Raw genomic sequence first — 139,221 nt, 5'->3', positions numbered from 1 at the left:
GTGAGACCCCCACACTTGCTCAGGCACAGAAGACGTCTCTCACTGTGACGAGGGGATGGTGAGGGGCAGGCCGGGTCTGGGGACCCCGGGGAGAAGTGAAGTCGCCCCTTTGCTGCCTTGCCCAGCCCCTTCTTGAGCCCAGCCTCCCCCACCCCCCAAGGCCAGAAGCGACCCCCAGGGACTGAACGAGGCAGACCCCAGCCGGGAAAGCCCCTCCCAGGCTCCCCGCTGGAGGTGAGTGTCCCCGGGGCCGCCTAGCCGTTGCCACACACAAAGCAGCTGCACACGACACGCGCCTGGTGTCGGGTTCTGGAGCAGAGTCCACGCGGTCACCCTGGGCGTCGACCAAGGGGGGGCAGGCGGCCTCCTGCTGGCGGCTCGTGGGCACCCTCTCCCTGCGCTCCCCGGCTCGTGGGCACCCTCTCCCTGCGCTCCCCGGCTCGTGGGCACCCTCTCCACCCCCTCTGACGCGACCCTCCCCCCTGCTGCCCCCAAAAGGACCTGTGGCTACCTCGGGCCCACCGGGACAATCCGGGGTCATCTCCCCGTCTCCAGAACCTTCACTTGGTCCCATCTTTGGCTTCCATTTGCCAGGTGTGATGATACAGCCACAGATTCCGGGACTTAGGACACAGTGGTCTTTGGGGCGTGGGGGGTTATTCAGGCAGCTGGGGTCACCTTGGCTGTGGTGGGCGCAAAGATTCAGCCCAGAAGGCCAAAGCCCGGGCAGCACGGCATGGACGGGCAGGTGGAAGGAGAGCCGCTCGCCAGCCCAGCAAACGGCTTCGCGTCGGTGCCAACTGGAGCTGACGCGATTTAGTTCACCTTTCTTTCAGTTTGCACATCGATGGAATTTGGCGGCCATCTGGCTGCCCTGTGGGGTCTGGTGTTTCCCAGAGCTGCAGCCTGGGAGCATCACCCCTGACCTCTGCTCACAGGCCAGAGGGCAGAGGCCGAATGGCGAGGTGCCGGCGGCGTGCTTGTCTGCAGCACACCCGTGGCTTCTCCGAGTGGGCAGGCGACGTGCGGGACGGCTGGGCCAAAACCCGAGCCGGCAGGAAGGGGCCCGGGTCGCTTCCCCAGACGGGAAGCGCCGCCCTGCCCGAGGGGAGCGCCCCGACCCTGCCAGGCAGCCGCGTGACGGGGGCGCAGCACAAGCCCCCCGTCCTCGGTGTTCGCCTACACCATCATCCTGACCCAGACCCTGCAATCCCCCCACTCCCGGCCCTCGCCTTTTAAAGGGTCCTTTTATTAAAGTCTCCTCCAGTGAGTCCACGGAACACACTGTGTCCTGTGGGAGACATTCCTGAGCTGACCCCAGAAAACAGGAAACAGACGAGTCACTGAGTCATCGCGGTGAGAAGCAAGGGCTTGGGGGATCTGGGGCTGCGCCTGGTTGCTATGGTGACGGTATTGCTTATAAAGGTCGTGGGGGCCCCCGATGCCCCGAGAGAGCACAGACAGGGCAGAGGGGAAACCGGGCTGCGGCACCCGGGCGGGGTCAGTGCCCTGTGTCCCACTGGGGAGGGGGAAAGGAGCAGGACCCTGAGAATAGGGTGGGGACGTGGACCCCCCCCCCACTTGCCGGCAGAAGTAGCTCCCCCCACCCTGAAGGAATAAGCCCCCATTTGCATTAAAGCCTGTCAGCGATTGCACCTGGGACAGTTGCCTGTCGCCTTGATGCCTGTTCTTTTCAGGGCCACCCCCTCTCACCTCCTGGCCCCCAGGCTCAGGTTAGACGCACAGGACCCCTCATGGTACAAAGGCTGCTCCGGGAGCTGAGAGCCTGGACACAGAAAGAGATACAAGACCCCACCTGCCCGTGTCCAGGCACAGGTGTGTGGGGTGGGCTCTAGCAGTGCTGGCCCAGGGACGGCGAAATGGGCTCGAGAGGACCAAATCCATCCACAGGGTGTAGATGCTGCCTGGAGCTCCTGGGGTGCGCCGACAGCCAGGTGGGCTGAGGGGGGTGCGGCCTGCAGGCCAGCAGCAGATGATGGGCTGAAGCACCAGCACGTCCCTGCATAATGCAAAGGCCCAAGGCGCCTGGACGTGTGGTCAGAGGAGCCGCATCCCCAGGGAACCTGCTGGAAATGCAGAATCTCAGGCCCCTGCCAGACCTACTGCGTTAGGATGCTCATTCTCACACAATCCTCAGGTGACTGTTGGCACACTGGAGTTGGAGAAAGAGCTGAAAGGAGCCCGAAGGCTCAGAGGGACAGTGACGGTGGTGTGGGCCTGCTCTATGCAACCCGCCAGCCCCACTCTGACCCCCCCACCAGAAGCAGGGTGTCCCTTTCCACCCCCTCATTCCAAGGTGCCCTCCAGCTTCCTTGGAGAGCTCTGAGACCTGTCTGCCTCGAGCTGGAGATGACTGTGGGGGTGCAGCAATGGAAGGGGCCCCCTGATGTCAACAGGAACACTGAGACCCAGAGGGGAGGGTGAGCAGGTAACAGACAGAGTCAAGGCCACCACCACAAGCTCCAGGAGAGATGTGATCCGAGCATCTGACCCCCAGGGATCCCCGGCAATGACTGACCGCATGTCCTTAGAAATGGGCCTGGGAAATGTAGCTTAGCACTCCTGGGTTTGCTGGGTAGAAACCTAACTCGCATCACTGTAGAGGAACCACAGCCTCCTACCCCAGTCCCAGGTTGAGGCCAGTTCACAGAGCCAGAGCCCTCAGCTGAGGGCAGCAGGGGCCCTGCAGCCACAGGGGTACACTGTGAACTTCCCCCAAACCTCCCCAAGAGGGGCCTGTCTGTCCAGTGACCCTGGGCTAGGGAAGGGCCTTGCCCAGACTTCAGGCTCAGACGAGTGGCCACTGCTCCACGGACACCATGTTTCTGTAACTGAATGTTGAATGGGAAGTCTTCTGAGACCCCAAACACCTAGAAGGAAATAAAAGTTCCAGTTATCCTCATGTTCCAGAGAAAGCTGCTAGACCACCTGTGCAGAACCTATAACGAGTGTGGCTAAGCCCATTTTATAGCCTTTAATCCATTACCATCTCATGGGAATAAAAGGGTAAATTGAAAGCGGATGGGGATTTCCTTGAAAAGAATTATTGGCATGTGTTGCATTTCCCCATGGAAGTGTGGGGTTTTCCTGCTTAATTCAAGTCTAGAGAAAGACGTTTAAGAAAACCACTCAATGAGTTTCACCTGTACCCCTGGAGTCTGTGCCATACGTGAGGTAGTCCCATTCCATACCTAAAAGTCTTTAGAGTCAGATTTCTGCTTCTAGTTAAAATGCTGGAGTTTCACTCCTGTGGTAATAACAAAAGATAACCAGATAAAACAAAAATCATGATTTTCTATGGGTTTACCAAATAATGGTGGATGCAATAAACCTTGATGCACTGAATTCCAGGGGACATGAGGAGCCCTTCATGGTGACCCCACTGCCATAGCCTGGGAGACTTTGCAGGGACTAGAAAAACCTTGTAGAGCCCTTGATGCCTGCAGGGGCTGGCTGGAAAAATCCAAAAATAGGTCACTCAGCCCAACAATGCTCCTCTCTCCAAACCCTCCTGATTCTGCTAAGAATGGGGCAGCAGAGGAGCACTGTTCAGTAGAGAGAAGTTGCACAGTCCTGTTCGCTCTCACAGAGTTCGGATTCGGGGCTCCTGCTGGAGTTGAATCCAAAGCTGAACAAAAAGCCATATGAAACAGTGGCCCAAGCGCCTCCCAGCTCAAATGCCGACCGAAGCACACAGCCTCTTGGTGTTAAGGGCCTAGTAGGTTGAAAGTTGAGAGAACCAGTGGTGAACTCAGTCCAAGTAAAGCTCAGCCAAGCCACAGATCCGCTTGATTCTTAGACGCATCAGAAGGAGCAGCCCCTCCCCATGAGCTGCCACTGAGAAGGAAGTGCTTGAATGCTGCAGGACACAACAGCAAAACAAAATATGCTTCACTGCACAATGTGCTTATATACACAATGTTCAGAATAAAATTTTTAAAAATTATGAGGCAAGTGAAGAAAGAGAACAATGTGACTCATACTAAGAAAACTTCAAGAATCAATAGAACCAGAATTATGGATGGCCCAGATAGTGATAATAGCAGAAAAGGACTTTAAAATAACAATTATAAATATGTTAGAGAAAAGATGGGTGAAGAGAAAGGTAATTTCTGGTGAGAAATGGAAAGTCTAAAAAATAATCAAATAGAAAGTCTAAAATTGAAAAATACAGTATTTGAAATAAATTTTTTTTGAATACCCTTATTTTTATATTGGACAAGAGAGAAGAAAGAAGAGTGAACTTAAAGACAGTCAATAGAATTATCAACAATGTGTGTAGAAGAATGGTAATAAAATGGATTCTTGGAAAATAGACCCATGACAGCTGACTTCTCATCAGAATAAATGGAGGTCAGAAGGCAGTGGAGCAACATCTTTACTTTGAGAAAAGGAGTAAACTACCAACTTAGAATTCTGTATCCAGGGAAAATATCCTTCAGAAAAAAAGAAAAATACATTTATTTTGAGATAAACAAAACTGAGAGAATTTGTCACCAGCAGTTCTTCAAGATGAAGGTAAATTACATTATTTGAAAACTTGCATCTACATAAAAGGATGAAGAGTACCCCCAAAATTGTAAGTTAGCAGTTAAATAGAAAACATTTTTCCTTACTTTCACATCTTTAAAAGATAATTGATTGTTCAAAGCAAAAATAGTAACACAATAGATGGAGTTAATAGCTGTGTGCATGTAAAATATATCACAATAGCATAATAAAAGAGGGGAAAGAAATTATAGTGCTGAAAGTTTCTAATGTAATGTTTGAAGTGGTGTAATACAAATTCAGGATAGACTGTGATACCTTAAGGATGCATATCATAGTCCAGGGTAATCACTAATTTAAAAAGTGGTATAGCTATAAAGCCAATAGAAGAAACTCAATGGAATACTAAAAATGCTCAATTAATCCAAGGGAATAACAGGAAAAGAGGAAAAATGGAATAATAAACAGATGGGACAAATGAAAAATAAACTGCAGGGTAGTAGACCTAAACCCAGTCATATCAACAGTTACAGTAAATGGAACGTCATTTGAAAGTAGAGATTGTCAAGTGGACACAAAAGCAAGACCCAACTACATGCTGTTTTTAAAATACGTATCTTAAATATAAAGATGGTTTCTAGCCTTAATATTAAAAGTAAATAAATTAAAAGTTTATAAGTACAAAGATGGGAAATAAATGGAAAATTCACAAATATCTGAAAATTAAAGAACATACACTTAACCAACCAATGAGTTAAAGAGAAATCAGAAGCAAAATTAGGAAATATCTTGAGGAAAATGAAAATGAAAATACAACATACCAAAACTTATGGGATGCAGCAAAGGCTGTGCTGAGAGGGAAATTTGTAGCTCTAAATGCTTACATTAAAAAATAAGAAAGACTTCAAGTCAGAGACATAACCTCAAAAATGAAAGAACTAGAAAATGAACAAACCAAACCCAAAGTGAGCAGAAGGGAGGAAATAACAAAGATTAGAGTGGAGATAAATGAAATTGAAAACAAACAAACATAAAAAACAATACAGAGAATCAACAAAACCGAAAGTTGATTCTTTGAAAAGATCAATAAAGAAGAAATAGAAGATCTCAACAAACCACTTACTAGCAAAGAGATTGAATCAGTCATCAAAAACCTCCCAAGAAAGAAAAGCCCAGAACCACATGGCTTCTCAGGGGAATTCTAAGAAGACTTAACTCCAGTTCTGCTCAAACTCTTCCAAAATATTAAAGAACAGGGAACACTCCCTATCCCATTCTACGAGGCCAACATCACCCCCATACCAAAGCAGATAGAGATACCAGAAGAAAATAAAACTACAGACCAATATCTCTGATGAATATACATGCAAATATTCTCAAAAAATATTAGCAAACAGAATCCAACAGCATATTAAAAGAATTGTATGCCATGATCAAGTGGGATTTATCCCTGGTATGCAACATAAGAAAATCAACATAAGAAAATCAATTAACGTAATACACCACATTAGCAGAATGAAGGAAAGAAAGTCCACCTCACCCAGCTGCTTGGACATTACAGTCTCCCTGGAAAGGATCAAGTTGCCAAATATGAAAGAGCTCTCCGTCCAGAGCATGCCCAAGGAAAGGGATTTGGACCTGTGAGTTTAAATCAGCCAAGCAGGTGGGTGAGGTGGACGGTCACAGCGAGCGCTGCCCTCTGAGCCCAGGCTGGGGGCCTCGGGACAGCCGCTGAGCGTCTCCCACGGTCACTACTTAGGACGGCACTGAGGTCAAAACGAAGCTGCAAAGTCTGCCCCAGGGCTGGTCAAGGGCAGGGAGCCCACGGGAGGGGAGATTTGGGGGAGGAATCCGTCCCCAGACCCAGCATCCGGGGCGGTTCTGTACGAATCCTCCAGAGAGCATGAGAAGAAAGGGCCGAGCCGCTGTTCCACACCCCCCAGCTGCCTGCCGCTTTGCTCACCTTTTCTAAGGGGCTCGTCATCTCCACAGCCAGTGTCTCCATCGTTGAAGCCGTGAAGCGAGGCGGTTTTGCATCACACTCTCAGTCTTTTTCAGGCATTGGAAAAGGACTAAGGATCATCCAGCCGGGGGGGAAGCCACCTGCCTCGTCGGGGGGCCCAGGTGGAAGCTCGCATCGGGCTGTTAGGTCTCTCCAAGCTGGCATGTTTGAGACCACTGCTTCCCAGAGAGGGGTCACCCTGCCCCAAGGTCACAGCTGTGGGTGTGCCTGCGGGGGCCCATCGGCTGTGTGCCCCAGCCGGACCCCTTATCCTCCTCTATTATTTGTATATACTTTTGCCTTTATTTTATTCCTCATCTACGTATACACCGGTTAAAGGGAGTGTCAGTCACCAGGTTTTCACAATCATATGGTCACACGATAAAAATATATAGTTATGCAATCATCGTCAAGAATCAAGGCATTACAGTTCAACAGATTTAGGTATTTCCTTCTAGCTATTCTAATCAACTAGAAACTCAAAGGAGTATGTATATAATGCATAAGAATAACCTCCAGAATGACCTCTCAACTCCTATTTGAAATCTCTCAGCCACTGAAACTTTATTTTGTTTCATTTCTTTCCCTCTTTGGTCCAAGAAGGCTTTCTCAATCCCGTGATGCCAGGTCCAGGCTCATCCTTGGGAGCCATGCCCCATGTAGAGGGAGGGCAGTGAGTTTATTTGTAGAGTTGGCTGAGAGAAAGAGGTCACATCTGAGCAACAAAAGTGGTTCTCTGGGGGTGACTTTTAGACATAATTATAAGTAGGCTTAGCTCCACCATTGGAGAGATAAGTTTCACAAGGGCAAGCCTCTAGATCGAAGGCTTGGTTTATTAAATTGGGAGCCCCTATTACTTAATAGAATATCAGGAATTCCTATATTCCTCCCCCTTGTTACGGCCTCATGGTGCCATTCTCTGCCACTGGGAGGGGCCTGTCTGGTCCATCTGTTCTCAAGGAGACACCCCACCCCTTTCCTTCTTGGGGGGTCCTTTGTGTTCTAGGTCAGCTGTGTAGCACTCATGCTGGGGCTGCCCTCTCTCCTCATCCTTCACTCCCTTTGTCCTTCTCCTGGACTGCCTTCTTGGTGTACCCCTTGTTCTGTGGGAGAACTTTCCAGATCTTGGGCCACAGGCTGGGTCTACATGGGGTAGCCCCATCCTGGTGCCCAGCTGGAACCCTGACACCCCGTTTCACCATCAGCCTGGTGCCCAGCTGGAACCCTGACACCCCGTTTCACCATCAGCCTGGTGCCCAGCTGGAACCCTGACACCCCGTTTCACCGTCAGCCTGTTGCCCAGCTGGAACCCTGACACCCCGTTTCACCGTCAGCCTGGTGCCCAGCTGGAACCCTGACACCCCGTTTCACCGTCAGCCTGGTGCCCAGCTGGAACCCTGACACCCCGTTTCACCGTCAGCCTGGAGGCTCTTTGCTTCACTCCTGTTTTCTGCATCCCTCGTCTTCCTCTTTCTCAGGTTACTCCTTTGTGTTAGTGGAGAATATCCTTCAGGAGCTTTGCACAAAATCACGGGAGGTGATTTTTTTTCAGATTGAATGTCTGAAAATGACTGTAATTCTGCCATCACACTTGATATAGAGGAGGAGGTTGAAAATCATTTACTAACAAAACTCGAGGGCGTTTCTCCATTGTTTTCTGGCCTGGACAACCGGCCTCTGGTGTTGCTGTGGAAAACTACGGAGCATTCTGGGTCTGGCGCTCGTCTGTGACCTGCTTTACCCTCTAGGGATTGTGGAGTCTTCCCTTTGGCAGAGGCGTCCGTGTGCCCTGGTGAGAGCCCGTTGTCGCCCTTCACTGCAGGTCTCCCGGGGACCCTTCCCGCCAGGAAGCACGCCCTTGGGCTCTGGGAAGAAACGCTGATGATATTTCCTAGATTATCCCCTCCCTTCTCTCACTTTCTAACATGAACGTTGAACCACTTTGATCCTATAATTTGCATAAATTTTCTCTCCTATTTTCCATCTCTGTGGTTTTTTTCCTAATTTCTGGGAGATTGTCTCAAATTTATCATCTAATCTGGGGTTTCTCTACTCGCCACTATTGATATTTTGGCACAGAGAATTCTTGGTGGTGGGGGGCCGTGCCGTGCACTGTAGGATGTTGAGCAGCATCCTTAGCTTCCGCCCAGGAGCATCTCTGCCCCCACCTCCACCCCAAATACCTCCAGGCATCACTGAGTGTCCCCTCGTGAACAAGATCCCCCGGGTTGAAAACCACTGATCTGATCCTTCATCTGAGTCATTTTATTTCGTTTTCCCTGCCATTAAGTTTTTCATTTCCCTGAGCTCATTTTTGTTGTTCTCTGAATGTCCCCACCATTTCAGCAGTGCCACGCTCTTGTTGAGTCGGTGGGATGCCTTCCCTTAGTTCTCAAATGATACCGACAGTTTGTTTGAAAAAAGTTTCTCCTCCCTGAAAACTCTGTTCCCTCCAATTGCTTTTTTCCTGCTTGTTTTGTGTCTGGACGAGGCCCACCAGGCCCTGGACTTCCTTGTTCGTGGTGGGGAGCGGAGATGTAACACTTTGCCCCTTACTTTATAAGACCTCAGGACCCTAAACATGTCAGTGCTACGGGGCCCCTGAATCTCTGTCGGGTTGACCTCTGCCCTCTCGAACGTGTGCGCCTGACGACGGCCCCCAGCGCCTGTCCACCGCCTGCTGCTCACGCACGCGGAAGCCCAGGACCCGCGAGCTGCTCGGCAGAGGGCCGGGCGGGTCGGGGGAGAGGGCGGGAGGGTTTCTGCTGCTCTGGGGCATCGCCTTGAAGGCGAGCTGGTGCCCACCCCGGTGGGCGGGAGCCGGCTCTGCTCACCTGCTCTGACGTCCCAGCGGTGGCCGCATACCCGTCCCCAGGCCTGCGTCTGCCCAGCAGAGACAGCAGATCCGGCTTGGAGGCGGCAACTGGGGCCGAGGGGCTGAAGCCGCAGCAGAGCGTGCCGTCCGCTGCGTTCCATCTGGTGTGTGCTGGGCCAGAAGGATGAACTGAAAGAAGAAAGGATGCGCGGGGCCACCCTCCTGCATCTGTTAGGCCTTAAGGAGAGCACTCAACTCAGCCGGGCCCCTCGGGACATGGCCTCGGTGTTGGTTTTCTGTCACGGCTGGGGGCCCGGGCATTTTGGAGGCATCTACTTGGGCTCCCACTATGTGGTTTCTGCACGGGTGAGGCCGGCTGCTGAGTGTGTCCAGCCCGAGGAGTCATTCAGGGGCTGGAGAAATGGTTGCTGGACCCAGCAAGCCCACCCCAAGCCAAACCCAGGCCAGGGTGAATTTATTCCTTGGCTCCGTGCTGTCACTCTAATGGGGGGTGCAGGGTGACACTGTGGGTGTCTGGGCAAAGGTATCCCCTCTCACCACGTCCAGTGGTCTGTGCACCACTGGACTCCCGTCTCCCCAGGGGACACAGTCACAGGACCCCGGGGAAAGCCTGGGGGCGTCCTTGCTGTGCGCACGTGCTGGGGTCTGCAGCTCCCTCTTCCTCAAATCCCAGCCTCCCCTTGAATCAGTGGGTTCAGAGTCCAAACCCTGACCAAGGTGTGGGAACTGGCCAGGGCTCATGGGTTCTGCGGGGGTGCCCGTCCTTGGCCCCCTGGGCACCCACCTTTGACTTCTCTTGGTCGCAAGGCTTGAGTCAGGCCCTTGCTGGCCGAGCCTCCCCTCCCGGTGGCCCCACTGTCCGAGGCCTGTGGCCACAGCTCTCACCCAGCACGCAGCTTTTCAATGCATTTTCTCTTTCTTTCCAAGAGGCTTCAGGTACTGGCTGCGGCCGGAGATGCCCGTGTCCTGATCCCCAAATCCTGTGGGCGTGTCACCCATCACAGCAAACAGCATCCTGCAGATGGGACACGTCGAGGGTTCTGAGAAGGGTGTTCCCCAGGACTGTCCCGGTGGGCTCAGCACCCTCACAAGGGTCCTTGTAAGGAAGGCGGGGGTCAGAGGCAGAGAGGGAGGTGCAGGCCAGTGCAGGCCAGAACACAGTGCCACTGCCGGAAGGGGCCCGGAGCCAGGCCGGTGGGAGGCCGCTGGAAGCCAGAAAAGGCAACGCAGAGCCGCCTCCGGTCGCCCCAGAGAACCAGCCCCGTGGCCCCTTGATTTCAGCTCGGGGAGACCCGCCTCGGACGTCGGACCTCCGGCCTGTGAGGCAGTAACTTCGTGTTTTGAGTCACTAGCTTTGCGGCCGCTTGTCAGAGCAGCAGGAAACCATCCCCTAGAGTTGAGGTAAAACTGTGGTTACCCAGTTACACATGGAGGTCAAGGCTGGGGAAACCAGGCACAGGCCTGAAAAGGCTCATCTTACAAAGTGAACCTGCTCCAGGAAGAGGCTGCTTCTTGAAAGCTTTCAGTTTGGCCCTGAGAATCACAGCACTGCATCTATTTCACCCTCCTTCCAGGCAGAGTAGGACTATTTGCCCTCCAGCAACTGAGGTTTCTTAAGAGGGGCGTCATCTGTGGCTGCTCTCTGTTCAGGCCAAGAATGTGCTCGGTTTATCACAAACCTTTGTGCCGTGACCACACGCTGTGGAAAGGGGGAAAGGCCCAGGTGGAAGAGGGAGTGGCCATCACTCCTCTCCCTCCCTCAGCGCCCCGGCCTCCTGCTGGCACCCGGGCTCTGCGCTCGGCCGGAGCACCCTCTGCCCCTGGCACCACCGGCTGCTCTCTTCTGGCAGAACTGTCCAGACGACTCCCTACAGGGTCCTCGTGCCACAGAACAGGCATCCTCATTGCCCTGCCCGGCCAAGGGAGAAAGGGGCATCCCGAGGGACAACAACAGGAGTGGGGGGTCAGGGACCTCAGAGGGGTGAGGACCCCCATTGCCTGAGCCCAGGGGTGAAGGTGTTTCCTGCCCGGAAAGAAAGAGGGAAGCACCAGGAAGGTGGATGGGGCCTGGGACGGGGTAATGGGGCCGTCGGGAGAGGAGGGCTGCCCCCACAGGGGCTGCTGCTCTGCAGGGTTCTGGGTTCTAAGCCCTTCTCCCCGAGAACTGTCAGAGCAGCCCGCCATGCTCACAGGGACTGAAAGTGCTGTTTGGGGAACTTGAAAATGGCTGTTCCAGGAGCGGGTCGATGTGGAGTGGAAGAACCGTCCCTCTCGGCAAAAGGCAGATGGGGCCACCGGGGTCAGTCTTCCCCCGCCTCCTGCACCCCAGGCCAGAACCCACAGGCCACGGAGTCAGTGCGGGGTGTGGGCGGTGAACGGAGCGGAGCCTTCTGCACCCCGATCTCACAGCGGGAAGACCCAGGCTGGCAGCCAAGGGACCCCACGCCTCCCTGGCTGACCACGCCGTGCTCAGCACTTCGACTCGTCCAAAAGCTCCATTCAGGACTCATCCACTCCCCCTCCAGAAGTGCCGAGAACAAATGCCCCAGCCTCCTCGCGGCCGTCCAAAGGCCGTGGCTTCTTTTGCCTGTGCACAATTTACCATCTCTCTAGCACAGGCCAATTCTCTATTTTGTGCTCTCGGAGGAAGTCATTTGGGGAAATGGAGGTCATCTTTTCTTTGCTTTTGTAGCTTTTTTCAAGGAGGAATTATATATTTCAAGCATGTTATAATGATGGCTATACAAGGCTCGGCAAAGCTGAAAATGGAATCAGCTGTTCAGGGGCATGTTGAATGTATTCCAAAAAATAATTTTAGGCCATTTGAAATCTGTGAAACTTATCTGGAGATGATTCTTGTCCTTATATTCAACTTGCTATAAAGTAGATTTCAAGCATTTTTTTTTTTTTTAATTTTGTTGCTTCTCTGCTTTTCCTTTGATGTAGAGGAATATTAGTTACTGGAAAATGATCACACGTTAATTTACCGCCGTTTCATACCAAGGCATTAAACAGGAAAATCTAAAATAGAGCAAAAGCCTTTTATTTTCCTTTATTGGAAACACGGATTTCCTCTTGACAAACGGCCCTGCAAGCTCCCACATGGAGGCTCTCCCGGGCCTCCCCGAACCTCCATCCCTGAGGAGCACAGGGTCTTGTAAGTGCCCCAGGCGGAGAGAGGACAGTCCAGAGCAGGCCAGGCCCATGTCCCGCCTCTCTGAAAGGAGGCTGGAAACACCCTCAGCTGCTCTGGAAGTTACCCCAGCCTCCGGGCGGGAGGGCCCTGGGCCTCCTGCGGCTCTGCAGCTATGGATCCGATGTTCCCAGCGGCGGAGCCGGGTGAGAGCCCCGAGCAGAGCACACGGCGGGATGCATCTTGTGGCCTCGCAGCCCCAAAGGCCGGAGGGAAGCACCTGCCGGATCACAGCACCCGGAGAGGGAAAACTACAAACCCCTCGCTCAAGAAAAGCCTGCAGGCGTTGTTCCCAAAAACCAGAAGGTGGAAGCTACCCCAATGTCCATCAGCCGATGAGTGGACACACAGGATGTGGCTTCTACACACAATGGAATATTATCCATTGGAAAGGAGTGACGTTCTGGCTCGTGTGACAACATGGTTGAACCCTGAAGACATCACATTGCGTGAAATAAGCCAGACACAAAAGGACAGATGTCTATGATCTCACTGATATGCGATAATTAGAATTAAGCAAACTCCGATAGAGTCAGAACCTAGACTACAGCTTACCAGGGGCTGGGTGGGGGGTAGGGAATGAGGACTTACTGCTTAATTTAGACACAAGTTCTATTTGGGTTGATTGTAAAGTTTTGATAATGGATGATGATGATGGTAGCACAACACTGAACATAATTAATACGACTGAATTATATATCTGAATGTGGTTAAAAGAGAAAATTTTAGGTCATATATGTCATTAGAATAAAAATTAAAAGATAAAACAGGACTGTAGGACACAGTGAACCTCATTGTAAATGATGACTATAGTTAATAGCACAGTTATAAAAATGTTCTTTCATGAATTAATACAAATGTAGCACACTAATGCAAGTTGTTAATAATAGACTGGTGTGTTGGGAAAAAAAAATACATCCAAATGTAAACTATGGACTGTTAGGCAAAACTCCCCACCCCCAACACATGTACAACACACCCTTAGAAGCCCCCACAACAGACATGACTGTTTACATAAAACCCACTCTTAGCTAAGTAGCAGTCTGAGCAAGAAAATAAACAAAAATTTTCTTTAACGTAGTAACTTCCCTGACTCAACTCCTTACTTCTCTGTCTTACCCACCAACAATTATCCCCCCACCCCCCTCCCCAAAAGCTATAAAACTGTACTCCCACCTTTGTTCGGGGACATTGCCACTCCCAGGCTTCAGCCCGCCTGAGCATGGCTACAATAAAACTTTCTCCAGTTGAGCTTTGATCTCCTCTCTTCCCGGTCAAAAAACCTAACACACTGGTGCCAAAACCCGGGATTGAAGAGAGAGACAAAATCTCCATCAAACAGGTCAGAACCGCTTGCGTGACTCCAACACCCAGCACTGGCAATCACCTCAGGGTAAGGAGAAAGCACCTTCTCTCTCCGCACTCTCTTTCTGTGTTGTCAGGGACAACATTGACAGGAATCCTAGCACTAGGTGAGAGCTGCTTCTGTTGGGTCCAGGACCCTAGGGGTGAATAGGACAGTGGGACACCTCCATCCGCTCCTCCATCATAGCAATGGAGCTTGGGAACTCTCAAGGGGGGACGCAGTCTCAATTGTCCCTAAGCTTGAGAGCTGGGATTTCTCCTTACCTCATAAACCACAAAGCAGGATAGATCTAAAACCTAAGCTCATTTTCTACTGTAATTCCTCCTGGCCATAATATCAACCTGCAGAACCCTTGACCCTCAAATTCTTTTAACTTTGACAATTATTGTCAGCGTCTCGGCAAGTGGAGTGAAGGCCCACATGTCCAGGCCCTTGCCAACCTGCGCAGGTGCCCCTGCTCTCTCATCAAATCCTTTTCCTCCTCCTCCTCCCAACTCTTTCTTCCATCCTGCCAAAAACCTTCTCGTCAATTCTCCTCCTCCTCCTCACACAGCTCCTCCTAATCAAGCCGAGGCTGCTGCTCAACTGCAGCCAGGAAACAACACTTCCCCATCTCTAGGTTCCACCTCAAAATCTCAACCCTCCCTTCCCTCTCCACCAAGAACCTGCTCCTCCCGACCTCAGCCTACCCTTCCCTTGTGAGAAGTGTCTGGACCAGAGAGTCCATCTGTGTCCATGTTCCCTTCTCTCGTTCTTACATCTCTCCTCTCTTTTGTCCTGGAAGAGATCAAAGATCAATCCGAGAAAGTTTTATTGTAGCCATGCGCAGGTGTGCTAAAGCCTAAGAGTGGCAACAGCCCTGAACAAAGGTGGGAGTACAGTTTTATAGCTTTTGGGGAGGGGGTTTGGGGGGATAATTGTTGGTGGGTGTGACGGTCGGGTTCATGTCTCAACTTGGCCAGGTGATGGTACCCAGGTGTCTGGTCAAGCAAGCACTGGCCTAACCATTACTACAAGGACATTTGTGGCTGGTTTATTAAATCATCAGTCAACTGGCTGCAGCTGTGACTGATGACATCAACGAAGGGCATGTCTTCCACAGTGAGAGAATTCGACCAACTGGATTTAATCCCATCAGTTGAAAACTTTTAAGCAAGACAGATAGAGGACCTTCACTTCTTCAGCGAACCAGCAAAGTGTTTCCCGAGGAGTTCATCAAAGTTGCCAGTTTGTTTTCTGAGGAGTTCATCAAACACGTTCATCAAAGTTGCCAGTTCACTGCCTGAGGAGTTCATTGAACATCTTCATTGGAGTTGCCAGTTTGCTGCCTGCCCTATGGAATTTGGACTCATGCATCCCCACAGTTGCATGAGACACTTCTATAAAATCTTATATTTGTAGAAATCTCTTATTGCTTCTGTTTCCCCAGAGAACCCTAACTAATACAGTGGGTAAGACAGAGAAGTAAGGAATTAACATCAGGGATTGGTTTGCTCAGGGTAAGGTAAGGAGTTAATGTCAGAGAGGTTATTATGTTAAGGAAAATTTTTGTTTATGTTCTTGCTCAGACTGCTACGTTAGGTAAGAGTAGGTTTTATGTCAATAGTCGTGTTTGTTTACATGTCTGTTTTATATTAATAAAACTGAATTTTTTTTTAAAAAAAGGTTATGCCAGTTTATACAAGTTGTGTGCAAGAGTTCCAGTTGCTCCACACCGTCTCCAACATTCGGTATTGTTTGCCTGTAATTATTCCCCACTCTGCTGGGGATAGAGCTGTATCTCACTGAGTTTTAATTTGCATGACCCTGATGATTCACAAGGCGAGGGACCTTTCACGTTTATTGTTCACTGGGATATCCTCTTTTGTTTTGTGTCTGTTCAAATCTCTTGCACATTTTTTATTGGCTTGTCTGTCTTCCTTATTGACTTGTAGGAGATCTTCATATATTCTAGATAGGGGTCCTTTGTCAGATAAATGTTTTGCAAATCTTTTTTGCTGCTCTGTGGCTTGGACCCCCACCGCCTGTGGTAGACAGACTCTGAGGAGGAGCCTCTCCATCTCAGGCCCCATCTGCTGGGGCTCACCCTGTGGGATCCCCTCCTGAGCAGTGGGGGCTGGACTCACCACGGCTTCTAATGAACAGAATATGGCAGAAGGGATGGGATGACACTCCTGAGAGTAGGTTACAGAAAGCCTGCAGCTTCCATCCCAGGGGCCCTTTCTTGCTCACTTGCTCTGAGGGAAGCCAGCTTCCACGACGTGAGCCGGAAACTGACGCATCCTGCAAACAGTGAGCGAGAAGCCGAGTCCTACAAATAGCCACAAGGACGAGCATGGTAGTGAGCCCCCACATGACTGCAGCTCTTGTCAATTCCTTAACTGCCACCTCCTGAGAGAACCAGAGACATGTGCTAAGCTGAGCCGGGTGTCTGACCCACAGAAAATGTGATTTCTAAATGTGTATTGTTTTAAGCCACTGAGTTTTGGGGGTTGTTGGGGTTGAACCACGTCCCCCACAAAAGACATGCTCAAGTCCTAATCTAGGCCCCTGGGGGTACACTGGCCCTTTGAAGATGCTGTGATCAGTCCAAGTACAGCCAAATCGAATCACGTGGGTCTTAGTCATATGACCAGAGGCCTTATAAAGACAAGGAATTCAGGGGTGGCCAGTCAGGAGAAAGCAGAAGGCAGAAGCAGCTGGAGAGGAGAGAGCTTGCCACGCAATGGGAGACCATCACCTCTGGAACACTGCCACCCCCAGGGAAAGGCACAGCCTCATCGACATCTTGATGTTGGCCTTCTAGCTTTCATACCTGTGAGACAATTAATGCTGGTTGTTGAAGCTGATCCACTGTGTGGCACTTATAATAGCAGCCCTGGCAAACAAAAACAGGTAATTTGTTATGCAGCAAGAGAAAACTATGACAAGTTTTGGTACCTGGAAGTAGGGTTCTGCCATAACAGTTACCTAAAAATGTGAGATGGCAACTGGAGGGATCTTAAAGGGCATGTTAGGAAAAGCTTCAACTTCCTTGATAGAAATCTGAACTCTGAGGCACTGCCAGTGAGGGCTCAAAAGGAAGTGAAGACCACGTTATTGGAAAGTGGAAGAAGGGGCATCCTTGTTATGCTGTGGTATAAACTTAGCAATGCCATGGCCTTCAGTGTGCCCAGTGAACTGGGAGATCCAGCTAAGACCTTCAGGTGAAGTTCTGCATGGCTTCTCCTAGCTGCTTGTACTAAACTATGAAAGAGGAGAGAGAAATTGTGGGAAAGGCTGTTAAACAAAAATGTGCTGTGTCTTGATAGTTCTGAAAATTCTCAGCCTGTTCAGACAGCCAACTGATGCTGAGATTTAAAAAAAAAAAAAAAAAAAAAAAAAAGGCTCTGTTCAAAGATCAAACCCAGAACACTGGTGGGAAAACTGGTCTAAAGATGAAACCCAGGGGTGAAACCTTTTAAGGTTTCAGAAAGAGCAAAGCTCATACCTCAGAGTACGGCTAAGCCACACAAATGGCACTTTAAAGAGAGACAGGGTGAGCCTCACAGATCTTCTCAAACTAGAGCCCTTAGCAGGCATCACCCTCCTCCCCCAGCCTACTCAGCAGCAGCTGCAGGTGGAGGGCTCACCTCGCAAGGGTCTGAGGACATGCTCTTGGTCCCCTGGAGAGGACCCCAGTGAGAAGCACAGGAGGCCCCCATCTTCTGTTTTGTTTTTGAGAGAATTACATCAGCAGAAACACTGCTAGACTGGCTGAAAGAGGCAGAGACTGTACGATATGAAAAGAGGTGGCTGGATCCTTAAAATTCTACCGGCAGGAGGCAGGCTGAGAGAACTATGCAGAAGCAAGCATATTCTATCTTTCATGAAAAGGAAAGATGATTCAGGGTGGAGCCAAGAGCCACGAATTATTCAAAGGCCTTGAGACCTAGTAAAGAAACTTCCCAGGTTTACCTGTCTGGATTTCAGTGACTTCACGCCTTCCATCTTCTTTGAACAGGAAAGTGTAGTGGCTATACCAGACCTCCCACGTGTTTTATCACCTGGAAGCTGCCCTGAGCCTCTCATCTGCTCTTCTGTCTGGACAGGCCTGCAGAAATTAATAGCCTGCCCTTTCTTCTGCCGCCACATCTCACCCAGCTGCATCTCACTGGCAAATGCTAACTGGCTTGGAAGGGCACTGAAAAGTATTCAGGGAAATAGTGCCCCCAACTTCTGTGCAAAGCAGGTGTAGCTTCTGGAAGCACCGGTGGTGCTGAGTCGGCCAGAGGCAATCCAGCCACACCTACACCCCTACTTTGATTATCCTCTCTATATTTTCTCACCTTTGATCCCTGCTTGTTTGTTAGTGGATACTTTCTTCTGTCCTATTTTCCAATTCACCAATTCTTTCTTCATCTCTAAGCAAACTGCTACTAACCCAATTGTGCCAGTTTGAATGTATGATGTCCCCCAAAACGCCATTATCTTTGATGTAATCTTGTGTGGGCAGACATATCAGTGTCAATTAGATTGTAATTCTTTGAGTGTTTCCATGGAGATGCACCCCACCCAACTGTGGGTGATGACTCTGATTGGATAATTTCCATGGAAGTGTTACCCCACCCATTCGGGGTGGGTCTAAATTAAATCACTGGAGCTATAAAAATGAGCTGACAAACAGAAGAACTCAGTGCAGCTGAGAGCGACATTTTGAAGAGGAGCTACAGCCAAGAGGGACACTCTGAAGAATGCATAGAAGCTGAGAGAGGAGCTGCAGATGAGACACAGTTTGAAGACGGCCATTGAAAGCAGACTCTTGCTCCAGAGAAGCTAAGAGAGGACAGACACCCCAAGAGCAACTGAGAGTGACATTTTTCAGGAACTGCAGCCTAGAGAGAAACATCCTGGGAGAAAGCCATTTTGAAATCAGAACTTTGGAGCAGATGCCAGCCATGTGCCTTCCCAGCTAACAGAGGTTTTCCAGATGCCATTGGCCATCCTCCAGTGAAGGTACCCAATTGCTGATGTGTTACCTTAGACACTTTATGGCCTTAAGACTGTAACTCTGTAACCAAATAAACTCCCTTTTATAAAAACCAATCCATTTCTGGTGTTTTGCATTCTGGCAGCACTAGCAAACTAGAACACCAACCAATGAGTTTTTAATTGTAGTATTGTATATTTCGGTTTTAGAGTTCCCAATTTTTATAATTTTCAGAGAGCCTGCCTGCTCAGATCCCAGGTTCTTGAAGCTGTTTTCAGACAATGAACTCTTCAGCCTGGAGCTGCCCGGAACTCCGGACTTGTTAGGTGCTCTAAGATCTCTGTCACGCCCTGCGACCTCTTCTACCCCGGCCCACGCCCTCCTCCTGGCTCCTGCCATGCAGCCAGACGTCTCCCTCGCGGCGCGGGAGACCCCAGGCTCTGCCACAGTCCGCGGCGCGGGAGACCCCAGGCTCTGCCACAGTCCGCGGCGCGGGAGACCCCAGGCTCTGCCACAGTCCGCGGCGCGGGAGACCCCAGGCTCTGCCACAGTCCGCTGCGCCCACGGCGCTCCTGCCTGCAGCCTTCCGCCCGCGCCCCGGGGAGGCCGCCCCATCCTCGCCTCCCACTCCGCGCGCCTTGCCCTTGGCCTGCAGCATCTACCGCTGGGAGGACCCGACACCCCCGAAACTCCCCAGGTTCTCGGGACCACATCCGCGCCCGCCGCCACCGCTGGGGCGGAGGCCGCCCCCCGCAGGCGCACGCAGACCCCGCCGGCGCCCGCTGCGTGAAAGCGCAAGGAGAACGCGTTGGCGCCCGCTGTGCGCAGGCGCGCGGAGACGTCCTCCCCGCCCGCCGCGCCTTTGGCCTGCTTGGCGCCTGCGGGCCCCCGTACAGCCGGGCGTCTCCATGGCGACCGCTTGGGTCGGGCGGCCTCCGTTGTGGACGGCTGCACCGCTTCCTGCCCCGGCTTGCCGGCGCGGTTGTGGGGCGGGAGCGCCGCAGGTGAGGCGAGGGGCGGCGGGCCGGGGGCCGGGGGCCGGCGGGGCGAGCGGGGCTGAGGGCCCTGGGGTCAGCCCCGCACCCCGCGCGCGCCCGCAGCGCCCGGCCCATTTTTAGATTCGGACGGTAATCCACCCTTGGTTTGAAGACGTTTTCCCTGAGAAGTTCGTAGGAATCAGGTTCCTTGACTCAGAAAAGGAGCCGTGAAAAGGCCCCAGGTCCCCGTGGCTGGAGTGCAGGGAGCCTGGGGGCCGAGCCCTGGTCCCACCTCCTACGGACCCGGGTTCGAGTGCGGCCTCTGCCCCGCGCCGAGCCTCAGCCTCCTCCTCTCCAAAGTGCCGTGAAATATATGCATACTTAAAAATATTTTGGGCAGGACATAATTATGGGAGTTTATCTGAGCAGTTTATGATTCCTGTATCTGGCCGCACCCGAAAGCCGTGGAGAGGGGGAGCTGATATAGGGCGAACCCAGGAGCAAGGGAGGAAGTGTTTGGATTGACCTGAGGTGTCCACTTCACCTTGGGGCCTCGTGCAGAGTGGCGAGCAGATGCACGTTGACAGGTGTGGGGTGGTCTTCCTGTCTGATGACTCTCCTGGAACCAAACTGGTTCATCTCCAGATGGGGCTTATTTGCAGTCCTGTGGGTTGCATTCTATTATATAGTTATCTGGGAAAGTCCCTGCAGGTCCGTTGTCTTTGACTTCTGGAAAATCCTTTCTCAGGAAGGGGTCCCTCCCAGCAATGCCCAGTGCAGGTGGCCATTTTATTTTACTTAACAATATAAAAAAAAATCATTGGGTTGTTGAGTGGTTTGTATTAAATGAAGGAAAGTACATAAAGCTCAGTAAGCATGCAAATGTTGATTGTTATTGCTGGATAAATTGTTTGGAAATTACAAGTGGTAGTGAGTGTGCCTCACCAATGAGGTTTCGGTGATCAACAATTCTCAAGCTCTGTTGAGCAAAGTATTGTAGAACAGCTAAAATTCACAATTGTAATTTAACAAATATTTTTCCAGCACCTCACTTTGTGCTAGTCAGACCCAATGCTGATGACTGGGACAAAATGGTGAACCAAGCAGGCAAGATTCCTGACGTCAAGGAGCAAGCGCCTCTTGCAGATGGCACAGAACCAGGGCAGGAATGAGGAACCAGGCAGCCTTCAGCTTCCCCCTCCCCCCAGTACATTTATGTAAGGGATAGAGTTGGTTTATAGACTTTAAATGTTCTCAGCTGTTTTCATCCCTAAAATAACCATTCCTGTTTTACATTTTTGCATTTTCCAGGAGTTTAGCTTGAAATCTTGGAACTCCATGTATAAGCTGAGGAGCAGAGAATTTTAATCTGAACCTTCTTGTGCGGTTTTTCATAGATTTTAAAATGCGAATGTATGATACTGCCTTTTAAAGATGATGGCCTGGTAAGCAAATTAGATCACTGCCAGTCTGCCACATATCGATGAATCCTGTGTCTTCATGTATTAGTAGGATTAAGCCCCGCTCCTGTTCTCAGGTGACCGCAGACCCGAGGATGAGTGACAGCCGCTGGCCTGCCGCTGCCTCGCGGTCCACCGATGGCGGGAAGCTGCTCACACAGACCTCCCCACAAGGCAGACGACTGGGAGAGGGGTGCTGGCAGGGCTAGGAGCACGCCTGCCTCCCCTGCAAAGACGTTCCCGCGGACATGGAGGGAGCCATCGTTTCTCCCTCCCCGGTTTTAGACTTGAGTCAAAGAGAATTCCCTGCCTCCAGGTAAGTGGGGCTGCTGCTCAGCTCTCATGTGGCCCGAAAACCCAAGCCTGAGGCTTTTGTTTGTAGACGTCTCTATAGGGAGGATAAAGTCTGAAGTGAAATAGAGGAAGGGTTCACTCGGCGTTTCCTGTGCCGATCACAGCGAAGTTAGAAACTTGAATAGGAGCCGCCCGTGGACATAGCATGCATGCTTACACAGGGAGCCCGTTCTCTCCCTGTGGTGGGGTGCTAATATCCCTGCTGTCCTGGGCCAAGCCCTAATCACAAAAATACCTGTGGTGGAAACCACTGTGGAAAATACACATGGTCACTTTAAAACACAAAACCCGAAAAAAAAAAAAAAAAAAAAAAGCAATGTTAAAACAGTTCAAAATGGTTTTCTCATCCATGATTTTGCTGAAGCCACACACTGACTTTAACTTGCCCAGGTCAGTCTCCGTGCTTGGCCATCATTGTACGGGACACCATTTGTCCCTCGTAATCTTTAGGTGCAGCTCACATCAGAGCACGGCCTGCTTGGGACAGAGGCTGCCCTTCCCAGCAGTACCTCTCATTGCCTCTGGGCACACCATTTCTTTAAAGATCATTTTGTTTTCTTCCAGAAATGATGTTTTCCTGGCTACTGTAAGAGCTAAATGATAATGTCCATAAAGTACAGTGTCCGCAGCATAACACTTCACATGCTGTGTCGTTAAGCTGGTGATTGACACTTCTGAGTGCTCTTACAAAAGCTTTACACTTACATTTAAAATGGCTGCTTACTTTACTCAACCCCAACACTGTGTGTTTACATTTCCCAGCATCGCTCTTGGGATCTCTTCCCTTCACCCAGCCCTCTGGGAGTGAGACAGGGTCATGGGAACTGCCCCAGGGGCTCTTATTACACATATGTCACTTTTAACGACACAAAGACCCTCAACTCTTTCTTTGAATAAGAAGCCCAGTGTGTCCTGAGGTTTATGTTACCTTTATGCATAAAGGGAGAAGGAGATTCCAAGACCGTTCTTCAGAAAACAGATGTAAGTATAAATTGTATTACCATGGCAACAAAACATCACGTGAGGGAAGGCTCAGGGTCTTAGATTTCTCTGGGTTACAGTTGCAGTTTACAGCTGTAGCAGCAACCCCCAGAGTCCCAAATGGCACTTCCAAAGACACTTAGGGTCATGGGGCATGGAAGAGAGCCCCTGTTTTCAGATGAGTCTTGGGATGGGATGGGGGATGGAACCTCGAGGTCAGTCACCACTTGGCCCAAACCGGCTCCTTGACGCAGAATAGCACTGCTCTCCAGAGGCACTGGGAAAGAGGGGAGGGTTTTCTTATCTGCCCCAGCAGTTGGAGGGATCTGTGGTTTCACAGCTGAGCACTCGAGTTAGTTTGCACGGAGAGAAAAAGAGCAGCCAGAGAAGTTGAGGTGAACACCAGAGAAGGGGAGCAGAGGATTGTAACCCACTGGGGCGCATGTGCGTTCTTTGCCTGGAGCTGCCAGCAGGGAACGGCTGTGGCCATCTCTTAACTGGTTTAAGATTTTAGTCTCTGTGTGTTCATAGAGAGTGATTTTCTAGTCAGTTAGTCTCAAGTTAGAATCTGTAAATGAGCTTTTGCTGAAACTTCTGCAGAGATGTGGAAGGCAGTGTTGGATTGTGCTCAGTATTTTTTAAATAGGAAAAGCCATTTAGTCACAAAGGCTGATACTTCTTGTTCCAAACTCTGTTCGTGTAACCCTCACGACACTCTGAGAGAGAGGTCCTGTTATCCCCATTTTGCAGGAGAGGATGCTGGAGCACCGAGAGGTATAGTGACTTGCTCTAAGTTTTGCAGCCTGGATTTAAACCAAAGCAGCCGAACTTCAAGGTCGATGCTCTGAACCTCTGTATTCAACCACCTCTGCAATAGGTAAATAAATCAGTAAATACATGCATACATGCATATCCCCATAGCAGTAAAAATTACCTGTGATCCTACCACACTATGACCATCAAGTTGTATATATTTTTTTACATGGTAAAAATCAGTGTATATGCACTACCCTTGCCATTGTGTCTTATTTAGGATGGTCCAACTTAAAATGAGTTGACTTATCCACTGCTCCTGGGTGGTGGTTCCTCAGGGGCAGTGCCATGTGGGTCTCTGGGTGCATCTGCCCTTATCGCTCTCTTTACGCATTCGCTGAACTGAGAGAGATGCTGCCCAGAGCCAGGCCCCGGGGTGGGCACCGAGGGAGCTGTGAGCAAGCCCCCCGCGTCCTGGGGCAGGGACGCAGAGCCTTAGGAACAGCGGAGATGAAACATGAAATTCAGGGCCTAGGAAGGAAGAACATATTTTAAAAAAACCTTTGGGGAGAAGTTTGGTATCAGAGGGATATTCGATAGGACAAGTGTGAGGGGTCGAGTGTCAGCTTCGGCAGGAGGAGAGGCCACGGCTCCTGTTTGGGCTCCGAAAATGGCATAACGGCGTAAGGGCTCATTGCTCTTTTCTTACCAAGTCTCGGGTCTACTGCTGAAACCTTTAGGGATAAAATAGTATGGGTTGCTTTTTAACTCGACATGTGATTGCTGTTGCTGCTAGTTCTGTGGAAATGCATTTGGGTATGTCATGTTTTAAGTCTAGTGTTCCATCTTGGTGACAGAATGTCCTCTGATTCTCTGTTCTTTTCTCTGGAAGCAATTGTATCTTCAAAGAAATGCCCTCTCCGTGATTCTTAAAGATTTCTTTCAGTTACTGCCAAATCTGATTTGGCTAGATCTCCGGTATAATAGAATTAAAGCTCTTCCCTCTGGGATCAGATCTCACAAGTAAGTTTTATGTTTCTATTTCCAGATGATTTAGAGTGTACTGAATGATGTTCGTTTGCTGCTTAGCTTTACCCTTGGTTGAATTTGGCTTCAGAATAGAAACAGTTCATAGTAATTTAAAGCCAGCTAAGAGGTCGGATGGCTGAGTGTACCAAATGCAGAGACACATGACCATAATTGAGGATATTTTGTATCATAGAGAATGCCAGTGGCTGCAGCATCCCGGTAGGGCAGTCCCTGCGGGTTTGGGCAGGAGCCATTCCGTCTCTGCCTCGGCGTTAAACTCGTCTCCATGTCTCGGGTGATGCTGCCCGGAGGCTCAGAAATTCATCTGACGAACGTAAAACCAGGCCCTCTGCTTGAGGACCCATGTGTATCTGTACTGTTTCCTGGAAAATCTGAACCCCCTGAGGCGAGCACACATGATACCTGCCCCCCTCTCTGCTGCCCTGCCCTGGATTTCCTAGCACCCCCACGTCCGGCAGCGAGCCCTGCCTCGCTCCCTTGTCCTCCCCGGGGCCCCTCTGGCAGCTACAGGCTGGCACACCCTAATCTTTCCGAGACCCTCTCTGTGGGGTTGTACCCCCTTTCTTTCAGGGCCATATCCTTCTAGTCCGGTGCTGCTTAACCTTTTAAAATGATTGTGCCCTCACCAACTTTGCCAAACATTTCAGTCCCTCCTTTAATGTTATTTGAAGCACAAAATAAGGTAAGTGGAATGACTGAAAACAGGTGGAAAGTCTTCGGCTCCGAGTACTACTCCGAGTACACCCGGAGCAAGGCCCATGGGGACCAGCCTGTCAGCCTTTTGGGTACTGCCTGCTGCTTGCTCGGCACTTGGGGTGGGTGGGAGATTGTGGGGTGGGTGGGGGGCACTGCCTGGTGGCCAAGGAGACAGGAGCCAGGTCCAGAGCCACTGGGGGCTCAAAGGGCCCTTCCTCATCGCACTGCTCCAGTTCATGGGTGCTCGCATTCTGTGGCTCTGCCCCGGCCTCGGCATGGCTGCGCTTGGTGCTTGGGACCACGATGGCTGGTGTGTTGTAGGCACTTGAAAAATGTCAGCTTCAGGAAAGTCACCAAGATCAGGGATTTGTGAAAAATTAGTCAACTAGCATTTATTAAGCACCTACTATTTCGGCGCCAAGCCTGGCACTGGGTCTGTAGAGGGGAAGTTCTGGTGTCTTGGAGCTGACCTTGGGGGTGTGCAGATGACAAATGGGCAGCATCCGGTGGTGATGTGTGTTCGGAATGACAGCAGGGATGTCTGCCTTCGATCGGGTGGTCTAGGAAGGCCCCTCTGATGAGCTGCATGTGGTGGGAGGCCCAGATGGCAGGCAGGCTTGGGCTGGGCAGTTTCTGGAGGAGGAGGGCTGTTTGAGCAGAGGGAGAACTTCACCCCCAGGCCCTGGGGTGGGAGTGGGCTTGGTAGGTGCAAAGGCCTGCGAGGCAGCCCCTGGGCTGAATGGGGAAAGGGGGAGACGGGAGAGATGGGGGCACAGAGGGCCAGCCAGGGCTTGCAGGCTGTGGATGCAGTTTGGGGTTTTGTTTTGAAGGATGGGGAGCTACAGGAGGATTTTGAGCAGAGTGTGGTGGACCTGACCTGGCTTTGGAGAGCCCCTCTGTCGAGAGACGAGGCTTCCAAGCAAAGGTGGGAGTGGGGAGGGCCCTAGGAGGCCATGGCCATGGTCCGTGCAGGATGGCACTTGAGCAAGGTTGGCAGTGGTGGAGGGCAGCGGGGCCGTAGAGCTGCTGGGGCTGCAGGTGGATTGGGTGCAGGGCATGTACACCAGGCACCCCGAGATAGCCCCCAGTGCTCACGCGGATCATGGTGTCCTCAGAGAGCCGTGGCCATGAAACTGCAGGGCAGAAGCTTCTAGAATGCCCTTCGATGTGCCCTTAGCTATTGCTCACTGTTGCAAGAATCTGTTTTAAGAAGCGAGTTGTTTTGCCCCATGTTACAGTAAGAGAAAATCTCCGTGAGTCATTTGCCCTGAGCCTTTTCAGGCTCTGCAGGGAGGCAGCTTGTTTCTCATCATGAGCTGGTGTCATTGGTGGGCGGGGGTGGGTGGGTGGGCGGTGGGGGTTGGTGCAGCGACGGGACCGGAAACCGGCCTCTGGAGCTCCAGGACTCAGGTCAGTGGGGGCCAGCAGAGGGGTCTCTTGGCGCATTTGCGGATCCTGCTCTGCCTGCTTGGGGGTGACAGGAGGCTGAACGGCCCTGAGCCTGTGTGCACCCCATCACGGATGATCCGCAGCCCTTACAGCTGGAGCCAGGTGGCCTCGGCCCTGAGCTTGTGGCTCAGGGCAGTTTGGGAAGGCTTTGTTCTTCAGAAGATCGTCTTCTGTGTTTAGAATAATTGAGTACTTTTTGTCCATAAATTGTTTTAGCCTCAGCACACAGTTCTGGAGAGTAATTGCTGCTCAAAGGGTAAAAATAAACTACAGCTGATTTCTAAAAGTACTCTGCTTTCCCTAAAATAAGCATATAGTTCTCAAATTTTGGAATTCTTTGATTTTGCTAGTCAAAGCCAGCTGCTTAATGGTGTTTAAGATATAATTTTGTTTGTGATTTATAACCTATTATATCATTAAAATTAGATCAGCTTGCTGAAGAGCTGAAACACGTTAATTGGAAATTTTAAGTAATTATGGGCTTATTAAAAGCCTTAAACTTTCAAAAAGCGTAATTAAAACAAAGACAGTGTTAACGTTCTCCCCCTCTTGTCGTGTGCGTGCTCCCACCAGCAGAGAGAGAAGATGAAAACGTGGACCAAGCAGGCAAGCAAATCCAATTCGATGTGTGAGTGTATGTGTTCAGTGGAGAAGCAGGGAAATGAAATAGTAAACTGTACATTACTGACAGTGTTTACGGTGTTGGCATTTATAAATGTGTCACTTACGTGTGCACAAGCATATCGTCATCTTTTATTACATGGGGGGAGCCCCCATACACTGTCAGGTCAATAGTTGGTCCCTTCTCCTCCCCCCAAAAAAGCCCCCCGGTGGGTGAGACGCCCTTCCCCGCCCTCTGGTGCGGCTCCTGGGGCTTTGCCGTTCGGGAACAGACGCCGTTTTCATTGGCCGCTTGGCATTAACAAAATGAAAAGGGGACTGAGCCAAAAACAATGCTTTGAAGTAACAAAACTGGAATAAATCACCTTTGTGTACATCCAGAAAACTTCAGTTCACAGTTTTTTTCCTTTAAAATGTCAAATAATAAGGAAAATGCAAAGAAAGTAAATGGGAAGAATTCTCGATTTTGTATCTGTGGAATTGTAATTTTTCTGCTTTCACACTTTTGGGAGCCCGTTCGGTCCTGGTGTTGGAGTTCAGTGTTTTCACCTTCCCAGAGGGAACCAGGCTCGCGTGGCGCCCTCCTCCCGTCCCAGCGTGGAGTTGCTTGTGAATTTGTGATTGTGCCAGGTCGTCTCTCAGGAATCGTGTCCGTATTCCATTCTGAGAAACATTTCTGGGGAAGGAGAGCTGGAGATGAGGGCACAGACTTGCTCATACCCCGGCCACTTTGATGTCCTGGGACTGCCAGTGTCCTCAGCCCCCTGCGCTGGGGCCATGCGTGGTTCCACTCACATGAAGGAGGAGGGAGGAGGAGGGGGGAGGAGAGGGGAGGAGGGAGGAGGGGGGAGGAGGGAGGAGGAGGAGGGGAGGAGGGAGGGGGAGGGAGGAGGGATGCCGGCCTCTGGTCTGCCGCACGCGGGCCGAGCCGGGGCAGCCCGGACTGGGAGGGCCCAGGATCCCCCGGTGCCCCCGTGACAGGTGCTGCCTGCGGCTCCTGAGCGGCCAGGCCGAGTGGGTGCAGGCTGCAGAGGGGAGGGGAGGCCCTCGGGCAACTGTCGTTAAGGCTCATCCACCTGAGAACTAAGTCAGACCAAAGGAGTGTAAGGCAGTGCGTGACGCAAGAGAGAGGGTTTTTTAATCATATTTGTTTATTGTAGAATATAATATATATACATAGAAGTGATAACTTTCCAAGTACAATTTAACAGAGAACAAATTTCAAAGAATGTCATGGGTTATGGTTCCACAGTTTCAGTTATTTCCTTATTGTAAAATATAACATATATAAAAAGATGATAACTTTCAAATTACAATTTAACAAGTAGGTATAGAAAAATTTCAAAGGATTCTATAGGTTTTTGTTCTACCATTTCAGTTCTTTCCTTCTAATACCCTAGCAACTAAGAAGAAGAAAATTATTTGGAGATTTGGTATTCATAATCCTTTGTTAAATTACATCATGTCTGTTGCTCCCCCTTCCTCTAATTCAGTCACTTTCCTGATCTTCAGGGATGTCCAGGCAGTGACCACCCTAACCTGTTCATGTTGAAAAGGGTGTCAGCATCATGGGAACAGGGGACGCGTCTGATTGATGTTCTTGAAGAGGCTGTTGCCCCTGGGTTTTGGTACTTAGCTGGCATAGGAGCTCTCTGGAGGATTTACGTTTCTGAAGAATAAACTTAGTGAAATTAGGAACCCTCTACATTATAAGTCAAGCCCCCAATCTTGAGGCTTGCTTGGGTGAAACTTATGGTTGTAAAGGGAAGGCTGAGCCCACCTGTAATTATGTCTAGGCGTCACCTCCAGAGAACCTCTTTTGTTGCTCAAATGTGGACTTTCTCTAAGCTCAATTCTGCAAATAAATTCACCACCCTCCCCCCGATGTGGGACAGGACCCCCCCAGGTGAGTGAGTTTCCCTGGCGATGTGGGACCTGGATTTTGGGAATGAGCCTGACCCTGGCAGAGAGTCTCAAATAGGGACCTGGGTTTTCTTTATGGTTTGGGGGACTACTGTTGACTTGGGCTTATCACACTGTGGACATTTGGCTTATCTAGCTGAAGCCTGCATAGGAGTAACCTCCAGGACAGCCTCTTGACTCTATTTGAATTCTTTTAGCCACTGAACATTATTTTGTTGCCTTTCTTTTACCTCCTTCAATCAAAAAGGCATCCTCAATCCCTCGATGCCAGGGTCAGACCCATTCCTGAAATCTAGGTCCCACGTTGTCAGGGAGACTCATTCACCTGGGGGTGACTTATAAAGTCTTATAAAGTATGGGGTTGACTTATAAAGTATGGGGTTCCTAAGTTCACATAGCATGTGTTCTGTCCACAATAATCCATCCGTATCTCGCATTTTTATCACTTAGTTGTACAATCCTCATCACTCTCCATTTTAAACAATTCTCATGACCAGGAGAGAGTTTTAATATAAAATAGTGATTTTTCAAGTCATTCACTTAGTAAATTTTTATTGGATTCCTCTTTCCCTCCCTCCCTCCCTTTGTTGTACTGTCTTTATCTATTTATCAATCATCTATGACATATTTTGTGCTAAAGTTTATAAGAAATTAAGAGAAGCACAAGATATAGCCTGTCTTCAAGAACCTTACATTTTTCTTTGAAAAGTGAGAATACCCCCCCACACACACACACCCCTAAATAATAACACCTGGAACCGGATTACCAGTGTTGGGGGAGGAAGGGATGGGTGCTGGTGGCATGAATGAGGGAGCGCCCTGCGGAGAAGGGTGGAGGGAGCTGGAGCGCTCGGAACCGGCCTGGCGGAGCGGGTGGGGTCGGAGCCAGCCCTTAGAAGAAGGTGAAAAGCAGAACCCACCAGAATCAACACGCCAGCACGAGGGCCCGCCGCGTTCTCTAGTGCGTCCTGCAGCACGTCGTCTGCTCGGGACGTTGAGGGGTGCTAAGTGAGGGAAGAGGCTCGTGGTCAGCACGCTCGGGGAGCCCACCCTAAACGGCACCCCATGCCTGACTCTCCCTGGAGCTCTGGCTCAGCAGACTGTCCCCTCTCTAGGCTGGGGGTCTGCTGCCCAGAAGCCCCCCAGACCTTTCTGATCAGAGAACACGTTCTTCACAGAGCATCTGGAAAAATCAGGGTTCCTCAGAGTACATCATGGGGTACACAGCAAGGACCTAACCGGAGGAGCAAAAGCCTGGATGGTAGTTCTCAGCCAAATTTGACAATGTCTGGAGACATCTGTGGTTGTCACAACTGGGGGTTCAGTGAGCGCAGGCCAGGATGCTGCTCAGTGTCCCCCCACCCCCCACAGGGTAGTGCCATGCTTGGGGACACCTGGCCAGAGGGTCAGGCCCCCAGTTAGGTCGCTAGAGGTAATAGTGTGTGTGTGTGCACGCGTGGTCTCTATTATAAAGTTTCCTGCTTGGAGGGAAAATGACGTTTAATGGTATATTTTAAACATGGTCATTTAGTTTTCTGCTTTTTAAATTATATACTTTTTTTTGTTTTATTTTAAAGGCATTTGAAAGCTTTGCTTTTAGAAAGAAATCCTATCAAAGCATTACCCGTGGAGCTGGGTGAGTGTTAAAACAATGAAACGAGATGAATAGTAAGTGCTGTCTTTTGAGGTTCCCGGACCCTGTGAAGGATACCTCAGGTGTGGCGCAGGGCGGAAGGCTGACGCGCCGAAGAGCCCTTCTCTTCTGTCCCTCCAGGGTTCTAGGAGAACAGCTCTTGGGAGCTGCTAATATTTTATTATATATGATACCTGTAAAAGTATGACACATCAGCATAATTTAAGGAGTAATTAAGATGAAGAGTTTTTACAACGCACCACCTGAAAAACAGGACCACTGCCCCCTCCTGTGTGGGCCCTGACCACCTCCCGACTGTGCTCCCCCTTCCCGCAAGGCCACGGTGTGGGTCCCCCGTTCTCTTGCTTTTCTTTAACGTATCCCTAAACAATGTGTTGTCGGAAGCTCCCTTCTTTTGAACTTTTTATGAATTGAATCATACCATATGTATTCTTGGTGATTTGCTTTTATTCTCAACGCGGTGTTTTTTGAGATTTATTGATGTTGAGTGTAACTGTGAACTCATCCATTTTTGTTCCTTTTCTCTGCTATAAATAAAAGAAGGGAGGGAGGGAAAAGAGAAGGGGCATTGATTTTCTCTATTATGCTTTTGCTTTGTCCCATTGATTTCTGCTCTTATTTTTATTAAGTTTGCCTATTTCCTTTAGGTTTGATTTGCTGTTCTTTTTTCTAGTGTATTTACTTGGAAGCTTAGAGTATTGATTTTAAACCTTTGTTTTCTAATGTATTTAAACTGTAATTTCCCTCTAAGCACTGCTTTAGCTCATTCCGGAGAATTCGACCTGTAGTATATTTTTATCATCATTTGCCTCAAAATGTTTTCTAATTTCCACTGACTCATGGGCTATTTAGTAGTGTAGTGTTTAATTTCCAAACAACTGGAGATTTTCTAACCATCTTTCTCTCACTGAGTTCTAACTTATTACCACAGTAGTCAGAGAATATACATGATGTGATTTCAGTTTTTTGAAATTTGTTGAGGCTTGCTTTCTGGCCAAGGATACCTTGTTTTGGTAATTTCCTCTGTGCTCTTGAGAAGAATGCTTGCTGTAAAGTCGTTATTTGGTGTAATGTTCTGTGTATTCGATTAGGTCAGTTGGGTTCCTCATGTTCTGAACTGTCTACATCCTGGCTGGTTTTGTGGTCTGCTGGTTCTGTCACTAACAGAGAATGTGTTAGAATCTTCCCCTGTGCTTGCGGATTTGTCTGCCTCTTTAGGTCTGTCAACCTTTGTTTTTTGTTTGTTTTTGTTCTGTTTTGGGGGTTTGAAGTATTTTATTTATTGAAATCATAAGTATAAAAGTCTTGTTTTCATTAAATCTCAGTTGATCTTTTAAGTTATATTATTTTAAATCCAGTAAATTTTATATAAAATAATCATTTTCACAGGAACTTTAAAATAAATTGGACTGAATGCTTAAGGGAATTGGATTTTAATTAATGCTAAATAAACTTGAGTTGAACAGACTAGTTTCTTTTAAACACGGTAATTAAGATTCATACCTTTAATATCTTTTTTTCTGAGAAATTAGAATGCCTAAATGCAACAAATTTATAATCCAACTAATTCTTCCTGAGTTAGTAAGCAACTTTTTAGTAAGTTGTTTTTTTGTTTTTTTTTTTAATTCAGTTTTACTGATATATATTCACGTATGGTATGGTCATCCGTGGTGTACAATCACCTGCTCATAGAACCATCATATTGTTGTGCATTCATCACACAACAAATTGTATAACAATATATAAATTATTAGGCTGAGGAAGTTCCCCTTTATGCCTAGTTTTCTAAGTGTTTTTATCACGAAGGGGTATTAGATTTTCTCAGTTGCCTTTTCTGCATCAATTGAGATGATCATGTGGTTTTTTCCCTTCATTTTCTTAATGTGGTATATTACATTGTTAGATGTATTTTATGTTGAGCCACCCTTGGTCTTGGTGAATAATCCCTTAAATATACTGCTGGATTCAGTTTGCTAGCATTTTGCTGAGGATTTTTTGCATCCGTATTCATAAGGGATATTGGTCTGTAATTTTCTTTTCTTATGATTTTTAAATTTTTTATTAATGCAGTTTTATTGAGATATATTCACACACCATACAATCCATCCAAAGTATCTTGTGATGCTTTATTTTGCTTTGGTATCAGAGTAATGCTGACCTCACAGATGAGTTAGGAAGTGCTCCAGCCTTTTCAGTTTTTTTGGAAGAGTTTGAGAAGGATTGGTGTTAAGTCTTCTTAAAATGTTTGTATAACCAGTGAAGCCATCTGGTCATAGATGTTTTTTTATTGGGAGGTTTTTGATACTGATTCAGTCTCTTTACTTGTAGGTCTGTTGAGATTTTCAGTTTCTTCTTCAGTCCATTCAGGTAACTTGTGTGTTTCTAGGAATTTTCCCATTTTATCTAGGTTATTTAATTTGCTGGTGTAATTGTTCAAACTATCCTCTTATAATCCCTTTTATTTCTGGGGGACAGTAGTAATGTCCCCACTTTCATTTCTGCCTTTATTTGTAACTTCTCTATTTTTTCCTTGTCCGTCTAGCTAAAGGGTTGTCAAATGTATCTGTCTGTTTTTGTTTCCATTGACGCTATTGTTTTTCTAGTCTCGTATTTCATTTATCTCTGCTGTAACCTTTATTTCCTTCTTTCTGCTAGCTTTGGGTTTAGTTTTCTCTTCTTTTGGTAGTTCCTCAAGGTATAAATTTAGGTTTTTGATTTGAGATATTTCTTCTTTTTTAATGTAGGCATTTACAGCTATAAATTTCTTTCTGAACACTGCCTTTGCTGCATCCCATAAGTTTTAGTATGTTGTACTTTTGTTTAATTTATCTCTGAATATTTTCTAATTTCCCTTGTGATTTCTTCTTTGACACATTGGTTGTTTAAGAGTGTGTAGTATAATGTACCCATAATTGGGAATTTTCAGTTTGCCTTCTTGATCTTCTGTCTAGATGTTCTATCCATTATTGAAAGTGTTATATTGAAGTTTCTACCTGTTATCATAGAATTCTTTTTCTCCCTTCAATTCTGTCCATGTTTGCTTCATATTTTCTGGTCCCTGTTGTTAGGTGCACATATGTTTGTAATTAGTATATCTTCTTGATAAACTGACCCTTTTTATCAAGATAGAATGACCTTATTTGTCTCTTGTAAAAGTTTTTGACTTAAAGTCTATTTTGTCTGATAATTAGTATGGCACCTCAGCTCTCTTTTGGTTGCTATTTGCATGGAATATTTTTTCCATTCTTTCCTTTTCAACCTACTTGTGCCTTTGGACCTAAAATGAGTCTCTTGTAGACAGCCTATAGTTGGATCATGCTTTTTAAAATCCTTCTGCCAATCTCTGCCTTTTGATTGGAAAGTTAACCAATTTATGTTTAAAGTAATTACTAATAAGGCAGGAAAACTTCTGCCATTTTCTATTCTTTTTATGTCTTAAGCCCTTTTTGTTCCTCATTTCCTCCATTACTGCCTTCTTTTTGTTTAGTTGATATTTTGTAGTGAACTATTGATTTCCTCCTCATTTCCTTTTTATTTCAGATACTTTTTATTTTTATAAATTTTATGTTTTTGAGATATTATATTTGGATATGTATAGATTTTATTTTAAAAGATATTTTGTGATTACCATGAAAATAACAGTTAACGTCACAAATTTACAGCAATCTAGTTTGAACTGATACCAAACTAATTTAAATTGAACTTCAGATTTTGAGTGTTGATATTTTGAATTACTAGTTCACATTTTACATTGTCATAGGTCAAGTCAGATGATCTGTTTCTACTGTGTCAGTTTGGGAATGTTTTCATTTCACCTCTACAGTTGAAGGATAGTTTTGTTGGATATAGATTACTCTGTTGACAGGTTTTTGGGGTTTTTTTCTTTCAGTACTTTGAATATGCCATTCTGTTGTCTGCTGACCACCATTGTTTCTAGTGAAAAGTCAACTGTAAATCATATTGATGTATGTGATTAGTTTTTCTCTTGTCACTTTCAAGATTTTTTTCTTTGTCTTTGTCTTTCAGTAATTTGATGACTCTCTTTGGTTTATCCTATTTATTTAGGAAGTGCTCCATTGAGCTTCTGAGGTGTGGTGGTTAATGTTTATCATTAAATTGGGAGGTTTGCAGCCATGATTTCTTGATACACTTTCTGCTGCTTTCTTTCTCTCCTTCCGGGACTCCCATTGCACAGTTGCATACTCAGTTTTGGCCTGAGGTCTCCAAGGTGCTGTTCTCCACCCACCCCCCATCTTCTTTTTCTCTCTGATCTTCAGGTTGGGTAATTGTTATTGCTCTGTGTTTTAGTTCACTTATTGTTTTTTTTTTCCTGCCATATCATATCTGCTGTCAAGCTCCTCTAGTGAATTTTTCACTTTAGTAATTACAGTTTTAACTCCAAAATTACTATTTGGTTCTTTTTTTTATAGTTTGTATTTTTTCATTGATACTTTGTATTCGTTGAGCCACTGATGTCTTTGTCTGCTAATCCTGCTCAGAGATAGTATCTATTGACTGCTTTTTCCCCTGAGTATAGGCCACGTTGTTCTTTTATTTTGTATCTTGTGATATTTTGGTGAAATTTTGACATCTTAGATAATATATTTTGGCAACTTTGCATTCTGATTTCACTTGAGGGTTGTTGTTACTGATTTTGGTAGCTCATTTGATTTAATTTTTTGAAACTGGTCTTAATCTGCAGAATCTCTCTCTCATAGAGTTTTTTAAAGAAAATCTCAGATGCCTGTCATATCATTTTGCCTAAAATACTTAGTAGGATCTTTTTTTTTTTTTAATGTAAGAAAAGCTACATCATCTCTTCATTGTTTTCATCCATTGAAGAGTGTGTAAAATGCTGATGTTTTCCTCCCTTGCAGGGAGCCTGAGCACACTGAAAGCCCTGAACTTGAGACACTGCCCTCTGGAATTCCCTCCCCAGCTTGTCCTGGACAAAGGGCTGGCATCCATCCTGACCTTTCTGCGTGTCTGCGCCGTGGAGCACTCCCTCCCCAGGGACTCGGCTTCTCAAGGTTTGTTGGACAGGCTGTGTTAAGACCAAACCTTCCAGAGAACCTGTCTTCACCATCTCATGGGGTGATGAGTGTGGGAGCCCCACGTGTGCCCTGCTGAGCCCCCCAAGCTCTCTGCTCACACATGCATCTTCCGCTGCCTCAGTTGTCTGCGTTGCTCTTTCTTGACCCTGTGCTCAGTCCCCATTGTAGAGCCCTTCTAGGCTAGATTGTAAAAGTTCATGGGATACATAAATGAAGCCATCATTGCCACCACGACAGCTTCAGAACCTGCTTCAGAATTACCTGGTGCCCCATCGGACACTGCTTAAAGATAAGCCTCTTCACCCTAACTAGACATAAGCAATCAGCATAAAGATGGGCTTTGTAAACATGTTTTCTCTAGTCACTTTTTTGGTGTGTACTCCCTAAACAATGCTGTTTTCTCAACATACTGACCAGCCAAATATTTTCAAATGCTCATGATATTTTCTGATCTCATATAGTCATTGTAGTTATACTCAGAAGTAAAGTAAAATAAGGATGAAAGAGAATCATAATGCTGACAAAAAAGTGAATATTCTGAAATACTGGCTTCAGAATATCTAAACTTTTACAATTTAAGACACAGCTTCTATACTTAAGAAAATTAAGACATTAGAAACAATTAGCAAGAAGGGTTATATGTGTGATATAGTGAGAATGTAAATCATTAGGTCTGTCTCAATAAGATACGACCTTGCACTTTTGACCCAGGTGGCCCACATTTAGAAATATTTTTAAATTATCAACAGTAAAGACCCCTGTTTTAGTTTGCTAAAGCCGATGAAATGCAATATACCGGAAGTGAATTGGCTTTTTTTTTTTTAATCTTCATTTTATTGAGATATATTCACATACCACGCAGTCATACAAAACAAATCGTACATTTGATTGTTCACAGTACCATTACATAGTTGTACATTCATCACCTAAATCAATCCCTGACACCTTCATTAGCACACACACAAAAATAACAAGAATAATAATTAGAGTGAAAAAGAGCAATTGAAGTAAAAAGGAACACTGGGTACCTTTGTCTGTTTGTTTCCTTCCCCTATTTTTCTACTCATCCATCCATAAACTAGACAAAGTGGAGTGTGGTCCTTATGGCTTTCCCAATCCCATTGTCACCCCTCATAAGCTACATTTTTATACAATTGTCTTCGAGATTCATGGGTTCTGGGTTGTAGTTTGATAGTTTCAGGTATCCACCAGCTACCCAATTCTTTAGAACCTAAAGATGGTTGTCTAAATTGTGCGTAAGAGTGCCCACCAGAGTGACCTCTCAGCTCCTTTTGGAATCTCTCTGCTACTGAAGCTTATTTCATTTCCTTTCACATCCCCCTTTTGGTCAAGCAGATGTTCTCCGTCCCACGATGCCAGGTCTACATTCCTCCCCGGGAGTCGTATTCCACGTTGCCAGGGGGATTCACTCCCCTGGGTGTCTGATCCCACGTAGGGGGGAGGGCAGTGATTTCACCTTTCAAGTTGGCTTAGCTAGAGAGAGGGGGCCACATCTGAGCAACAAAGAGGCATTCGGGAGGAGGCTCTTAGGCACAATTATAGGGAGGCCTAGCCTCTCCTTTGCAGCAACCGTCTTCCCAAGGGTAAAACCTACGGTAGAGGGCTCAACCCACCAAACCACCAGTTCCCTATGTCTGTGGTCATGTTAGCAACCATTGAGGTGGGGTAGGCCAATACCCCTGCATTCTCCACAGGCTCCTCAAGGGGGCACTACATATTTTTTTCCTTTTTTTTTTTTTAACCTTTTTTTCCTTTTTAAATCAACTGTATGGAAAAAAAAATTAAAAAAAAAAAAAAAAAGAAAAACATACAATAAAAGAACATTTCAAAGAGACCGTAACAAGGGAGTAAAAAAAAGACAACTAACCTAAGATAACTGCTTTACTTCCAACCTGTTCCTACTTTACCCCAAGAAAGTTACATAATATAGCAACATTTCTATGAACTTGCTCCTACTATATCCATCAGAAATTAACTGACCATAGTCATTCCTGGGCATCCCCAGAACGTTAAATAGCTTATCTGTTCTCCTTGGATTACTGTTCCCCCTTCCTTAATTGCTCTCTATTGCTAGTTCCCCTACATTCGACATTATAAACCACTCATTTTACATTTTTCAAAGTTCACATTAGTGGTAGCATATAATATTTCTCTTTCTGTGCCTGGCTTATTTCGCTCAGCATTATGTCTTCAAGGTTCATCCATGTTGTCATATGTTTCACGAGGTCGTTCCTTCTTACTGCCGTGTAGTATTCCATCGTGTGTATATACCACATTTTATTTATCCACTCATCTGTTGAAGGACATTTGGGTTGTTTCCATCTCTTGGCAATTGTGAATAATGCTGCTATGAACATTGGCATACAGATATCTGTTCGTGTCACTGCTTTCCGATCTTCTGGGTATATACTGAGAAGTGCAATCGCTGGATCGAATGGTAACTCTATTTCTAGTTTTCTAATGAACTGCCAGACTGACTTCCAGAGTGGCTGAACCGTTATGCAGTCCCACCAACAATGAATAAGAGTTCCAATTTCTCCACATCCCCTCCAGCATTTGTAGTTTCCTGTTTGTTTAATGGCAGCCACTCTAATAGGTGTTAGATGGTATCTCATTGTGGTCTTAATTTGCATCTCTCTAATAGCTAGTGAAGCTGAACATTTTTTCATGTGTTTCTTGGCCATTTGTATTTCCTCTTCAGAGAACTATCTTTTCATATCCTTTGCCCATTTTATAATTGGGCTGTCTGTACTATTGTCATTGAGTTGTAGGATTTCTTTATATATGCAAGATACCAGTCTTTTGTCAGATACATGGTTTCCAAAAATTTTTTCCCATTGAGTTGGCTGCCTCTTTACCTTTTTGAGAAATTCCTTTGAGGTGCAGAAACTTCTAAGCTTGAGGAGTTCCCATTTATCTATTTTTTCTTTTGTTGCTTGTGCTTTGGGTGTAAAGTCTAGGAAGTGGCCGCCTAATACAAGGTCTTGAAGATGTTTCCCTACATTATCTTCTAGGAGTTTTATGGTACTTTCTTTTATATTGAGATCTTTGGTCCATTTTGAGTTAATTTTTGTGTAGGGTGTGAGGTAGGGGTCCTCTTTCATTCCTTTGGATATGGATATCCAACTCTCCCAGCCCCATTTGTTGAATAGACCATTATGACTCAGTTCAGTGATTTTGGGGGCCTTATCAAAGATCAGTCGGCCATAGATCTGAGGGTCTATCTCTGAATTCTCAATTCGATTCTATTGATCTATATGTCTATCTTTGTGCCAGTACCATGCTGTTTTGACAACTGTGGCTTTATAATAAGCTTCAAAGTCAGGGAGTGTAAGTCCTCCCACTTCGTTTTTCTTTTTTAGAGTGTCTTTAGCAATTCAAGGCATCTTCCCTTTCCAAATAAATTTGATAACTAGCTTTTCCAAGTCTGCAAAGTAGGTTGTTGGAATTTTGATTGAGATTGCATTGAATCTGTAGATGAGTTTGGGTAGAATTGACATCTTAATGACATTTAGCTTTCCTATCCATGAACATGGAATATTTTTCCATCTTTTAAGGTCCCCTTCTATTTCTCTTAGTAGAGTTACATAGTTTTCTTTGTATAGGTCTTTTACATCTTTGGTTAAGTTTATTCCTAGGTACTTGATTTTTTTAGTTGCTATTGAAAACGGTATCTTTTTCTTGAGTGTCTCTTCAGTTTGTTCATTTCTAGCATATAGAAACATTACTGACTTATGTGCATTAATCTTGTATCCCGCTACTTTGCTAAATTTGTTTATTAGCTCTAGTAGCTGTATTGTCGATTTCTCAGGGTTTTCCAGATATAAGATCATATCATCTGCAAACAATGACAGTTTTACTTCCTCTTTTCCAATTTTGATGCCTTTTGTTTCTTTGTCTTGCCAGATTGCCCTGGCTAGCACTTCCAGCACAATGTTGAATAACAGTGGTGACAGCGGGCATCCTTGTCTTGTTCCTGATCTTAGAGGGAAGGCTTTCAGTCTCTCACCATTGAGTACTATGCTGGCTGTGGGTTTTTCATATATGCTCTTTATCATATTGAGGAAGTTTCCTTCAATTCCTACCTTTTGAAGTGTTTTTATCAAAAACGGATGTTGGATTTTGTCAAATGCATTTTCAGCGTCTATTGAGATGATCATTTGATTTTTCCCTTTTGAATTTTTAATGTGTTGTAATACATTGATTGATTTTCTTATGTTGAACCATCCTTGCATGCCTGGAATGAACCCCACTTGGTCATGGTGTATGATTTTTTTAATGTGTCTTTGGATTCGATTTGCAAGTATTTTGTTAAGGATTTTTGCATCTATATTCATTAGGGAGATTGGCTGGTAGTTTTCCTTTTTTGTAGCATCTTTGCCTGGTTTTGGTATTAGATTGATGTTAGCTTCATAAAATGAGTTAGGTAGTATTCCATTTTCTTCAATGTTTTGAAAGAGTTTGAGTAAGATTGGTGTCAGTTCTTTCTGGAAAGTTTGGTAGAATTCCCCTGTGAAGCCATCTGGCCCTGGGCATTTATTTGTGGGAAGATTTTTGATGACTGATTGGATCTCTTTGCTTGTGATGGGTTGATTGAGGTCTTCTGTTTCTTCTCTCGTCAGTCTAGGTTGTTCATATGTTTCCAGGAAATTGTCCATTTCCTCTACATTATCCAGTTTGTTGCCATACAGTTGTTCATAGTATCCTCTTATAATTTTTTTAATTTCTTCAGGATCTGCAGTTATGTCACCTTTTTCATTCCTTATTTTGTTTATATGGGTCTTCTCTCTTTTTGATTTTGTCAGTCTAGCTAGGGGCTTGTCAATCTTGTTGATCTTCTCAAAGAACCAACTTTTGGTGATAGTTATCCTCTCTATTGTTTTTTTGTTCTCTATGTCATTTATTTCTGCTTTAATCCTTGTTATTTCTTTTCTTCTACTTGGTTTCGGATTGGTTTGCTGTTCATTTTCTAGCTTCTTCAGTTGATCCATTAGTTCTTTGATTTTGGCTCTTTCTTCCTTTTTAATATATGCGTTTAGTGCTATAAATTTCCCCCTAAGCACTGCTTTTGCTGCATCCCATAGGTTTTGGTAAGTTGTGTTCTCATTTTCATTTGTCTCTACATATTTAGCAATTTCTCTTGCTATTTCTTCTTTAACCCACTGATTGTGTAGGAGTGTGTTGTTTAACCTCCAGGTATTTGTGAATTTTCTAAGTCTCTGATGATAATTGACTTCTAGTTGTATTCCATTGTGGTCAGAGAATGTGCTTTGAATAATTTCAATCTTTTTAAATTTATTGAGGCTTGTTTTATGTCCCAGCATATGATCTATTCTGGAGAATGTTCCGTGAGCACTAGAAAAGTATGTGTATCCTGGTGATTTGTGATGCAATGTCCTGTATATGTCTGTTAAATCTAATTCATTGATCATATTGTTTAGGTTTTCAATTTCCTTATTGGTCCTCTGTCTGGTTGATCTATCTATAGGAGAGAGTGATGTGTTGAAGTCTCCCACAATTATTGTGGAAACATCAATTGCTTCCTTTAGTTTTGCCAGTGTTTCTCTCATGTATTTTGTGGCACCTTGATTGGGTGCATAGACATTTATGATTGTTATTTCTTCTTGTTGAATTGCCCCTTTTATTAGTATGTAGTGGCCTTCTTTGTCTCTCAAAACATCCCTGCATTTAAAGTCTATTTTATCTGAGATTAATATTGCTACACCTGCTTTCTTTTGGCTGTAGCTTGCATGAAATATTTTTTTCCATCCTTTCACTTTCAATTTCTTTGTGTCCCTGTGTCTAAGATGAGTCTCTTGTATGCAACACATTGATGGTTCATTTTTTTTTATCCATTCTGCGAATCTGTATCTTTTAATTGGGGAGTTTAATCCATTTACATTCAACGTTATAACCGTGAAAGCATTTCCTGAATCAGCCATCTTATCCTTTGGTTTATGTTTGTCATATATATTTTTCCCCTCTCTCTATTAATATCCTTTCTTGTACCCATACCGAATCTCTTTAGTACTGAACCTTTCTCCGGGTCTCTCTGTCCTTTCTTTGTTTCTCTGTCTGTAGGGCTCCCTTTAGTATCTCCAGTAGGGCAGGTCTCTTGTTAGCAAATTCTCTCAGCATTTGTTTGTCTGTGAAAAATTTAAGCTCTCCCTCAAATTTGAAGGAGAGCTTTGCTGGATAAAGTATTCTTGGTTGGAAATTTTTCTCACTCAGAATTTTAAATATATCATGCCACTGCCTTCTTGCCTCCATGGTGGCTGCTGAGTAGTCACTACTTAGTCTTATGCTGTTTCTTTTGTATGTGGTGAATTGCTTTTCTCTTGCTGCTTTCAGAACTTGCTCCTTCTCTTCCGTGTTTGACAGTGTGATCAGAATATGTCTCAGAGTGGATTTATTTGGATTTATTCTATTTGGAGTTCGCTGGGCATTTATGATTTGTGTATTTATGTTGTTTAGAAGATTTGGGAAGTTTTCCCCAACAATTTCTTGGAATACTCTTCCTAGACCTTTACCCTTTTCTTCCCCTTCTGGAACACCAATGAGTCTTATATTAGGACGTTTTATATTATCTATCATATCCCTGAGGTCCGTTTCGATTTTTTCAATTTTTTTCCCCATTCTTTCTTTTATGCTTTCATTTTCCATTCTGTCATCTTCCAGGTCACTGATTCGTTGTTCAGCTTCCTCTAGTCTTGTACTATGAGTGTCCAGAATCTTTTTAATTTGGTCAACAGTTTCTTTAATTTCCATAAGATCGTCTATTTTTTTATTTAGTCTTGCAATGTCTTCTTTATGCTCTTCTAGGGTCTTCTTGATATCCTTTGTATTCTGTACTATGGTCTCATTGTTCATCTTTAGTTCTTTGAGTAGCTGCTCTAGGTGCTGTGTCTCTTCTGATCTTTTGATTTGGGTGCTTGTGCTTGGGTTATCCATATCGTCTGGTTTTTTCATATGCTTTATAATTTTCTGTTGTTTTTTGCCTCTTGGCATTTGCTGAACTTGATAGGGTTCTTTTAGGATGTGTAGACCAATTGAAGTCCTTATCTCTAATTTATCAGATCTACAGCTTCATGGAGTACACTTTCTCTAACTAACCAGCAGGTGGCGTCCACGAGCCACCTTTTCTCCACAAGCCAGTTCTCCCCTGCTGTGCCTTTGTGGTGAGTGGGGGAGTGAGTCTTGTAGGGTCCAATTGGTGTACCAAGCTTGCGTGTGTAGTTGGTGTTGCCCGCCCTGTATATGGGGCATGTTTCTGGGCAGTCAGGGAGGGGGGGTGGCTCTAACAGTCAAATCTCCCTGGTGATCCTGGAGTTTTAAAGCTGCTGCAATAGTCTAATCCTTCAGTTCAGTCCTGCCACAGTTTGTCTCTGCCACTGACCCACAAGACCTTGGTATTGGCGTATGGCTCCTGAGACTTGCAAGTGGGTCCCTCTTCCAGGCCGTGCACCCCCTGGTCCTCTGTTGAGGGGTGTCTGTGCTATGTCACAGGTGAATGCCGTCCCCCCAGGGTGGTTCTGGGCTGCTGGGCTGTGTAGGGAGGCTCCCAGTCTGCTGAAATAATGGTTGAATGGGGCTTTGTTAATTCACACTGCTCCACCTTCCCAGCTCTGGGACAATCAGCTGAGGCTGCAGGGAAGGCTAATGTCCACGCCCAGTTTTGTGGAGTGTGCCTGTTATTTGAAGCACTTCCGTCACAGTGGGTTGTGTGGGGCAGCTCTGGGCTATGGGGCTGGTGACGGGCAGGAGTGTTTCCTGTCCACGAGGATGATGGCTGTGAGCAGATACCCCCCCTTTCCTTGGGAAGTTGTGGTGTTTAGTGAATTTTCTCAGCCACTGGATTATTGCCTTTTGTCTCAGAGCTCTCTTAGTTCTGCTCTTGTCTTGACCTGCCCAAATTGCAAGTCTTTGAAGCCTTCTGTATTGGGCTTCTTAGAGTAATTGTTTTAGAAAAAGAAAAAAGGATTAAAAGGAAAAAAAAAGGGCCCTCCTCACAGATCTAATGGGTTATTGAAATGCTAAGAGACAAAGCAATTAGGGCCATTAAGGAAAGGTCCACAGGGCAGAGAGATCAGCTTTTCTTCGGGATTTGCATATGAGCCTGAGGGCCTAAGCTCTGCCCTTCCCCTTTCTATGTTCACCAGAACTCCAAAAATCCTCCGCTTTTATTTTGGAGTTTTCCGTGTTGTTTTTTTCCATGCCTGTCTCCTCTCTGCTGGGCTGGCTGCTCTCAGATTCTCTGGTGTCTGGTCTCAGTCTGTCTATGGTTGGAGTTTGGATCAGTAGAATGAGTTTCCGATAAGGGCTGCCACTGCAGTTCTCCCTTCTCCTTCCCGGAGCTGACAGCCCCCCCTCCCATGGGACTGAGCCTGGCAGGGAGGGGCGCGGGTCCCCTAGCCCCAAAAACTTACAGATTTCGCTGATCTCAGCAGTTCCACATTTTCATGAGTGTTGTATGAAGTATGCCCAAAGTCAGATTGCTCTGTGGTGTCTAGTCCACGCAGTTCCTGGCTTTCTGCCTACTTTCCTGGAGGAGTAACTAAAACATACAGCTCACCAGTCCGCCATCTTGCCCCGCTGTTTTAAGTTCTCTTGGTGTCAGCAAAGAGATGCTTTCTTTCACAAAGCGTATAACATTCTGGTGCTCTGAATTGGTTTTTAAAATGAGGATTTATTAACTTACAAGCTTATAATTCTGAGGCCATGAAAATGTCCAAATCAAGGCATCAGTAGGTGATGCTTTCTCCCCGAAGATCGGCTACCTGTGATCTGGGACTCCTCTGTCACACGGCCAGGCACATGGCGATGTCTGCTGGTCTCTCCCTTCTCTCCCGGGTTTCATCGCATCCATCTTCTGGCTTCAGTGGCTTCCTCTCTCTTTCTGTGTGTCTTCTCTCAGCTTCTCTCTGTTTTTTATCTGCTTATAAAGGACTACAGTAAGAGGATTAAGACCCACCCTGAATGAAGTGGGCCACATCTCAACTTGAGTTAAGATCCTCCTCCAGTGGGTCCACACCCACAGGAAAAGCTTTAAGAACATGGCCTTTTCTGGGGTATATAACAGCTTCAAAGCACTGCACTCCATCTTCCGGACCCCATAAAGACATGTTCTTTCCATATGCAAAATACATTAATTCCATCACAATATCACAAAAGCCTTGAATCATTTCTGTAACAATATTGAGTAGAAAGTCTCATCAAATTCAGTTGCAGGTGTGGTCTTTCCTAGGGCAAAAGTCCCCTCTGGCTGTGGACCTGTGAAATTTAGAACAAGTTACCTGCTTCCGGTATACAAATGAGGGACAGTCATAGACTGAATGTTCCCATTTCCATAGAGAGGAATTGGAAACAAAACAGGGGTCACCGGACCCAAACAGTTGCAAAAGCCTGCAGGGCAAACTCCATTAAATTTGAAGGTCTGAGCCTCATCTGTAGAATGATGTTTTGTCTTTGGGGCTTGATAGAGTGGCAGTCCTTCCCTTTCCAAGGGCTTGTGTGGTGGCCCTGCTCTCCTCAAACACTGGGGTGAAGACCCCAACATCTCCAGGTACTGGGGTAATGGCCATGCTCTCAGCCCCACCCTCCTTAAGCATCGGGGTGGCAGCAGACTCTGCCATCTCTGGGCACAACTCAACCCCTTCAGAATAGTGGGGTGGTGGCCAGGCTCTCCCCAGTCCCCAGGGAATGTGCTCCACCCTCTCTGAGGTTCTGTGGCGGCAGCACTCTTCCTAAACAATGGGGCAGCTGAGTTCCCCCAATTCCCCAGGCATCTGAGAGCCCTGGGGTGGTAACGCTCTTCCTGAACAATGGGGCGGAAGGCCCCCCTCTCTGAGCTCGGGGCAAACTCACTCCACACACATAGGTGGTCCACTCTCCTGACCTGAGGATTCCAGACCTTAACTTCCATGCTTCTGACTTTGAAGTCATTTTTCCTTCAATCTGTCCCTTTTCTGTCCCTTGTAGTCCAGGCTGGCAGTGGTTCCATTCATACAGATCTCATAACAAACTGTTGGTTTCGCATGCAGTACACAGGGTCCCAACCATCAGACAATAGAACTTTCCACAGATCCTTCCTGGATAACTGTGTTTCCAAATCTGACTTGCACTGGAATGATTGGCTGGTTCCATGTTCAGTTAAATCCTCACATGGGGCACTATCCCCTGGGGACTTGCTTTCTGGAAGCCCAGAATTTTCCAAACCATCAATTTCTGGTTTCTTGGTGCCCAGGGGTTCAATTCTCAGCTTCTCCCTTTCCTCTTGCATTTTACTATAAGCTACAAGAAGAAGCCAGGCTGCACTTTCCACATTTAGTTCAGAAATCTCCTCAGCTAAATACCCAAGCTCATCACTTTCAAGTTCTGTCTTCCACCCAACAATAGGACTCAGTTTTGCCAAATTCTCTGCCACTTTAAACAAGGATCACCTTTCTTCCAGTTTGCAATGACACATTCATCATTTCTGTCTAAGGCCTCCTTGGAAGTACCTTTAGTGTCCATATTTTTACCAACTGTCTCTTCAAAGCAATCTAGGCCTTTTCTATTAAGACCCCCACAATTTTTCCAGAATCTTCCCCTTGTCCATTTATAAAGCTGTTGCAGCCTTTTTTGGTATTTGCAAGCTCAGCACCCCACTCTTCTGTTACCAAAATCTGTATTAGTCAGTGTGCCAGTTTGAATGTATGCTGTCCCCCAAAACGCCATTATCTTTGACGGAATCTTGTGTGGACAGATACATTAGGGTTGATTAGATTGTAATTCTTTGGTTGAGTGTTTCCATGGAGATGCAACCCACCCAAATGTAGGTGATAACTCTGATTAGATAATTTCCATGGAGGTGTGGCCCTGCCCATCCAGCGTTGGGCCTTGATTCGTTTACTGGAGCACTATATAAGCTCAGACAGAAGGAGTGAGCTCACTACAGCCCAGAGGGACACTGAAGAATGCACGGGAGCTGAGAGAAGATCTGCAGCTTACAGAGACATTTTGGAGATGGCCTTTGAAAGCAGACTCTTGCTCTGGAGAAGCTAAGAGAGGAGAAACGCCCCAAGAGCAACTAAGAGTGACATTTTTAAGGAGCTGCTGCTTAGAGAGGAACATCCTGGGAGAAAGCCATTTTGAAACCAGAACTCTGGAGCAGATGCCAGCCACGTGCCTTCCCAGCTAACAGGTTTTCTGGACACCATTGGCCATCCTCCAGTGAAGGTACCTGATTGCTGATGTGTTACCTTGGACACTTTATGGCCTTAAGAGTGTAACTGTGTAACCAAATAAACCCCCTTTTATAAAAGCCAGTCCATTTCTGGTGTTTTGCAAAAAGGCAGCATTAGCAAACTGGAACAATCAGGGTTCAACAAATGTCATTGTTGATGTGTTTCTTAACAGCTTGGTGTGGCGCAGGTAAGAGTTCAGACTTTTTTCATACTGTTTTAGTTTCCTTGGCTGCTCAAGCAAATACCATGCAGTGTGTTGGCTTAAAGAATAGGAATTTATCAGCTCACGGTTTTGAGGCTGGAGAAGTCCAAATCAAGGTGTCATCAAGGCAACACTTTCTTCCCAAAGACTGTGGCATTCTAGGGATGGCTGCAGGAGATCCTGGGCTCCTTGTCACATGGCAGGACATATGGTGGCCTCTCCATATGTCCAGGTTCCATTGACCGTTAGCTGCTTGCCTCCTGTGGCTTTCTCTATATATATCTGAATTTCATTCTCTTGTAAAGGACTCCTGTAACAGGATTAAGACCCATACTGATTCACTGGGCCACACCTTAACTGAAGTAGCCTCATCAAAAGGTCCTACTTAAATGGGTTCACACCCACAGGAATGGATTGAGTTTAAAAACACGCTTTCCTGGCATGCACACAGCTCCAAACCACCACACACACACAGGCCATTTGTATGAGTGCGGTCGCAGTTGACTCGTCTGGGGGGAGGTGGCGGCCGGTTGCTAAATCCTATGCTCTCGGGATTGCTCGGAGGGTACCGGCGGCGGGGGCTCTTTCCCGGAGGCGAGGGCGAGGCGGGGGACTGGGCCCGGTCCCTGGCGGTGGCGTGCAAGGTGTGGAGGGCGGCGAGAAGGAACAGGCGGGACACGTTTCTTTGAGGGTGAAGAAGCCAAGAGAGTTTATTAGGGGAGAGTACAAGCTTATATCGGGTGGTTTAGAGGGCGGGGTAGCTGTAGGGGTTAAAGGCTTGGATTGGTTCTGAGAGGGCGCGGAGGTTGATTGAAAAGGGGCGGGAGTTGCTCCGGTAACGAAGAGGGTGGAGGGTGCGGGTAAGGCACGGTGGGGGGGGGGGTTTTCTCCGGCAAGCCCTCCCCAACGGTTGTACTTTGGGGTGAGGAAATGGGGCCTGCATTCGGCTCCACTTTCTCAGGCCCGGGGGGCCGTGGAGGGCGCTACCACCCGTGCCCCACTACCTTTCCTAGGGGCTGATCAGTTCCCCTGGCCCAGGCCCGCCAAGTCGGAACTCGATAACAGTGTCCCGCATTTCCCCCTTCTTTTCTAATTAGAGGAAGAAGCTTACCGGAGAGATCCGCCAAGGGATGAGGGAAAGGGGAGGGTGGGGGAAGGGATAGGGGTAGATGGTAGTTAGAGAGGCTGGAGCTCGACGTTGGTGTGGCGCCCGGGCGTTCGAGAGGGGCCTCGCTGCTTGCGGGATGGACGAGGGTGGCAACGCTGCGGAGGGTCAGCTTTTTCAGTGGAGGCAAGTTGTTGATACTGGACTTGCACAAATAATGAAAAGACAGCATTGGCTTGGTTCTTAGCAAGCTGGACAATTCTGCGGATAATGCAGGGCCCTAGGGTGAGAGCTAGAATAATTATTAGTAGGGGGCCGATGAGAGGGAGGAGGTATGGGAGGAGGGGGGGTAAAGATGTGGGACCAATAGTTGGTGGTTTCATGGTTTCTTTTGCGTTGTTCTAGTCCCCTCTCGGACCTTTTTTAGGCTGTCTTCGGCGAGACCTGTGGAATTGGCATATACACAGCACTCTTCTTCTAGGGCGGCGCAAAGGCCTCCTTCTTTGAGGAGGAGAAGGTCGAGACCTCGGCGGTTTTGGAGCACGACCTCAGAGAGGGAATTGACAGAATTTTTAAGATGGGAAATAGCGTCTTGTAGGTGACGAATGTCCTCGTCAACAGCCGCCCGGAGGTGAGTTAGGGCGGAGCCTTGACTGGCTAATGCAGCGATTCCGGTGCCAGCGCCTGCAAGACCTAGGAGGGAGGCAATCGTGAGGGCGGTGATGGGTTCTCGCTTTTGCAGAGTGGCAGGAGCTGCAGTTCTTTCCAGGCGGAGGAAGAAGTCTTCCTCGCTGTGGTATAGGACCCTGGGGATAAGGACAATTAGGAGGCAAGTTTCATTAGTTGTATTGAGGGTTTGCACATTAAGGCAGGGGGTAAGTCCTGTAGAGGAGCAGAGCCATTGGGAGGAGTTGTGAGGGATAAGAAACTTGGCAGAGCTGCTGGGAGATGAGTAGTTGGCACAAGCTGTGAGGTTGGGAGAGTTACTTGAGCGAGGGCGGATGCACTGTCCCTGTAAAGGAGACTGATGAAAGGTTAGGGGGACGGCAGAGGTATTCCAATTGCATTCCGAGGGGCTATTCTCTGTATTTTCTGAAAAGGAAAGGTTGGAGGCGACGGGCTCATACAGGGAGGAGGAGGTGCAGAGGCAAAGCCAGCAGGAGGAGGTAAGATTGGGGTTGGAGGAATTCACTGAGGTGAAGGCTGCTTGGATAAGGCCGAGGAGGGGAGAGGAGTAACGAGAGGGGGGCAGAAAAGGTTGGGGTGGTGGGGTTGGCGATGCGCTGTTTGTAGCTGAGGTGCGGTTTCCGGATGCGCTGCTTGTACTTGAGGTGCGGCTGCAGGGCTGTGGATTAAGGGGGTTAAGGACTTGGTTGGGACCTATGCCAGAGGGTGTTTTAATGCAGTATTTTGGCATGGTTTGGCTTACAGCCTCCTTTTTTATGAGAATAAGTGATCCTTGGTCGGCTCCTTTTTCATAGATTCTGAAGCCCCAAGTTCGACCGAGTAACCAGGAGGGATCAGTGGGGAGCTGCACTGTAAGATTAAGATGTGTGCAGGATCCCTCGCTTTCTTGGCCGAGCCAGTTAACTGTAGGGAGTTTGCACCCTGTAGGGGCCCACTTTAAGGTAAGGTATTGATCAGGAACAGGAGGCTTCCAATTAGTGGCTAATGTTTTACACCCCCAGTATGCACAGTAGTACTCGTTGGGGGAATTGCAGTACGATTTTCCAGGATTTGAGGATGGGCACATGTAATATTGGGCCTGGGGATCACTTACCTTTTGAGCGCAGGTTTCTTCGACTCTGGAGACAAAGGTGGCGAAAGGCTCACTCGGCTCCTGGAAGAGCTTGGTGAATTTATTAGGCCGACAGGCGGAGCAGTTGGCAAACACTCGTAAGGCGATTCCCCAAAGGATAGGCCAAAAGGTGGCGGGTGCATTGGTATAGGCGGATGCGTGTATAAACGCTCCTGTGCCCAAGTAGGCTTCGGGGTTATGATTGGCCCCAGTGGCTGCGTCTTGCTCGCTCTGCCTAGCTGCTTCTGCCTGGAAGTGGGCACGCCAATCAACGAACTGGCCGGGGCTAAGGATGGTACGGGCAAGCGAGGCCCAGTCTTGGGGGAGGCAAAGGTCCATGGCGATATCCTGCAGTAATTGGGAAGCGTATGGGCTACCTAACCCATCTTCCTTGACGGCCCTGCGAAGCTGCTTGATAGTATCTGAGTCAATGGGATACCAGTCGTACGGTTTCTGCGGTGTGGGGGTAAGGTTAAGAGGAAAGCAGCGAAAAGCACGAGAGAAAGGAGGACGCGCTTGCAGAGGGCCTGGCACGGGAGTGGGGGTAGGGGCAGCGTTGCCCCAAGGGTTGCCTTGAGGTGTAGAAGGCAGCCAGGGGTTGTTAGTCGGCAGGGTGGGAGGAGCGGTGGCAGCTGCCGGTAGCGGCTCCGAGGGGGAGCTCGCCGAAGGGGGAGGCGGAAGTGGGAGGCCCCAAGCGTCGCAAGACGGCGGCGCGGTGGGAGTGGCTAAGGCATAAGATGGCGGACTAGCCCCGTCCTGTGAAAGGGCGGGGCCCAAGGCGTAAGATGTCGGACTAACTCCGCCCTGTGAAAGGGCGGGGTAAAGCGCATGCGGTTTCTGGCCCGGCTTAGGGCTGACGTCATCACTAGCGCACTTCCTCCCCTCAGTGGAAGAAGAAGGAGGAAGTTCGCCATTTTGGAGAGGCTTAGTATTGCTTTGTTTTTGGGGGGCGACTTCGAGCGCATTGTTAATCTGCTCGACTAAGGATTCTGTGTCCGAATCGTGGTCCACATTAGTATCACTGTTTGAATCTGTTAACTGGGTTGATAGGGCCTCCTTGGATTTAATGGGGCCTCGATCAGGGGGGAGGGAGCCTTGAAGGCAGGAGCGGACGGTTATTAAGGTGGGGAGCAAGCCAGGAGGGAAGCGCTTGCTCTCATGTTCCATGGCGTTGGTGACCCGATCAATAAGGCGATTATAAGTGACAGGGTCCCAAAGATGGCAAGTGGTGAGCCATGGGTTAAAGGGCAGCAGGAGGTCCCAGTATACTTGCAGCTGCCGGACAGACACCTTACAGCGATGTGTGTCTAGGAGACCCGCTAGAGCGCGAACTTGAGGTGCTTGGCGTGCAGATAGACGATTACCCATAGCGGAGGGAGAAAAAAAAAGGGGGGTTGATTATTGAGTAAAGAAAATGAGGTAAACCGTGGCCGCGAGGCCGAAGGAGACGGCGAGAATAGAAAGCAGGACCCTCTGGTAGCGAGAGCAGTTTGGGGGGAGGGCGGTTGCAAAGAGGCACACGGCGCCAAACAAAGAAACAAAGACACAAAGGACCACAGCAAAGTAATGGAGGGGAAGAGGGAAAGCTACTGGAGGAAGAGTGTTAGGAGGAATGGGGGGACATAGGAAGAGAAGACGAAAGGTCGTCGGGGGCAAAAGCCGGGTTAATGCGGGAAAGGAAGAGCGGCCCGGGCGCGGAGTGGCGTGGGAGAGGCGGCTCCGGACGTGGAGCGGCGAGGGAGAGGCGGCTCCGCGGGGCGGCGAGGGAGAGGCGGCCCTTACCTTGCAGGCGAGGAGAAGGGGAGTTGGAGAGGCGTCCGGGCGAGCGGGTGGTTTTACTGGACCGCTGCGTGGAGAGGACTTTTAATCCCAGGGTCGTGGGTTCGAGCCCCACGTTGGGCGCCAGTTGCGGTCGCAGTTGACTCGTCTGGGGGGGGTGGCGGCCGGTTGCTAAATCCTATGCTCTCGGGATTGCTCGGAGGGTACCGGCGGCGGGGGCTCTTTTCCGGAGGCGAGGGCGAGGCGGGGGACTGGGCCCGGTCCCCGGCGGTGGCGTGCAAGGTGTGGAGGGCGGCGAGAGGAAACAGGCGGGACACGTTTCTTTGAGGGTGAGGAAGCCAAGAGAGTTTATTAGGGGAGAGTACAAGCTTATATCGGGCGGTTTAGAGGGCGGGGTAGCTGTAGGGGTTAAAGGCTTGGATTGGTTCTGAGAGGGCGCGGAGGTTGATTGAAAAGGGGCGGGAGTTGCTCCGGTAACGAAGAGGGTGGAGGGTGCGGGTAAGGCACGGTGGGGGGGGGGGGGGTTTATCCAGCAAGCCCTCCCCAACGGTTGTACTTTGGGGTGAGGAAATGGGGCCTGCATTCGGCTCCACTTTCTCAGGCCCGGGGGGCCGTGGAGGGCGCTACCACCTGTGCCCCACTACCTTTCCTAGGGGCTGATCAGTTCCCCTGGCCCAGGCCCGCCAAGTCGGAACTCGATAACAGTGTCCCGCAGTATGAGGATTAACACAAAGTGTGAGAGCTCAGGACGGGGGGGCAGCTGGTAACCCCACCCCTGTGCCAGGCCTTCTTTGTGAGTAAGATCACAGCACTGGGCTGGGCTTGGGCCTTTCTTCAGAGGGAGGGTCTCTAAGTGTTGTTTACCAAAGCAGACAGAGCATGCAGTGCACTAAGATAGTCCTTTATTCTACCAGCGATTTCACCAGTTAAAAAGATGGACAGAAATGAGTTTCTAACACCTACCGTGGACTCGTCCCCAGCATATGTGTCTAATGAAGAAGCAGTTCATTCTCAGGACCCAAGGGAGACTGTGTTAAAAGAAAAAGCAGCCTTTCTCCCACCCATTGAAAAACTAGACTTAAGTGAACTCCAAAAATCCAGCGATCCTCCAGAGGACTGGCCAAGTGAGGAAGAAATAAAGTGCTTTTGGAAGCTAAGGCAGGAAATTGTTGTGAATGAAAAAGCAGAGGTTCTTGAAAATCAGCTCTTACCTGTTGAATTGCCTCCAAATCTCAAGGCAGCATTGGAAAATAAGAAGAAAGAACATCCAAAGCCAATAAAGATCCTCAGGTAAAATTGGAAAGCAAAGGTACATTTTTCTTGATTGTTACAAAGCTTTAATGTTATTTGTCATTATCTTCTAAAGCCCTGGGGGATGTGTGCCTTGTGGGCGGATACCAGCGGTGTGCATTCAGGGTTCAAGTCTCCAGTTCGGGGTCCCCAGGAGAACCGGGTGGAAGGAGGAGACTGCCCCAGGGAGAGGCCCGAGTCCTCGTGTCAGTTTCCGGGCCCTTCCCATCAGTTCCCAGCAGAGAGGGTCCACGCTCTGACTTCCGACCAGGTGACCCATGTAACCAGAAAGGGCTTTTAAGATCCATGAAAGATAAATTCTAGTGCTTATATTTTGCCCTTGATTCTTTACAGCAGATGTAATGGGATTTAAGATCTGATGAAAGCAAAATTCCTTTCAGTATACACGGAAAATATAGCATTCAGCAACTTCTTATTTCCCCTTCAAAATTATTTTAAGAAAAGAAAATCTCCAGTATTTCTCCAAGTCTGAAATGTATAAATCAGGTACCTTTATAGCCAAGAAAAGATGAAAGAATTTTAAACTTCTTCCTAAAAATTAAGGAGAATTAAATCTTTGGTAATTGTAATTTTACAAATGAGAATGTCATCAAAGGCCATGGCGGTGGGGGGGAGTGGGGGCTGGATGTAAACCTGAGACTTTCTGGCCGAAAATGCTTACCCAGACCCTAAACTCAAGGAAACAGTCAGATGTGCCCAGAGCAAGGATGTGCTGTGACTCTTCGAACACGTCACCATCCTGGAAGCAGACAGCAGTGAGGCGGGGAGGCCTTCCTGCTTGGAGACACTTCAGCCAGGTGCCGCTCTGCACGCCCTGGCTGGGTCCTGGACGGCGGGATCAAGGTCGGCCAGGTGGGGGGTGCTGTAGAAGGTGTTTTTACGACAGCTGGGGGAATCTGTGGGCTGGTGTATTAGATGGCATTGAGTTATGGTTGGTTTTCATAGGTGCAATAATAGTTTTGAGGTTAGAAACATGTTCTTTTCTTAGGAAATGCATGCTGAAGTATTTAGGGAGGAAGTGTCATGATGTCTGAAACATGTTTTCTATGGTTCATCTGTGTACAGTGTGTGTGCACGTGTGTGCTTCTCTGCATATGAATGTATGTTCATGTGTGCATGAGAGTGCATGTGCAAATTCATGACTACATGTGCACGTGTGTGCATGAGTGCATGTGTGCATGCATGTGTGTGTGTGCAAAGAGAAGAAGGGAGGGAGAGAATAATAATTAGTGCCCCGGGTCGCGCATTCATTCTCATGGCCGGTGACACCACACCCAAGGGGGTGCCCATCCTGGTTCTTGGATATCACAGTGGCTTGGGGCCCTCCAAAACCCAGCCCTCCCCGGCCCCATAAACACACGCACCGTGACTCTGGCCATTAGGACAAGAATGTCTAAACAGGCTCTGGGAGCGGGATATGGAAAACCAGGCTGAGATGCACTGATCTTGGCAAAGTATTTATTTATTACACTGGCCTTTCAGCCCTTCTGCAGGTTTGAGAATGTGCAAAATTTTAAAAAAAATTTAAGTGTTATTTAAAAATTATAACCTTCAAAGTATTGAAAGCATGTAAGTTTCTAGCTGCAACATGCCGTCAGAGGCTGAAAGCCATCGTGACGTTCTGAGTCCACATTGTTACACGGTCAAAGAATGGGAATATTCTAAGCCGCTTAGCAACACCCCCCACCCCCACTTCCCCTTGATTCAAGCTTTACAGCCTACAAGGGACTTCAAGGGAGCTTTGCAGCACATGACCCTGTTTACTCCTCCCGACAACCCAGTGACACAAATGCTCTCATCCCCATTGTATTGATAAGGAAACTGAGGCTCAGGGAGGTTGAGCGACCAGCCCCAGGTCCTGTTGTGATAGATGTGGTAAAGCCCAGCACTGCCTGTGTCCAGATGCCACCACCACCACCTCACCCTGCCCCAGGGGCCGTGTCCCCTCCAGCCCCCACCTTCGCCCTGCCCTGGGGCTGTGTCCCCTCTTGCTGCTGGCTGCCTGCCCCCCTCCCCTTTCCTGCCCACCCACACACAGTGCATTGTCCACACAACAACCAGAGTGGTTTGACGTGAATGGGCCCATATTTTTCCCATACAGAAGCCTCTTCAGTTAGTTCCCCCAGGCTCGAATGCCTTAGCCCACCCCACCAGATGCCCCTTGGGTGAGCCTGCCTGCCCCTGACATTGTCCCCGACCCTGCCCTTCAGCCTCCCCAAGAGGTCACACTGAGATGGCCTGGGAGGGGCAACGGTGGGGGCCTTGGGCCCTGGCCTTGCACAGATGCAGGCTCATCCTCTTGGAGGCTGTGCAGCTTTGGGGCCAGTCTCCTAACCCCTCCCAGCCCAGACCACCCCAGAACCTCCTTGCGAGGGCACTTCACGCCTGCAAAGCATCACGCACTGTCCCTGGCTCAAGAAACAGCACGCGATGGCAGTGCTGTGGCTAGTAGCTCCTGCTCCTCTCCTGCCTTCCATTGTGTGTGTGTTATGAACAATAATTTATCCAAGTAAGTCATGGTAAGATTTTTAATAGTACCTTAAAATTGTATGCAGTTTTCCTGACTTAGAATCCAGCCCCCAACCTCAGAGATTTGGGTGACACTGAGGGTGTGAGGAGCTGGTGCCCCTACGGCCGGACAGGTTCCTGTAGGGCCTGCACCTGGGTGAGTTTCGGGGCACCTCTCTGTGCCTGAGTTTCTTCCTGCTTCAGCAGGGAGTTGAGGTGTGAAGGTGCTCACGGAGGGTGCTGGCACCTGGTCAGTGCCCATGAAGATAAGCCCTTCCTGGTGGTGGTGTGACCCTAAAAGAACTCACCTGGACCCTGGGGGGGCGGGGTGGAGTGTGGGGCAAGCCCAGGTGTGGGCCTGAGGGCAGTGGGTGTGGTGAGAATGGGGGGGCCGTAGGTATGGTGGGAATGGGGGGCCGTGGGTATGGCAGGAAGCTCAGGCCCGCAGTGGGGCCCCTGTCCTCCTGCTTGAGGTGGCTTAGGGTAAGCTGCTCTGTTTCCAAAAGGAAAAGCCCGTCTCGCCTGGGTGTGACTGGTTCCTAGCTGCAGGGCACAGGCAGAGGCCCCGGGATAGTGGACGCATGTTGGGATAGTGGACAAATGTCAACACTTGTTGAATCAGTGAATGCAAGAGTGCGTGGACCAAAGTGTGCCAGCCCTGACCCCCTTTCCTGTGCCACGTGGAATGCCAGACGTGACATAGCAGCCCTTAGAGTTTGAAAAAGTTGAGATCCCCCAATTCTGGGCCCAGCCAAGTTGCTGTTTATATATGCAAAGACTGCAGACAGTTGGTCCTCAGAGAAGAGAAGCTCAGAAAACACCCGAGTAGCATAGTTGTGGAAAGCTTTCCTGGAAGCTGATCAAAGAAGAGCTCAAGGATGGAGGGAAATATCTGTCAAGGAAGATGAGGTGACACAGCAGCCAAGCAGGAGCAGCTGGTCTGAGCGTGCTTGGGACATGAGTGCAGAGTTCCAAATCAGCCGCAAGAAAAGCGCTGTAATAGAAAAGTCATGAAGGAATTAAGTCAAAACAGTCCTCTCCTGAAATTCCAACTGATCCCAGTGAAGGGGGAGGGAATTAAGGCATTCATCACCTAGGAAGCTGTGGGTTAGTGCATGTGTGCGCAAAGCCAAGATCTCTGGCTGCGAACTATACATTTCAGAGAAGCTGAAGCAGCGTGTTTTTGCAGATGTAGTACACTAAAGCACCGACCCCCAGCACACACTGCACCCACCTCCTGGGCCTAGGCAGGAGATGGGGCCTCCAAGCCGCGCCGTGCATGCCTCTGTGCTCTGAGACCCAGAGGCTGCGGTTAGGGCGGGTGTGGAGGACAGGTGGGCGTGCAGGAGGGCGGGCGTCTGTGCAGGTGGAGGGGGAGTGGTGTGCTGGTGGCGCAGAGGGTGTGCAGGAGGGAGTGGGGGTGGCGTGTGGGTGCGAGGCCATGCAGGCAGGGGAGGGCTGCAGGTGGGGCAGAGGGCGTGTAGCGTGTGGGGTGAGGTGGCCCAATGGGCCGGTGGCCCCCTGAGCTGGGCTGGGCCTGCGGTGGGCTGCACCTTCCTGCGCGGGGCAGGCAAGCTGGGTCTGGGGGGCCAAGCAGGAGCAGGCCTGGCCTTCCCTCTGTGGTGGGTGAACCTGGCTGAGGTCTCAGAGGTGCCCGGGGCTTCTGTTTGGAGGTTTCATCGGGTTTGTTGGTTGGAGGAAACATCAGGGAATGCAGGAAGCTCAGCTCAGCCGCCTTCGTGAGCCACCGTGTCCTGGCAGATCTTGGCTGCCCCCGACTTGCAGGGGCCCCGGGAGCTGAGCCCAGTGTGTGTTTCACAGAAGCAAGGCTTCTTCCCGGGCCACCCTGTCCCTGCCCCCCGCCTCCACTGCCACCTGACAACGAGGTGTCTGACCTGTGGGGCCTCTTTACTGTCCCTGGCCTGATGGGCTGCTGGCAAGGCTGGCCCTTCCACTTGGCCCTTCCCGGGCCTGCGGCCTCTGTCCAGGTTGGGTGGAAGGTGCTAGCATAAGGATGGACGGGCCGTCCCACCTGGCCCAAGTCAGCGGTCCACTCAATCCCCACTGCGACTCGGCTGCGGCTGTGCTCGGAGCAGGGCGGCGAGTCTCCTTTGTGGCAACTCCCAGGTAGCTGCGCCGGGGCGTGCTTACTGGGGGGCCCACGCAGCTACAGTCCCGGAAATGGATGCAGCTCCCCTGGGCCCTGGGCCACAGCCCTGCTCTCAGCATTTGTGTGCTCGCTAACGTTGCTGTCCAGGTGTGAGTGATGACAACACCCTTTTGCCAAGCAGTCCGCTAAAATCAGTGTCTCATTTTAGAAGGAACATGCCCTCCTTCAGGAGCACCTTGCCTGATCTTTCGTCATCGTACGGAGTGATTCGTGAAGTAAGAGCGGAAGAGACTCGAGTGGCGGCCCTCAGAGAGCTCAGGGAGAAGCAGGCGCTGATGGAACAGCGGAGAAGGTGAGGGCACGCAGCGGGCGGGCCTGGGCGGAGCTGGTAGGCAGGCTCGGGGCAGCTGGGTCGGGGCGATGCCGAGGCCAGTGTGCCGTGAGCTGCCCGGCCTTCCCCTCCTCAGGGGGCCTGGAGAGGTGCAGCCTGCTGTGTCCTGGTTCTGCGGCCTCTGCCCAAGGGGCAGGGAGAGGCTGGCGGCCATTCCTGGGCTGCCGTCTGCCCTGTCCACACAGCTCTCGCCTTCCTGCTCACCCTTTCCCTAGATTTGTCATTGTTCCCTAGCCCCCACACCCTTCTGTTGCTTTCCTAAGGAGTTATGTTCAAATCTGGCGTTGTCCTTCCTTGCTGAGTCCCGTGCTGCCGCCCAGCCCAGCTCCATTTTTTCTGGCTGCGCCTTTGCTGGGGGCTGTGGTCGGCGCAGCAGGATGCCCGTTTGGGGCCCTGACCTCACTCTCCTGTTTGCCCTGCAGCCCTGCTTGCCTCTTCTCTGGCTTGCTCTTGCCTCTTCTCTGGCTTGCTCTGTGCTCCAGGAGGCTGGCCGGATGGGACCACAGCCACAGCTCCCCAGGGTCCCCCACCTTCTGGTTGGGTTCGGCCAGTGGGGGACCCCGGTGGGGTTTGGAGGGGAGGGATGGGGAAGAGCAGACGGGTGAGGTCACCTGGGGCTGGCTGAGTCCCTCCCCCAAGGCAGGGCTTCCCTGTCCTCCCTGAGGCCCAGGGCTGGTCACAGTGCAGGTGTAAATAAACCCTCCAAATGGCCCTCTGCACTTGTGCCTCATTTCCCCCTGGCCGAGGGATGCCGTGCTCACAAACAGATCGTGTAGCAAGAGGTTTGCAGTCAGTGGTGCAGCCCAGGCAGCGTTCTGTGGTGGGTTTCCTTTTTCTTCACAAAGAACATGGGGGGTGATGAAAGTGGATAGAGCCCTGGAGACCCCTCAGAGCCAAGAACACCCGTGCCCTTGCTCTTTGAACTCCCTCCTGAGCTTCCTCTTTGTCTTTTGAATTTTGAAATCCCTTCCCAGGTGGCTGAACCCAGACAATCAAGCCCATGCTTCATTACCTTTGACCCAATGCAAAATAAAACCCCCCTACCCTAAACCCACCCCCGTAAGAGGGGCAAACCTTTGTCTAATCGATAGGCTTCAAGCTAGCTTCCTTTACATGCCTATTAAACTCCAGCGCTAAAAGCCCGAAGCTACTTCTGTGTTGGCAGGTGATCCACCTTCTTGCTGCAGCAAAACTTTAGTGTCCCAAATAAAACGCTGTAATCTGCAAAACTGACTCCAGTTTGTCTTCTGACAGTGGTAATAAGGCCTCAGCTCTTGGAAGACCACCTGTGCTGCCCTGCTTCCTGGCTGACCCCATAGTGGCCAGTGAGCTGTGGCACCGACAGCCGCCAGGCTGGTTGTGCTGGGCGAGGGGCAGGAGGGCCCCCACAAAAGGCACATTCATGTCTCTGCCCCTGGCCCCGTGGGTGGGAAACCGTCTGTGCCGGTTTGAGTGTATTATGTCCCCCAAATGCCATTATCTTTGTAGTCTTGTGTGGGGCAGGCGTTTTGGTGATGGTTGGATTTGCTTGGAATGTGCCCCACCCAGCTGTGGGCAATGATTCTGATGAGATGTTCTCATGGAGGCGTGGCCCCGCCCATTCAGGGTGGGCCCTTATCTGTGGAGCTATATAAATGAGCTGAGTCGGGGGGGGGGGGGGGGGGGGAAGAGAGTGCAGCTGGGAGTGATGTTTTGAAGAGAAGCAAGCTTGCTAGAAAGGAACGTCCTGGGAGAAAGCCGTTTTGAGGCCAGAGCTTTGGAGCAGATGCCAGCTGCCTTCCTAGCTAACAGAGGTTTTCCGGACACCACTGGTCGTCCTCCAGTGAAGGTACCCGATTGCTGAGGTGTTACCTTGGATGCTTTGTGGCCTTAAGACTGTAACTGTGTAGTGAAATAAACCCCCGTTTTATAAAAGCCTGTCCATCTCTGGTGTTTTGCATTCTGCAGCATTAGCAAACTAGCACACCGTCTGTGACTAGGACCTTGGAAGATGTTGACAGTGGAGGTGGGTTTTAATCCGAAATGGCTGAAGTCCTGTGAGCAAAGGAAATTGGACACAGAAAGAGAAGCAGCAGCCAGGGGCTGGAGGGCCGTGGAAACCAGCAGGGAAAGAGACTGGCGCTGCCATGCTTGGGCATGTCACGGAAAAGCCCAGGAGCCCCTAAGGTGCTGGGTGGCCACAGATGCCGGTGGGAGGCAGCCAGCCTCGGACACTGGCGCCCACCGCTCCTGCTGCTGAGCCCACCCATTGCGGGGTGTCTGCTTTAGCCGCCAGGAAACCAGAGCTGTCGCCAGGGGACACCTGCAAGGGTTTCCTGGGTTTGTGCCCACCTTTGGGGGGAACATGCCACAGAAGAGTGCTTTGGAACAAGGATCCTCCGGGGGCACCTCAGGCTGTGGCGCGGAGTGGGCCACCCTTGCCCACCGCAGTCTCAGGGCACCCAGCATGCAGGCGGCCCATGGTTTGCAGAGCCTCTGGGTAAGGCGTTCCCAGAATGGGTGGTTTGTGCGTCACCCGAACCCCTGAGGGATCCTGGTCCTTTGCCCCTTTCCTGGGGCCGTACCCCGAGCTGGCTGGCCCCCCTGCCCCCTCTGTCCAGCCCGCCCTTCCTCCCGTCCCAGCCCTACTTGGAGCCGCCGGTTCTGGAACTCGGCAGCACTGCGCCTGCTCCCGGGCGGCTGCGCGCCCTCTCCCCGTCTCCGCGGCTTGGGTCTCTCGGGAGCCACGCCCCTCCCACCGCCTGGCGGCCCCTCCCCGCGCAGCCGGGGCACCGCCGCTCTCCTGTAGCGCTCCAGGCTGCCTCGCGGGGCGGCAAGACAGTCCTGCCAAACACCTCGCCCCGCGCGCCCCACGTCCTCGTTCGCTAGTGTTCTTGCAATTGGAAGGCAAGTAAGACCTCTTCTTCATTCTCTGCCGTGGGCGCCGCGGCTGTCCCCTGGCCTCCCTGGGCAGCAGCTTGGGGACACCCGTCAGCCGGTTCTGGACCCCGGCACAGCCCGTCCAGGGGCCCCCTCCTGCCACCCACCTGTCCTCATATGACCCTGAGGACCCCACCCTGACCTTCCACAAGGTGCGGGGGCCCCTGTGTTCTACTTCACTGGGCAGGTAGCAGCTGACCCAGACTAATGAGACAGCCCCTGCACCCCACCAGCTCGGGGCGGGGGGGGGGTGTAGACACCCATGCAGTCCCCTGTACCAAGCAGAAGGGGCAGCGCGGGAGGGGGCATTGACACTCAAAGGCCTGGGGGCGTGGGGGCTGGAAATGATCCCTGAATGACCACATGACACTTGCGCGAGGTCGAAGGCAAGGAGGACTCGTCCAGGCAGGTCTCGGGAAACAGCCACAGGCAGAGGTGGCTCAGGGTAGAGACCGCTGCACGGCTGTCCCAGAGCTCTGCAAAGAGACACCTGGCTACAGGGCTGCTGTGGCAGGGGGTGGCCCGAGACAGCCCAGTGCCTGTGCCTCAGTTTGCCGGGCCTCGCCTCCGAATCTGGACCTTGCCCCCAGGCCCAGGGCGGGTGGAGGCAGGTTCTGGTCAGGTCTAGATCCCTCTGGCAGCATCGTGGGGGGGGGGGGGCTCCTGGTGGGGGAAGCAGGTGGAAGGCCTGGAAGGAAGGCCCCCTGGACTGTGGCCATGCACGTGGGATGGTGTCCAGAGGGGAGACCAGAAGAAGGCTGGATTTGGGAAGCCATGGGAGTGCCAGCCAAGAGAAGATTCCAATAGGCAGATGGAAGCATGCGGCTGGAAAGGGGACTTTGAGTCCTGAGTGCGAGGGGGTGAGCCCTGGACCCAGGTGGGGCTTCTTGGTGACCTCACGCTGTCTGTCCCACAGCCCATTAGCAACCGCCACACTGGGGATCACCTCCCACCATTCAAGTCAGACCCTCCACCACGTGGAGCTGCTCCAGCCCAGCCTTAGATTCTGTGCCTTGAGTCCACTTTGGTTGTTACTCTGAGGTGTTGATGGTCTGGTGGTGAGACTCAGTGAAACAGGCAACCTTACCCTTGGGATCAAGGCTATGTCAGAGGTCAGTGTGCAGGTGACAACGACGTAGGGGATAGTCTTTTGGCCCCGGCATAGGGGAAAGCAGAAGGTGCTAATTTTTTAAAGTGAAACTCGAGTATCTAAAAGGAAGTTGGCTTGTCAGCTACATCCTTTCAACTCTGTTTCCTTATGCAGACAAATGCTAATGGCCCAGCATCCCCAAAACCTCTGACCTGCCCTTCACTGGAAAGGGTCCGATGCCCTCACGTGCGGCAGGCTGCACCTGGCAGCAGGGGACCCAGGGAGGGCCGGCTTGCCAGAGGACCTGGGTGGCCTGTGCTGCTGGCCATGCAGGTGCACAGAGCCCAGGACTGAACCAGACGCTCCTCGCTCTGCCCTTCGTGCTTGAGGAGAGCTGCCGGGGTGTTCGGTGGGGCCTACCCAGGGACAGGCGTCTCCCAGGCCAACAGTGAGCAGCCGTGTATATGGCACTTTACAAACGGCAAAACAGCAACCCTTAAGAGCTTTGCTTGGAGAGGCTTTGACTTAAGGCATTGAGAGTATGTTTTCTCTCCAGAGACGAGAACACTGCAGGAGTGGAGAGAGCAGGCCCGGGTGATGAAGAAGAAAAAGGAGGAACTCTACCGACTCCTGCCACCCAGAAAGAATCTGGTACGGCGGGTGGGATGGGTGGGGGCTGCTCTGACCAGCCCTGGGCTCTGCCCTGCTCGGTTAGGTCAGGAAGGCAGTGGCGACAGCGACACCCCAGGCCTCGCCTTATTGAGAGCGCGCTTTGGGCCTGCACGTCATACATCCCCACTGCCAGATGAGGCACCTAGGCCCAGGGGGGCTGGGGGACCTGGTAGGGGTGGAGCCGCAACACCCAGAGTCACCCATCTGCCCCCTCTAGCTGGCCTTTGGGGCTTCCCTCATGGCTCTCTGTTGCCTTTTCTTTCTGTCTGAGTGTTGGGTAAATATTGGATCAAACTAAAAGCAGATCAAAATCAAATGTAAATTCAGTACTGGAAAGCCGATGGGCACAACTCTACTTTGAAGGCCCAATGCAAGCCCTTTACTACCTAATCGCCAGCTGCCGGGACAACCGCTGAGCACAGCCAGGTCAGGGGCACACAGCACGCTTAAAAAGGGAGGGTGCCAGCGTCTCCAGAGTCCACTGGCGTGAGAGCCGGTGGCCGGCTGGCAGATGCCTTCCACCGGGGTTCTTGGGAGCCTGTCCAAAGCAGGGCGGGAGGCTGTGGCCGTGCTGCTGCGGGGCAGGGACAACGAGCCTCTCCGCAGCCCGCCCAGGCTGGAAGCTGGAGGCTGAGGGGTGTCCGGTGCCTCGGCTGGGCGCCCGCGGAAGCACCATCTGCACTGGGGCTTTATAAGAAGTGCCCACCTGGCTGGCATCAGGCCAGGCCGTATCATTTTTTCGCACACATCTTGTTATTGTGTACTACAAAACAGGCTTTTCTCAATTTGTTTACCTCCTGTTTGTGGTCTGCATGTTTACAGCGTTTTGGGTTTTTCTCGGTTTATTTACGTTTTTTGGGATTCAAGATCATTACTGTCATTTCAACCCTCAGCAGTCCACTCTTGGGCCTTGGAGCTCAGCGTTTTCTGTGCACGCTTCTGTCAGCATTTCCAGGCGGGAAGTCTGTGATTCCTAATACAGTCAACATAACAGCTGCTGTCATTTTTTTTCATTATAATTCAGATTTTATTGCTTGTTAGTTTTGTCATTCCAAACCACTTTTAAGTAAACAGACTGAGAAAATCTCCTGGGAGTGTTAAACAGATGATGGCATCATCACTGAGAATTGCTTGAGTATTTGACATAAAGTAATGGGAGGCACCACCACCACGATCACTCCCAGAAATTCAAACATATCCTATAAAAAGAGTAAAAATAGTTCACTGGCATTTAACTAGCACTCTTGGTAATCATCTATGAACCACAATAAGCCTGAACAATTTTAGAATCATCAGAGCAAAACAATGTATTTTCTTCCACTAGTAGAACTAGCTCTTTCAGTTTCTTTAAAAAACAATCAAACAATTAAATACAGCAACAAAACATATACACCATAACCTGAAAATAACAGTTGGCCTGTTCCAGTGGTCTTGAATTTTAAAATTTCTATCCTATTAATTCAAGAAATAAATATGATTCAGCTTTTGAAAATGAGATTAAGCTCCTTCACTGTAGTTGTACTTAATTTATAATTCAAAAGTTTTGACTGAAGCCAGTGTTAACCCAGTAAAAGCCATGCCTACAACTCAAGAAACTGTTCTTATTTTAAGGCAACTTCTTTAAAAGTTCATTATTCTTTGAAAACTCAGACCCAACCTGCACAGATATAAAATATTTGCCCTTCTGGGTACCACAGCAGTAGTTCTGAGTGTTCTTATAACTGGCAAACATCTGCAGAATCATTGTAAATCACGCATGCACATCAGAAACTTTTCCTGATAAGTTGAAACTGCACCAATATTTTCCTCAATGAATGATTTCTTTAGAAATCCAGCATGTACTACAATTCAGCATTTGAAAGATTTCTGTGTCCATTATTGCAAAGATGCTCAGGTTGAGAAACACATTTCTATACTTGCAGAGATACATGAAAAGTAACAAGACTTGTATTTTTTGTTAAATCATTCAGAAGACTTCAGTTATCAAACAGCTAAAAACACACAATAGCAGATAAATAGGAATTTATTAAAACATATCTCCAACAATAAAAACATTAAATATTAAGGCATCTTTTACTCCATCATGGTATATGTTGTAAAGAGAAATATTTTAAATGAGAGCCATCATCTCTATTCAAAATGCTTTCTAATGTATTTGGCAGAATTTTTTTTTTTATATTATCCTGTTTCACATATTATTAAAATCTCTCATAATCAAACATCTTGACCCAAACCAAGAGAAAAGTATAAATAGATATCCATTTACTAAAGGGAGGCAGTTCATCCTTGAAAAAGAAAAATGAACTACAAAGAGTAGTGTGTATAAAGTTCAAGTACTGAGATGTAAATTTCTCTGGAGCAATTTTTGCTTATGTAATTAAGAGGAAGAAGAGATGAAGACTTTATTTAAGATGAGAAGCTAATGAACATGGATCACCCTGCTGAATAACTGTTTGCTAAGTATTTTGCTCCACTGCGATGAGAGTTTGCAAAGTTTTTATTCTCCTTTAAAAATATATCACATCCCTAGAATGAGATCATATAAATTAACACTATTTATTATTCCCAGTATTTGTCCATGTACAAAGCTTGACAAGCTTCATAAAGTATACTAAATGGTAACATTTTCACCTTTTATTAAGGCAAGTAAAAATAATACAACCAGATCGTTTCATGAATTTTTAGCCTACAATATTTTTTACATTAAGAAACGTACAAAAAATTGTGTTTTATAAAAAGTCACTTCAATACCAGAAAAGAATAATGGAGGATTTTGAATCAAGTTTACTTTTTTAAAGGATGCTCTTTCCTTGTCTCAAATTCCAAACACTATTCATCATCTTTAGAACCAGTTTTGCTTAATTTAACTGCTTCAACCCAGTTCCGTCCTCGAGGAAGCTCCCCTTTGTGATCTGTTGTATCTGCCAGCTTGTCTCTGGGCTTTTGAAAGTTGTTCTTTTTTGCCTTTTTTCTTACCTGATGGAGCTGTAATTGGGAGTTTCAGCTGAGATGATGTTGCTTATGGATGTCATAGAATTGTGGGATGGTGGTTCTCTGCAAACAGTTCTTCACTGTCTTTGGCATATTCAGACAATGAGTATGTCATAGTGGGTCCAAACTTAACATCAGCTGCTTCCAGTAACTTGGCTAATACACTCTGCTTTATAGCCGATGATACAGTGTTGTTAAAAAAAAAGCGTTCATAGATATAATTGGAGGTGTTTGGGGGACATATTTCTGTCCAGGGAATCTCTATTAAGAAGGCTTTGGGATCACCGTTTTCACCTCTGTTGTATTGAAATGAAACTGGACTTAATTCCTGGGAACTTTCATCTCATTCATAAATCAAATGTAATGCTTCTAGTTACGTCTTTTGGTCCTTGTTGACACTCATTACACCAGCTCTCATTTTCTCAAATTTCCTAAAGCTTAATGTTCCCACCATCCAAATATGTCACCTTGACAATTTTTCCTCCAAGTGAACACCATTTTTATAATGCTAATAAGCATGCGAGGGCTCCTGGCAACCAGCGAAGTTTCTTCTGCTGCCACCGAGGCAGTATTTAGTGCCACTATTATCTGAGGAAACGTGTCTCATGATCGTTTCCTGCCTTCCGCAATAAGAAGTGGATGTTTCACCTTCTCCTCCAAGTGGCATTTCACCTGCTTTCTCAATTGTTTTCCAGTTCTCTCTTTCATTGCTCTCCCCTCTAATCCTTGTAATTTCCTTCCTGCTGCTCACTTTGGGTTTAGTTTGCTCCCCTCTCAGCACTGCCTCTGCTGTAGCCCATACATTTTTGTATATTGTTTTTGTCTTCATTTGCTTCAAGATGCTTCCTAATTTTCTTCATGATTTCTTCTTTGACCCATTGGTTGTTTTAGAGTACATTGTTTAATTTCCACATATATGTGAGTTTTGCAGTTCTTCCTCTGTTATTTATTACTACCTCCATTCTGTTGTGGTTGGAGAAGATACATTGTACGATTTCATTATATTCGAATTTACTGAGACTTGTTTTCTGACCTAACGTGGTCTCCCCTGGAGAATGACTGGAGAAGAGTGTGCACTGGGCTGCTGTCGGGTGAAGTGTTCTCTGTATGTCTGTTAGGTCTGGTTGGTTTATGGTATCATGTAAGTTTCCTTATTGATCTTCTGTCCAGATTTTCTATTATTGAAAGTGGTGTATTGAAGTTTTCTACTATTAACGTAGAACCATCTCCTTCTCCCTTCAAATCTGTCAATATTTGCTTCATATAGATTTGGGGCTCTGCTGTTAAATGCATATAAATTTGTAATTGTATCTTCTTGTTGAATTGACCATTTTATCAATATGTTAATGTCTTCTTTGACCCTTGTAATTGTTTGTTTGTTTGTTTGTTTGTTTTTATTGAGATTGTTCACGTACCATACAATTATGCAAAGACCCAAAGTGTATAATCAATTGCCCCCAGTACTGTCATCCATCACCACAATTAATTGTTTTTCAATTTTTAGAACATTTTCATTACTCCAGAAAAGAAATAAAGATAAAAAAAGGAAATTCAAATCCTCCCATACCCCTAACCACCCCCCTTCCATTGTTCACTCATAGTATTGGTATAGTACATTTGTTACTGTTGATGAAAGAATGTTAAAATACTACTAACTATAGTACATAGTTTTCAATAGGTATATTTTTCCCTATACACCTCCCTATTATTAACTTCTAGTTATAGTGTCATACATTTGTTCTGGTTCATGAAAGAGATTTCTAACATTTGTACAGTTAATCACAGATATTCCCCACCACAAGGTTCACTATTTTATACATTCCCATCTTTTAACCTCCAACTCTCCTTCTGGTGACATACGTGACTCTGAGCTTCCCCTTTCCACCACATTCATGCACCATTCAGCACTGTTAGTTATTCTCACAACGTGCCAGCGTCACCTCTGTTCATTTCCAGACATTTAAGTTCACCCTAGTTGAACCCATTCTGCTCGTAATAAGCAACCGCTCCCCATTCTTTAGCTTTGATCTATGTCCTGGTAACTTATATTTCATGTTTATGAGTTTACATATAATTAGTTCATATCAGTGAGACCCTGCAATGTTTGTCCTTATGTGTCTGGCTTATTTCACTCAGTATAGCGCCCTCAAGGTTTCTTCATCAACCCATTTTTTTAAGACAGTTTTGTTCACACACCATACATTCTGTCCTAATTAAACAATTGATGGTCCCTGTGTGGTCACATATTTATGTATTCCCCACCCTCACCACGATCCACATAAGAACATCTCCATTTCTTCCACAAAGCAGGAGGAAGAGTCAAAGAAGGTAGAGAGACAAAAACAAAAAACAAAACAAAACAAACAAACATGACAGCTAGGAAGCAACAAAAGGAAAGATAGCATTAAACTAAAGTAGAATAAAGAGTCAGACAACATCACCAATGCCAAGAGTCTCACACCCCTCCCTTATGCCCCCCTCTTACATTTAGCTTTGGTATATTGCCTTTGTTACATTAAAGGAAAAGTAATACAGTGTTTCTGTTAATTAGAGTCTCCAGTTTGCATTGATTGTATTTTCCCCCCAATACCTCCCTATTTTTAACACCTTTCAAGGCTGACATTCATTTGTTCTCCCTCATGAAAAAACGTATTTGTACATTTTATCACAATCGTTGAATACTCGAGGTTCCACTGATTTATACGTTCCCAGTCTTTATTTTTCCTCTTTCCTTCTGGTGTCCCATATGCTCCTAATCTTCCTCTTTCAACCATATTCATAGTCATCTTTGTTCAGTGTACTTACATTGCTGTGCTACTGTCAGCCAAAATTGTGTTCCAAACCTCTCACTCCTGTCTTTTCCTATCTGTCTGTAGTGTTCCCTTTAGTGTTTCCTGTAGAGCAGGTACGTTGTTCACAAATTCTGTCATTGTCTGTTTGTCAGACAATATTTTAAACTCTCCCTCATATTTGAAGGACAGTTTTGCTGGATATAGGATTCTTGGTTGGTGGTTTTTCTCTTTCAGTATCTTAAATATTATCACCCCACTTCCTTCTTGCCTCTATGGTTTCTATTGAGAAATCTGCACATAGTCTTATCAAGCTTCCTTTGTATGTGATGGATCACTTTTCTCTTGCTGCTTTCAGGAATCTCTCTTTGTCTTTGACGTTTGATAATCTGATTATTAAGTGTCTTGGTGTAGGCCTATCCTTATCTATTCTGTTTGGGTACGCTGCGCCTCTTGGATCTGTAATTTTATGTCTTTCGTAAGAGATGAGAAATTTTCATTGATTATTTCCTCTATTATTGCTTCTGCCCCTTTTCCCTTCTCTTCTTCTTCTGGGACACCCATGACACATACATTCATGTGTTTCATGTTGTCGTTCAGTTCCCTGAGACATTGCTCGTATTTTTCCATTCTTTTCCCTATTTGTTCTTTTGTGTGTAGGCTTTCAGGTGTCTTGTTCTCCAGTTCCTGAATGTTTTCTTCTGCCTCTTGAGTTCTGCTGTTGTATGTCTCCATTATGTCTTTCATCTCTTGTGTTGTGCCTTTCATTTCCATAGATTATGCCAGTTGTTTTTTCGAACTTTCGATTTCTACCTAAGTACGCCCAGTGTTTTCTTTATAGCCTTCATCTCTTTTGCCATATCTTCCCTAAACTTTTTGAATTGATTTAGCATTTGTTGTTTAAATTCCTGTATCTCAGTTGAAGTTGTAAGTTTGTTCCTTTGACTGGGCCATAACTTCATTTTTCTTAGTGTAGTTTGTAGTTTTCTGTTGTCTAGGCATCTGATTTCCTTGGTTACCCCAATCATGTTTTCCCAGACCAGAACAGGCTCAGGTCCCAGAAGGAGGAAAAATGCAGTATCCAGTTTCCCTGAGGGTGCATCTTAGAAGATTGAGACACCCTTTGAGGCCTCAGGCCACTGTGCTTTTCCTAACCTGCCCAGCAGGTGGTGTCTGTCAGCCGTAGCTCCAGACTGGTGTAAGAAGGTGTGGCCCATGGCCGTTTTCCCCCAGGCTCTGGGGTCTGGTTCTGAATGGAAGGCAGGTAGTAGAGCTGGGCATCACCTCTTTCCTCTTAGGGAAGATACACCCCCTAGGGAGTTTTCATTTGCATTTAAATGTGTTGTCTCTCTGACTTTGCTATCTCCACCCTTGTCTGGGTCAGAGTGCTGCAAGCTGAAAATGGCTGAGACTTTCTCCACTGAGCTGCTCAGGTTGAGAGAGAAAAGGGGGCAGAAAGCCTCCTTTCAGGGTCGTTCCACAATTCCCCCAGCTTCACCTGCTGGGCAGATATAGCACCTGGTCCTCTGGGCTCCCCTCCTGGGACGGAGAAGTCTCCTGGCTCTTTAAGGTCAGTTGTCACTAAAAGCCTCTGTCTGCTTGTTGGGGATTCATAGCTTGCATTGATCAGTCCGCGTTTCTTAATTAAAACCCCAGTTGGAACTGGACTTAGGAATAGTCGCTTGTTCAGGGAGTGCTGCTCTCTATCACAGCGAGGCTTTGCCATTTGGGCTGCCATGGGGGGCGGGGGCTCCCAGCTTGGATATATGGTTTCCACTCACAGATTCCACACTGTGATCTCAGGCATTCCTCCCAATCCAGATTGGTGCACAATGTGTGGACAGTTACAGTTGTCCCCTAGCAGTTATTCCAGATCATTTACTAGTTGTTCCTGGTTGTTTATTAGTTGCTCCAGGGGGACTAACTAACTTCCACTCCTCTCTATGCCACTGTCTTCTTCCGTTTCCACCTTCTTTACTTTTATGACATGTTTGCATTTAAAGTCTGTTTTGCCTGATATTAGTATACCTACCCTGCTTTCTTTTAGTTACTCTTGCATGGAATATTTTTCAGTCATTTCCTTTTCAACCTACTTGTGTCTTTGGATTTGGGGTGTATCTCTTGGAAATAACATATAGTTGGGGCATTCTTTTTTAGCCCTTTTGCCAATCTCTGCCTTTGGTTGGAGAATTTAACCCATTTACATTTAAAGTAACTACTTATAATGCCAAACTTTTTTTTCTGCTCTTTTGCTATTTATTTTTTCTAAGTTTTATACTTTTTCAACCCCAATTCTTTCATTACTGCATGCTTTCATATTTATTTGATGTTTTTTATGAACGCTTTGGAGTCCCTACTGATTTCCTTCTGTGTGTATTTTTCAAATATTTTCTTTGTGGTTACCATAGGGCTTGAATTTAACATTGTAAACCTGTACAGTCTCATTTGATTTGATACCAACTTAATTTCAACATCAAAGACAATCTATGTGTCCCTATCCCTCTGTACCTTCATCTTTATGTTGTTTTTCTCATAAATTATATTTTTTACATTGTTTGCCCCAAACCATAGATTTATTGTTAAATTTTTATGCATATGAATTTTAGATCCTGTAAGATGTAAAGAGTGGAGTTGCATACTAAACACAATACAGTAGTACTGACATTTATAAGTACCATATGGTTATCTATACCAGAGATCTTTATTTCCTTATGCCACTTCGATCTACTGTTTAGTGTCCTTTCCTTTCAATCTGAAGAACTCACTTTAAAATTGCTTATAGGACAGGTCTAGTGGTGACAGACTCCCTCAGCTTTTGTTTATCCAGAAATGTCTTATTCTCTCCCTCATTTCTGAAAGAAAGTTTTGCTGTATACAGAGTTCATAGTTGGCAGTTGTGCTGGTTTGAATCTATTATGTCCCCCACAAAAGCTATATTCTTTTAATTCAGTCTTGTGGGGGCAGACTTACTGTGGGTGGGATCTTTTGATTAGATTATTTCCATGGAGATATGACCCCCACCCATCCAAGGAGGGTCTTGATTAGTTTACTGGAGTCCTTAAGAGAGCTCAGGGGCCAACACAGACCCAGACGCTTGGAGATGCAGACAGAAAGACATTTGGAGATGCTAAGCTAAGAGATGAAGGCCTGTGTTTGCCCCAGAGAAGCTAAGAGAGGATCCCCAGATGCTTAGAGAGAAACACCCTGGGAGAACAAGCAAGGATGCTCAGGAGCTGAGAGAGAGAAGCTAAGAGAGACAGAAACCCAAAGACATTTTGGAGAAAGCCATTTTGAAACCAGAACTCAAGAGCAAAGGACCACTAGACAGCAGCCATGTGCCTTCACAGCGGACAGAGTTGAAGCACCCATCGGCCTTTTTTCAGTGAAAGTATCCTCTTGTTGTTGCCTTAGTTTGGACACTTTTATGGCCTTAGAATTGTAAATTTGTAACTTAATAAATGCCCTTTATAAAAGCCAATCCATTTCTGATATTTCGCCTAATGGCAGCTTTAGCAAACTGGAACAGATTTTGGTACCAGAGAAGTGGGGTGCTGCTGGGTTTGCAAATACCAAACATTTTGGAACGGCTTTTTAAATAGATAAGGGGAAGATTCTGGAAGAATTGGGAGGAGCTTGGTGGAAAAGGCCTAGATTGCTTTAAAGAGACTGTTGGTAGAAATATGGACTCTAAAGATACTTCTGATGAGGCCTTAGAGAGAAATGTTGAAAGTGTCATTGCAAACTGGAAGAAAGGCAATCCTTGTTTTAAAGTTGCAGAGAATTTGGCAAAATTGAGTCCTGGTGTCAGATGGAAGGCAGAATTTGAAAGCAATGAGCTGGGATACTAAGCTGAAGAGATTTGCAAACTAAATGTAGAAAATGCAGCCTGGCTTCTCCTTGCAGCTTGTAGTAAAATACAAGAGGAAAGAGATAAACTGAGAACTGGACTCTTGGGTACAAAGAAATCAGAAATTGATGGTCTGGAAAATTCTTGTCTTCCAGAAAGTGAGAAGAGTGACGTATGAACTTTTCTACTGCCCTGTGGACTCAGTCTACCCCTAGTTTACTCTGTTCTCCTGTGTGTCTCATTAGTGCCTCTGATTGAGAGCCTGGCAGAGCTCCATCACCTCAGCCACTAAAGCATGCAGGAAACCAGTTCTGTCCTCTGAGGTCCCAGCTCAGTGTCGTCAGACACCCCATGTACCTTCAAAACCCTGGGGGAGGTGAGGGGTGCAGCTGGGACTACAACTTGGTGTCCTAAGCACTGTGAGACCACAGGAGGTTGCACTCTGTGTTTCTGGCCTGGCTCCCGATCTTCCTGCACAATACTGGAACTCAGCAACTGTCCCACAGGGAGACCAGCCGTGTGTTGGAGCCCATTCAAGCTTCCAGTTCGACACCCCAGCCCCAAGTGGCTGCCAAAAGCTTTGCTGGTGTCCTTTTCCCCTGGCCAAGAACCCTGTCTGGCAAGTCTGGCAGCCTGTGCCCAGAATTCCTAAATTCCGCTACAGAAACGGTAGCTGGTGAGGACAGTCCGCTTACCTTGGAAAACTTTCCTGACTCTGAAATCTTAATGAATCTAACCCTCATTACTCGTGCAGTTCTGTAATGCCTTTAAGAATATGCTTTTTTTTTTGGAATTCACCTGGCTTTTTCCAGTGTGGCAGTGGGAGTGTGGCCTGCCCTCACCTACTACATCCTGCTCAGAATGAAGTCCTGTCATTATTTTTAAATGTGAAGTATATTTTCAGGTAAGGTGTATTTTCTGATCACCAATACTTACTGCCAGCTGTAAACCTCTTGCATGCACAGAACTTAATGACAGTCATCTCAGAACACCGCGGGTGCTGTGGTGTGAGACACGTACACAGGCTTGTTTGGAGGTTTGCAGTCTGATTGGGTGACACGTAATTTGGGAAGACTGGGTTTTGGGAGGCCTCCTCTGCCTCCGATCTCTGAAATCTGAGGTCGAGGGTCTCCTGGCTGGACATCCAGGCACAGACAGTCCTCGTCTGTCACCCTTATTCCCTCCCCCCACCTTCCATCTGCCAAGGCACCTCAACGGAGACCCCTTCAAAGACCCTCCTGGCACAGTGCTCACATCCGTCTAGGGAGCCCTCCAGCTGCTTTGTTTGATTTTAATTTTCAGTCTGTCTTGGACCCATACTGTTGTAAGATACAACCAGAATGAATTACTGGGAAGATGCCCACTTGCTTGGGTGCCCATTGTGGGAAGTGTCCATGTGCCTGCTCTCCGTTTCTGGGGGTTCTCGAAACACCACCTCCCAGCCCTGGTTAGAAGCAGAGGCCGCTCCAGGACCTCCAACTTCCTCGCCCTGTAGTGTCCACCCCTTCCGTGGGAGGGTGGGTGGGTGGGATGCTTTGGGCAAATATTTACAGATAGATGCTTACAGAAGCCTTTGCAACCTTTGTTTATGAGTGAAAGACTTCATGGATGGTGTTTACAAATATAGTTTTAAAAAGAACTTTTTTAAAGAATATGCCATTTCATAAAGAATATGACTTTGTTTTGGCACTTGTTCTGGTTTTCTAATGCTGCCTTTATGCAAAATACCAGAACTGGATTGGCTTTTATAAAGGGTGTTTATTTGGTTACAAATTTACAGTCTGAAGGCCATGAAAATGTCCAGATTAAGGCATCAACACAAGTATACCTTCACAGAAGGAAGGCCAGTGGCATCCGGAAAACCTCTGTTATCTGGGAAGGCACTTGGCTGGCATCTGCTGATCCCAGGTTGTGTTCTAGCTCCTCTCTCACCTCGGTGTTCTTCAAAATGTTGCTCTTGGGGCATTTTATCCTTTCTTAGCTTCTCTGGAGCAAACTCTGGGCTAGTATTTCCAAAGTATAAGCAAACGTCTGCTTTCAGCAGCTGTCTCCAAAATGTCCCTCTCAGCTGCTCTGAGGTCCTTCTGTTTGTGAGCTCTTTTATAAGACTCCAGTGATTAAATCAAGACCCACCCTGAATGGGTGGGGCTACATCTCCATGGAAATAATTTAATCAAACGTTTCATCCACAGTGATTGAGTCACATCTTCATGGAAACACTCAATCAAAGAATTTCAACCCAATCAACACTAATACGTCTGCCCACACAAGATTGCATCAAAGAACATGGTGTTTTGGGGACATAATACATCCAAACCAGCACAGCACTCTTCTTGGAAAATACAATTTAATGCTGGAAATTTGGCAGTACATTTGCATTCATGTTTGTTTATTTGCAGGTTTTCATTTAAGATTTCTCTTCCTCTCATTCTAAGCTGCCTGAAGGCAGCGTGGAGACAGCACCCACAGGACGCCTGGCCCGGGGTGCCCTGCCTTGGTCGCTCCCCCCATGGCCGGGTTGCACCAGAGTCTCCACTGCGTGAGGAAGGCCTGGGGCTGGAGCAGGTCGACGGCACAAAGGTGCTGCCGGAAGCTGGTGGCTGCAGCAGGGGCTGGAGTAAGGGGAGAGGTGGGGATGGTGCTCCTGGGGAGGGAAATGAGGGGAGCGCCTCGCTGGTTTTATCAGGGCACGGCGAGCAGAGCAGGGAAGCCAGCTCAGGAAGCAGGCTGCAGGGAGGAAGGAGAGCAGGCCTCTGCATCAGGACATCGGGGCTTCTCTCAGCAGGGGGTGTTTCAGGGACGTGGACACACAGACCCCAGATGGGGGGACTGGGCCTCCAGCCAGACATCCTGGGCGGCTCATGGAGGTAGGAGACGAGAGAGAGGGACATGACCAGAGGCTCCAGAGAGGAAAACCCGTGAGGCCCGGAGCTGTGGAACCAAGGCAGGGTGAGAGGGAATGGGGTGTGTCCCAGTTCTGGGACCAGAACGGGGCGGGAGGACAGGGGGATAAGAGGGCAAGAGGACAGGGGACAGGGGAAAGGAGGACAGAAGATGGAGCAGGGGAACAGGGGAGAGAGGAGCATGGGGCAGAAGGACAGGGCAGGAGGACAGGATAGGAGGGCAGAGGGACAGGAGGATAGGACAGGGGGCAGGAAGACAGAAGACAGGGGCAGGAGGACGGGGGCAGAAGGACAGCATTTTGAGGAGGGCGATGAGAAAACCCAGATCAGACACAGAGCCTCAGGGAACTGGGCATCGAAGAGACCCTGGCCGTGGGCTGTTAGGAGTCTGGAACATTCTAGCAACAAGAATGCTTTTAAACATATTTTGTGCAATGCTGTAATGTATAAGTTATAAGGAATTTGTTGTGCTTTCAAAATAAACATAAGTGATCTGTGAATTCTTACAGAGTGCTTCCAAAAAATCAGCACGTCGTCCTTTGCTGGGTTTCTTGGTCCCCTCTCTCATTACCTCTGTCCTCTTGGCCATCAGGCCTGTCCAGGAAGATGGTGGCCAGACCTCACCACCTCATGGGATGGTCTGAGGAAACTCATTTACAAGAGACTTGAAGATGGAAGTGGGGCTGCCGACCCCTGTTGGCTTGCCTTTGGGTTTCCAGGCCCCAGAGGGTGTGGGGTCCATGTTAGACTGCAGGGGGCAGCGTGGAGGGCTGGAGAGGGGGGCCCACGCGGCCTTACTCACACGCACGTCTGGAAGGCGCGCGTTCCCACTTGCAGACGCGGTGGTCTTTGTATAAAAGCCGCACAGACCTACTTCGTGTGCATCTTCAGCAGTGTGTCAGTGCATTGTCCATGTTCAATACCAGTGAGATTATAATGCAGGTTCTAAACCACAAGACTTTTTCTGCTTTCCTCGCCTTGCTTGCCACATGTGTGAGCGCTCACGGGTAAGCTTGACCATCGTCGCGTCTGTGGAAAAGGCTTCGGGCCTGTCTAGGAGAGCACATCTCGCCTCTGTGGTGCCGCAGGGTTCGCGGCGGGTGACACTCCGGGTGTCTGCAGTGGCCATCACAGCTCGCCCATGACCCCACTCCACTGCTCCCCTTCTCATCTGGGTCCAGGGGACACAAGGGGGGGCTCCCACAGAGGTGACCCTCGCAGCCCTGAGGTAGGAGGGTGGTGACCAGTGCACTCACTTCTGGACGTCCGTGGTCAGTCCTCATGGATGAGAGACCAGCCTGAGAGCCTGGAAGGTTTGCTTCGTGTTAAAAGCATTATTTTTCTGGATTCCTGAAACATCCTGTTGCATTTTCCTAGGTGGCATCAAAGATCCCCTTTGCCACAGATCTGATAGAGAACAAGAAAACGCCAATAAATCCACCTGGAAAAACGAGACAAAACCGACTGAGAGCATCGCACGCGAGTGAGGAAGTGTGGTTGGTATCAGGTTTTCCTTCCCCGGATTCCGCCACCTCCGCCGCTGGTGCCTTCGCTGACCGCCGCCCTATGGGCTCCAGGGCCGACGGGGAGCCCCCCACGTGGCCCTCCCCCCGGCAACTTCTCCAGCTGCCTGTGTTTCTCTCCTGGGGCGGCTGAGAAAGGACACTACCTGTCGGGGGCTTCAAACCAGCAGCAACGTGCTCGCTCTCCCTTCTGGGTGTCGGCTGGGCCTCGCTCCGCTGGGGGCTTGGGGGGGGGTGCTTCCTGCCTCTTCCAGCTCTGGTGGGGGGACGGCCGTACCAGCGTCCTGGGCCCGTGGAGGCGCCTGCCAGTATCGGCCATTGTCTCAGGGCCTGCGCTTGGTGGGTCTGGGGGTGCCTGTTTTCTGTTCTTATAAGGACACCAGTCAGTGGATGCAGGGCCCACCCAGCCCAGTGTGACCCTGTCTTAACGAACTGCATCTGCAGAGACCCCACTTCCACATAAGAGCACACTCCGAGGCCGGTGGACGCGGGTGTAGGGCTCACCCTTCAGCCCGGGCACCAGCTGCATCGACTGCATCACCAGCACATCCAGGCCCTGCTGGGGCCTCCTCTGCTGGGACCTCCGCCGGGGGCTTCTGCTGGGGCCACCCACACACCCTCCCCGATCCTCCCGGGCCCCCGGCTTTCCTCGCAGACCCGGCGCCCCAGGCCATGTGCCCAAGCTCCTTTGCCACTTCCTCCCCAAGGGAAATGCCAATGCGACCTCTTTCACACGGCCTCCAGCCCCAGGTGATGAGCGCCCTCCTCCGCTGGCTGCCGTGGGGGCCCTGGCTGCCTGGCACCAGATTGCTGGAGCTCTGTGCTGGCCTGCCCTTCCCTGCCTCAGTGCTTCCGGGGCAGCTGCAGAAGCAGGTGTGGCCCCCTGGTCTTCGTTGCCATTGCCTCTGGGCTTGTGGCAAGCGGGCATCCAGGCATTGGCGGTGCTTCCCCTCACACCAGTGCCCACTCACCCGGGTTGCATCGAGCTTCGCCCACACTGGACCACCCCCCTTGCACCGCAGCCGGGCTTGGCTCCATCTGCCTGGGTAGGGACCCGATCCCAGATCTTCTCCTGCGCATCCACGACCCAGGGCCACTCCTGGTACCAGTTGGCCTGGCGTGGGCCCCCGATAGCAGTTCCCCGATACGGGTCCTGGGAGTGGGTGATTTATTCTGAAGCCATAGCAGAAGGCACCAGTGGGGAGAGTGAAAGGGCACCGGGGAGGGCAGCACCCCTGAGGGCTGTGACAATGAGTGAGTGCCACGGTAGGGGGCCGGGCCTCACAGCTCACCGGGGCCCCTCAAGCCGAGTGCCAAATGTGTCTCCACGTTGTTCCACCAAGGGACACAGAACCCAGCCCCTTGCCCACTAGGCCCCTTACCTGAGGGAGGGTGGGCCTTGGGGGTGTGACTCCCCTGCACTTCCGGCTGGCCCCTTCCTGCCTGCCTGTGACGTCTGTGGGCACCTGGGGCGTGGACACAGCCCTCCGCCCAGCCGCAGGGATGCAGATGTGCCAGTGTCTCTGGGCATCAGGGCAGGCCTTCGGAAGACACTGGGCAAGGGCTCAGAGAGCGGGGAGCCTCCCGGGCCCTTCCAGGCCACACAGCTGCACCCCAGAGTTGAGTGGGCTCGCAGAACATGTGTGGTGACGCTGCCCAGCTGAGCATGGCCAGGGCGTGTGCAGGCACAGGGAGGCGTGTGCGGGCATGAGCAGGCGTGTGCGGGCGTGTGCAGGCAGGCCTGCAGCTAAAGGTCCTGGTGCAGTGCTGGGAGTGTGGGCTTCAGCAGGAGAAAGACCCTCCTGGCTGAGGGCTGAGACCCCAGGGAAAAGAGGCCAGCTTGGGGTCCAGGGGAAGGTGGCCTGACTGAGGCAGGGCCAGCGGGTGTGGGGGCAGCCAGGACCACCCGGGGTGTGAAGGCAGCAGCATCACCAGAACTCGAGGCGCGGTAGCATGCGGAATGAGGTTGACAGCTGAGTAGGGGCCGGCAGGCAGCCCGGCCAGGGGCGGGTGGGGTGTCGTTCCTCATTCCCAGGGGCAGGTGGGAGGACGGGCTGCACCCCCTGGGGCCATCAGGCTCACAGAGCTGTGTGGCTGCCCAAGGAAGGTGGGCGCAGGGCCTGGGTCTCGGGTGTGGGAGGGAGATCCAGAGCCTGGGGGCATGTCTTATTCCTGGAAAATTTGTTCTTCATTGATCTGAGAACCCTGGGAAAATCTCGCAGGCTGTCAGATTAAATTAATGTCACATCCCTGTGGTTTAGATCGAGCATTGTGTGTCTTTGTGGGCCTTTGAAAGCCCATGGCAGACCATGCACGCCACAGGCACTCAGGCCACCTTCGTGTCTGCGATTTTACCAAGAACCCGGAGTCCCCACAGCTCAGAGGATCTGCGCCTTCTGCAGGCCACCTCATATGGGGCTCAACAGGCGGCAACACTGCCTTCAGCTGTGTGTTGGAAAGCAAGCCAGGCCAGCACAGACCCCGGGCTGGGGCCGTGGGCTGGGACCCTTCAGGGAGGGCCCAGTCTGCGGGCGATTGGATTCACCTGTCGAGGGCCCGTCGGTGGCCTCCAGGCCGACCCCGGCTTCAGCAGGCCCCGGAGCTCCCCTCACCTGGCCTTAAGCACTAGGTTCTCTGGCACTTCCTGGCATGCTGTTGTGTTTAAAATCAGAGAGTATCAATCCCAAAGCCCTGCACCCTGATGCTAACGAGACAAACAAGTCTAAAACACTTTATTTGAAATAATTTTCTGTTCCTCTGTGTAAGGATTTATTATGATGTGTTTCATATAAAATGATTTCCTTTCATATAATTATATCAAAAATTATGTAATTCATGTCAAAACGATGTATTTTGTATGAAAACAAGCCATGCTGTTTTTTATGTGGAAGGAAAGTAGTGTTCTAAATGTGCAATGTCTTAGTGACTTAGTGGATGTACTTTTAGATCAGTGTTTGCTTTAGACCTTCTAAATCGATGAGGATGAGCCCAGGGGACCACGGTGGTGACGCTGGGATCCCCAGGGGCCTCTGGGGGTCCCTGGAGGCCTATGGTCCGAGGAAGAAGGGACTGGCCTCCGTCCCGGGTATAGCAGCGCCGGGCACGGAAGGGGAGCGTTTTTCCTCACTGCCCTCTGTTTTCCAGAGCCTTCCAAGAGGGGGATTTGGAGGACAGGATAAAACAGCACATCCAGCACATGCACGAGAGAAGGAAGAGGTTCGGGGAGTCGGCGCCGCTGGAGGAGATGCGGCAGGCAGCGCAGGATCTGGAAGTGGTAAGGCTGTGGGCGGGCGGCCGGTGAAGGGTCTCACCAAACCCAGAGCGCAGGCCCACGCCTCCTCGGAGCGCGGCTGGAAAGCGGGGGCCGCCGCCCACGTGTCTCAATGACTGACACCCCGAATCGTTGTCCGCAGTGGCCCGGCCCGGGGTGCAGCGCGGGCTCAGAGGGGCGCGCGCCCAGGACGGCGGCGGGCGTGGTCAGGGCGGGGCCTTGTGCGGTGGGCGTGGCTGTCGCGGGGCGTGGTCTCTAGGGGCGTGGTTTGGGCGTGTCTGTGGGCAGGGTGTGGGTGGGCGCGGCTGCGGCCCTGGTTGCCGGGGCGGGGCCCGGGCCGCTTGCTGCAGTCCCACCCGGAGGCGCGGGTGGTCGCTGTCTTCTCACCTGGCCGCCGGCCGGCCACGGCATCCACCCAGCAGCCCTGGCTGAAGCTGGCAGTGTGCCCGGCAGGGTTCCGGGGACCGCGGGCTCAGGGGAGACGCCCTTCCCCCGGGTGGAAGGCGCCGGCAGCCCGCCTGGCCGGCCCTGCGGGATCCCCTGGTCCTGGGATCCAGGAAGCCTGTCTCCCCGCCCTGCCCGCAGGCTCCCCAAGGGCTGAGGCTCCTGCACCTTCCAGAGCCAGGCAGCACTCCTGTGGGCAAGGGGCAGAGGTCCCCCTTTGGCGTCTCCCTCTCCCTGGAGCCCAGGCGGGGCGGCCATGGAGACCCCCTGCTCTGACCCCGCTGGCCTTCCACGCAGGGAGCGTTCACCTGCCTCTCCGGAGCCGCTGTATCCGCTCCAGACCTCTGGTTTAGGGGTATAACTTTGCGCGTGGGTACCCCCAAGCTCCCAGCGCTTCAACTCATCTGGGTCTCAATCGTCCTGGAAACCCGAGGCTCGAGGGTTCCCTCCGGTGCGCCGGGGCCACTCTCCGCCGCGGGGTCGACAGCCCCAAGCAGCCTGGTGAGCACCTGACAAGGAGGGAGTTACCTAGAAGGAAATTTCTCTTCGTTGACTTTCTCAACAACCTTGTCAGAAAGGTTGCAGCACCCCCATTTCCCGGGGCAGGAAGCTGAGGATCGAGGAGACCCCGTGCCAGGCCCAAGATCCCCCACGGAGGGTGAGCTCAGAGCCAAACCCCCGTTCGTGCGAACCCTGAAGCCTGTGTGCACACACCCGGCCACCTCCTCGGGACGGAGTCCGCAGGACTTAGCTCCTGCTGCCTTCCCACGATTGAGCAACACGGGCCACAGGAAGTTTCCCAGAAGCGTCGCGTCCAGCCACAGCGGGCCCCTGGGCAGCTCCCAGAGGGCTCAGGGAAGCCCTGACGCAGCCTGTACCTCACCATTCACGCCCTGGCCCGGCCTGGGAGGCCCTGGGAGGGCCGCAGGAAGACGGGGGTTTCCCGGCGCCCCAGAATGCACTTTGGGAGCCAGGAATCTTGCCCTAGAGGAAGTAAGTCCTGGGGAGATGCACTTTCACATGCCAATGCGGTTTGCTGTCCAGGTGGCCCTGGGCTGTCCCCTCCTCCTCTCCCACTCTTCCCCCCTCCTCCTCCTCCCACCCCTCCTCCCCTCCCCCTCCTCTCCTCCCCTCCTCCTCCTCCCTCCCCTCCTCCCATCCCCCCTCCTCCTCTCACTCCTCTTCCCCACTCCTCCCCTTCTCCTTCTCCCCTCCCACTCCTCCTCCTCTTCCCACTCCTCCTCACACTCCCCCTACCCTCTCCCTCCTCCTCCTCCTCCTCCGCCTTTCTCAGATTCCGGGATTGCATGACTGGCTGTGACTTCAGATGCTAAGCAAAATTGGCATAAAAACATTCTTGATGTTCGACAACAGCCGGGCCTGCATTAAAATGAGTTTTCCTGTGCAGTAGAATCAGAAACACAAGCTCGGGGTCAAGGGTAGAGATGGGGTCCTGATGGGCTGCCCTGCAGGCCCGCCCAGACCAGGTGGATGGGCATGGCTGCAGGGCCGATAGTTTTTCTTTGAAAAATAAAAAAGAATGAGATGATCGTATTTATAATTACTTTTCTGAAATTTGATTCCTGAGAAGTTGAGTCTCATGCAAGGCCCATTTCACACAGTGGTCTTTTTTTATGCACTCCACATGGGACCATTAGCTTAAAGGGGGGGGGCTATTTTCTTTACAATCAGTAGTTAACAGATTTGTACATCCTGGCAGAGAGGATCATTTCAAATCTGCCCCCATTGTGTCCCTGTGCTCTCTGGGGTGAGTGGGCGAGGCTGCAGAGGTCTTTCCTTGTCCCCAGGTGGGCAGAGCTGTGTGTCCTGGGACAGGCTCATGGGGAGATTCCAGGAGCCCTCGCCCTGGCAGGGCCTGGGACTGGCGCTTTAAGGGAAGCACAGTTCACCTGTCACCTGTCATCTGCACACCTGGAACAGGGAGCAGGCTCTCTCCATCCATAAGTGCCGTGGAGCCCCAGGGAGGGCAGCCACCCTGCTGCAGCCCAAGGTGGGCATACATTGAACGAAACACAGCTTACGTGTTTGAGGAGCATGCATTTTGGTGAGGGAGATGATGGCGCAGGCGAGGGGGTGGGGTGCAGGTGAAGGGGTGATGGCATAGGTGAGGGAGATGTTGCGTTCCCATCTCACCTTTCACCTCTCGTGTCCTCATCACAGCGTGTGATGCACTACATTTGGGGTACATGGAGGAGCTGGGGGCACAGCCCATGAGCAGTCCTGGGTGGTGCATAATAAGCTAGAAGGAACAGTGGGGGCTTCCTGAGGACAGAGCCCCTGGGCCAGGGAACCACCATGGGCAAGGGTGGTGAGCAGTAGACTGGGGCAGGGCCCTCAGCCAGGAGCTCGAGTCAGGTCAGGGGTCAGGGCAAATGGGTGGCAAGGGTCCTATCGGGTGAGGTAGCCCCAGAGAGTCCAGATGAGTGAAGAAGGAAATGTTATGGGCAGACTTGCCTTCCCAGATAAGCAGGGTCAGTTTTGCACATGTTAATCTTCATTCTGCCAAAACCCCACCAAGATGACAGGTAAGGAAACAAAAGTGACAAACTTCTCAGGATTGAGACCCTGGGAGGAGGCTGCTCAGAAATGAGGTGGTCCTGCCTCTCTCCTTTTGTGAGTGAGTCCTGAGTTTTAACTGGGCACAGGCTACCCATCTGAGGCCCCATGGCCCTGACTCCCCACAGCTAGATGAGGGCATGCAATGGGATGTGGACGGAGGATGGGGGGTGAAACTTCTGAGACTCACCTTTGAAGGGAAGGAACATGCCCTTACTTGTTCTTTCCTCTGACTGGAATGCAAGCCCAATGGCTGGACCTGGAGCCCAGACCACAAGACAAAATCCACAAATTGAAGAAGGCAGAACCACCATCCATCAAGAGAATCAAAGTCTCCGACTCTGGAAACTGCCCTCTCAGAAACCATTCCACCTGGTTTCAGCCACCCTCATCTGGGCCTTGTTACAGCAACTGAGCTTGTTACAGCAACTGAGCTTGTTTCCTCGTGCATACAAAGCCCGTGTCCTCATGCATACAGAGCCTGTGTCCTTGTACATACAGAGCCTGCATTCTCATGCATACAGAGCCTGCGTTTTCACACACACAGAACCCAGCCTGGTTTTGGAAGCAGAAGGCCACCTAGTGGTGAAATGTAAGGGCCACTGAGAGAGATGTTAACAAGAAGCAAAGATTCATTCTACAAAACGCCCAAGCCACAGAACAAGAAACTAAAAACAGAGGATTGGCTGAAAGTCTTCACAAGGTCAAATTAGATCCCTGGGTCCCCTTCCCCACCTCGCACAACAGCAGACCCCCCTGCACCTCTCCAGCAGGGCGCTAGAGAAACAGAAGAAGGTGCCACACCTGGGTGGTGTGATGGAAGGGCCCTCTGTGGGGAAGGGAGGTCCAGGGACAGGGGCCACCATCCTTGGGGGTGGGGAGGGGGCCAGGACACTCTGGAAACAAGGGCCCCTGACCACCTTCTCTGACAGAGCCTGCCCAGCTGCCGGCAGCCGTGTCCCACGTGAGGCCCAAGGTACCTCGATCTCAGTCTCACCTTTTGCTGGCCCAGCAGACTGGGAGTGTGGGATTTGGAGCAGAAAACCTGTCTTTGCTTCCATGGAAAGCTGCTACCCCTCAGCTTCTGTGTCTGTGCCACGAGGATGGCAGCCATGGCCTGGCACCTCTCCGGACAGGTGTGAGTCCCAGGTGGAGCCATGCCGGGGCCGATGTTTGGCCAGCAGGCCACCTGGGGATGGCCCCCGCCTTGAGTTTGCAGCAGGACCGTCCCTGATTCTCCACTCACTCGCTCATTTGCCTGGAATTTACTCAGACTGCTGTGTGTGGGGTCCCCAAGATGGGTGCCCCACATGTCTGCGTCGAGAGCTTGGTGTCCCCCAGGGCAGGGCAGGCGGCCCAGCGGGCTGTGGGCAGGGCTGCGCCAAGGGGCAGCCGCAGTGATGTGCCTAGGAGCACCCTGGGGAAGGGAAGCCCGGCTTTGCCCGTCGACACCCCCTCAGGGCCCGAAGGGCGGCTGCACGGCATACCCAGCAGAGCCCATCTGCGCCAGGGAAGGGTGACATTCTGCGTCCTGCGAGCCTTGTTGACTTTTATCTCCCTCCTCTTTCCCCAAAAGGCCAAAAGGCTACAGGATGAAGTAATGAAACTAAAATTGGAATGCAGCTTGAACAAAAATCATCAATTCACAACTCTAACTGGAAACCTTCCACTTCGCCCATCCACATCAAAGCCTCAAAATATATTTTTTAAAATAAAATATTAAGAATCTGAAAACATTTACACATATTAAGGACAAAGTATCACTTGTATGGCCTGAAACATCTTCAAACATGAAAAATTAGTATTTTGTTTTCTTTCTCAGGTGTCATCTCTTACGTGGTGGAGGGGGGATATTGGGATCCAGAGTTATTCTAACAACTTATTTTACCGTCAGCCTGTTATTTTACAATACATTTGATGTTGGTTTTTTCGAGGCTGTAAAAGGGTTTAAGCTGCATTAAAAGAAAGCAAATACTATAAATTGGCTGCACTGTCATTCTTGTTGGCCTGCGTCTGCCAGTCCCATGGTGGAAGGCTTGAATGTCTGCACCCCACCCCACCGTGAACCCCTCCTCCCAAATGTAATCGCAGCTTTTACTTAGCTATTTAATAGAGGAAGGCAAGGCTCATTCACCAGATTCTCTGCCAGCTCGGAAGCCCGACAATCCCAGCGCTGGCCAGGAGGGGAGGGGGCTCTGGGCGAGAACTGACCCTCTTCTCTGCCCAGCAGTGATGTTCTGCTTTGGCTGTGGCCCCTCCAGGGCGCTGACCACCCCCCCCCCCCGAGCGTGGGACGGTGATATCCAGCTCAGCACACACCTCTGCCCCTGCAGAGTCGCCATCCCAGACCAGCCTTTATCGCGTGTTCTTTTACGCCAGCTGTTGGAGTGTACGTGACTTGGTCTCCTGCACTGGATGTATGATTGGAAGTTGAATAAGGGCCTAATCTTAAAAACATCTTGAGTTGATTCGTCTAATAAATGTAGGACTATCCTGATTTTCTGGGATTTTTTGTGTCAACTTTGACAAATGTTTTTTAGTGAATGTTTTCATTTCATTCCATCTAAGTTGTCAAATTTATTAACATAAAGTAGTTCATAATATCCTTATTTTTCAAAGTCTCTAGAATCTATAATAATGCCCAATATCCATTCTTGGTATTGGTACTTTGCGTTTTCTTTTCCTTGATCGATCTTGTGATTTATCAGTTTCGTTAATACTTGTGAAGAAACAATGTTTGGCTTTGTTGATTTTCTCATTTTGGGTATGTTTTCAATTTTGCTAATTTCTGCTCTTTACATTTCCTTCCCTCTGCTTTATTCGGGTTTAATTCATGCTTAGAAGTGAGTTTATCACTTTTAAATGCATGGTTTAGGAAAAAAGTGTATAAAAATCATTCATCTAAGCTTACAACTCAAGGAGCTAGAAGAATGTAGCAGTTGTCTATCAGTAAGGGGCAGCTTAGAACAGCGAGTGTTTATTACCTCATGCAGGAATGGGGTGCGGCTGAGCTGGTTGGTTCTGGCCCAGGCCCTCTTGGGAGGTGCACTTGAGCCGTCGGCTCCAGCCGTGGGTGCTCAGCTAAGCTGGGGCTGGAGGAGCTGCTTCAGGTCAATAGTGGCCGTTGACTGGAAAACATTCTCCATGATTCCAGCCTACTGCAGTTTGTTGAGACTTGCTTTATGGCCTACCACAGGACTTACTTTGGTAAACGTCTCATGTTTACTCGAGAAGAACATATTCCATGGTTGTTCAATACAATGTTTTGTAGATGTCAGGTCAAGTTGATTCATGACGTTGCTCAGTCTTCTCCATCCTCACGGATTTGTTTAAGCTTGTTCTGTTCATGACAGAGATTCATGTACAAATCTCCAGCTATAATTGTGGACCTGTGTATTTCTCTTTCAGTTAAGTTGTATTTTGCTGTATATATTTTGATGCTATGTTACTGGCTGCCTACAGATTTAGTTGCCCTCGAATTAGTTGCCTGCAAAATTAGGATTGTTTTTTTCTTATCATTAGAAAATGTTTCTTTTTATCTCTCATTTTGTATTTCTTTCCTTAAAGTATATTTCATCTGATATTATACCATACCACCTCTCTTATGGTTAGTATGTGCATGCTACATCTTTTTCCATCTCTCCTTCTGGGACTCCAGTTTTACATATATTAGACCCTTTAACTGTGTCCTGCATATCTTCTCTCTCTCTTGTTCTTTCCATTCTTTATTCCTTTCTGTTCTTTATTCTTTTCTGTACTTCCTTTCCTCTGGGGATCAGCAGAGACTCCTGCGCCCGCGTGCGGCTCCTGCCTTGGAGACGCGAAGCCCAGTGTCCCGTGGTTCCTCCTCCCACCCGGCCGCCCGCCGCCAGCCCAGCTCCCGCCCCACATCAGGGCCTCGCTCCGCTCCCTCGTCAGCCATCACTGCTCCTCCCGCTCCTCCGTCGTCGGGGACCCTCGTCAGTTCCACGTCGCTCCTCCTGGCTCTGTCTCCTTCTTGCCGTCAGCATTGGGAGATGTGTTCTCCGTTCGGTCTCCCAGGTTCTGACTCAGGTCTCTGCATTACCGTCCTCTCCTCATTCATCTGCTGAACTTTAGTTCGACATCTTTTTAAATTTACGATCATTGTTTTCAGCCCTGGAAGCCTTGTGTGGCTCTGCACACCTGGATTTGTTTGGTGGGGCCGCCCCTCACCCACCCCCCGTGATGCCGGCCCCTCCGCTGTGGCTGCCAGCAGTGGCTGGTCGGTGGGAAAGACACAGGCCTGTCTCTGCCACCCCCTCCGCCCCACCAGGCACCTGCACGGAGGGCTCCTGCCCCGTTGCCTGTTTCCAGCCTCGGCGTGGTGCAGGGGCCAGCCGCCTCCTCCCACCCTCCCTGCCTTTTCTGGGGGGTACTTAGGCCAGGTCCACCCACTAAAGCCCATGAGCCTCTGAGCCCCCAGTCCCTGGCATCTGCTGTTCCAGGGGCTCACTTGGTCCTCGAGGGAGCCCCCAAAGCCTCCCTGCAGCCTGCTCCCACACGGTCAGCACGCCTCTGACTCGGGGCAGGGGGCAGGTGCCTCTCCGAGTCCTCCCTCCCCCAGCTCGTCCCCCTTTCCTTTAGGTCAGCCAGGGGTTGCTCTGCTTACTCACTGCTTTTAATAATTTACTAATTCTATCACTCTCTGTTCTGCTTCATTCATTTCTGCTCTTCTTGCTTATTTGTTCTGTATCCATTCTTTATATGTATTTTATTGCTTTTCTAAGACTTCTGAGTAAATACCTAATTTGTCTTCATTCTTCCTTGTTGTGCTTTAGCTGAACTGTACTATTTGTATCATTATTTTGTTGACACACTACAATTTTTTTCTATTTCCTTTTCAGCTTGAGTTAAGAGAAGGATTTTGTTTCCGAGTGTAGGTATTTTTTCCCCACCTTTTATTGTGACTTTCTGGTTGCTTCTGGTTGGGGTGGCCTTTGTTAAGTGTGCCAAGGTTTCCTCTGCCGCCTCGTGTGTGTGTGTGTCTCCCATTCACGGTGCAGCGTCTGGCGGCAGGCCGGCCCCTGACTGTGTTTCAGGCTCTCGGGGTCCTCGTTCCTTTGTCTCCTTGGTCTCCGTGGGACAGAGGAGGTCAGCGTGAGTCTCCTCCTCCCCCCATCCTGTGTATCTGGCCATTTGACGTCACATTATGGGGTGCAGGGAGACCCCATGTTGGTGTGTCATCACAGTGCTGCGGGCCTTGTCCACAGCAATCCGAGCTCTTGTCCCCAGTGCTGTGAGGCCCTGTCCACACTGCTGTGAGCCCTTGTCCACAGTGAGCCGAGCCCCTATCCATGAAGCTGTGAGCCCTTGTCCACGGTGAGCTGAGCCCTTGTCCACGGTGCTGTGAGCCTTGCCCCATGCCGAGGGCCGACAGTAGGCTTGGAGAGGCGTCTCTGGTGCTATCGGCCTCCTGCTGGCCCTTCTCCACTCATCTCCCACATGCACCAAAGCAGAGTGAAGTCCATGGCCCAAGGTCACCCTCGTCCCCCCTGGCCCCCCCAGCCCTGGCTCTGCTGGGGACATTTCAGGGAACCAAGAGGCCCTGTGGCCAGGGGTGGCCATGGAGGGTGCTTTTACCTGGCAGGGAGAGCGAGCCTTAAAACTGACAACCAGCTGGTGGGCAGGGTTAGTTCCGGAAGCCCTGCCCCTGATCTCGCCCAGCCCACCTGGTCCCACTCCTCACCTGGCCAGGTGCTGATGCCCACCCTCTGCTCCTGTCCACTGATAGATCCTGAGACCTGGTTGGAGGTGGGCCCTCCATCTCTGGCCCACTACCCCTAGTAGATCCCAGGATCTGGTCAGGGAGGGGCCTTTCTCACTGGCCCCTGATCTTCACCTCTCCTGGCCCCACCACCGTGCTCTGGCAAGTCTTCTCAGTCCTTAGCTGCTGAGGGCACTGAGTAGGCCTGTCTTCCTGGGTCCCTGGGTCCTGGTCCTCTGGGACCTCGCTGTCTACCGCCCACTGCTTTGGGAAGAGGGGAAGCAGGCATGAGCCTGGAGGAAAGCCTGGGGATCCCCAGAAGGCAGAGACTAGTGCAGCAGGGGCCGAGCGCTGGCCTGGGAGGTGGGGTGGGCAGCCACTGGCAGCCCTGGGCCATCCTGTGGAAGATGCCCCAGCTTGTCCCAGGGGGCTGCAGAGCTTGCTGAGGCTGTGCGGTCAGAGGGTCACCCCCACCCCCCATGGCTGCACGCCGTGCGCGGCCCCAGATCCCTGACCCGTGTCCCCCACAGGGCAGGGCAGGGCTCAGGCACGAAGGCGACCACCAGACCGAGGAGACGAGCAAGGGCTCCGCCCGCCCGTCTGGTCTGTTGGCCGACACCCACCAGGCCCAGGGACCCCCAGGGAGAAGCCGCCGTCCTGCCCACTGGGGCCTCGGATGCTGCGCCCTGAGACTGGGGCCCGCGGCAGAGGGCAGCAGATCGGTTCAGGCTGACCAACCGTGTCGCGCAGACACCTGCCCACCTACCCACCTACTTTGGCGAGGTGCCTTTGCCGTGACTGGGAAGGGAAGCGCCAGCAAGGATCTCACCCTCTCGGGGGCCTCCCACGAGCCCCCCCAGCCTGCACCCACGATGCAGCAGCCCGGGGAGCACCCCTGCCCCTCCCCTCCCATGCCCTCACCCACTCACCGCAGTGCCCCCACCGGCCTGCAGCCTAGCGGGTGCACACCCACCCTCCCAAGGCCCAGGTGCCTGCGGATGGCCCACAGGGTGGGCTCCTGGGGGGCTCGTGCCCCTGCCTGGGTGTGCTGGTGTGAATGTATTATGTCCCCCAAACACCATTATCTTTGATATAATCTTGTTTGGGCAGAAGTATCAGTGTTGATTAGATTGTAATTCTTTGAGTGTTTCCATGGAGATGTGCCCACCCAACTGTGGGTGATGACTCTGATTGGATAATTTCCATGGAGGTGTTACCCCACCCATTTGGGGTGGGTCTAAATTAAATCACTGGAGCTATAAAAATGAGCTGACAAACAGAAGAACTCAGTGCAGCTGAGAGCGACATTTTGAAGAGGAGCTACAGCCAAGAGGGACACTTTGAAGAAAGCACAGGAGCTGAGAGAGGAGCTGCAGATGAGAGACAGACTTTTGCTCTGGAGAAGCCAAGAGGGGAAAAACACCCCAAGAGCAACTGAGAGTGACATTTTTGAGGAACTGCAGCCTACAGAGGAACGTCCTGGGAGAAAGCCAGTTTAAACCAGAACTTTGGAGCAGACACCAGCCACGTGCCTTCCCAGCTAACAGAGGTTTTCCGGACGCCATTGGCCATCCTCCAGTGAAGGTGCCCGATTGCTGCTGTATTACCTTGGACACTTTATGGCCTTAAGACTGTAACTTTGTAACCAAATAAACCCCCTTTATAAAAGCCAATCCGTCTCTGGTGTTTTGCATTCTGGCAGCTTTAGCAAACTGGAACACTGGGGCTAAGGGAGTTGCCGGATTTGTGAAGGGCGTGGGGGGAGGGGGCGGCTCGAGGGGCACCTGCGGGACCCTGGGGCCCCTGGCCCTGCCCATCCGAGGGCTGCCCCCCCCCCAGCCGGGTAGCTGCAGGGAAGCAAAGGGCGCTTGGCGCAGCTGCATGTTGCCAGCTTGCCTTTTCCTCATGCACAGAAGGAGAAGAGCAGCAGGGGGCCTCGGGGCGGCCTGGGGCCTGTGGGGAGCAGCACCAACCGGGAGGACCCCGTCCTCTGGCATAAAGCCGTCATCCTCCATTTCTCCCTGGGCAGAAAGGGCGGGTGGGGAGCAACTCTGGCAGCTCTGGCCCCGCGGGTGGGAGGTCAGGGGGGGATGGGAGGGAGGGTTGGAGGGACTGTCACCCCGCAGTTCAGGCCACCCCGGAGCGTCCCAGGGCAGCCCGGAGGAGGTGGGAGCCGGCAGACCGGCCCTGAGGGAGCCTGGTGCCGCTGGAAGGGCGAGGGTGGGGGGCTGGGTGCCAGAGCGTGACCCAGGACACCCAGCCAGGGCCTTCCAGCCTCTGCCAGCGCAGGGAAGAGGCCGCCCTCCAAGCTTTCTAGGTCTGGGTAGTAGACGGGGAGATGAGAGGAAGGCAGGGTCCCCTAAGGAGGAGGTTTGGGGGATCCTGAGAGATGGTGATGGGGAAGGGGCTCTATGGGGAGGTCCCAGCCGCAGGCCCTGGCCGCAGCGGGGGTGGTGGTACTTGTTGCCTCTTCCCTGGGCTGTGACTCCACCCGGGCGAGGGGCACAGTCCCTTACATGGTGACTGCTGTGGCCATGCCCGCCTGCCCACTCGACCCCCAAACAGGCAAGGGAGGCCTGCCCTCGTGGCGGAGGCTGGCACGGCTGCCCTGGGGCCTGGCGGTACCTGCTGGGCAGGGCAGGCCGGGGTCTGAGGTCAGCAGGACAGTGGTGCCCTCCGTGCACTGGGGTCACAGACACGTTCTGCGTGTAGCTGAGGGTCCTCCTCCGGGTGTCCCCGGGTGTGAGTACCCTAGAACTAGTTAAACCCCGCAATATCACAAGAGCTGGGGCCAACGGAAGCCCCCCCCCCAGCATGAGGCAGGACTGTCGGGTTCAAGACACAACATGGAGGATGGGGACATCCCAAGTGCCACCGGGGGCCTAGGATGTTGTTTAAACTCATGGATTTCTCGTTGCTTTGAGTCGTTGCTGTTGTCTTCTTGTTGTCGACCGAGTTGTTGGGGAGACGGGAGGAGTCTGACTGCTAGAGCTGGCCAGGAGGGCCGTTCCGGAAAGGAGACCCCAGCCTGTGAAGAGGGTGGGCAGTTTCCTTCCAGAACGCTCCTGGAGGCTCATTACTAAGCTCAGTCCAATTGGATCTCTCTCCTTGGGGCCTCATTCTGTGCTGGGACAACACAAAGCAGCAGAGAAGCCGTGTGCCTCCAGCACTCGGATTTCATTTATTTAGGAAGGGCCGGGCACCTGCAACACCCCAAACCCCGAGCCAGGGCAGAGCTGATGGTGGGGCCCGGTGAGTGCACTCGCCCACCACTCTCCTCCGTGGACGGTCCTCCCGGGCAGGGCCAGAGGGGAGTGGGCCAGCAGCCCCCTGGGTGGACACTGCTGCTTCTCCATGAGTCACAGCCCACAGGCCTGCGTCTCCAGGCTGGTGTTGGTTCATGATGAACACCCAGGCTTTGGAAATAATATTCCACTGCAGACTGCTCCACGTGCTACCTCTTCATGTGGAAATTCCCCAGGAGCACTCTCAGTTTTCTCAGTCTTTGACTCTTAGGAGAGATGGCCGTTTCTGGCTGAGCTGCCTGAATTAACAGTGAGACTTCTCCTCTTTCCAATGCCAGGACACTGAGGGTTAACTTAGACAGGAAAAGCCTCAGAATCCCCAGAGAGTGGCCTTTGGGGGGCAGTGTAGGACGTCTCCTGGAGTGAAGTGGGGCCTGCTGTGCTCCCCATTATCTCCCAGTGACCCAAACCGCTTGGGGCGCCTGGGTCTGTTCTGGGTCTGTTCCAGAGATCAGCCATCCTAGGGTAGAAATGCCTGCTGGTTTAAACAAGAAGAGCACACAGCAGTCGTTCCGAAGCTAAAGCAATTATTTTGGGAAGAGATTCCCCACCTATGGTGGGCTGAAAAATGCCCCCTCCCCAAACACATGAGGTCCTAGGCCTGGCACCGGTGACTATTACCTTACTGGGCAGAGGTGTGGCAGCGCGGGCCTGTGGGCCAGGGAGGGGTCCTGGAGATCGGCGGGCCCTGGATGCAACACACTTGCCCGGAAGAGGGGGAGGCGTGCAGCCGGGGCAGGGGGGAGGGAAGTGGCTGCAAGCCGAGGGATGCCCGGAGCCCCCAGAAGCAGGAAGGGTTCCCCTAGAGCCTCCCGAGGGAGCACAGCCCTGCTGATGCCCGGATTTCAGCCTAGTGACACTGATTCTGAACTTCTGACTCCAGATCGTGAGAGAGTACATCTCCATTTTAAGGTGCCGGGTTTGTGGTTCTTTGTTACAGCAGCCACGGGACACTCAAACACCCTCCTCGGAGGACCTGTTCAGACGCCAGCCACCGCATGGCCCCTGTGCTAGATCTGGAAGGGACTCACAGCCACTGCTGAGAGCCACCTGCCCATGGTGCTGCCTCAGCTCCCTGCCACAAATGCAGGCGGGCACAGGTTATAGGGTGGAAGCCCTCCAGCTTCTGCCCCCCACCCCCACCCCCCACCAGGGCCCTTCAGTGCCTCAGTGGCCTAAGCAGTTCCCTCCGTGGCGGATGTGGGCACAGGTTGCTTCTCCAGTGCAGCTCTGACCTTGCTGGTTCTCAAGCCTTAAGGCAGGAGGGCCCAGCTACAGGGGAGGACCAGGATGGTGGTGATGGTGGTGATGGGGTTGCTACTGCAGCAGACAAAGGGAATGATGGTGATGATGGTTACGTGGTGACGGTTATGGTGGTGACTGCGATGCTAGTATCGATAGGGATGGTGACAGTGTTATAATGGTGATGATGGTAGTGATAATGGTGATGGTGATGAGCATTGTGATGGAGGTGATGTGGTCATGATGGTGATGGGGGCGATGATGGTGGTAGTGATGGTGATAATAATGGTGGTGGGATAGTGATGGTGGTGATGGTGATGATGATGGTGGTGAACATGGTGAAGCTGGTGGTGGTGGTGGTGGTGGAGACTGTGATGCTGGTGGTAGGATAGTGATGGTGATAACGATGGTGATGCTGGTGACGGTGGTGGTGGTGGAGACTGACTGTGATGCTGGTGGTAGGGTGGTGATGGTGATAACGATGGTGGTGATGCTGGTGATGGTGGTGGTGGTGATGACGTGATGGTGGTGATGGTGCTGAAGGTGGTAATGGTGGTGGTCATGGTGATGATGAAAGCAGCTAACTCTTATAAGGTCCTTAACGGGATTGAGCATTATGCTAAGCATCTCACATATATTAACTCATTTAGTCTTCACTGCAATCCTACATGGTAGGTACTACCGTTACTCCCAGATGAGGACACCGAGGCACAGGGAAGTTGGGCAGGTTCCCGGGGTCACGAGGTTGGCCTCCAGCAGTCCAACCCCAGAGCCAGTGCTCCTGAGCCCTCTGTATCCCCTCCAGTGAATGGCCAACAGGTTTTGCTTCCAGCCAGGCCTTTGCAGCATCTCCTCGTGGGATGTGGTGAGGTGCCTGGAGTCATCTTGAAAATCCACGGCAGCAAGGAGAGCCCAGACCTGACCTCACAGGGTGGCTCAGACAGAGCAAGCTGGTCCTGTGGACCCGAGCTTCCCCTGCAAGGGCTTCCAGGCTGGAACAGAACAAAACAAATGACTTCTGACAGGATCTGGGATCTGCAGGGGAAGGTCCAGGACCTGAACTCAGGACTCAGCCTTGGCCACACAAGGAGTCCTGTGCAAGCCCCTTGCCTCAGGTGACCCCCAAGGGCTGTGCACCCAGCTCCAGCCTCAGGAAAGCTTGGAAGTCCCTGCGGGCACTAGGGGAAGCTCTAACCTGCACATGGCCCCATAGGATGTGCACCTAGGACATCTTAATGGATGTCCAGTAAGATCGGATGTCCCTGCCCAGGCCCTCAGTCTCTGGTGATGGGCACTAGTTCAAGGGCCCCCTGTTTGTCCCCACTTCCAGCAACCAGCATGGGCACTTGCCATGGCTGGACCTGCCAAGGCCCCGGCCTGGCTCATGCTGTTGGCCATGGGAGTCCTTAGGGAGAAACCAGTGGTCTGTCTGCCCATCGTGGGGGGTGAGGTTCCCACCTTGACCAGTCACCTCTGGTTCCAATGCAGAAGCACCTGCCTCAAGGAGCCAGGCCCTGCCGCCAGAGGCCAGCCCGCCGGGGTGATCTCCAGTAAGAGGAAGTGGGGCGGGCCTGGGTGCGGGGGGTGGGGACAGACCCACTGCCTGAGCAGGCAACCCTGGGGCAGGCAGGGTGGAGGTGGCGGCATGTCACAGCCCAGGGGGAGGCCCTGTGAGCTGACCATCTCGTACCAGAGACAGAACGAACCAGAGACATAACACGTGTTCTCCCCACTGCGGCCAGCGCCACCCGGGAGGATGGGGTGGGGCGGGGCTCGTGCGGGCTCCTCTCGGTTAAGGTCAGAGACAGCAGCCTTTGGGCCAGGACCTGGGGGCGACCTGCCCGAGAGCCTGGAGGGGGAGGGGCAGCCAGGGGGTGGGAGTGGGGCCCCGGGCCCAACACGCCCTGGCCAGTTAGGGGCTCTGGAACTCCCCCCCCACACACACACAGCCTTCTAGAATAACCAGGGAGCAGGTAGGCAGGGCTGGGCTGGCAGCCCAGTCTGCTGGGGTCAGGCCCTGGAAAGCCGTCATTTAAATTGCAGGTGATCTCCCTGCCAGCTGATCCTCATAGAGAATGGGTTTGCGATGGTTAATTCGTGTCACCTTGGCTAGGCCTTGGTGCTCAGTTTTTTAGACAATGTTTTCGTTTCCCAGCTGCAATCACAAATGGCAGGAATTTCTTGATTCACAGTTTTGAGGCTAGAAGTCCAAAATCGAGGAGAAGTTCAAAATTAAGGCATCATCAAGACGATGACGCTTTCTCTCTGAAGACTGGCGTTCAGGGCCGTGCGGCGATCCTGCTCTTTGGCTGTTCCGTCACGTGGCAAGGCACCTGGCTGCGCACTCTCCTTCCTCCTCCGGGCGCTGACTTCCAGCTTCTGCCCCTCCCGGGGCTGTCTCCCTGCAGCCTTCTCTCTAAGGCCTCCAGGAACAAGATTAGGGCTCAGCCTGCTTCAGCTGGTCACACGGTGACTAAAAATAACATCTCCACACGGCCCTGCTTACCACCGGCTGTCACCCACAGCAACGGGTTAAGATTAACAATGTGTTTTCCTGGGGTACATAATTTAACCCACCTCTGATAGCCTATTCTTCACCGTGGAGGTGTTTGTAGATCTGATCCACAGTTGGCGAGCCTTACGGAGCCCACCCTTGACCACAGGAGTGGGCTTGTCCCATCAGTTGGGGGACTTCAGAACTCCCCCGCGTCAGCCCTTCCCAACCCGCAGCCTTGGCCGTGGCCTTGCCTGGCTTTGCTGATGGGGTGCCCTCTGCATGGGCGCCTTCGTCCCCTGGGTGGGCACCTGCATTGCTCAAGCACCAGTGCCCCTGGGCAGTCTTTCCAGACAGCCCCCAGCCACACATGGCCCCTCTGCACACACTGACACCCCTGCCCCCTTCCGAGGTGCCACCCAGAGCACAGGCCACCAGCCCGGGAGCTGACTGATAGGAACCTGGGCTCCGTCCTCAGTGCCGAGCAGGGGCCGGGTGTGGGGAGGGTGGTAGTGGGTGGGCACTCGTCCCTGGCGGTGCTGCGGAGCCCCTCTGCTCCTGGCCACGCCCCTCCAGGCCAGTGGCGTAGGGCATAGGGCGGGGGGGAGGGGCCCTCTGCCTGGCACTTCTCCAAGGTCAGCAGTGCCCAGCTCCTCATGGGGGCGCAAAGGCCTCTTTGGAACCGGTGCAGTCCCTGGGGAGGGGGCCAGCCCTGGGGGAGGGGGGTACCCTCACTGGGCAGGGCTAGGTGGGTGTTTGCTGGCTCCCACTGCAGCAGGAGGATGCGTGCCTGCACGGCTCCTCAGGGACCCAGCTGGGGCTGCACCTCTTTCTGGCTCTGACTGGGTCCCCACCCCTGTGGAACTGGGGGCAGTAGGTGCCCCAAGACCCCTGGCGTTCCCTGACTCCCAGCCAGAGAGGTCAAGCGACGCTGTGGCGGCCCTGTCAATCCCGGAGGCACCAGAGGGTGCAGCTTGGGAGAGGCGGGCAGGCGGGGCCCCCAACCCAGCACCACCCGGCTTTCCAGGGGTCGTCTGGCTTGGAGTCAAGGTCCCCGTTGCTGGCGAGACCCCGTGGAGCGGCCGGATCCGGGGCCCCGAGCCGATGTGGGGTGCGCGGGGGCTTTGACCAGGCCGAGGTCACGGGGGAGCCAAGCCCGGCGGGGATCTGCCAGGGCGGGCGGTGCCCCCCTCAACATTCCCCAGGGGCCGGGCTGCGTGCCCGGGGAGCCCCGCTCTCGGGGAGCCAGCTCTTTCCGTTGCATCCCGCGCCTCTGGTTTCCCGGGCTACCCGGGACGACGCGCCGGAGACCCCCAGACCGGGTCACTCTCCCCGACCCTGGAGCCGGACCCCCAGGTGCCCAGGACGGCCCCGAGCCGGACGCGCGGCCCCTGGTCACCGAGCCCGCAGGGGTGGCCCCGTGCCCGCAGACCACGCGCGGCAGGGCGCTCTCGGGAGCGCCCTCCACGCCCCGCGCCCCCTCGGCCCTGCCCGGCCGGCTTCCTGCGGGCGCCCGGGCACTTCCTCCCGCAGAGCCGGAGCCGCTCCCGGGGCGGGGCGGGAGAGGTCCCGGGGCCCCCCGAGCGTCCCGCGGCTCCGGGAGATGGCGGCGCCCCCCACCCCGCGCGCCGCGGCAGAAGGGCCCCGGGGGTGACCCCGCGCCCCGGCCCCGCGGCAGAACGGCCCCGGGAGCGGAGCTTTGTGACGTCAGCCCGGCGGCCGGCGCGTCACGCGCGGGGCTGACCCGGCGGCGGGGCGGGCGGCCGGGACGCGCGGGGAGCATGGAGCCGCGGGCCGGCTGCCGGCTGCCGGTGCTGGTGGAGCGGGTGGTCAACGGCGCGCTGCTGGTGTCCCTGCGCTGCGGCGAGCGCAGCTTCTCCGGGATCCTGCTGGACTGCACGCAAAAGTGAGCCGCCGCCGCCCGCGCGGGTCCGGGAAGTTGGCGGCGCCCGGGGACCCCGCCGCGCCCTCCGCGGCGCCCGGGCTTGGGGCGCGCCGCCCGGGAGGGGAACGCAGCGGGTCGCCAAGTCGGCGCGACTTTGCGCGGAGGGGGAACGGGGGCCCGGGGGCGCCCGCCTGCTCCGGGCCGGGCCGAGGGGGGCCGGGGCGCCGGGTCCGCACCAGGGCGGGGGGCGGAGCCGCGGGTCCCCGGTGTCCTCGCGCGTCGCCGGCCCCGCCAACTCCCGCAGGTCCGCCGCAATTAGCGCACTTTTCTTTGTTCCGAGGCCCTGCTGAACTCGGCCCGCTTGGCGAGGGGGCGCGGGGCGCCGCGGGCCTGTCCCATCAGGTACTCGCGGGGGGCAGGGGGCGCGCGGCTGAGCCACGCTCCGGCCCCCCACTGAGGTTTGGATTCAGGGCAAGCAGTCGACCCAGGGCGGGGTTCAGAAGCCGCCTCGGGGCAGCGGCGCGGGGACGGGGGAGTGGGGGGGCGAGGCGGCACGAGTTGTGGGGCTCCTTGGAGCGGTGCGGGGGTCCTGGCGCCCGCCACAGGGGAGGCCGGGATCGCACCTGTGCCCCGCGCTGCAGTGACTGCGGGCTGCGAGGTGAGTCTCCTGGATACAGTCACATGGCAATGAGCTGTCGCCGCCAGATAAATGATTAGGCATTAATCAGACCCAGCGTGTCCGGCCCTCCCTGAGCCTTCCCTGAGCCTTCCCTGAGCTGGAGGCAGTAAATGGCCGCCAGGCCGAGGGCCCAACTTTTCCCCTCAGCAAAGCCCAGATTCTGCTCCTGGTCTGAGGGGAGGAGTCCGCTCCCGGGACAACCACCCTGTTGACATTATGTCTTCCTTAGACGTGCCAGGAGCCGTTTGTGCAGCAGTCATGTAACCTAGCTGATGGCCTCCCACGGGACTGTCCCCTGCCCTAGGTTGTCTCCCGCGGGAAGCGCTCGGTGGGACTGAGTGACCCTCTAGGCTGCAGCAGTGACCTGGGGGCCCCGAGCGCTGGGAGCTGGGGAGGTGCCGTCCCCCGCTGAGGCTGCCACTTCCTGCCTCGGCAGGGCTGCCTAGGCCGGGCCTGTTCCTGGGACTGAGCACCCACCCTGCCAGCCCCCCACCTCCCCACCAGCCTTGCCTCCCTGGGAAGGGGGTGCTTTCTGGGCTCCCCGGCAGGGGAGGCGGCAGTGGTAAGAGGAGCAGGCCCTCCTCCCCCCTCCTCCCCCCTCCTCCCTCTCCGCCCGCACCCGGGCCCCCCCTCCTTGAGGAGGGTTCCTAACCTGACTGGGGGGTTCCTGTGCCCCTCCAGGAGGAAGCAGACCCGGGCCTAGCTGGGACCCCGGCTCCCGGCCTGGGAACTGGCAGCTGTAGGGAGCGTGGGCGTCAGCCCTTCCATGGCCCTGCTCAGCAGAACCGGAGCCCAACCGGAGCTGGAGCCAGAGCCGGGCCGGGCAGTGGGCAGGGCCCCGCTCCCTCTAACTGACCCGCAGAGACACTGCAGACACCCCGGCTCCTTGCCTGCCCCCCAGGGCTCGGGCTGTACCTTCTCCTGCTCCCCACCCTTCGCTGTCTTCACCCGGATTCGCCGTCTCCGGCCTCACAGTGTTAGGAGCCGCAGTGTGCGTTTGCGGCCCAGTACTGCAGGGCCCAGGGCCGGCTGGTCCCCAGGGGCTGCCTCCCCAGCACGTCGGTGTTTCCTTTGGCCAAACAGAGCCCAGAGGCCGAGGGGCTGTCTCTCGGGGCCGGGGCAGCGGAGGCCCAGTCCCCAGGCTGGGTGTCAGTTGGCAGGGAAGAGCTGGGAGCCTCGGGGGAGCCCCGGGGTGGTGGGCTCTGCTGGCTCAGCCCGGGGCAGAAGGCCATGCCTGCCGGGACACAGGCTAGCAGCTGTCACCATCCAGACCGCCTCCTAGGTGGGCCGAGGTGCCCAGCACCCGACCCGGCACGTGCGTGGCCCCCCTTGTGGACTGGGACAGCCCCCCGGGGGGCTGCTCAGAGGACCCCCAGGCATCTCTCCTGGCAGCTCCAGTTCAGGGGGCCAAGGCAGGGCCAAAATCCCGGGTTGGGACATTCGTCCATGAAAGTAATCGCAGGCCAGGGTGGGCCCACTGGGAGACAGGCGTCACCCCCGTGCACCGGGAGGAGGGCTCTGTCGGGGGGAGGGGGGCAGGTGCTGGGGCCTCACGGTGGGTGGGCTGCACCTTAGCACCCTCAAGCTGCACCTGGCGCTGCTGAGCTGCCGTGTGATCTGCTCCTCAGCGTCTGAGTCTGGCTCATGTAGACGTGTGTTTATTGAGTGCCTACTGTGTGCCAGGAAGTGGGCATGCTGCTGAGAACGGAGACTCCTTCCAAGGCAGCACGGCACCACGACCCAGGCCTTCCCGGGACCTGATGGGTCCGGCTCTCTGGGGCTGGTGCAGGCAAGGCCTGGTCTCCTGGTGTCTGGGGAGCGCCTCTGGTTGAGGACTCAGGGGGGGCCGGGCTGAGGGGGCCCCAGGACAGCGAGGCCCCGAGCAGGGCACGGCTGGTCTACCACCAGCGGGAAGATGGGAGGCGGCTCCCCACCGGGCCTGGCCAGGACCCCTCGGCTGGGGCTTCTCCCTCATCCCCGTTTGTTGCCCAGGTCACCACCAGAATGCAGGTTCCAGGGCCCTCTGCAGGACAGCAGCTCAGGAGGCCGGGGGCTGGGCTTCTGTGACCTGCACCCACCCCAGGGGGTTTGGGGCAGCACTGGATCCTTGCCAGGCCAGGAGTCCCCACCCCCACTCGTCCCTGAGCGAGCTCCCTGCCCCGGGCCCCGTCCAGGTGGACGCCCCGCCGGCAGTGGCTGCTCCTGGGATGGTTGTCTCACAGTCAGTGTGGCCTGCCCGGGGCAGCAGTCGCCACGGGAGGGGACCTGGTCTCCTCGGAGGTGGCACCTGAGCGAGTCAACAGGGTGTGGAGGGGTGGGACCTGCTCGAGCTGTGTGCTACCAGGGCAGTGCTGATGTGATCTCTGAGCCAGTGCTCCTGGCTCCCCACTGTCCCTGGAGATCTGGGGTCAGCACCATGGGGAGGGGCCGCTGGCGCCCCAGGCCCCTGTCTGCTGGGGTGATCCCGGCCTCCATACCATGAAGCGGCCTGGCAAGCCGGCCCTGTCTTTCCAGCACGGGGGGCCCCTCCTGCCCTTCCTGCCCCTCCCTCAGGGCCCAGCGCTGCAGCTGCCTGTCTGTGGGATGGTGGGACAGACGGCTGTTTATTTTCTAAACCAGCCCTGGGGTGTTTGGACAGGCCCGTGCTGGGGCTGCCAGGCTGGGCAAGCGCAGGGTGCCACCTTCTCCAGGCCCGGGCCCCAGACGGGCTGCAGGCTTCTGCTGGGGGCGACGGGGAGTAGCAGGCTGGGTCCCCGTCACAGGACGCCTATGGGGGAGGTCAAGCAGCTGAGGACACAGGAGGGCGGGCAGGAGGCCACCGTTGGCGCCCACAGCCTCTCGGGGCTGGGCCCGTGGGCCGGGGCAGCAGGTGGAGGAACCACCAGCGAGAGGCTGGTGGGCCGTAGGGCCGGGGTCCCCCTCCAGGGCTGACCTCAGGCAGGCCTCAGCCGCTCCGGGGGCCGGGTACATGGTGTGGGTTCAGGCCCAGCCCCTGGCACCTCCCGGAGCACCGAGGCCGTGCCTGCTTCCCCCTGGGCTGAGGGTGGGCCTCCGTGTCCCGGGGGCTCCCAACGCTGTCCCCTCAGGGGTGGTGCTCTTTGGGGGTTTCTGGTCTGGCTTCTCCTTAGAGCCTCATGGTCAGCTCTGCCTCAGTTTCCCTGGTCTTCTCTCCAAACCCGGGTATTGCTCTGTCCCCCACAAGGATGCAGTGTGGAGTTTGCTTCCCGGCCCCCCTGGGGAGTCACCCCTGGTCCCTGTGGTGCTGCCCACCTGCCTTCTTTCCACCCCAAGGCTGTGCTCAGCTCTGGACGGCCCAGCACAGCCAGGCAGGGAGAGGGGTGGTGGGCACAACCCCTGGGCCAGCCAGACCGGTCTCCCTGGCCCCGGGGCCCTGCCCAGCCCCTCCCTGCCCAGCCCCACTTCTGCCCGGGAGCTGCCTGAGCCGAGGTGTCGCCTGGGGAGCACTGCCTTCGGCCCCGGGGGGTGGGCACGCAGCCTGGCATGGCAGGGAGGGGAGAGCCTCCCTGAGGGGGTTGGCCTTGTGGATGGACCAAGGACTGCCTGGTGGCTTCCAAAAGACCCGTGTCCTTGTGCCTGAGGTCCCAGTGGACCCCTGCCCTTGTTGGGAGCCCGTGGAGGTTGTCCCACTTGGGACAGGTTGCCAAGGTCCTTCCCAGGGAGGGCCGCTGGGCCGACAGGGTCTCGGTGCCTCTGGGGATCGCAGAGCTGGGACTCGGAGACCTGAGTGTGAATCCTGCAGGACCCCCAAGAAGCTCCTGGCTCCGGCCAGGACCCTTGACATCCCTCAGCCTCCCTGTCTCATCTGCTATGTGGAAACGTGGCTGCAGCTGCTGGGACATCTACACATCCCACAGGCTCCTTAAAGGGCCCTGGGAGTGAGGTCCTGAGGGAGCCCCAGCCCGGCACCCACTCTGAGGCTGGGTCTGCACTGGGAGTTCTCCCCAGGCCTGGGAGGGAGCTTTCCCGGCACTGCTGACCCACCACGCGTCACGGGTGAGCCCTGACAGGGCCGCGGCTTGGGGCAGGGGGCAGGAATTAGGCACCCGGCCAGCCAGGGCGCAGCGTGCAGAAGCCCCATGGGCCGAGGGGCACACAGAGTGGGGCGGGGGCTCGCCCGCTTCCTGGGCCTGGGGCTGGCGCTGGCTGGCGGGCGGGTGCTGTGGCTCGAGCCAGGCTGCTTCCGAGTTCCATCTGCCAGGCCTGTGGGCGGGGGTGCAGGCCCGGCCCACCCAGGGACCCGGTGACGCCAGCTCTGGCGCAGGCCGGGGCCGGGCCTCTGGCCAAGGGCCGTGTGTGGGCAAACAGGCCGAAACCTGCCCGGACTGGGGGTGCCATGGCTCCCAGGAGGCTCAGGGCCCCTCTGCCCCGGGCAGCTGAGCAGGGTCCGAGGAGGCTGCAGGGGAGGTTGCCCAAGCCCCGCGGTGCTGGGGGCTGCTCTCCGAGGGTCCGGGAGCCTGCGGTGGAGGGCCTCGCTTCACTCCTTGGGGCCTGGCACCCTGGGCTCCTGCAAGGCTGCATGTGCCAGAGCTGGGGGTGGGGTGGTCAGCAGCCAGGGCAGCGTCCAGCAGGAGGTGGGCAGTGCCCCTGGCTCAGGCCCCGGGCTGCCTGGCGGCCCCTGCAGACACAGGTCTGGGCTCGGGCACACACTCGGGCTTTCTGCAGAAGCGAGGACGCCTGGAGCGCGGGGTCGGTGCTGGGGGCGGCCTGCCTCTGTGCTCGCCCGGGGCAGGGGTCCCCGGGACAGGAGCCCCTGCGTTCGTGCAGCCCCAAGTGGGTCAGGTCTGCGTGGCTGCCGGGCCCCCCAGGCGGTCCCAGGCACTCTCCCACCCCCTCTCTCCCCCCAGTTAGGGGGTGACAGTGCCCTCCTGGAGGAGCTGCACCCCCTGCGTCCAAGGTCAGGGCAGAGCGCGCGTGTCTGGGGAGGGCAGGTGGCAGAGGCCCTGGGCTATGCTGAGCTTTCTGGGCATTGGAAAGAAGACTGCAGCCCACCAGTGCCCACCAGCAGCCCACCCATGATGGCTGTGGATTCAGGGAGACCCCTGCAGAAAGAGGGCGCTCCGTTTGATTGGGAAAAGAAGAAAATTGACAGTCTGGTGCAATCTCGGGGCTTCTGCTGGGGGCGTCGGATGGGTGCCCACAGGGTTGGGTCCCAGCCCCGCACCCGCCTTCCCGGCTCACCTGTGTCCTCCTGGTGGCGGTAAACCCGGAAGGGGCGCCGGGCTGACCCCGCCCCCTGCCCGCTGGGACCTTCAGAGCCAAGCTGGGGACTCCTGGGGCCGTGGTGCTCAGGGCGACACATTTGAGACAGTGTCGCCACGCGGGAGGCCCCTCGCCGCCCTGGCCTCGCCTGGGGAAGGGTAAACGGAGACACCACTTGGGAACGGAAGGGGCAGGAGAGCTCGTTTTTCTTTTCTACTCTGATGCGATCAGAAAAGGAAGGTGCAAAGCTCTAAATCTTGTTTCTCCTAACTTAGCAAAAAGTCTGTTTGTGCTTCAAAAATAACCGTTTTTAGCTAAGATGGTCCTAAAAATTAATCGACAGCTGTTGATAATTGCACATTTGCTGTTGACGAAATGCATGGAACATTTGGCTTGTCACGCGTCAGGAGATGCGGGCCTTCTCCGCTCGCGCTGCGGGCTGCCCCGTAGCAAGGAGGTGGCCGCCGGGCCTTGGAGGGCAACCCGCCGCTCGGGGTTGCTCGCCAGGAGCCCGTGTGTGACACAAGACCTTGGGCGCCCGCCTTGCTGCGGGGGACCCCACCCCCCAGCCCCGGGTCCTACAGTGGTGGCCGCCGGGTCGGGGGCTTCGCCCAGCGCCTCTGGAGAGGGGGGCTGAGCTGGGCCGGGCCTCTCTGGGCTGGGGGAGCCCCAGGGAGTCCCAGGAGGGGGCCTGGGGGCCTGGGGGGTCTGGGGTGCTGGGGAAACCCAAGGGGCTGGGGAGTTGGGGAACCTGGGGAAACTCAGGGGGGCCTGCAGAAACTTGGGGAGCTGGGCAAGCCCCAGAAAGGGGGTTGAGGAGTTGGGGTATCTGGGGAGGGCTGGGGGTGACTCAGAGGGGGCTGGGGGAGCAGAGGGGTGGTGGCCGTGGGTGCTCCTGAGGGGTGGACACTGCTTCTGGTGGTGCTCGCAGGGCCAGCAGCCTCGTGGGTGCAGCCCCTGCTGGGTGAAGGGCCTGGCTCCACTCCCCGTGGGCGCCCGGGGCAGCAGGGCTGCGGCTGGTGGAGCCCCTCGGGGTCTTGGCTTCTGCACTTCCAGAAGCCTGTGGCCTTCCCTGAGCCACCCCCTGCCCGCACTGGGCCAGCCCGGGGGTTCTGGGCCTAGGGGTCCAGCAGTGCCCCTCCCAGGCCTGTCCTGTGGTGTCCGGGGCCCTGGAACTGAGAACCTTCCCGTGGGCGCACATCGGGGGGTAGGCGGCCTGCCTGACACCCCAGTCTGGAATCTCCTCTGAGCCCCCAGCACCTAGGCCCCCTGGGGCCTCGTGCCTGCATGTGAGGTCCTAGAAGCTTCCAGCTGCACCCCCGGGACACTCGGGGCCTCTGTCAGCCGAGTGACGTGGGCACAGTGCCTGCCCCACACCTGGTGACGCTGGCGAGCTCACCTGGGATGCCCGGTGTTATATTTTACCTGTTTACAGGGAGGAGGGGGTATTTGCCTCTGTTCAAAAGTCCTGAAATGCTGCACCCTCCCAGCCCCTTCCCCAGGCGGGTGCCGAGGCTGGTGGCTCCATGCCTGACTGTCCCTTTCTGTCTCCACGTTGCCAGGTCTGGCTTCTTCGGCCTGTCCCCGCCAGCTCGGCCACCCAAGGCGGAGGGACCCCCTGCCAATGGTCGCCCTGGCCCGGCTGCCGAGGAGGAGGATGCAGACACCACGCAGCCGCAGACGGGCTCCCCGCCTCCCCTCGACGGCGACCAGTTCCCCGGCCCGGAGCCACCCCTGCCACTCCTGTCGCCGCTGCCAGCCGGAAGCCTGCCCCCGCACCCGCCGTACTTCCAGGGGGCCCCCTTCCCACACCCGCTCTGGCTGAGGAGCACCTACAACCAGTGGGTGCCGCAGCCCCCGCCCAGGGCTGTCAAGCGGACGCGCCGGCGCCTGCCCCGCAGCCGCGACCCGGGGCGCCTGGCGCTGAGCCCCATCCTCCTGCGGCCCCGCCAGGTGCTGTGCGCCCGCTGCAAGCGCACCCCGAGCCCCGAGGACGCCGCCCCCCAGGCCCCCCGGAGGCCCGACCGCGAGCCCGGGAGGCGTGAGGGCCCCGAGGGCAATGCCCCCGCCATGCGGAGGAGCAAGCGGCCGCGGCGGGAGGAGGCGCAGCCGCGGGGGGCCCCGGTGCCCCGGTCCCCAGCCATCAAGATCTCCTACAGCACCCCGCAGGGGGAGGGCGAGGTGGTGGAGATCCCCCCGCGGGTGCTCGGCTCCCTGGAGCCCTTCTGCCCACCGCCCACGCCGCCCAGTGGGGACCGGGATGCCATCCCCAAGCTGAAGCTAGCACGGCCGCTGCGCCCTGGGCCCTCCCTGCCGCCCCCCAAGATCCGCTTGAAGCCGCGCCGTTCAGGGGCCAGCGAGTGCCAGCCGGTCTACAGGGCCGAGCTGCTGCCAGAGCTGAACGGTGCGGGTGGCGCAGCCCGGCACAGGGTGGCTGAACTGTCCTCGGGCAGCTCTGGCGAGGACGACGAGCTCGGGGGGCTCCCCCAGGCGGGGCATGGCCAGGACGGCCTGGCTTTCCTCATCAGCTACCCGAAGAGGACAGCGGACTCCACCAGCGAGTCGGGGTGCAGCAGCGACAGCCTGGAGGAGCCCAAGTTGTCGTGCTCGGAGGTGGCCTCGCCAGACACGCACGACCTCCCTCCTGGCGATGAGGCACCCATGGCTGCCGCATCCACGTCCGGAGGCACGTGCCCACCTGTCCCGCCCCTCACGGTCAGGCTGCACGCACAGAGAGTGCCCCCGCGCCTCCCCGCGGATGGAAGGGCTGTGGCCGTGGGGGATATCGTGTGGGGTAAGGTTCATGGCTTTCCTTGGTGGCCCGCGCGTGTGCTGGATGTTACTCTTGGCCAGGAGGAGGACGGGGCACCTTCCTGGCAAGAAGCAAAAGTCTCATGGTTCGGTTCTCCAACTACATCATCCCTGTCCGTTTCACAACTGTCCCCCTTCTCTGAATTTTTCAAACTGAGATTTAACCGTAAGAAGAAGGGGATGTATCGGAAAGCTATAACTGAGGCCGCACATGCCGCGCGACACGTAGCCCCAGAAATAAGGGAGCTGTTAACGCAGTTTGAAACATAACTTTGGTTCCCCGACAAGGTGAGTATGGGCCGGTTGGGTGCGTCCTCCGAGCCGTCCCCGAGCTCGCATCTGCGCTGTGGCTGTCCCTCGCTCCGGACCCTGCAGCCCAGGGGCCAGGAGGTAGCCAGGGAAGCCAGGATACCCCTCAGCTCCCTCGTGGGGCTCCAGCCACCCAGCTCGCTGCTCCGAGGTGGCCGTCAGGAAAATCTTCTGTCTCCCTGACGTCACCAGAGATTTGTGATGTGAAAAGAGCTGTTTTTATAGTGGGTCAGTCAGCCTCCTCAGCTTGTTCAGAGAACAAAGCTAGTTTGTGCTTTGTGGCCATTTTTCAAAGCAAGTGTAAGAGATTTAACTGCTCTCTTAGCCTTTGGGAGGAAGGGCTGGGGAAAGGCGGAGGGCGGGGAGAGCACAGGGTGGCGGCTCCGCCTTCTGGTGCCATTTCGGAAGGAGCCTGCCCCTCTCTCCCAAAGGTGGGAGCTGAGGCATCTTCTGCCCCCACACGTGCCCTCTGGGGGGCTTGACCTTGGCATGGAGGGGGAAGGACACTGTGAGCTTCTGACCCTCTGGCGAGGGTCCCGCAGGTCCCATGGGTGGCCTGGGGTCCCTGGAGCCAGCGCAGTCTCCGCTGTCATCTGCTGGCATCATGGTACCTGCAGCCACCTGCACTGGCAGGTGCCCGGGCTCTGGAGATGCTCTGGAACCTGTCCCTGGGGCGGCGTCTCAGGCTCTGCCCCTCACCCAGGGGGAGCTTCATTGAGCCTCTAGCCGGACGCTTTAAACTGATCCCCCAGGTGTCGGGGCAGGTGGCACCACGTGGCGTATCCATGGAAACGTGCGAGGGGCCCTTCTCACCGACAGCCCCCCAGCTCAGGGCCCTTCTCACCGACAGCCGCCCCCCAGCTTGGGGCCCTGGCCACGGGCCGTGTCCACGAGGCCACTTGCTTTGGAGGGGACGGGCTGGGAAGCGGGTTGGGGTCCTCTCCTGGGGGGCAGCCTGGGGCACTTGGAGGCCCTGCATCCCCTGCCAGTCCTCCCGGCTCTGTGGTCTGGTGCCCACCCCGCAGAGCAGAGATTCGGGAAGGGGGTGGTGACCGTACCCCAGGACGAGAGCTGCATCCACCCGCCCAGCTGGGCCTCTGCTTTTTCCTTGGTGACTGTCAGGCGACCTTCCTCCTGGGCCCCTTGTTCACCCACCTGTGTGGCCTCGAGGTTTCTCAGGTGACAAAACTCCAGTTCCTCCTCACCTGAGGCCTTAGCAGGGTGTGGGGTGTCACGGGAGTGCCCTGCACACTGGGGGCCGCGGGGAGAGGGGCAACAATGAGGGGCCGCTGTTGGGACCCGCTGTCCCCAGAGCCCAGGGGTCGTGGGCAAGCACCTCTGGGCGGCTCTGCCCCACCTCCTCCCACGTCAGGGCACCCCGAGGGGCCCTTCCCAAGCCTGGCTCCGCCGTCCACTCCCCACTGCCCAGGTGCTGCCTGCCCTCGGTTCTGGGGCCCTTGGTGCTGGGGCGGGGGGTGTAGGTGTGTTCGAGGGTGTCTGGGTGTGGGTACACATGTGCACAGGCCGGCTGTGCACGGCGACTGTCGGGAGTGAGGGCCTTGGGGCGCCCGCAGCTCACCTGATGGGGAGCGGGGCAGGGGTGTGGAGACGAAGGGCACTGCCCCCTTGGGTCCCACAGCGTCTCTGGCCATGGCCCCACCAGGCTGCGGCCGCCCCTGCTGGGCCCGGGTGCTCTCCCGGGCCCCCCACCTCGACCCTCTTCCTTTGTCCTTGGCCGGGTGTGGGGCGGCCTGGGTGACGCGGCACCACCACCCCTGTCAGGCCTGGCCCACCCGTCTGCAGATCCAGGAAGGTCGTGGTCCTGGGGGACTGGTCAGACATGGGGGGACACAAGCCCCCGCCGCTTCAGCAGGCTTTGGGAACGCCTCGGCGAGGGGCTGGCAGGGAGCCTGAGGCTGGGCGAGCGCCGGCTTTGTTTACCAGGAAGCAGAAGGAGAAATGTCACCCGACGGGTTTGCGGGCTGCGGGGAACTGGTGCCTCCCACACAGGCTGCTTTCTGGGCGGGCCGGGATACACCGTGCTGCCCCCCACTGCGAGGGCTGCGGAGGCACCCCAATATCCCGGGGGAGCTTGGGGTGATGGATCCTTTCAGCACCAAAGCACCATGAAGCTTTACCCGAGTGTTTTAGTTTTTATTTATGAATATTAAAGCCCCTGAGCTGGGTCCAGGCAGCCAGGCCATGAGTGCTCAGCTGGGCAAGCTCGGGGTTCCCTGCACCCTGTGGAGCCCCCTGAGACCGAGGTCTCCCGGCCGAGTTTGCTTGGGAGTGTCAGCGACGCTGTCAGTGGCTGTGGGCTCGGGGTCAGCCTCTCGGGGCTGCTTGTGCTCGGGAGGGCATCTGAGCACCCCACTGGGGTTGTGGGCCTGTGGGCCTGGCAGCAAGAGGGAGCTGGCACCAGAGGGGGCCGAGGTGAGGTGCTCAGGAAGGTTCTGGAAGCAGGAGTGGGGGTGTCACAGTGAGAGGACAGGATGGCTGGCAGAGGTGACCTCCTGGGGGAGGAGGTGGGCCTGGGGCCACTGGGGCTCCCGGTGGGGAGAGCCCGGAGGCTGGCATGGCGGCTGGGGCTGGGGCTCGGGCCTGCGTGGGGGGTCTGTCCTCCAGGCCCCTGGAGTCCAGGGCCGGGCTTAGGTGTGGCCCCTGAGCTGTAGCCAGGTTTCCTCGGGGTCTGAGGGTGCCGCGGGGGCGCCGGGGTCTGCCGCCTTTCAGGGTGCACGCCCAGCATCTTGTCCACTGCAGGGCTCGGGCTTGGACCCGCAGGTGGGGGGTGCTCAGAGGAGGGGCCGGGGCCTGCTGGGCGGGGGCACAGGCTGGGCCTCGTCCTGCAGATCCCCGGCAGGTTGAGTAGCGGAGGGAGGTGATCCTGTCTGTGCTGGAAGACCCCCAGCTGCTGAGCAGAGGGCGTGTGCCGGGCCAGTGCCAGCACGGGCTGGCAGGTGGGGGTGGACCCGGAGGCGAGGGGTCGAGAGTGGGGCACGGGGCTGGGGCCAATGGGGGGCCTTGGCAGGGAGGGAGGCAGGGTCTCCTGCCCAGTGCGCGGACTGGAGGGCCACAGGAGCGGGCAGTGAGGGGACCCTCTGACTGAGGCCCAGGTGGAGAGTTGGGTCCCCTCGGGAGACTGGGGGTCGCGTCTTGGCTGGAGCCTTCGAGAGGCCGGGGGAGCCCGGGCCTGGGGTGGGGGTGACAGAGGCTGACGAGACGGCGACTGGGGGAGAGTATGTGGGGGGCGGCCTGGGCTGCTGGCCGTGCGGCGGTGGATGGGCCCAGTGTCCTGGAAGGATCCGCGGCCACACCCGGGCAGGCAGTCGGAGGAGCACACAGGCTGCTGACAACTGCCAGCTTACTTCTCCTGGGAAAATAAAGATACGAATTGGGAAAACCAGCCCTGGAGCCCCTTTGGCGCACTCGATGGGGCCTGCTCGAGTGGTTGGGGTCTGTGGGCCCCTGGAGTGAAGCGCAGTCACGCCCCAGACTGCGGCTTTCCCCGTTTAGGGCAGTGTCCTTGAGCAGTGAGCCCCGACCCAGCGTTTCTCTTTCTTGCAGCGTGAAATAAAAATGCACCTCTGTGTCTGAGCCGGTCTCTCAGCCGACTCCCCACCTCCTTTCCGTGAATCCGGGCCCTGTGTGGAGGTGGTAATTATTTTGTTCCAGAAGGAAACGCGGCCTGTCGTTCCAAGGCTGCCTCAGGGGCCTGTCCCCGGCCGTCCTGGCTCCTGGCGGCCTGCCTGCCCTGCGGCCCCGGAGAGCCAGGCCCCGAGCGGGCACCCACCACGGGGCTGGCAGGGCCTGCGCCGGAGGCACCTGGGTGTCCTCAGCTGCTCTTCCAGGGAACTCGGGGGAGCCTGGGATTCGGGGTACTTCTCGAGCACGGTGGGAGAGAGCTGCTGGCCGCCCCCGGCCACTGCGCCTTCAGGGGCACGTGCTGCCCACCCTCTGGGGAGGGGCCTGAAGGGCACGGAGGGTGCCCGCCAGCAGCTCGGCGCCCTCGTCTGTCCCTGCACCCACCACGCAGGCTCCCCTTCCTTGCCCACGGGCCCCGTGCACCTGGACAGGACACCTGCCGGGGTCAGAGGGTTGGGGGCACACGGGGGCCCTCGGGGAGGGCAGGGCCATCGTGGGCCTTCCTTCCCGGCAGCCCCAGCGCCCGGGAGTTGGTGGGAGACGTTGACCAAATGCTAGAAACAGCCATGTTTTCCGTGCACGGGTAACTTTGCTCCATGTTTCTGACTGGTGGATTCTTTGGCTCGTTTCAGTGTTTTTTCTCGTTTTTTGGCCTTTTGGTGTTTCCCTTTGTCTCTTCGTTGCCGTACGTTTGGTGGTTTCGTAGCTGAAACCTTTGGGTTCCTGTTCCTGGGGAAATTGAACTAAAACCAGTAAACATAAATGTCTTAGGCCTCAGGAATTCGCCCAGTTGTCGGCCGTGGGGGCACTGGCCTAAGCCTGTTGGCAGGGATGAGGAAGGGTCCCTGCCCTCATGAAGCCCCAGGGACAGACGCAGGCCCAGGACACACACTTGGGGTGCCCCAGGGTTTGTGCTTAAACAAAGGAAGCAAGTGGGGGAGCATTGGGAGGGGCATGGGGTGGGTCAGGGGGAGTCACCAGCTGAGGCCAAGGGTGGAAGGAGCTGGTTGGGCCAAAACATGGGTGGGAAGTGGGGACACACCGGGCTGAGGGAGCCCCAGTGCTGGAGGGAGCGGAGGGAGGGGAGGGGGATGGGGGGGGAAGGCCCCATCCTCTGGGAAGGAGGGCCTAGGTCTTCAGGTCTGCTACATCCCAGTAAGGAGCTTGAGTTTTTTCCAAAGTTCAATGGTAAACCATTAACGTGTCTCTTGTTTTGGTTTGCTTTACCTTATTTTGGAAAATGTCAAACATACGCAGAAGTGGAGGGGAGCCTGTGAGGAGCCCCCGTGCCCATCAGCTTGCACACCTGTCGGCAGGGGCCTACTGGTGCCTTGTGTACCCCACACCCGGGCCCCCCATGGGCCCCCTCCCCCAGCCTCCCATCGAGTGTCCCACTTCCTGCCCCCCCGTCCCCTGGGACCCCCTGCCTGTCCCCCAGGAAAGTGAGTCTTTAGTGGCCCCAGCAGCAGCTCCAGCTTCCCTACTCTGTCTGAGTCAGGTGGGAGGGGCCGGGGCAGCTGAGACCAGGCCCCCTGCAGGGTGCCCAGGCCGGCCGTGGTCAGGGACAGGGATCTCCCACCCAGAAGGAGCCCCTGGAATAAACAGGGAATGGGGGTGCCCAGTGGCCGGACTGGGAGGGGAAGTGAGCAGGGGCAGAAGCGTTCATCTTTTTCCGAGGGCCACTGTCCTTGCCCGGTTGACAGGAGAGGGAAGGGGTGGCCCCTCCCGCCTGCGGGTTTCCGGAATGCTGAGACTCCTCGGGGGCTCTGAACCCCTGCCCGGCAAGCTGTGGAAACTGCACGCTGAGGGATGCAACGGCTTGGCCAAGGCAGGACCAGCTGGCACCATGTGCCACAGGCCGCGGGGCAGGGCGGACGCCGCGTGACAAGTGGCCCTCGTCGGGAGGCTGCAGGCCGGGTGCGGCTGAGCAGGCCTCCGTGCTGCTGTGCGGCGTGCTTGAGCTCGCCGCGGAAGGCGCTGGGCTCCGGAGCCGGGCACCAAGGCCCACGATGGCCCGTTCCAAGGACGATCTGCGCAGATGGATATTTCACGTTTCCAAAGGTCGTGTTGAGGAAAGAGACTTGTACGGTTTTAATGGTCTCCCGGGGCTTTTTGCTTCTTTGCAGTGAAGCGTGGCTGCCTTGGACTAGAGCCCCCTTCAAATCCTAAACTGGTCCATTTAAAAGGGGGTGGGATTTGACAACTGTCAGCAAGGCAGCTGAGGTTCTGGCTCTAGTTCTGGTCTCTGCAGAACCTTCCAGATGGTGCCACCTCCAGACAGGCCTTCTGTGCAGCCCCTGGAAATCCTTCAGGGGTCGGAAGGGACATCCCAGCGGTCATGGGTACACAGAGATGGCCACCCCAGGATTCTAAAGCCAGACCCCTGCCCGGTGTGGGTGCCCGCCCTGGGCACTGGCTCCAGCTGGGTGGTTTGTCAGCCCGTGGGGAGGTGGCATAAGTGTTGGGTGGGGGTCAGACTGCATTTTACAATCCCTCCCCCCCAAAAAATGAAAAGACAGAAAGGAAAAGGCTGTTTCCAGGAGCATGTTGTGCCGGCGAGCGTTTCCCACGAAGGGCCATTTGTTTCGTTGTTCAGTGTCTGCAAGTCTGGGGTCACCACTGGCAGAACCGAGTGTCAGCAGCTGTCAGCCTCAGATGTGCTGCTGTGTGGTGTGTGGTTGAGGGGTCACCGCCAGGCCCTCAGCGGGTCTGCAGGGTGGGGTGGGGTCAGGCAGGGGGTCGTTACCCCAGGATGCTGCCTGGATTCCCTGCACGTTGGAAAGCGTGTGCACTGACCGGGCTGTTGCCGCATGGGGGGTCCCCAGATGGTGCTCAGAGGAGGAGGCCCCTCAACTGTGTCAGGCCTCACATCCCACCTGCTCAGCCCCCAAGGGAGTTGGTACATAGTGGATCCTCCCTTGTCTCCGGGGGTCCAACTGTAGAACTGAAATGTAACCATGTGCAAGTCTCCCGACACGCACACACATGTACACACGAGCACGTGCTTGCACTCACCCAGCACACGTTCAGTTTGCTAGAGCTGCTGGAATACAATATACCAGAAATGGAGTGACTTTTATAAGGGGGGTTTATTTGGTTACAAATTTATAATTCTAAGATCATTAAACTGTCCAAGCTAAGGCATCAACAAGAGGATACCTTCACTGAAGAAAGGCCGATGGCGTCCAGAACACCTCTGTCAGCTGGGAAGGCACATGGTTGGCGTCTGCTGGTCCTTTGCTCCTGGGTTGCGTTGCTTTCAGCTTCTGATTCCAGTGGCTTCTCCTTAAGTGTCTGTGGGTCTCTCTTAGCTTCTCCGGGACAAACTTGGGGCTTCATCTCTTAGCTTAGCATCTCCAAACATCCTTCTGTCTGCATCTCAAGCGTCTGGGTCTGTGTCGGCTCTGAGCTCTTCTCTCCCTGAGCTCTCTTAAGGACACCAGTAAACTAATCAAGATGCACCTTGAATGGGTGGGGTCACATGTCCATGGAAATAATATAGTGAAAAGGTCCCACCCACAATGGGTCTGCCCCCACAAGAGTGGATTAAAAGAGTGTGGCTTTTCTGGGGTACGTAACAGCTTCAAACCGACACACACGTGCCCGCACACACTCTCACCCATGGAATTTAACAGACTCTGCCCTGTGGGTGCCTGAGCCACGGGGCGGCTGTGGGCTGGGGTCGGGCTGTGCCCTGGGCGGGTGCCGTAGTTGGACTGCGCTCCCCAGGGGGATCCGTTCAAACCCCAATCCTCGTTACCTATGAACATGGCCTATTTGGAAACGGGGTCTGTGCGGATGGTTGCAAGTGAAGAGGGGCTGTGCTGGGTGGCCCCAACCCCGACGGCCATCCCAGGAGAAGGGGGAATTGACACGGGCCCAGGGAGAAGGTGGGAGACGAGGCGGTGGTGACGCGGTGCTGCCACAGCCGGGACGCAGGGGTGGCCGGGAGCCTTAGGAGTGGAAAGAGATGGGGGGGCCCCCTTGGAACTTCCAGGGGGCACGGCTCTGCCCACCCCATCTCGGACCTGGGCCTCTGTAACCCAGAGACGATGGATTCTGTCGTGCTGAGCCCGTTTGTGGGGCTGGGACGGGGTCGGACCTGAGGCTGCACCCCTGGGACCCTACGTGACCTTTTTTGGCCCGTGACCCCTGAGCCTCAGCTCCTTCCCTGTAAACGGGGGCGGTGAGGCCCCCGCCAGCTTGCTGGCACGATTGGAAACAACCCCAGGCAGCGTGCGGCTGGGACGGAGAAGTGCCCTGCCCCGAGGCCCGGCTGCAGCGGGACGGAGCCGGGGGTCACGTCGCTGCTGTTCTCTGATCAGGAGGCCTTCCGGGCCGTGAGCGTCCTCCTGCAGGATGTTCCCGCAGCGCAGACGCCGACGAGGAAGCAGGCCGGTGTCCCTCCCTCCGTCAGCAGGAGGCCCCCAGCCGCGCGGGGTTTGGACAGGGGCGGCTCTGCCCTCTCGCTGCCGTCCCACAGCGGACACCCCAGGACCGGCTGCCAGGTGGTGACGTGACACCCGGTCCTCCTGTCCCCCGTCCGCCCATCTTCCTGTCCTTCTGTCCTGTCCTGCCGCACACAGGCAGGTCTGCTCTCCGCCAGCGCACACGGCTCTGCCCTTGTCTGACCCTGAGGACCCAGAACCCCAGGTCAGGGGGCAACACCGAGACCCCCTCGCAGGCCATGCAGGGGCAGCACCGCCCCCCCGGCTTCCTCTTCTGCTGTCCGCTAGGATGAGGCCCCATTTATGGGGCGTCTCTGGTTCCTGGGGAGGCCGAGATGTCATGCCCTTCCCGAGGATGGCCTTCCCCGTTGAGGGGTGCATCTCCGCTGCCTCCAGAACATTCTTTCTGCTGTGATCGTCCCCACCCCCCCCCACCTCCCTACCAGTCCGCAAGCCGCCGGGACGAGCTCTGTCCTCTCCCCCGATGCGAGCAGCCAAGGCTCTGGGGGTGCAGGTTCCTGGGCCTGGCTGTCCCCCGGGGTGGGTGACACTGCTCTGGGGGGCCCTGTGGGGTCTGCCCCGGGTGCTGGCCGGCACGGGGAGGCTGAGGGTGAGTGCAGAGGTGCCCCTCCTGGCTGCTTCTGTCCCAGGGCACCCCTCGGGGACCCCCAGGAGGGAGGCATCGCTGTTGGGACGTCCCTGGGGCCAGGTCGGCGTTAGGAGTTCGTCGTGCAGGGTGGGAGCCGAGGGCAAGACAGCCTGGCGCAGGCAGCCCTCGCCGCTCCGGCAGTGACGTCCTGAAGTGGCTGCGGATGCCGCCTCGGCGCCCTCAGGCATCGCTGCTGGGGAAAGGAGGCCCCTGCGGGACGCGGTCCCATTTCACCGAGCGGCCGGTGCACCACCGGGCTCTAAGTGCGTTTTGATCAAAGGCCCCTCGTTTGTACACTTTGTCGATTGGTTCCCACTGAGCACACGGCCCGGGCCCGGACAGAGCTTCCGGGACGCCTGTGTTCCCCGAGAGGATGTCCCGGGCGTCCCGGGCTCAGGAACGCCGGAGAGCGCGGCGCTGTGCGCTGGGGGCCGTCTCGACAGCAGATCACCACAGAACACCCCGCACTGTGCAGCGCGGCACTGATGACCGGGGGGTCACGGACAAAGGTCAGTGCAGACGAGGTTGCAGACAGCATCAAGGGTGACAAGCAGGGCGGAGTTGGTTCCCAGGGTGCCGGGGTGCCTGTGCTTTCCCGCCCCCCGACCTTCGGGCAGGGTCCAGCTGGTTCCCCTCCTCTGAGCTCTCCCCGAGGTGTGCCCCGGCCTCCCTCCCAGCCCTGGCCGTCGGGGTTACGGTCACTGCAGCCGTCATGCCGTCCTCACCCTGCATGGAGCTGGACGCCCTGTGCCCCCAGCCCCTCCTCCAGGGCTGCCGGTCTCTTCCAGGACGTGATGGGGGAGTGTGGGTGCTGGGCCACGTGGCCGCCCTGTCCTGGGGGAGCCCCAGAGGGACGGCAGCGTGCAGTGTCTAGAGGGGCCTATCCCCAGGGGTCGCTGCTTGGTGGGTTCAGATATCCCATCCAGGCAGGAGGCGGCTGGGGGTGCGGGAACAAGGCCAGGCTTTTGCTTTGTGTAACTGTGTCCCTGACAAAGGGACGCACGGCCTCTCCAGCTGAGTGCTTTGCCAGACAGCGGTGCCTGAGAACAGCCAGGGTGGGCAGCGTGGTGGCCACAGGGGGCCGTTGTCCGGGCACCCCGCCAGGTCTCCCACTGACTCCACGGACAAGTGCACTGACGCATCCCGGGCCTTGCATCTCCCGTCCACTCACATGGCCTGTGGCCGGGCTGGATGCTTCTCTGGAGCACCCACTTCTTCCAAGGCTGGAGGTGGGGGGCTGCCACCTCAGGCCTGGGGCTGCAGGGGAGCATTGTGGGCCGGGAGCAGGGTGTCTCCGGCACGCCCCAGACCCAGGCTCCCTCTGCAGCCAGGAGGTGGCCAGTCCCTGGAGCTTGGGACATGCCCAGGCCTGGCCAGCAGACCCCTAGGGACGGGCTGTGACCCCCATTGCCACCGATCACTGTGGCAGCCCCTTCCTGGTCACTGGAGCCCTGAGCGCCTCTTACAGGAGTGTGGGGCTGTGCCTCCCCACCCACCCAGTGCAGGGCTGGGCCCCTCGGCGTCGACTTTGCCCCAATCCTGGGCCTCCCTGGGATGTCCCCATACACCTCCCGCCCGGGTTCTCTGCCGCCCTGAGGACGCTCCGCTGGGCAGTGACTGGGCTCAGGGCCCCCACAGGGTTCCTCACCTGTGTCCCCACAGCCGCTGCAGCCTCGTGGGGAGTGACGAGGGTGTCAAGTCCCCCCCTGGGCTCGCGTGTGCCCCCACTCCTGGGCCAGGCCCTTGCCCAAGCGCCGGCTGACCGCTGAGGTTCCACTGGCCTTAAGTGCCCACCCACCCCTGGCCTCCCGGGGCCCCGAGCGGGGTGGGCGACCTGCCGTCCCGGTCCGCCCCCTCCCCCTGGGCCAGCGGGGAGGTGTGGGGGTGGCCGTTTGGGGTCCACTTAGGGCTCCCAGCGAGCACCGGGCCCGTGTTTTATCAGATGGAGCTGGAAAAAGATTGGGTTCTTAGTCCACATGAGGTGTCCCGGATGCCGTTTCTTTTCGTTTAATTATCCCTGCCATCATTATTTGTGTTCATTTCTTCAAGTCCACTGCTGCTGTGAAGAGTGTCGTGAAATCACCTCCGTGTTTCTAAACAGAGGCTCTTAGCCTTCTGCCTTTTGATCTTTCAGTTTAGACATTATTTATGGACTGTTTTTATGGAAGATGAGCGTTTTGCCATCCTAGCCCCCAGCCCCCCTCCACACGTACACCCAAATGTGATTTTCAGTTAAATCAAGAGTGGGTGTTGATAGCTGCAGCTCGGTCTGTAGACGCTCGCGAGTACGTTTTATTTGTGCTCAGCTCCTCCATCTCCGCACGGTCGCTGTTCGCCTCGTTTGCCGTCTGCTTCCTCTGGGTCCTCCACGCTCGCTCACCCTGACCTCCTGGGGGACCAGACTCTCCCCTCCCTGCCCTGGGACCCCCAGGGACCCGCGCCGCTCTCTCTCACCGCGGTAACGAACCTCCCCCAAACTCTGCACCTTAAAACGCCGCCCTGGGTTGACCAGGCCCTTTCTCTGCTGCACGAGCTGCGGACGGGGCCGGAGCTGCTGGGCACCGGGCACCTCAGCTGGGATGGCCCGGACGGCCGAGCCCCCGACTCCCCTCCCCCCCCCTCCAGCCTGTGCCTCCTCCCGACTCGGTGGGCTCCGGGTGGTGGGGTTTCCTATGCGGCGGCCCCGGGCTCCCCGGAGTGGAAACACGGAAGCTTCCAGCCGTCTGAGCCCGGGCGGGGGCCTGCACGTGTCCCCTCTGCTGCTCCTGGTGGCGAGGAGCGTCCCCCGGGGGCAGCCTGCGCCCCGCTGGGAGGAGCACCCGGGCCTGCGCCGGCCTCGCCCCCGCCCCCGGCCTCGCCTTCCTTCCTGGGGCGCCCTCCTGGTGCTGCGCCCGGCCTGGCTCCGGCCTGCCGTGCACCGGGCCCTGGACGTCACCGGGAAATGCCCCCTCTCCCCGGCGCCGACCCCCGCTTCCTGGACGCCCACTCCCACCCTCCTTCGTCCACAGCTTCCTCCCTCGGAGCTTCCTGTGGCAGCAGCGACAGCCAGTGTGGGAGGCGCTGCCCCCTGCCCATCTCCCCTGCCCTCTGCCCCGGCCGGTGGCTGGCTGGGTGGGTGGCCCTGGTCATCCCCCCCCAGACCTCGCTGTTGGATCCCGGCCAGCTGCCTTCCCCGGAAGCTGTGCTCTGCGGGGGAGAGGGTGGCCTGAGGGTGCTGGGCCAACGGGACCCCTGTCCCTGGCCAGGTCTGCCCTGGGTGGCCCTCAGGGGGCACGTTGTCACAGAGCTGACGCCTGGGGCAGTGTCTGCTCCTACAGGGTCCCTCTCACCCACCCCTGGGAGACGCCCCATGCTGGACATCAGGCACCAGGTGGGTGGGGGCTCCGGGCTCTGTCCTGCATGCAGGAGCTGAGGGTCGTGGCTCTGTGAGGGTGTCAGTGCACCACGAGGTGCCCCCAATGCTCCCACACTGGGGACCCCTGAGTGTGAGCCCAGGCTATACGCACAGTCAGGAGCAGCCTGGAAGGACCCACAGCTGCAGGGCATTCCTGGTGTCAGCCATACCAGCATCTGAGCATCAGGGCAAATCCTACAACTGGGGTACTCGAGCCCTGGGGCCCACAGGCCATTGATCAGCAGTCGGGGGGCTGCGGCGGGGGACGGGGTGGTACTGGGAGTGTTAAGGAGGCACAGGGGCATGCAAGGGCAGGCTGTGGACACCAGGGGCAGGGGACACCGAGAGCAGGGGCTCGCAGAGCTGGTGGGGACCAGTGGCTGCAGGGAGGGTCCTTGGGCACAATGAGCCCTGGCCTGGGGGTGAGGGTCAGCAGCTGCGGGCGGGCGCACTGCCCGGCTCCCCGACCCACCACAGTAACCCCGTCTCTGCTTTCTCCGAGGTCCCTGGCAATGAGGGCACCCTGCTCTCCCGAGTGTCACCCCCTTGGGAGCACCTGGCCACGACCCCAGCCCAGTGGGGATCAGGCATCCCTCCAGCCGGCTGCTCGTGGACCCAGGCCCAGCCCGCGGCATCGGCGAGTCCTGGAGAGGAGCAGGTGCCTGGCACTGACCCGAGAAGCGCGACATCTTGGCTGAAAGTCTCTTCTGGACGTGACACTGCGGGAGCCCCCACGCGCTCGCTGCTCGCTGTGGGCTGGGGGCGTCCTTGGGGGGAGTGGGGCCTGGGACCCCCAGCTTGGCGTGGGCTGCCCCGCGGGTTTCAGGAAACCAAATTGCACGTTCGGTATTCCCCCTTCCCCAGCTGTTGGGCGAGGGGTCCCTGTGCCCTCTAGACTGGGGGGCCCAGCCCATCACCCTCACCCGCATCCGTCTCAGAGTACAGGTCCCCGGGGTGCCCAGCACCCAGCCTGCAGGGCGGCCCCGTCCCCCGAGAGCTGCCGAGAGTCCTGGGACCGCGAGGAGGGGCCGTGATCCCCTGTCCCCCTGTCGTCACCTTAAAGACCAAAAAGAAACAAAGAAAGAGAAAGAAAATTTGTCTTCTCTTTCTTTCTTCAAGCATAAAACAGAATAAAAAGAAGCCAATGAAGCTGCTGGGCGTGCGGCGCCCGAGGTGTGCTCTGTGTCCTCTGTCCCCTCCCTGTCCTCCGCGTCCTGTCGCCCGCGTCCCCCGTGTCCCCTGCATCCTCCGTGTCCCCCGTGTCCCCCATGTCCTCTGCATCATCTGCGTCATCTGTGTCCTGCATGTCCCCCACATCCCCCGCGTCCCCCGTGTCCCCCACATCCCCTGCGTCTCCCGTGTCCCCCGCGTCCCCCACATCCCCCACATCCCCCACGTCCCCCGTGTCCCCCACGTCCCCCGTGTCCCTCTGGGACATTCCCTGGGGCCACCACAACACAGCACCACACACCAGGAGCTTAAAACAACGGGTCCCCGCACGGTCGGAGGCCAGGAGTCGGCGACAAGCTGTGTGTGGGGGCTCCGAGGACACCCCGATGGACGATGCAGGCTGTGGTGGGCATTTGGGTTCCAATTACTAACCAGGGAGAACTTTCAGAAACGTCTGACTCACCGTCTGCCTTTCCGGGTTCTCTGCTGTGCCCCTTGCTTGTGTTTCAGTGTTGGGGCGTTTGCCGTATTCAGGACATGATAAACAGACTTCTCCAGTTTGGGTCTCCCCAGCTCCCTCATGGTTTTGGGGGGTCCTGGGGTGCCAGACTCTTGACTGGGGTGAAGGAGAATGACAATTTTCAAATTTGTTAGTAACAGCCAAGCCCTTTTCTCATACAAAATCTCAGCAGGAGAGAAACCCTCCTCCCTGAGACCCTCCGCGGGACCGAGTGCTCCGTGAGCTGTGGGAAAGCCCACGGGTGGGAAGGGGTCCCGTGTGCGTGCAGGAGAGCAGAGGGGGGCTTCGGAGAACGGGGAGCGGTGCCACTCTCCCCCCGACCCTGCTCTCCCTGCCCCCAGGCTCACAGGCCTCCCCGTCTTGACCCCTGACCTCTGACCCTGTCCTCCCTGCGCACCAAGGCAGCCCCCTGCCCGCTCACGGCTGCCCAGGTGCTGCAGACCATCCTTGGGCCACTGTGACCCCGTGCGCCTCGCCCCCTGGATGGCTGTCCCAGCTCGAGGGGAGGGTGGGTGCCCCGGGCTTGGGCGGCCTGTGGTGGGGGCTTTCTCTCAGTGTCCAGGCCAGAGCCCTGGGGGGGGCACCTGCCTCCTGCCGCGTGGGTCCCGGGATGGAAACGGGCCAGGCCGAGGGCTGGTGCTACAGTGGCGAAGGGGCCGCTCTCCGCACTGGGGTCCCCGCAGCATCCGCCTGGGACCCTGAGGCCTGTGGGGCGTGTCCACCTGGCCGAGAGCCTGGGCCCCTTGGCCGCGGGCGCAGCTGTGTCGGCTTAGGGCAGGGGTCGCAACTCGGATAGCACAGCCCCTGAGCCCCGAGCGCGCACGCTGCCCTTCCCCATGTGACTTGGGGAAAGGGACCCTCCAGCCGGGCAGCTGGGCGTTCCTGGGGGTCAGTCCTGCCAACACGTGATCAATGAGGCGTCGTTAAAGAAATGGCAGGTGCCTCCATCTGCCGGGGGCCCACGGGGGCAGGTGAGGAGTGCCCACCTCTGAGGACGGTAAGGAAATGGGCATGGCCTTGTGCTTGCCCCACCCTGGGGCACTGGCACAGCTCACAGAGGGCTGCCCCCCACCAGCACCCCACTTTGTTCCCTGGCCCAGGCCTCATGAGCAGCACCTGCAGCCGCCCGGCTGGTGGAGACCCGGGATGACGGGGAACCCCTCCGGCTGGCTGAGGCCCAGAAGGCGGGGGGAGGACCCCTGATAGGCTGGGGTCTGGGCCTTCCTCCCGGCTCTGCGGTTGCCCCAGGCTCCTCGCTGTCCTGTCCGTGGTGTCCTGGAGGCTGCACCCTTCCTTCTCGAGGCACATGCACCCTGGCCTGGGGCGCTCGCCAGCCCCCGTCAGCCCCCCTCAGGCCGCCCCCTGCCTCAGCGCCTGGGACCGGACAGGGGGAGGTTCCGGGGGACCGGCACCCACTCTCCTTGCAGAGGGCTCTGGCACAGTGGCTGCGGGGCTCTGGGGGCTCAGGGACCAGTGGACCCCAACTTGGACAGTAGCCGCTGTCACAGCCCCTGTCCCTGGCCTCCCAGGCGCCCTCCCCTGAGGTGGGCTCTGCCATCATCACCCCATTGCAGCTGGGGGTGTCACACTGAGTGAGGCTCTGGCCCTCCCCACCACTCCCACTGCCCACCCCAGAGGGGCACCGGCGCCTTTGGGGAAGGCCCGAGGAGCCGGGGTCCCGGCCAGGCCCGGCCAGGGCAGGGGCTGCAGGGGGCCCCGGAGTGCAGGGCGGGGAGGGGTGGCCGAGCTGTGGACGTCGGTGGGCTGCAGGGGCAGCCGGGTCCTCGGGCACTTCCTGCTGGGGGGCTCGCTTCCACAGGCCCCGCCTGCGAGGGCACGTCTGCTCTGGGCGCAGGGCTGGGCCCCCGGGTGTCCACCTGGGATCCGTGGGTCCTCAGTCCACCCGGTCCAGCCCATGGAGGACATGGCCAGCCCCGGGGGCTGAGCGATGGCCACTCACCCCAGGGCCCCCAGGCCCCTGCCCCCATGGGAGCCCCTGGCCCGACCTGCAAGGCTGCTCTGGGTGGGCAGGGGCCGAGGAGGAGGGAGGACAGACAGGGCTGAATGTCGACCGTGGACCTGGCTGGGGGCCTGCCAGTCGGGGGCAGCCCCGACCTCACAGTGGGGGAGATTCGGGCTTTGGGGGCCACACAGCTCCTCCATGGGGGCTGGTTCCCAGCTCCCCTGCAGACGAGGAGACAGCACCCTGCAAGCCCAGGGAGCCAGTGGACACCCCTCCCCCTTCTGCAAGGTTTTTCTCCTGATTCTAGAATAATCCCTGTGGACTGCAAAAAATTACAAAATAAAGAGAAGTAAACCCTGCCTTTTGCTGTACTTCCTCCTGGCTGGCTTTTCTGGGCTGGAGCGGATGTTTGCTCTGCAGACCTGGCTTCCCGCCACCCGGCAGCTCCGTGCCCACCCCGGCCCCGGCTCCAGCCTGGGAGAGGCCCCACCCTGTCCTGGGGCGGGACAGAGCCTGTGTGCCCGGGGTGGCGGGCCCGGCTGGCATCTCAGCCCTCCTGGGCCCCAGCACTGCTCTTGGGGTCTCCCAGGCCCCCTTCCAGCCCACGGCCCTCGACATCATGGTTGCTGCAGCCGCGGTGGTTCTGGGGGGCCCTTCTGCCGGGAGCTGAGAGAGCAGAGGGTGAGGCCCTCCGGCCTCCAGGGGGGCAGCCAGTGCCCCTGAGCCCCGCGGGGGCCGAGGGCTTCCCCACGTTTTTACAGGCGATCTGGGGCAGGCGGGGTGTGGAGAGCCCTTCGCTCCTGGGGACCCAGCCCTCCTGCTCCCCAGGCTGGCTTCCCCGCAGGCACCAGGGCCAAGGCACCCAGAGGCTGTACCCCCCAACAGAGTGCCCCTCACGGGCCTCCCTCCCACCTTACGGGGCCTACTGACCCCCCGTCTGCCCCCCGGGGCTCCCCCCAGTGGGCCTTGAGTCCCGGCTCTTCCTCAGCCCCTTCCCCACCACGCCCCGGGGGACATGGACCTGCCCGGAATTGATGTCCTTGTCCCCAGATGAGGAGGCTGGGCCGGAGCAAGAGGCAGCGGCCCCTCCCGGGGTGGGCACGGGGGGTGGGCCATGGAGGGCAGTGCTGGGCTTGGGGGCCGCTGGGAGGAGGAACCCGTGGGAGGAAGGGGCTGAGGCTCCGGGCGGGGGGAGGTGGAGGGATGGTGACAGGGGCCTGGGAGGGCCTGGGGGGCCCTGGGCGGCCCCGGAGCCCCATCCTGGGCACCAGAGGCTGCCGAGTGGGCGCAGCCGGGGGCGGCTGGTGAGGGGAGATTTTTAGGGCACCCACCTTGGGTCCCTAGTCTTTGTGGATACAGTTCCAAGCATTAATCACTCCTAATGGCTATTTGTCACAGCAAGATGATCAGATTGTTTGAGGTTTTCTGGTGTGTTTTTAGGGTGAGGATTCAGGGCAGAGACAAAGAGACAAAGAATGGGAATCTGGAAAGCCGTTTTAACCACTTTGGCCTCCCGCCGGGGAGGTGCAAAACGAGGCCCTTTGGGGAAAAAACAAAACAAAACAAACCCAGCTTTCTTGAGGTACGTTAAGGTGTACAAGGCAAGGATATTTGCATGTTTGCAAGTCTGTGCAGCCACCCCCACGGTCAATTCTAGAACATTTGAACCCTGGGCCCTCCGCGGACACCGCCCCAGCCCCTGAGACCAGGGATCTGCTCTGTCTCTGGATTTGCCAACTCCAGGGTTTCATAAAAACAGAAGCACACGCCGCGCTTCGCTCACTTGCCCGGACCTCAGCTTCATCCACGGAGCCGCGTGTCTCAGACGCCATCCGGGTCCACGGCTGAGCGACGTTCCGCCTTGCAGATGGACGCGCTGTGACAGGCTCATTTGCTGATGGTCACCAGGTTGCCTCTGCTGCTGGCTCGGTGAGCGCTGCCCAGAGGGCCCCGCAGGTGCCGCGAGGACCTGCAGTGCTCCCTCACGCTCACCTGGGAGGGGAAGCACGGGTCTCCTGGGCTGCACGGTGCCCGCTTCGTCTGCTCAAGGCAGCACGACCGTCCCCGACAGCTCACATGCTCGGCTGTGCCGGCCGCCCCTGCCCCTGTGGCTGCTGCAGCAGTGACCCCCAGTGGGGCCCGGGGAGGGAGGGGCCGCGCCCTGGAAGCAGGGAGAGTCCAGGGCACTGGGGGCCCAGGGAGAGCAGGAGGGGTTGGCAGTGCCCACCTCTGAGGATGGAGGTGTGGCCGCAGCTGGGTGGCCTGTTTGGGTCTGAGGACACAGCTTTTGTCTGAAGACTAGACTTTGGGGGATCCCAAGCTTCTGGGCCAGCCCACTGGTCCCCTGGGCAATTCCACCATAGAGGGGCTCCTCTTGCCCCCCACTGGGGAGATGCCACGAGGTTGCCAGCAGGGTGGGGGCTGGGGTGGGGGTGCAGGGGCCGGCCTGGCCCTCCTGCTGCCCCAGCTGCTGGCGCCTGGTCTGGAGCTGCCCTCAGCTCTCGGGGTGCAGGGAGGCCCCCGCGGGTGGACGCCGGGACCCACTGGAGGAGCCGCCTTCCCCACCCGGCCCAGCCCTCTGCATTCGGGGGCCAGGTCCCATCCCCACAGGCGTCTGGTCGGCACAACCCATGCAGGGCCCAAGCAGGCACCATCTGCCAGCAACGGCGAGCAGCACGCCCAGTCCACACCCAGCCCTGTGTTGCCCTGTCCCCGCGCTGCCACTAGGTCCCACGTCACCACGGGGCTCAGTTAATGCAGAAAGGGGAGCGCAGGGCTGCTCTCTCGTTGCAGCAGGCCTGGTTCTGGATGTTCTGCCCCGTCACATTTCACACAGCAAGGCTGGCACTAATTGGCAGCTTTCCCTACAAATACGCACCTGTTCTGGGCTCAGTTTTAGTGGAGTCCCCTTCTCTGGCACACAGGTTGTGCATTTTCCCCCTAAAAGGTTTAGTGTAGAAAGTACCAACATGACACTAAAATGGACTAATCATTTGGCTTACTTATCACACAGAATCCAGCTCCGAGACTGTAAAATGGAGAAAAAAGAAAACATCCCAGTGAACTGCACTGCCCAGGCCGCTGAGCTGGACTTTGTGGTCCTGCCACCTGTTTCCTGGTCCCGCGGTGCCGTGGGCGTCCACTGGGGTGGGGTGGGCCAGCATGGAAGATGCTGTGGGAACACCAAAGGCTCTGCCTGTGCAGAAACCAGCCGTGGTTTAGTCACTGGATGCAGTGCTGAGAGTAAATTGCATGTGCGTTTGAGATGGAGAACTTGCAGTAATGCAGTTTTTAAAGAAAGAATTTCAGTCCTCAAAGCTGGCAGCTGAAAATACTGGGCATGTCACAGTGTGGGGCAGATGCCACTCATGAGTGTGCGTGCACATGGGTACCTACATGTGTGTGCACGTGTGTGTGCGTGTGTGAGCCCCCTTGTGTGTGAGTCATGCCAACACTCTATTACACTATTTTTTCTTTTATTAGAGAAGTTGTGGGTTCCCAGAACAACCATGCATAAAATACCAGATTCCTATACACCCCTTGTGCTGGTTTGTATATTTATGTCCCCCACAAAAAGCCGTATTCTTTAATGCATTCTTGTGGGGGCAGACATATTAGTGTGGACTGGGTTGGAACCTATTGGTTCAGTGTCCGTGGAGATGCGACCCACCCAACTGTAGGTGATGACTCTGATTGGATGGTTTCCATGGCGATGTGGCCCCACCCATTCAGTGTGGGCCTTGTTTAGTTTACTGGAGCACTATATAAGCGCAGACAGAAGTTGCTCATCGCGAGCTGGAGCTGAGACAGACATTTTGAAGACGGCTGTTGTAAGCTGATGCAGACATTTTGGAGAATGCCATTTTGAAACACAACCTGGGAGCAAGCAGACACCTGCCACGTGCCTTCCCAGCTAACAGGTTTTCCAGATGCTAGTGGCCTCTCTCCAGTGAGGGTACCCGTTGTTGATGGACACTTTATGGCCTTAAGACTGTAGCTGTGTAACCCCCTTTTGTAAAAGCCAAGCCATTTCTGGTGTTTTGCATTCCAGCAGCGTTAGCAAACTAGAACACTACTGCACCACCGACAGCTTGCATTGGAGTGGAACATCTGTTATAACTGATGCTAGCACATTTTTAGAATTGTACTGTTCAGTGAAGTTCATGGTTTAACCTAGGGTTCAGTGTGTACTATAGTTCTACAAATTTTCTTAAAATTCTTATTCTCTTACCATATACAATCTAACATTTCCCCCTTTTAATCACATTCACATGTATATATATCACAGTATTATTAATTACATTCACAATGTTGTGCTACCATCACCACCATCCGTTACAAAAACATTTTCGTCATTCCAAAAAGGAAGCTTATGCATTTTAGGCCTTAACTTCTGATTCCCTATCCCCACCCCATCCCCTGGTAACCTAAACTCTAGATTCTGTGTGGAAGAAGGGAGCCGACTCCATCTCTGTGTTTCTGCAAAAGAAAGTTTTATTTTACTCATTCTTACAGGTTTTTATAGCATACAAGGTAGTTTTTTACGCGCCTGTGTTCAGGTCTTCCAGGGAGGGTGCATTTTTTCTAAGCCATAAGGTCATGATTGCATGTCTTTGATCTCAAGGGACAATCTCTTCGGGGCCGGACAGACGGGAGGCAGCAGGAGACAGGAGCACGGAAGGAGCCCGACGACTTTACCCTTATCTAAATTGCCTGCCTTCAGGCATGCAAAGCTTTGGCCTTCCCCCAGCCTGGCGCCCGCCTTCAGGCTCCCGATGCTTAGGAGATGGCCCCCCTGAATAACCGATCAAGCCGGGGAACCTTCCGTGTCTCCACATCGCCCCCCTTTTTATTATGATTACAATTTGGTGTAATGACATAAAGCTCATTTATAGGGATATCATCGGGGTTCCGGGGATGGGCGTGATGTCTTCTTAGGCTGTTCATTGGAGTCAGCTTTGGGGGGTATCTTCTTTGTACAGTTGTCATAGTGCAGCATCGTTGGTTCTGTGGGAGACAGGACGGTGGGCTCCAGTGTTCCACTGGGCTGTTTTGTGACAGAAAACCTTTTAAAAATAACTGAAATTATAATTAGCAGTATTACATTGTTTGATGTTATGCACATTAGTAACCAAAAGAAGGTCAGAAGTTTTTAATTTTTACAACATTGTCTAAACATTTTTTTGCAACTTATAACATATCACATGAATTTAATTATTTTTAGTAGTTTATTTATTTATTTATTTGTTTTTTCTAGGGTGAAAGAAATTTTTTATAATTGTTGGGAATAAAAAGATATTCTTTAGGGTTTGACTTTGAGAAAGTAAAATGTTAAAAGTTATTAGATTTGAAACAGTATATATATTTTTTTATTTAGTTAAAGTTAAGGAAAACACTTAGCTTTTTTTTAAAAATGAGAAGACAATACTTTTAAACAACCAAGGACATGATAAATTTAACGTATGTTGAGTGCAAGAAGTTATTTTGATAAAAGAGACTTTTTGCATCCTACACTGATTACTTAGAAAAATACTTCTACAACATTTTATTAAGAAATAACACCCTCATAATTTAAGGAAACTTTTTTCTATAAAAACAGCAGGAGACCGTAACATGAGGGGCTTGCAGTACAGTGAGGAATGTTTATATTTTGTGAATTATTAGGCACATACCCACAACATTGAATATTAATTACTGCTTTGGGTGGTGGTTAAAATATTTAATGCTATTTTGTTTTATAAAACCACTTTCTTTAAGTTGTGAGGTTCTATTGTCAAGCAGTGTTATTACTAGTTTTTACCATTTTTTAACTTTAACCATAGAAATAATTGTTTTCACAAAATTTTACACCTTTCTGTACCTATTTTTCAACCTTGACTACAGAAATAAATTTTCCACTCTACAAACCTTCTACAAATTTTTGTATTCATCTAGGCTTCATCCCACATTCCTATCCATTCAGGCTTCATTTCACATTCCTCAGTAGAGATATTATTTTATGACACTGATTTTTCACACAAATGCAAACTGTGCAAACTGCACAAAATTTAAAAGGAGAACTACAAATCTGGGGTTACGGTTAGTGGAGCTCAAACCCACTGAGTTTGCATGCACGACCCTTGGATCAACTTAATTAGCTTTACTACACAATAAAAAATTACACACTTACCCAGCACAAGGAAAGTCTGAATTGCAAAGCTGCCTTAACTGAGATGTGTTTGGTGTTTGTCTGTGGCGGGTGCTTCCACCTGGACTTTCCAGTCCTGGTACTCCAGGAAAAATTTCTGGGCAACTGGTTAAGCATAATGGGGCAAATAAGATTGCCAGTTAATGCCTCTTTGCACAGACAACTTTGTAAAACGGGTGCGGCACCTCTGGAAGGAAGGGGGAGGCGGTGGCAGCAGCGGCGGTAAAGGAGAAAGGGGAGGGAGCAAGGCTATGGTCATTTCCCCGCCACCTTTATCAGCTAACGGTATGGGGGCCGAGGGCTTGGGGGGTGGGAGGCCTTCATCGGAGAGAGCGGCAGTCTCTTTTTTAGGGACCTCAGTTTCAGAACTCTCAGTCTTGGCAATATGAAGAGGGGCCAGGGCAGTGCAAACAAGAGCCCATGTAGTAAATGTTTTAGAGGAAACTTTCTGTCCTCGCTCAGAGTGGTGCTTTAAATTTCATCCAATGCACTCCCACACATCTAAGTCTAATGTGCCTTCCTCAGGAAACCAAGGGTTGTGTTGAACAACATCATGCAATAAAGAATATAAATCGTCTTCTGAAACAGAAGCTCCACTAGCCTGCAGCAGCCGTTGTAAAATTAACACATACCAGCGCTGGGGAACACTGAGAGACTGACCCATATCGTTGAGTGGCTGAAACTACTGACCCACCGCGAGACAACTCACTTGTACTTACTGCGCAGCTTCCAAATGTTGTGGTCAGGATTGGTGAGCCTCACATGGGGCACCAATTGTGAAAGAAGGGAGCCAACCCCGTCTCTGTGTTCATGCAAAAGAAAGTTTTATTCTACTCATTCCTACAGGTTTTTATAGCATACAAGGTAGTCTCCTACGTGACTGTTTTCAGGTATTTCAGGGAGGGTGCATTTTTTCTAAAGCCATAGGTGTGATTACATGTCTTTGATCTCAAGGGACAATGTCTTAGGGGCTAGACGGGAGACAGCAGGAGCAGGAGACAGGAGCACAGAGTGAGCCCGGTGTCTTTACCCTTATCTAAATTGCTGCCTGCCTTCAGGCATGCAAAGCTTTGGCCTTCTCCCAGCCTGGTGCCCACCTTCAGGCACACAGCGCTTGGGAGACGGCCCCCCGTATAACCTATCAAGCCGGGGAACCTTCCGTGCCTCCACAATTCTGATTCCACGAGTTTGCTTATTCTAATTATTTCATGTCAGTGAGATCATACGATATCTGTCCTTTTGTGTCTGGCTTGTTTCACTCAGCACAGTGTCTTCAAGTTTCATCCATGTTGTCATGTATCAGAACTTCATTCCTTTTATAGCTGAATGATATTCCATTGTATCTCTAGACCACGTTTTGTTTATCCATTGCCTGGTTGATGCAAACTTGAGTTGCTTCTGTCTTTTGACAGTTGTGAATAAAGCCACTGTGAACCTGGAGTGCAGATGTCTGTTCCAGGCCCTGCTTTCAATTCTTTGGGGTATGTATCTAGCAGGGGGCTTGCCAGTCATACGGTAATTCTATACTTAGCCTTCTGAGAAACTGAAAAACTGTTTTCCACAGCGGCTGCACCATTTTTTCACTCCCACCAACAAGGGATGAGTGTTCCTATTTCTCCACATCCTCTCCAACACTTGATATTTTCCATTTTTAAACATGCAGCCATTCTAATAGGTGTGAAATGGTATCTTGTGGTTTTGATTTGTTATTTCCCTAATAGCTAATGATGTTGCTCATGTTTTCATTTGCTTTCTGGTCATTTATATATCTTCTTTGGAGAAATGTCCATTCAAGGTTTTTGCTTATTTTTAATTGGGTTGTCTTTTTATTAAGTTGAAGAATTTCTTTATGTATTCTAGATATTAAACTTTTATTGAGTATGTGGTTTCCAAATATTTTCTTGCATTGTGGAGGTTGTCATTTTACTTTCATGATAAAGTCCTTTGAGGGACAAAAGGTTTTAATTTGGATGAGGTTCCATTTACCTTTTTTTTTCCTTTTATTGCTGTGCTTTGGGTGCAAAATCTAAAAAAACATTGCCTAACACAAGGTCCTAAAGATCTTCCTTACATTTTCTTCTAGGAGTTTCATAGTTCTGTTTTTTATATTTATGTCTTTGATCCATTTTGAGTTGATTTTTGTATATGGTGTGAGGTAAGGGTCCTCTTTATTTTTGTTTTTATTTTTTTACAAATGTTGATCCAGTTTTCCCAGCACCATTTGTTGAAGAGATTATTCTTTCCCAATTGAGTGATCTTTGCCCCCTTGTTAAAAATCAGTTGCAATAAATGTGAAGGTTGATTTCTGAATTCTCAATTCTATTTATTGGTCTGTCTGTCCTTATGCCAGTGCCATGTTGTTTTGATTTCTGTGGCTTTGTACTAAGTTTTAAGAGCCCTCTGACTTCATTCTTTTTCAAGGTGACTTCAGCTATTCAGGGCCCCTTAACCTTCCATATAAACTTGATAATTGGCTTTTCTATTTCTGCAAAGAAGTTTGTTGGAATTTCAATTGGGATTGCATTGAATCCATAAATTGCTTTGGGTAGTATTGACATCTTAATGACATTTAGTCTTCCAGTCCAGGAACCCAGAATATCCCTCCATTTATGCAGGTCTTCTTTAATTCCCTTCAGCAATGTTTTGTAGTTTGCTGTGTACAGGTCATTTACATCCTTGGTTAGATTTATTCCTGGATATTTGATTCTTTTCGTTGCTATTGTAAATGGAATTTTTGTCTTAATTTCTTCTTTCAATTGTTCATTGCTTGCATATATTAACTCTGCTGATTTTGGGGTGTTGATCTGGTACCCCGCCACTTTGCTGAATTCATTTATGAGCTCCACGAGCTTTGGTGTGATCTGAATCACACTTTAAACCTGCTCCCTCCCTCTGGAACCCCTGCAAGTGGACGCTGTCCTGCGGCTGTGGCTAGAGCCAACATCTGTGACGGTCCCGGGCATGGCCCAGCCCATCGTCACCTGTGCAGGCAGATGCTGCTCCCCACGGCAGTGGACACAGCCCTGGCCAGCTGGCGAGGGTTCTTTTCAGCCTGAGCAGGGCTGGCTATACCCAGGGCTCCCACAGTGCTCCGAGAAGGCAGCCTGGGGGTAGCATGTTGTTTTTCATAATTAATAGACTGTATTTTTAGAGCAGATTTAGGCTTACAGAAAAATTGCACAGATAGTTCAGAGTACCCAGGTACCCTCCAACCCAGGTCTCCTCTGGTGTAGCATCTTGTTACAGTGTGGTTCACTTGTTACAGGTGACCAGCCAGCATTGATACATTGTTGGTAACTGAAGCCCGGGTCCCCCTGGGTTTCGCTGTCTGTGCTGAACGGGGCCACCGGGTGTGGCAAATGCTCCAGGCCAGTTTCCACCAGCTGCAGAAGGTTTCACGGCCCTGAAAGGGCTCCACCTGCTCATTACGTTTCAAATGAATAAAAAGCACCTGGGATTACAGAGGAAACCACACATATTGCAACAGTTACCAAAATATTCACGTAGGTGGCATGATGGGAAATCTGTGGCATGGTGGGAAATCTGCAGCATGTGCGCCTCCCAGCCCAGCACGAGACCTGGCCCCTGCTGCCCCTGCCTCCTCGGGGCCATGCCATCTGGGTGACAGCTGAAACTGTGAAGCGGTTCGATGGTATCAGAGACAAAGTCCTGGGGCTGCTAATAGGCATCGTGGGAAGAGGTTGTGTTTCCTTGACCGAGTTCCCAGACCCCTGAGTTAAGGGCCCCTGCTCTAGAAGAATGCTGAAGCTTGGGAATCAGAACAACATATGGCATCAGGAATAGAAAATGTGCTTTCAACGCAAATAAGTTGATTTTGGAATCTCCCCCATTACAAGTGGCCAAGCGGGTTTCTGAATCCCCTATTGTCACGGCCAATTTCAAGTGAATTCTGTTCTCACATTGACAGAAAAATAGGTTAATTCAGAGACACTGATGAGGCTTTGCAAAGGGGGTGATTCCTGGCCCTCCCCACACCAGGCACGTGGTGCATCTCAGCACCTGTCCCAGGCCAGGGGGGTCACTGCCTGAGAGCTGGGGTGGGGGGAGGGCTGGGCCCACTGCCCCGTGGCAGACTGGCAACTTGAGAGGTTATTTGCAGGCATGCACCACTGTCTCCATCACTATCCTTGTCATCTATCATCACCATCATCCTCATCACCATCACTCACCACCACCGTCATCATTTTCACCACCATTGCGGTCGCGTCTACTGTGTCGGGGGGCGGCCGGTTGCTGAACCCTCGGCTCTCGGCGTTGCTCGGAGGGTACCGGCGGGGGGGGCTCTTTCCCGGAGGCGAGGGCGAGGCGGGGGACTTGGCCAGGTCCCCGGCGGTGGCGTGCAAGGTGTGGAGGGTGGCGAGAGGAAAACAGGCGGGACGCTTTCTTCAGGGGGGTAATACCAAGAGCGTTTATTCAGGGGTGAGCACCAGTTATATAGGCTGGCATAGAGGGCGGGGGTTGTTTGAAAAAGGGGCGGGAGTTGCTCTGGCAACGGTGCATGCGCACTGGCGGTGGCGGGAGTTGCTCTGGCAACGGGGGTGGCGGGCAAGATAAGGGGGGCGGTTTTCTCTGGCAAGCTTCCTGGCGCCCAACATGGGGCAAGATATTTTGGGTGAGGAAATGGGGCCTGCATCCGGCTCCACTTTCTCAGGCCCGGGGGGCTGTGGAGGGCGCTACCGCCCGTGCCCACCACCCTCCCCAGGGGCAGATCTGGTCCCCCGGCCCAGGCCTGCCAAGTTGAAGCACGTAATCAGTATCCCGCAACCATCACCTCCTCACCATCGTCATCACCACCATCTTCATTATCCTTTTCACCACCATCACCATCTTCCTCTTCATTATCATCATCACTGTCACCATCACCTTCTTCGTTATCATCACCTCCATCACCATCATTATCACCATCATCACCAAGGTCCTTGTCATCATTGCCATCACCACCACCATCTTCATTCTCATCGCCACAGTCACCACCACCATCTTCATTATTGTGGTCATCACCATCGCCGTCTTATTCATCGTGGATCCCCTGGGCTCCCCTTGTGTGGAAGGCAGCCTGGAGGGGCTGGGCTGGCACGTGTGCTCTTGGAGCTATGGCCGCAGTACAGAGCCATGGTGCCACCCTGCAGACAAGCCGTGTGGGCAGATGTGTCTGGGCCTGGCTCGTGTCATGCTTGCCTTATGTCTTGGAAGACACATGCTGCGAGGATGGGCTGTGGGCTGAAAGGAGGGGACCGCCCTGCTTTTGGAGAGCAGTGGCTGAAGCCTTCCTGTGGGAGGGCCCTCAAAGGATGAGGGGCTGGGGGGCCTCAGTGGCAGAGCCCTGAGCGGGGCGCCGTGCCGGTGGCTGGTGACCCCTAGGCCTGGGTGCCACCCTCATGCCTCTGCAGGGCCTGTCCGGCCTCAGTCTCTCCAGCAGGTGCTGAGGGGCTGGGCCTCCTGCTCCTCCAGCTCCCCCCCACCCCCCGCCCCGGCCCACTAATCTCATTTACTGCCCCGGGAGCTTTGACGTCCTTTCTCCCAGCCCTCCGGATGCTCCCTGCCCTCCCCAGGGACTCCAAGCTCAGGCTCCCAGTCGCTACCACCCCTCCCTGCCCTGGGGACCAAGGCCCAGTCTGGCTGGGGGGCCTGAGGCTGGGTCTGGGGTCTTCCCCGCACCCTTCTGCCCAGTGAGCTCCTGGGGCTGGAGGGAACAGAGCGGGGGGAGGTGGGCCCCCCGGCTGCAGCCCGAAGGAGATCCCTGGATAGGTCAGGCTAGGATGTGAACGTCACCCTGAACCCCCGGTGCTCAGCCCGCATGTGTCCCTGTCCCCAAAGGGCCCCAAAGGGGAAGGGGTGTGCTGGAGATGCCCCCTGCCTGCTGTGTGCCATCTGACCGGAGTCGTCATAAGGCCGGGGAAATTTGGATGCAGTCGGGGAGTAGACATCTGAAGTCAGCGGAAACCAGAGGGGCAAATCCGGGGGACAGTGTGCCCTGTGACAGTGGACGCTGGGCCCTGTGACGGTGGACACCAGCCCTGCTGCCTGGCACTGCCCCTCAGCCTCCAAAACAATACGGCCCTGTGGCCTAAGCCACATGCGTTGGCGTGCGCCGTGGCAGCCCTGGTGCGCTACAGGGGTGGGGGACCTGGACGTCAATCATCTGCTGGGTGGTGTCTGATACCCCCTTCTCTGCCTCAGCTGCCCCCAACCAGGCAGGGCCCAGCCCCACTTTTTCCTGGCTCCTTCCCATTTTCCAGCACCTTCTCTTGTCTTCCAGCCAGCAGGCGTCTCTCTGAGGGCATCCACCCGTGGGCACGGGGGCTCTGCCTCCCACTAGGCTCTGCATCCAGCCCAGGCCCCTGCGCCCACAGCCCTGGGAGAGCTGGGGGGTTTGCCTGGCACGTGCCGGAGGCCCCTGAGGCTCCGTGAGGACACAGGGACAGTGTTTCCTAGGAAACAGCAGCCTGTTCAGGCCCTGCTGGTGCGGGCGGGGACACCGGGCCCAATGGCTGCGCCCGCAGGGGTGGGGGTGGGGGCAGGTCACGTCTGCAGGGGATGGGTGTCTGTGAGGGGACGTCACATGCCTGTGGTTGGAGTCTGTCTGTCTTTCTGGTGTGTCTGTGTGCATGCATCTGGGAGTGCATCTGCGTGTGAGTGTCTGTTGTGTGTCTGCATGCGTGGTGCATCTCTGTGTGTGCATCTGTGTGTGTGAGCGTGTCTGTTGTGTGTGTGTCTGGTGTGTCTGTGTGTCTGTGTGTGAGCGTGTCTGTTGTGTGTGTGTGTCTCCACATGTGTGGTGTGTGTGTCTGGTGTGTCTGTGTGTGCATCTGTGTGTGTGAGTGTGTCTGTGTGTGTGTCCATATGTGGGGTGTGTGTGTGTCTGTCTGGTGTGTCTGTTGTGTGTGTGTGTCCACATGTGTGGTGTGTGTGTGTGTCTGGTGTGTCTGTGTGTGCATCTGTGTGTGTGTCCATATGTGTGGTGCGTGTGTGCGTTGCGGAGGCGTCCCTGTGAGCCTGGGGGCTGACCGCTGCAGACGCGCCCACCCAGCACCGCGGTGCCCTCCAGCGATGCCCCCCACCCTCCCTGGCCGCCCACAGCAGCCTCCTGATGGCTGAGGGTAGTGGGGGCCGCCCATGGGGTCCAGGGCTGAGCCCAGGCCTGGCCGGGGACGCTCCCAGGGAGTGACACTCCGGGGCTGGGCAGGAGCGGGTGGCAGTGCGGCCTGGGCAGGCCCTCAGCACGGGGACCCCACCAGCTCCCCGGGCCCAGGGCTCCCCATACTCACTGCCCGCAGCGGTCCTGCCAGAGTCTGCTCCTGGGGTCAGGAGGGGACCCCAGCCCGCAGCAGGCGCTTCCGCATTCTGAGCAGAGCTTGCTTTTGTCGGGACCCCCCAGCTCTCTTTCTGCAGGTGTTGGAGGTTAGGACGGCCTCGGGTCCCCGTGGGGTTGCGGCCCGGGCCGCAGGTGCTGGGGTGTTGGTTGCTGGCTGCCCCACCCCATCCCCAGGGGAGCGGCACGTGCCCCTCCCAGCTGCTGTGCCCTCGTGGAGGGGGTGGGGGTGGAGGGGTGGGCAGTCCCTCGCCAGGCCAGACCCCCTCGCTTCCGGTTGTCGCCGGGCCTGGTGGTCGGGGCCAGCGAGGAGGACAGTGAGGGCTGCCCCAGTGGCCCTGCTGGCCGCTCCTTCTGCACAGACCCCTCACCCCTGTCGTGTCCGGCCCCGTGGCTCTGCTCCCACCGACCCTGGAGCAGAACTGGGGTGGACGGAGGCTCTGAATGAGATGTAAATTGGAATACATAGATTTTCTCTCTGCTAGTTGGAATGTCTGCCCAGGAGGCAAGCAAAAGGCGGAATAGGACAGCAGTTTGCCCGTTAACATTTAAATCAGAATGTGTTCCCCTTTAAGCTAATCTGGGAAAAGACAAGATGTCAACTGGAAGCTGACAAGAAGGACTAGCTATTCCCACTGATACTACTTTGCTGAAAATAAGGGAGTGGGGCTGCCATCCCTGGCTGGGGGCTGGGGGCTGGGGCCAGTTGATAAGGTGGTATAGAGAAAGCCCTGGGGACCCCTCAGGCCAAAAAACCCAAGCCCTACTTCCTCTTTGAATTCCCTTTTGAGTTCCTTTTTTATCTTTTGGAATTTGAATCCACCCCCCACCCCCCAGGCAGCTGCCCCAGCAGCCAATCGAGCCCCTGGTCCACGACGTTTGACCCAAAGCAAAGTCAAGTCCCCTTGCCCTAATCCCGCCCCTGTAAGATGGACAAGCCCTCGCCCAATCCGCAGCCATCAAGCTCGCGTCCTTTTCACTTCCCTTCTTGCAGGTGACCCAGCTCTCTTTGCTGCAGCAGGACTTTGGTGTTGGAATAAAATGCCGTCATCTGTAATCCGCAAACTCTACCCGATGGGCCTGCAGCCCCCGCCCTGGGCCGCGAGCCCACACTTGTGGGCTGCAGGCACCCTCTGAGCCCCTGGGTGCCCTCGTCTGCTAGCGCCCCCAGCCCACCCCTCACGGAGCCTCCAGGAGCATAAATGCCCGGGGCTGGGGAGCGAGGAGGGGCTTCCACTGTGTACCTGGTGTTGGACCCCAGCTCGCCCCCGGCCTACCAGTTGGAACAGCGCTTCTCGCCTGGTGCTGGAAGCAGCAGAAAGAGGTCTCTGATGGTGGAAACTGGTCTTGGTTCAAATTAATTTAACCGCCATGGGCTCCGAGTCAGGCATAATGGAACCGGGGGCCGGGGGGCTGGCCTACAAGACGCTGGCCTCGGAGGCCAGGCAGGTGGCACCCCCAGAGAAGGGCGGCACCCCGGAGAAGGGCGGCACCCCGGAGGTGGGTGCCTGGCGGTGCCCGGGCCGGGGTTGGGGCTGCGCCCCGGTGAGGGTGCTGGTGTGCAAGTGGAGGGAGGGATGGGGCAGGACATGGCCCCGGGCTTTCCTGCTCCTCTGCAGGGTCCCCCAGTCACATCATTTGGGGGTCGGCCCTGTGATGCTACCTGCCATCCTCGGGACCCCTGTGCTGGTGACAGGCTGCAGCAGCCCCACAGGGACGCCAGAGGATGGGACACTTCCCTGCTGTGAGACCCCAGACGACCCCAAGTCCCCCCTCCAGGCCCCTTCTCTGTTCCAACTTGGCTCCATGGCCCCGAGCCACAGAGGACTGAGCTGTGGGGTGGCTGGGGGGTGAGGGGCACTGGGCAGGCACAGAGTTTCCAAAGTTAAGGTTAAATGAGAGTTTCAGTTAAACAGCAAACCGCCTTCTAGTACGTGTGCTTCCTGTGATGTTTGTGATGCACTTACACTAAAAGGTGACTCATTTGTCTGAAATTCAGATCTAACTGGGCACCCATCACTTTATTTGCTAACCCCGGGGGGGGGCGCCGGGCACAGTGGGCATGCGGCTGCCCTCAGGGGCAAGGGAGGGTCCCACTGGCCTGCTCTGCACCCTGCTCGTCTCTGGCCTGGGCACCCCCTCCTCATGGTGGGCTCCAGCACCAGAGGCCCCGATGGATGGAGGGGTGGACGTGTCCCCATGGACGGAGGGGCTGGACATGCCCCCACAACAGAGGGATGGACACATCCCCACAGTGGGAACTTCGGCATCCGTGTTCCCTTCGGAGGGTCCAAGCCGAAGGCAGAGGCTGCCCCGGATGTGGCTGGGAGCGGGGGCCGTGGAGGCCAGTGTCACCCGCCCTGGCCTTGGCTCCCTCAGTAGCTGTGGATGGCCCTGTCAGTGCCACCTGAGATCAAGAGACAGAGTGACAAACCGAGATCAAGCGACAGAGGGACAGACTGTGGAAGGAAAAGGGAACCCCTCGAGCACATCGCCAAGGAGCGTCAGAGGGCCTTCGTTAAAATCCCTCGGGGATTTTAGCCACTGGGGGCCGGGGAGGGACACTGTGTCTTGGGCCTCGGAAGCTCGCTCTGTTTTGTCACCAGCCCCATCCAGGGTCAGAACTGCCCAGCGTCCTGGACCACAGGCTCTGGCCCGAGGTGCCCCAGAAATGACGTGGTGGCGGCTGTCAGGCCCCAGAAAAAGAGTCTAACATATAGAAGGAATGTCTGATCCACAGGCCCTGCTGCTTATCTCATAAATACCAGGTATGCCATAAACTAAGGGTTGAAGGCTGTTTTAGGAATCCCAGTCACAGTGGCACCTAGACTCCAGGGGGTGGACAAGGCAAGATCAGATATCCCCATAAAGATGAATGACCACAAACAAGCCAAAAGGCCTGCTTCCTCCACATAGATAATA

At 53.8% G+C, this 139,221-nt stretch overlaps 3 protein-coding genes, 2 long non-coding RNA genes and 1 pseudogene across 9 annotated transcripts; 4 read left to right on the top strand and 2 right to left on the bottom strand.

Annotated features, from left to right (window-relative positions):
• The first annotated feature begins 19,787 nt into the window (after window positions 1-19,787).
• On the top strand, window positions 19,788-84,893 carry LRRC27 (leucine rich repeat containing 27). The gene is made up of 16 exons (XM_037804676.1): window positions 19,788-19,879; window positions 20,897-21,069; window positions 21,250-21,297; window positions 21,390-21,628; window positions 30,717-30,775; window positions 33,122-33,160; window positions 35,671-35,823; window positions 52,892-53,267; window positions 58,115-58,258; window positions 62,863-62,957; window positions 76,886-76,991; window positions 80,176-80,305; window positions 81,044-81,247; window positions 81,353-81,739; window positions 82,555-82,757; window positions 83,569-84,893. The coding sequence occupies exons 4-16, from the start codon at window positions 21,561-21,563 to the stop codon at window positions 83,927-83,929; spliced, it is 2,325 nt and encodes a 774-aa protein (XP_037660604.1). The 5' UTR covers window positions 19,788-19,879; window positions 20,897-21,069; window positions 21,250-21,297; window positions 21,390-21,560; the 3' UTR covers window positions 83,930-84,893.
• Window positions 65,808-66,372, bottom strand: LOC119510390 (annotated as a pseudogene).
• A 12,710-nt stretch (window positions 84,894-97,603) lies between the features above and the next one.
• PWWP2B (PWWP domain containing 2B) lies at window positions 97,604-120,275 on the top strand. Of its 2 annotated transcripts, none has more exons than XM_037804528.1 (3): window positions 97,604-97,995; window positions 105,436-106,667; window positions 119,629-120,275. In XM_037804528.1, the coding sequence occupies exons 1-3, from the start codon at window positions 97,871-97,873 to the stop codon at window positions 119,640-119,642; spliced, it is 1,371 nt and encodes a 456-aa protein (XP_037660456.1). In that variant the 5' UTR covers window positions 97,604-97,870; the 3' UTR covers window positions 119,643-120,275. The 2 variants fall into 2 exon arrangements, with proteins under 2 accessions (XP_037660456.1, XP_037660455.1); XM_037804527.1 differs by having other exon boundaries at window positions 97,608-97,995; window positions 105,436-106,972.
• On the top strand, window positions 114,104-120,275 carry LOC119510286. Its single transcript, XM_037804529.1, has 2 exons — window positions 114,104-118,190; window positions 118,741-120,275. Exon 1 carries the CDS (start codon window positions 116,218-116,220, stop codon window positions 117,118-117,120), a length of 903 nt encoding a protein of 300 aa, XP_037660457.1. The 5' UTR covers window positions 114,104-116,217; the 3' UTR covers window positions 117,121-118,190; window positions 118,741-120,275.
• A 3,750-nt stretch (window positions 120,276-124,025) lies between these two features.
• Window positions 124,026-125,979, top strand: LOC119510967. Its single transcript, XR_005212087.1, has 3 exons — window positions 124,026-124,361; window positions 124,523-124,708; window positions 125,793-125,979. It is a non-coding gene; the product is annotated as an uncharacterized LOC119510967 (long non-coding RNA).
• Window positions 125,980-127,251: 1,272 nt separating this feature from the next.
• On the bottom strand, window positions 127,252-136,382 carry LOC119510330. 4 transcript variants are annotated; one of them, XR_005211881.1, is made up of 3 exons: window positions 136,256-136,382; window positions 128,949-129,071; window positions 127,252-127,845 (listed from the first exon to the last, which is right to left on the bottom strand). It is a non-coding gene; the product is annotated as an uncharacterized LOC119510330 (long non-coding RNA). The 4 variants fall into 4 exon arrangements; XR_005211879.1 differs by lacking the exon at window positions 136,256-136,382 and having other exon boundaries at window positions 127,252-127,858; window positions 128,949-129,847; XR_005211878.1 differs by lacking the exon at window positions 136,256-136,382 and having other exon boundaries at window positions 128,949-129,847.
• Window positions 136,383-139,221: the final 2,839 nt, after the last annotated feature.

The sequence above is a fragment of the Choloepus didactylus genome, chromosome 15, assembly GCF_015220235.1.
Source record: "Choloepus didactylus isolate mChoDid1 chromosome 15, mChoDid1.pri, whole genome shotgun sequence".
NCBI classification, from domain to species: Eukaryota; Metazoa; Chordata; class Mammalia; order Pilosa; family Megalonychidae; genus Choloepus; species Choloepus didactylus.
This window is presented reverse-complemented; position numbering and strand designations above follow the sequence as displayed.

Excerpts from the sequence above, each read along its gene's own strand:
- LRRC27 (XM_037804676.1), top strand. The coding sequence starts at position 21,561 with ATGGAGGGAGCCATCGTTTCTCCCTCCCCGGTTTTAGACTTGAGTCAA. Across the intron at positions 62,958-76,885 it reads TGCCACCCAGAAAGAATCTG|GTGGCATCAAAGATCCCCTT; the intron begins GTACGGCGGGTG and ends GCATTTTCCTAG. Across the intron at positions 82,758-83,568 it reads CCACCCTGCTGCAGCCCAAG|CCCAATGGCTGGACCTGGAG; the intron begins GTGGGCATACAT and ends CTGGAATGCAAG.
- PWWP2B (XM_037804527.1), top strand. The coding sequence starts at position 97,871 with ATGGAGCCGCGGGCCGGCTGCCGGCTGCCGGTGCTGGTGGAGCGGGTG. Across the intron at positions 97,996-105,435 it reads CTGCTGGACTGCACGCAAAA|GTCTGGCTTCTTCGGCCTGT; the intron begins GTGAGCCGCCGC and ends CCACGTTGCCAG.
- LOC119510286 (XM_037804529.1), top strand. The coding sequence starts at position 116,218 with ATGACCGGGGGGTCACGGACAAAGGTCAGTGCAGACGAGGTTGCAGAC.